Raw genomic sequence first — 113435 nt, 5'->3', positions numbered from 1 at the left:
GCTGTTTTTAAGCATGTGATTATAGATATTTATTTAGCTAAAAAATAACAAATATACCCATTTTAAATGAACCTGTTCGATTTATTGCTGTTTGTTTCCATTTATTATCAGAATTTTCCGCATTTTCAAAAGCTTTTCTTTCCCCACACCAATCCCTTTACCTTTTGTGTGGTTGTGAATCAGTTTTTTTCCAGCTGTTTTTACTCTGTGAATGTTCATAACACCATAAAAACAATAGTTGGTTGAGGGGAAAAGAAAGGACTTGAAAATTTTTCTTCTCAAGGTGGAAAATTGGGGAGTGGGGGGTTTGCCAAACTTTTTTCATATATGCGAAAACGTATTTTTTATATTATATATAAATATAAAACCCATAAAAATGGCTGTAGCCTATCAGTGGTAATGCTCAGTGGATTAAATGTAACTGCTAGTTTGTTCTGTCACAGGTATTAACATGGGCTCAAGACAAGAAAAGTGGGGAAAAAAGGAGGGCAGTGGCAGAGTAGAAAGATAAAAATGATAGACCCCCTCCCACAAAAAACGAAATAAGTGGAAACCCTGATAGTTCAAAATATAAGAAGACACATACCAAGAAGGTACCCAATGGCTCAGTGGATTAAATAAGTGAATTGGAGAACATTCTAACCATGGATCAAATTCTAGCTCAAATGAAGGAAAGGCTTCTTGCTCATTGTCATGTCATTTTTCACTCAGAGTTTATATAAATGAAATATAAACTCCACCAAAAAAGGAATTCATGAGTGGATCTTTGTGGTTCTTTGAGCTAAGAAATTGATGGTTCGACCAGCTTGTCCTCACAGTGGTTGTCTTTAGTGAAAACTAAAATGGGGCTGAGAAAGTAAGGATGCATTACAGCGGTATGTTTTCATGTATGACAAACTAAAGGGTGTGTGAAAAGGTGGGTTTACAACAGAGGTGGCAAAAGTACACACATCCTTTACTTAAGTAGAAGTACAGATCCTCATGTTTTAAAATACTCGGGTAAGTTGAAGTACTGATTATACTTTTTTACTCAAGTTTTGGCTCAGACATGTACTTAAGTAAAAAGTAGTTATTACCGCTACCTGTTTTAGCTGTTAACTGGACCTCACATCATATTAGATAGATAGATAGATAGATAGATAGATAGATAGATAGATAGATAGATAGATAGATAGATAGATAGATAGATAGATGGATGGATGGATGGATGGGTGGGTGGGTGGATGGATGGATGGATAGACGGATGTGATAGCCTAGTGGGTTAATGTCAGGGTCCCCACGAGGATGAGTTTGAGAGTTTGATTCCTGGTCGAGCTGGTTGCTGTGTTGGTAAATAAAACTTCTGGACCTTGTCCACTCTGAAAACATTTCAATTCTGTCCTTTCTGTGTTGGATTAATTTCTTGATTTCCTGGTCTTTAATGAAAGATAAACCCACCAAAAAAAAAAAAAAAAAAGCACTTCTGTGGTAGCTCAGTGGGTTAAGGCTTGTGCCTGAACATGGTCCTTAATATAGTCCACGCTGGTGATAAGGTTTCAAAGCCAGTCCTACATGCCTTCTTTCTTACTGCGCTGACATGAAACAAAGTATGAACCCTCCAAAAAGCACACATACTTTTCAGCAGTGGTCGCTCAGTGGTTTAAGGCTTGTGCCTCATCTAAACATGCGTCCCAGTCTGATCTCTTCCATGGTTCATCGGATTTAGGCGGGTGACTCGCTGATGGTAAGGATCAGGGTTTGAATCCTGCTAGTTGCGATGTCGGTTATGTTCCTGCTTCGTAAATCTTTCTTTAGCTTTATATTCTTGTGTTGATGGTTTAAAGGTAGATAGACCTGCTCTAAACAAACTTCTTGGCCTGTCTTCTCTGATGGTCCAGTGGGTTAAATCAGGTGTCATGCTTTTGGTGGGGTTCAGGGTTCGAATCCTGCTTTCTGCCTGCCAGTCATGATCAGGATTCACTTCCTACATCTCTCTTTAGCGATATATTTTTGTTTTTAATGGGTTGAAAAGAAAGATAGACATGCTCTAAACAAGCTTCCTAGCTTGTCCTCACTGATGGTTCAATGGGTTAACGTTGGTGTCTCGCTGGTGGTGGGGATCTTGGTTCGAATCCTGCTATTTACAATGTGGTTTCAACTTGTGCTACTTACATCTGTATTCGCTTCCTACATCTTTCTTTAGCGTTAAATTCTTGTGTTGATGGTTTGAAAAGAAAGATAGACCTGCTCTAATCAAGCTTCCCCTCCTGTTTTTTTCCTGATGGCTTAGTGGGTTAAGGCTGGTACTTTGCTAATGTTGGTGCTCAGGGTTCAAACCTGGCTTTCTGTATGCTAGTCATGAGGTAGGTTAAATTCCTGATTCCTACATCTTCATATTCTTGTTTTGATGGGTTAAAAAGAAAGATAGACCTGCTCTAAACAAGCCTCCCAACTTGTCGTTACTGATGGTTTAGTGGGTTAATGCTGGTGCCTCGCTAATGGTGTGAATCAGGGTTCAAATCCTGCATTGTCATGATTTGGGTTTGCTTTCTAAGTCTGTCTTTAGCATTATATTCTTGTGTTGATGGTTTGAAAGAAAAGATAGACCTGCTCTAACAATTGGCACAGCCTGTCCTTCCTGATGGTTCAGTGGGTTAAGACTGGTGTTTTGCTGTTGGTGGGGTTCAGGGTTGAATCCTGCTTTTTGTGTTTCTTTCTGGTCTGAATTTCTTGCTTTGAAGCATGAAACGAGGGATAAACCCCCCAAAAAAAAGAAGGTGTGTTGTGGGACTTGATGGCTTTGTGGTAAAAGCCTTGCCTCTGAGCTCAGAGGTTGCTGGTTCAAATCTGGCTTGTCCCCACACTGGGTAAGTTGTGTGGAAATTAGTGTGTGGTGAGCAATGGAGTGGGTGACTGTGAGCAAAGGCTGTAAAGACCTGCTGGGTTACAGCCTTAGCATAAATAAATGTTTTGTATTTAGGGCGGAAAAAGACTTTTAATTAAATTTTTCCCAGGAGCCTATGTTGAAACTTTTTTGGATGTTTTTGCTTCATAACCCCCTGTTTTCAGCTTCTCAGATGCCAGGGGGGCAGACGCCTGAATATTGCCCCCCTGGTTCAGGATACGCCCTCTGAAACCGTCCACATCTGGCCTTCCATGCAGTCATTTCTGACACCTTCCTCACTACGGTCACCCGGAACCTTCCACACTCTTAACTTTGAGCCCTGGCTGGGGTTTGAACCAGCAACCTCTCAACCCAGAGGTAAAGCTCTTCCAAATGAGCCACAGGATCTCCTGCAAGAACCTGATTTTTAGGACCTTTTTTGGTTCTTATATAAAACTTTTTAAACAATTTAAAGGATAGCTAAGGGGTAGGAATTGAACCAGGTGAGTCAGATAGCAGAGGTCGCATTACTAACCACTACACTACCAGAGGGGTGACAAACAAGGCTTTGCTTATTGGACTCTTGGTTTTTCTATAGTTAAGAGACCACTGTTTTCTCTTAGATCATGATGGTAGAGGGTCAAAACTTCTCCTTCCTGTTCATTCTCTCAGTTACTCGAAGTCTATGAGAAGTGACTCAGATACAAGAACCACATCTCCAACACCTGCACCACTGATATACCATGATTTACCAGCAACCAATTTTAATGACCTTTTATTGTTCTGTTTTTAAAAACTTCTTATAATGTTCAATATGAAACTAGAGGTAAGAATCGAACCAGGAAAGTCTTTCATCATAGATCACTAATGGCATTACTTTCAAAACTCAAAACTTTGTTAGACATGTAAATAAGCAGGAAAGACAGAGACAAAGACAAAGAGACACAGACACAGCTTTAGAAAGAGTGAGAAACAAATAGAGAGACAGCAAGAGAGAGACATATACAGTGAGACAGAGACATTTACTAAAAGAGACACAGAGACAATTAGATAGAGAAAATAGAGAGACAAAGATAGCGAGATATAGCCACTTCCTGTTGGAAGTGTTTATCCCGAGCGACTCTTAATGATCTCATTTACTAAATGAGCAGTAGTGAGTTAAGTGCTTGCTCAGGTGCCCAAAACTGGCAGCTTGAGGTGTTAAACATGTATCATATTTACAGCATGTGATATGTATGTAAGCATATGTACAGTGATTAAATATAAAGGCTATATCAGTGCAGAGACGTGTGGACATCATTAAGAGCCTTTGCTATGTTTCCACACGGACAGTTAATGAGGTGATACCTGAGAAACTGCACCTCTTCAAGTCAAGTCAGGAAGCTTATATATAGAAAATTATAGACATTTTACAGATTTGAATGATGTATTGTTTTTATCTGTACGATCAATAAAGACAGTAATTTAAGTTTGTGTCGCCATTATGAGGGAAAAACCCACAAAACGCCACCCAGAGGGTTAATTGTGTAAAACATGGCGGATTTGGTGTTTGATTTGAGACTTGGCGCAAAAATAAAACAAAAGTTTACTGATTAAAAATATTTTTATCTGGAGTTTATTTATTTATTTTATATCTAAGAAAGGACGTCGTGGATAAACGTATTTTTTTGCCAAAGGTTTTATTTGCGGCTCTTTTAATTTATTTATTTATTTATGTATTTACATTTTCTATAAAAATGGTGAAACAGAAATGCGCGTTGAATTGATAGCGTTAATAAAATTTTGTGCCGTTTAAAAATTTTTAATTTTGACAGCCAAATATACATATATACATACATACACACACACACACACACACACACACATTATATATATATATATATATATATATATATATATATATATATATATATATATATATATATATATATAAATACAAAACAAATTAAAAACGTTGTTACCTAATGAATGTATCCAGGCTGAAGATTCACATATAGAACACAAGCAGAGAAAAGATGATGATGATCAGGAATGTGTCTGTTCTCAGTCATGTTTACATCACTGACTCCCTCTGTCTCATCCACATTAACCCCAAACTTCTTACTGCCTTCTGCCTGCTGATTCTTAGCTCCGTAAACTAGTCTACATCTGTGGTGAGTGAGAGTCAGGACTTTATACACCAGTGGATTGAAAAAGACACGCAATGACAGGAAATCGTTTGTTCGGCTGAAATCGGCGCACAGTGAAAATAAAAAATAATATTTCACCAAATCAATGGATTAAAACTAAAGTAACGAGCCGGTTTTAAAAATGTAAGAAGTAAAAAGTACAGATATTTGTGTAAAAATGTAATGAGTAAAAGTAAAAAGTTGTCTGAAAATAAATAGTGGAGTAAAGTACTGATACCAAAAAAATCTACTTAAGTACAGTAATGAAGTATTTGTACTCCGTTACTTCCCACCTCTGTGAAGTTCACAATAAAGGGGCTTTAAAAGTGTGGCTGATACTTCTTTAAAGTGCACATGCAAGAAAAGTCTTTGAGGTCCTCTGACTGATCTTGCCATGAGGCTCTGACACAACATTGCCACCTACTGGTCAAAAGTAATTTTATCATGCTAAATTGGAAACCCTTCTACTGCCAAGTAATTCCACCTATAAAAACCTACTAGGCTTGTCAGACAAAGAAGCTCATTAGGTTAAGGTTGCTACATATCTGAGGTTCTGGATCATGGATCAAACCCTGGCTCAGCAGATGCAAATCCTTTTTGTCTTTCTCTATTAATAATGTCTCAGCTGGTCCATAACCCCTCTGTTCATCTAATACAGTGGTGTCAAACGCAATCCCACATGGGGGCCAAAACTCAAAGCACACTTTAACAGGATAAACATTTATTGAATAGCTCTAACAGCTCTATCTAAATCTGTACAGGTGACTCTCAGTTCAAGTCCAGTGATGGATTTATTGCAACAATACATTTCGAGATTCCATAATGCATGACAATCTTTGTCTTTCCTCTTTGTTTTCATGAGTAGTGACAGAGCTTTACAACCTTGCCAAAAAAAAAAACCTCTGCCAGCCCTGGTTGCTCAGTAGCTTAATGTTGGTGTCTTCCTGAAGATGCGGTTTGAGTCCTGCATCAGGTGAAGTACAACCATCATTCTGTGTCACAATAATTTCTCTGTCAGTAGAGGTATAAAATCAAAGATTAAATTAGCTAAAAAAGAAACGAAACAGCTTCGCTTAAATGGCTCAACCTGGTAAGCCATATGCCTTGTTAAAGATGCTATTCATGGTTTGGATTCTGTTATATATGACTGCTTTCTATTTCAATAATCTGTCTTGTATAAAACAAGATGAATGTTAAAAAAGCAAGTAATCTGAAAGGCTTTTTTTACTGAGTATATTGTTAGCAATATTTTTTCCTGCAGGTGGTTAAAAATTGAAAGATAAATACCCCAAAAAACATTGGTCAGGGGGTTAAATATCTGTAGGTACTGGACTCCAGTTGGGCTGAAAGAGAACAACCAATCAGTCCAAATAGAACAGATCTAAGATATAAGAACCTCAGGACATTATGCTTTCTTTGCTTTTTTATTGTGCTTTGTGTCCTGTTGCAGGTGAGGTAAAATCCTGTACAAAAAAACACCAGTTTCTTGATTTGTACATAGATGTTTAATAAAAGAAACCTAATGTCACCCCTGATAGTTTAATGGGTTAAGACAGGTGACTTTTTGAAGGTCCTGGCTGTAGTTTAAGTCCTGGTTCAACTGATTTAAAAAAAAAAAAAAAAACAGAGCAAAGCAGTTGCTTCAGTGGATCAATGTGTTGTACAAAGACTTAAGTGTACTGTTCATGGTCCAAAATCTTACTGTTAAAAAACAAACAAAACAAATAGTCCAGATGAAATATTTCTACATATATGCAGTGTAATATTCTGCTCCACATAAAAAAGTTCAGTACTATTTTCCATGGTATGTTTTTTTTATAATCCCACACAAAGTGCACTTTTATTGACGATGCATTAAATCAACACCAAGTCTGGTTCAAACTCAACATATAGAACATTTAATTAAAGGATAAAGGAAGAATAGAAAAAACACGTACAAAAACAAAACATACATACAAAAGGAAAAGGGATATTGCATTTTCATCAGATGGTAAAGTCTGCATCAGGGCAGGAAAGAGCTTTCGAGGTCAAATATAAACATATTTGCACTGGGAACCGCTGGTTGGAATTCCTAATTCCTCCAAACAGGCGAGGTTCTGGTCCGTTATGATTTTAGACGCTGCGGCAGAACGCCCAGTTCTGATGCCCGATGTCGCTTGTTTGGTTTGAGGTTTTTATTCGGGTGTAACGTGTATAAGAGTGGGTTACTCTTTAGCTTTTGAGGTTGCTGGCAGGTAGAGTGGTTTTATCCAAATCGTCGAAATAGGGGTGAGTCATAGCCTGGCGTGCAGAAATCCTCTTTAAAGGGTCATAGGTGAGCATTTTCTGTTGAAAAAAAATAAACAAAACAAAGTGTGTCACTCTGATCGTTCACTCTGCTCTAATCATGTGAACGAGAATCGCAGCTCACCCCAAGCAGGTCGATGCCGTTCTTGTCGAGATTCTTAACGATGCCTCCCAGATTGCCAGGCTTCCACTTGGGGAAAGTGTTCTTATAGTCAGGAAGAGACTCTACATCTGGCCACACCTCATTATTTGGAGTACCTAGAACCCTGGAGAGACACACATGAACCAACAGAGTACAAAAGTGTGTTCAAGACCAATGAAAAAGAGATCATATGGCAGTTCTATGGCTCGATTCTTATTGGTCAGATCAGGCTGCAAATATTTTCATAATCATTCTTATTTCGATATCTACGTAATCGCCGTCAAAGGGAACGGTCCGAGCGCACAAATCCTGTTCCTTCATTAGATCATAAAATCTGGAATATTTCTGAAATATGTGTCTCAATGTTCTTTCGGCCACCTCTATTATCGTGCTCTTCTCCTCACTGTGTGATACCCTGATGTGTGTACCTGAAGATGCGGAAGAGCTGGTCGATCTCAGAGTCTCCGTGGAACAGGGGCTTCTTGGTGGCGAGCTCAGCAAAGATGGTGCCAATGCTCCAAACGTCGACAGGAGTGGAATAACGAGAGGCTCCCAACAACACCTCAGGGGCTCTGTACCACAGGGTCACAACCTACACGCGAAAAACATCCGGTTACCGCGCAACCTAACTCCGGTGCGAACACGGGGCCACTGGAGACATATCGGGACGTACCTCGTGCGTGTAGACTCGGACAGGCACTCCGAAGGCACGGGCCAAGCCGAAATCCGCCAGCTTTATCACACCTTTGTTATCGATTAGCAGGTTTTGCGGCTTCAGGTCACGATGCAGAACTCGACGGCAGTGACAGAACAGAATCCCCTCTAGGATCTGATACAGGTAACTCTGCAGGACACACAGAGAGAACGCATTGCGACATTACTTTATGGTACTTTTTTTTTTCTGGTGTTAAATCCTTCTAACTGATTTTAATAGTCTTTCTAAACTTTTTCTGTTTTAACTCTATTTCATGCAAAGGCCCACCTTGACAAGCATAGGGTCCATGTACTGGCCTGAGGGAATAGAGTCCAAGTATTTCTTCAGATCCATTGACAAAAACTCAAACACCAAATACAGTTTGGACTCCTGCATCAGCACATCCAGCAGTCTAAAGATAGAGAGAGTGTTAGATGGAGACAACACACATTGCAGTTTATGAGTGACCTTCACCTTGCTAGTTATCTAAACGCTTTTTCTTGCATTACACACTCAGAAGAGAGCATTATGTGTACTCTATCGCATAACCGAGCTCACAGGTGCCCACGATTGGCCAGTGAAGCAAGCGGTACACACCGTACGACATTGGGATGCTGTAGCTCCTTGAGCAGCGAGATTTCTCGTACAGCAGTGCTAGGCACACCCTCCTCTTCACTCTCCAATCGAATCTTCTTCAGAGCCACCACCTGGCCTGTGGATTTGTGCCGGCCCTTATACACCACACCGTACGTACCTGTAACAGGACAACGCAGGACACACTTTCAGTGTGCTTTTATTCTTGGATTCAACAGTGAATAAATGAAGTGACAAAATTCAGTCAAAATTGTGTTCAGCCTGCAAGCTGACTTACATTAAAAAATAATAATATTTTAATATCTTTTTATTTCGATATAAATGTTTTCAATGCATTCAGACTTCTCCTTTGCAAATAAATGGATAGGTGGAGGAATACGAACACATCCATTGCAGTATATTACATGTCAGTCTGACAGAATGTTACTGTAATACTGTAAAAAAATAAATAAATGAATAAATACTCACCTTCACCAATTTTTTCTATCTTCAGGTAGTCTTCCATTGTCAACTGATCTTTTAGACAAAAAAAAGTCATAAGTGCAACACAGGTCTTTACATGCACATATACATACACACACACACACACACACACACACAGTTTATATATATATATATATATATATATATATATATATATATATATATATATATATAAACTGTGTGTGTGTGTGTGTGTGTGTGTGTGTGTGTGTGTGTGTGTATTAATGCATGAAGAGGTTCAGTTGCTAGCTGCTAGTTTGACAGAACCTTTCAGCTAATTAGACAATAGTAAATAAAATATTTTATAAATGTGTAGAATTACGTAAAAAGCTAGATATTTTTCATTAAAAATTATAAAAAATTATTACCCTTAACAGCTAATGTCGCCTTTACATTTTCTAGCTAACGCAGTGAATTCGGTGAACTGTGCAAGCACGGTGGCTACTTTACCTTGCGTGCTAACATTTTGCCACATACTGACGAAGTAAACAATAAAGTAATAAAAGGACATTTTAATAAATATACATCTTGTTTTACTTACCAAAAGTTGATTTTTTTTTATTTGACACTGAGAAGACGTGAAGAGAGTGTGCAGTTGCTAAAGGATTTCCCTGGTTCAAACTGGCCGCGTTGACGGAATTCAAAAAGCAACCAATCACATCGCTTGGAGATTTTTAAATCGGCCAATGAGAGCCGGGCAGAGCTGCAGTTAAGTCCACGCGTTTAACACGGCGCAGGATGGGGAAGAGGTGGACGCGTGTTGCCAATCCCTGTTTATCCCGCAGAATAGCGTTAGAATAGGAAATGACGTTTAATAAATAAATAAATTAATGAATAAAAAGTCACTGGGTCATGAAAAATGTGCAGAAGCTGTTGAGCAAGCTCAGTAAATAAATAAAAAAAGAAAAACATAAATATATATATATATATATATATATATATATATATATATATATATATATATATATATATATATATATATATATATATATATATATTGTATAAGGACAGTGTGACAGCAGTGAAGTGTGCAGTAGGTACGACAGACTGGTTTAGGGTGAAGGTTGGACTGCATCAAGGATCGGCCCTGAGCCCTTTTCTGTTTGCAGTGGTGATGGACAGGTTGACGGACGAGGTCAGACAGGAGTCTCCTGGACTATGATGTTTGCGGATGATATTGTTATTTGTGGTGAGAGTAGGGAGCAGGTTGAGAATAGCCTGGAGAGGTGGAGATATGTGCTGGAGAGAAGGGGAATGAAACTCAGTAGGAGTAAGACAGAATACATGTGTGTGAATGAGAGGGAGGGCAGTGGAGTGGTGCGGTTGCAGGAGAAGAGCTTCAGAAGGTGGAGGAATTCAGGTACCTGGGGTCAACAGTGCAAAGTAATGGAGAGTGTGTTAGAAGTGAAGAAAAGAGTGCAGGCAGGGTGGAGTGGGTGGAGAAGAGTGACAGGAGTGATTTGTGATAGTAGGGTATCTGCAAAAATGAAAGGGAAAGTTTATAGGACTGTGGTGAGACCTGCGATGTTGTATGGATTAGAGACAGTGGCATTGAGTAAAAGACAGGAGGTGGAGCTGGAGGTAGCAGAGCTGAAGATGTTGAGGTTTTCGTTGGGAGTGACGAGGATGGATAAGATTAGAAATGAGTTTATTAGAGGGACAGCGCATGTAGGATGTTTTGGTGACAAGGTGAGGGAGGCGAGATTGAGATGGTTTGGACATGTGCAGAGGAGGGACATTAATTATATTGGTAGAAGAATGCTGAGGATGGAGCCACCAGGTAGGAGGAAAGAGGAAGGCCAAGAAGGAGGTTCATGGATGTGGTGAGGGAAGACATGCAGGTAGTTGGTGTAAAAGAGGCAGATGTAGAGGACAGGGTGGTGTGGAGACGGATGATCCGCTGTGGCGACCCCTAATGGGAGCAGCCGAAGAAGAAGAAGAAGATATATATATATATATATATATATATATATATATATATATATATATATATATATATATATATATATATATATATATATATATATATATGTGTGTGTGTGTGTGTGTGTGTGTGTGTGTGTGTGTGTGTGTGTGTGTGTGTGTGTGTGTGTGTGTGTGTAGTGCAATATAAAGAGGTTAGAGAATCTAATTTTCAACTTACAAAAGTAAACTTTGTCAGACAAAGACAAAAAATTTAGCTAAAAGAAAAAATACATTTTTAACATGAATGTATGACTCACTGTGTGCCAACAACCAGCAAATGACTTATTAAGATGCATGTCATAAAAAACCCATGAGAATGATTAAACCAAAATAGACAAATTCACTGACACTTAATACAATATGTAAATATAGTATAATTAAAATTGCCTACATGTGCATTTACTTAAAGCAAAAATCAGCATGTTATAAGTGATACACCAACTCATCTGAAGTACATTTGAATTATTCTGTACAAGCAGTGCATGAATTTACCATTTACATCAATAATGCCAATATTAAAAAACAAGGAATAACCCAAACAAAGCATGCAAGTGCCTGGCAGTCCATCCTTCAGTGAAGATTGTTGAACACTTTTCTGCTGCTATTAGTCAGAATGGCATTATTGTCTTGTTTTCTGATTGACATAATGCAGACCTAGTGTTATGATATATTTTCTATTTGAAACAGTGAGATCACTATTGTTCTACAGATTGTCTATTGTTATGAATGCTATTCCAACAGGAGCTTTTATGCTTTTACTGAAAAATGCTAAACCCTTGTATGAATTCATGCTTTCTCTTATGTATTTTCATGCAACTTAAAAAAATAAGGGGAATGCCTTTCAACAGGCCGACAGACAGACAGGAAAACTTTTAGAAAAATTCAATTCATTAATTGTAGATTAATTTATGCAAAAAACAGTAGTTATAGCATGTGTTAACACAGGCCCACTGGGACAGGTACCACTCTGCCCCCACATCTGTTCTGTGCATGCTTATAAATGGTTAAAAGACACCAGTCAAAAAGAAAATTATATTATCATATTATGATATTTCTTGTCATTTCTGTGACAAATGTTTAAGGAAATAGAATTTATTTTAAAATATTGATTTGAACCTTAAATTATCTGAAATGTAAATGATAGACACATAGATGGAGGGAAAGAGAGAGAGAAAAAGGATTAGTGGATGGATGCACAGGCAGGCAGGCAGTTGATTAGATAGATATATAGAGGGATTGGTGGATGACAGACAGACAGACAGACAGACAGACAGACAGACAGATAGATAGATAGATAGATAGATAGATAGATAGATAGATAGATAGATAGATAGATAGATAGATAGATAAGAAAGGAAATTGTATATATAGAGGGATTGGTGGATGACAGACAGACAGACAGACAGACAGACAGACAGACAGACAGACAGATAGATAGATAGATAGATAGATAGATAGATAGATAGATAGATAGATAGATAGATAGATAGATAGATAGATAGATAAGAAAGGAAATTGTATATATAGAGGGATTGGTGGATGACAGACAGACAGACAGACAGACCGATAGACAGATAGATAGACAGATAGATAGATAGATAGATAGATAGATAGATAGATAGATAGATAGATAGATAGATAGATAGATAGATAGATAGATATAAACTGTTGTAGAAGTAGTTTGAAAAGTTCAGGGGTTATCACAGTTAAAAACTTGAAATAGGATTCTATTAAAAATGGGCAATTTAATATTTTCATTCAATTTGGTTAGATTATTATAAATTATTAATGATCTGATAAAGTCTTGTGAATTATTTTAAGTAATCGACGGTTTTAAGGCAAAGAACAGTGTATTTATTTGTATCATTTCAATCAGGCCAGCACGCGCCCTCCCCATCACCCCCACGCCTGGCCTTCATGTTTACTCTAATAGAACCGGACGCCGAGTTTGCGCGTGCGCGTTGTATGATGACAGTTCCATAGCAACCGCTGAGGAGAACATGGTGAGCAGCTAATCATCTTCTTTTAGCGTTTACTGAAGTGATCGAGTATTTCTGGAGTTACTGTCGTTAAAAAGTAACTGGGGGACAGTAAAAAACCCTGAGATTTTATTTCCTGAGATTGTGTTTTTGCGAAAGTCATAAACATGAGTTCGCAGCTCGCGCTCCTTGCTAATAGAAGTTAGCCGGGGTTATATGGGGATTGGAGCTGGGGCTTTTACTGAATAATGTCCACATGAGATCAGATCCAAACAGAAGACCAACAGGATGCCGACATGCTGTTAAACTGGCACGGTGGAGACTGGGATTTAAATACACACTTCTCATGTGTTTTCTTTCTCTTTAGGCAAAATCAACAACTATTAAAGAGGCTCTTGCGAAGTGGGTAAGGACTGACCACAGTCTGAACTTCTAACATTATATTATATTACATTAAATTATATAACATAGTATATAAACATTTACTGTGCCTTACATAGGTCTTACACATTTATATATTTACACTGTGTGTTTAACTGCAGTTTGTTTCTGTACATAATTCTTCTATTTGTACACCTGGTAAAGACTATAGGACATTATGTTGTAATATGCAGTAATGCAATGACAATATCTATCTGTCTGTATATCTCTCTCTCACACACACACACACACACACACACACACACACACACACACACACACACAGGAGGAGAAGTCAGCAGAAAAAGCAGGTGATGCCAAAGAAGTCAAGCTCTATGGCCAAATCCCTCCTATTGAAAAGATGGATGCCTCTCTCTCCACCCTTATTAACTGCGAGTCAGTACACTTTTACTTATATTTCCTTCACACACACACACACACACACACACACACACACACACACACACACACACACATATATTCAGTTGTGTTCAAAATAGTAGCAGTGTTTAAAAAAAGTAAGTAAAGCCCAAAATATTACAATACACACAAATGCATCGGGAACACTGCACGTTCAATTCTAAATCAAAACATGAAGAAAAATGTATTACGTTATAGAAAGTGAAGTAGAAAGAATATTAGGCCGTTCCAAAAATAGAGCAGTGTGTGCATGTTCCTTTACATAGTCAAACATTTACTGTATAAACTTTAGATTTAGCTTTCTTGTGAATCACTGAACTGATATTTAGTATAAGAACGATTTCTGAGACCTTCTTCACATCTGTGTTGCATGGAGTCGACCAACCTCTTCTTCTTCTTTCGGCTTCTCCCATCAGGGGTCGCCACAGCGGATCATCCGTCTCCATACCCCCCTGTCCTCTACATCTACCTCTTTCACCCCAACTACCTGCATGTCTTCCTTCACCACATCCATAAACCTCCTTCTTGGCCTTCCTCTTTTCCTCCTACCTGGTGGCTTTATCCTCAGAATTCTTCTACCGATATACCCCATGTCCCTCTTTTGAAAATGTCCAAACCATCTCAATCACACCTCCCACTACACACCACAATTCCTCTGCATTTTGTGGTTTTGCAAATTGAAACCTCTTCAGCACGTGTCGATTTTTTCAACAGTGGGAATTTGCGGGGGCTTCATGCCAATAGCTTGGCTTCACATAGACGTCTTCTAATTGTTACAGTACTCACAGGTAACTTTAGACTTTCTTTGATCACCCTGGAGATGATCATTGGCTGATTCTTTGGTGTTTTGGCTGTTCCTCAAACCATTTTCAGGGAGAAATGCACAGTACAACATTTGCTGCCTTCGTCCTTAAATAAGGGACATTTCTTTGACACCAGTTTTTTCACAGAATAATTTACATCTCCAATTGAACTCCACACTGCTATATTGTGAACACGCCATTTTCGATTAATGACTAATTTACACAAAATCAGCAACACGCACGTCATTATTGTTGGGTCTGTTGGTTTTCCATTACTCTACTACACCTGCTAGTAAAATATTTGCCATTTAGAAATAGAATTTCTACCAAAAACAGTGATTGATCTGGTTTGTGATGTTGGACTGCTATTATTTTAAACACAACTGTAAATATAAAAATCAGCAGGTTAAGTGCATAACGTTTTTCATGTTTGTTGTCCAGGAAACTGTCCTTGTCAACCAACTGTATTGAAAAAATCGCCAACCTAAACGGATTAAGTAAGTGAATACTGCATGTGTTAATCTTATATGTGGACAGACAGACAGACAGATAATATTTCTATAAAGCTGTTTTGTGATCTTAATCTATTGTTAATTGATTTTTTTTAATAAATGTATCTGAAATAAAATAAATCTTTTCGAACTGTAACAAGGAAAATGAAGGCAGGTTGTTTTTTCTTCTTCTTGCTTTTCTCAGAGAATCTCAAGATATTATCCCTGGGTCGTAACAACATCAAGAACCTAAACGGACTAGTAAGTGAGAATTATATCTCTGAATTCATTCAGTATTTAATAAACATTGCCAGTTAGAGGTGTGTATCTGGGCTGAAGTGAATGAAGAAGGCTATATATTCGTTAACATGAGCACTTCAGTGCAATTTAAACACTTTTTATACACTTTTTGTTAACTACAGTGCTCTCTTGTGGGTCATGGTGGCTAAAAAAAGATGAATTGATAAAATTGTAGGAAATAGAACAATCAGAATATACCGGTAAAGTGCATACAATAATAATTGCAGGAGCAAATGGGATTGGTCCAAGATTCGTTCTGGACCAGGAGCTCCCATACACCTCTAGGATGATGTACGGTATATAAATATTCACCTGTGCCTTTGTAGGAGGCCATAGCAGATACATTAGAGGAACTATGGATCTCCTACAATCTCATAGACAAGCTGAAGGGAATCCATGTGATGAAGAAGCTCCGTGTCCTGTACATGTCCAACAACTTGGTCAAAGAGTGGGGTAAGCATGTTCTCTAGCACAAAACTCCGTAGTTGATTTTCAAGAAGCATGAAATGATTGTTTTGTGACTCTGCGCTACGTCAGGAGAGTTTGTGAAATTGGCCGAGCTTTCAACCCTGGTCGATCTGGTCTTCGTGGGCAATCCTTTAGAAGAGAAATACTCTGCTGAGGGAACATGGATAGACGAGGCCACTAAGAGGGTCCCCAATCTGAAGAAGCTTGATGGTAAGGAAGAACCATGAAGCACTTGGTACACCTCTGCTTCGTCACTTTAATGCCAACCTTTATCTGTACAAAACATATATATATATACACACAAAGATAAAGTAGTGCCACAAGATTAAACTCAGTTTTAATACATATTTATTAGAGAAAGAGTTTGTGTGAAGGTGCATCTTTGGCGTGTTTTTACTAATAATAAAGCTGTTGGTTAACTCCTGGGTCTATTTTTTGTTACATACCTTGACCCATTTATCAAAATTAATGTAATCACTGTATAAGTTACACACAAAAATCATGCATTTACCTCAGTAAGGTCATTAGGAATTTTTTTCAAAATCTGTCTCACTCTGTCTGGAACCAGAACTATATGTGATAATGGTTATAGCTGTTTATGAGTAGCGCATTTGTTAGAAACGCTGATTAAACTGACGGCAAACTACCTGTATGTTTAACACTCTCATCTCACACCTGAACTTCCAGTCGATCTCTGCAGTTTGGACACTGACCAGGGGATAAGGAATATATTAAATATATATCATTTAAATCTTTTTTTTTCTTTTAATATCGTGATTATATTATGTTCTTTATTATAAGTCAAATAGCTGTTAGATGTATGTTTGCTGACCCTCACTCTTCTATCTCTCATTACCAGGGATCCCAGTAATCAAGCAAGAAGAGGAGGAGAAAGATGCAGAAAGTTAATCTTTTTTTTTGTTTGTTTGTTTTTTGGTACAGTTTTGCAGACTTCACTACACCATGTTAACAATGAAGAGATTGTCGTATTTTGCCGACTTTTATAAATTGACTTTTAATTTATACCCTTCTAACTGCTCATTAAAATGTTTAAAGTATTTATTAAAAAAGTGGTGAGAAACGTCTTGTAGATAAGCTGATGCACTTTGTGGCATTATGTAGCCTTGTGTAGATGTGACTGTAACATAAACATATCATATTTATGGTGTAAATATATGGAGATTCACACCTAAAGGCACAAACATTAAAGTTTTTAACAAATGAAGACAAAATCTAACGGATTAACGAAGTTTCAAATGATATGGACGCTGTTTTGGTTTTTCACAGTCGTTTTCAAAGATTTTTTTATTGTGATTCTTACTTCATTTTATTACTATTATTAGATAAGTTTCTATGATATACATTTGTGTGATTTATTGATATATTTAAAACTACTGTTTCAATAAAAGAACAAAACCAATACCTTGTTGTGATTAGTATTTTATGTGTTTACACACTTGATGTGAGAGTTTGTTTAGTTTAGTTCAGTTCTTTCTATGTGGTTAGAAAGAATAATGTACAGGTGTATATACAATGGATTTTACATGAAAGCAGCCTTATATAGTTAATTCATTCCTGAATTTAGATTTTAAGGCTGTGGGTTTTTTAATTGTCTATTTTATTTTGAGAAAATACATTATAATGCACTTTTAGGTTTATGTCTAGAAGCAGAATCATCACAACATAATGGATAATAAACATAACGCTTCGGCTGCCACAAAAAGGTTGTTTTGTTATTATTCATGATGCCTCTTAGGACTTCTGTAGTAATGCCTATTGACCGAAAGGGGGCAGCGTTACACTTGGGAAAAACACAGAAAACACCGGCAGCGCTGACGTATGAAGTCACGTGACATGAACGACTTAAATCCGGAAACGGGGTTCGATAAGGCAAAAACAATATATTAAAGTATAATTTAATTCTAAAATGCAGAATGAGGAGCGTAAAAAGAATATAAAAGTTAAAGAAGTGATAACAACGCTTTGTACGCTTCTTTCAGCTCTGGATGTCGATTTGGTTCCACCCGCTGAAGTGTTCAGAAGAGCCAAATTCAACAAACCTGACGCGGTTAGTGACTCGGTTCTACTCGAAAAGTTCACAAAAATAATTTCTACCCATCACACCGAACCTAAAAGTTTTATTGACTGCATAACACCTCAAATTACGTATAAACGTCGTTTTTTGCTTTTGCAGGCGGAGGAATTGTGGCGTTTACTATGTAGTCTCCTTAATAAGGGCTTTGAATCGGACTGCGCATGCGCAGAACTCAGGTCTATCTCAGGTATTGATAGTTTGTTATTAGATTAAAATTTCAATAAAAATGTTTTTTAAAAGGTTAATAGACGGTCATGCTTGGATTTCTGAATACTTATCTAATGTGAGTGTGTGTGTGTGTGTGTGTGCGTGTGTGTGTGTGTGCGTGTGTGTGTTTTGTCTCATGATGAATGGTATAATTCTTGCAGACCCCCAGTTATGCTTTGTGAAGAGTGCCCTGTGGCACAGTGGGTATTGTGGCTGGTGGGTTGTTGGACCTCAGGCATGTGAAAGCAGAGAGGAGATCGGAAGCAGGGACCTGCTGCTAGCTTTCAGCTGGCTTATTGCATCCGGAAACCTGATTGAGGCTCTACTACGAGACAGACTCCTGCTCCTAGATGTCCTGGCATCTCCAGCAGGGGTAGATCTCTAGTTTAAAGTCCACACATTTAACCGAAAAATACAATTTCATCTCCTGGTGGATTTGTCCAGGCTTCAGTGTGGGTGTAAAGGATATATATATATCTGTAAAAAGTTTGGGAACACTTTACCGTTAATAGTTTTTGAAAGAAACTTAAATGTAGGAGATTTACTTTGACCAAAACAAATATATAATTGTCCAGATGTTCTACTTTATTTTCATTCAAAAAAATCCTCCCATTGCATGAAGAACAGCTTTACACACTTTCTTGGCCTCCTGACAGTTAATTCCTCCAAACATTTAGCTGAAATACTTTGCAACGCCTCTTGTAAAACATCTCACAGGTGTTCATCACTAGTTGCAGATTTCTTTCTGACCTTCTGATCCGGTTCATCCCAGAGCGCTTCGATAGGATTTATGGTGGAAAACACTCCAGCTGACTGTTTGCTCTCTGAATAATCATTAATAATCTTTAATTAAGCTGCAGTCCAGAACTGCATGGCATTGAAGTATAGAATTTCTGTAACTGTGGGTGTGAGTCAGTCTGCTAACATCTTCTTTCCTGTTCTCTATCTTGCATAAGTTCTTCTGTCAGAGCAAAAATTTTCCAAATTCGGACTTTCATCTAGTTATTCACTGTCAAATTCTGGTGGTTTTTTACCTATTTTGTTGTATCTAAACAAAATGAACATGGTTTCAAAACCGATAAAAGATAAAGCTTCATACTTTAGAAAGACACTACGTAATCTCTTGTAGCATCTATACAACATCCGTTAAATCATATAACCAAGAAAAATAAACCTTTCACTTCATGTACTGTACATCTGTGCTTCAAAATTTGGTTTCGAGACGGGACGAAGGGATTCTTGAGCTGTATTGTGAGGGTACAGATTAAGAGAGGGAGGAAAGAAAATCGTTTACTGTGCAGGTAAAGTGTTCATTTATTTATAATGCGTTCAGTAACTTGCATAGACGTGCCTGCAGTAGCTTTATAAAGCTCTCGGTGGTCTGGACCACACGGAAACCACCAAACGGTGCACTTCACAAGCGCAACAGCAAAACAGTGCTGAAGTACTAAACCTGTCAGTAGAACATGTTTGCATAAGTTATACATTTCCAAAGAGAAAATGAGTGCTTAAATGTATTTATATCTTTTAAAGAAATGAATAGAATTCAATGCGAAAGGTGCAAAAAGGAAGTTTCGATAAGAGATTCGAGAGATTTGAAGGCTAATTTTAATTGCTTCGTGGTCGCTGATTCCTGTTGTTATTTTCAAATGGTTTCCATTATTATAACTTTGTATAACTGTTCTTTATTGCACATTAGAACTCTATTTTCAATAGTTATCGATTCATCCAATTTCATTAGATTTTTTTTTTTTTTTTTTTTTTAAGAAGCATCCTAGAAGGAATCTAACAAATATCTAATATTTTTTCAGTCACTTGGTTTGTGATAAAGCTTATGCATGTTTTACTTGTAAGATACACCGATATTGTGTGTGTGTGTGCGGTCGGTAGGGTCTGCCTGAAGAACCGAAACGGGGTCTAAACTTGTGTGAAGAAACAGAAGTCAGGAGGTTGCAGTGGCAGTACGGGAAACTGAAGCTCCAGTGGCGGAGTCTCTTATCAGCTCAGCAAGAGCAAGCCAAGCTTACTGACCAGGCAGGTGGCAAGGCATGAGTTATGACCATCATCTGCTGGCTGAAATGATATCTAAAATGATCTTTCATGCATTTGTGCAGGTCTGCTCCTGCATGAGCTCTTCACCCAACCCCAACACTTCCCATGTTCCTAATCTCACTGGATCTACTCCACTTGAAAAGGTGACCTATGCCAGAATGTACTGCAGGCAGCATCATCTTATGTTTTATATAAACATCAAGCCAGGTTAATGGGTAGTTTCCGTATGTGATAGATATACGTTACAGGGGGTGATCCAAAGAAGCAGGAGAGGAACAAGAATTTGAAACAGACGTGGAAGGGAACAAAATAACACATCTAAAACATGTACAAGAAATAAACTGCAAAAATGCAGAACCTGTCGAGTGTCTCAAATGAGGAAAAACTAGTCTTTCTCATGCTATTCTGTGGGCAAATGTTTGTGGACACAGCATAAGATTCCTATGTGCTTTTTGAACATCCCATGCCACTTTTAGTCTCCATTCGAGATATAACAACCTCCACTCTTTTAGGAAGATGTTCCACTAGATTTTGGAGTGTGCTTGTGTAGATTTGTGCTCCTTCAACCACAAGGGTGTCAGTAAAGTCAGGTTCTGGTGTTCACAATTCACCCCAGAGGTGTTCAGTAGGGTTCTAATAGATGTATCACTCCAACCAATGTACGAAATTTGTCCATGAAGCCGGCTTTTTGTGGGAATAGGTTTGGGTCTCCGAGTTCAAGTGAAGGGAAAATGTAACGCTACCGCCTAATAGACATTCTATACAATTGTGTGCCTTCAATTTCGTGGTAACGTTTTAGGGAAGAAGCACGTACGGCAAGGAAGAGTCGGTGTCCCAATACTTTTGGCCATAAAGTTAGCATTTCTGAAGTTACAATGAAGTTACATATCTGTATAGTTACAATGCATTCGACTCACACAACTCATCTGCTTTGTTTAGGATCTCGAGCGCATACAGACCCTGAACAGAATTCTTGAAGCATATCTGGAATGGAAAAACGTGGAGCCGCTGTACTGGTGTTGGATGGTGCGTAGGTCTCTATGCGAATTTCTTTTCGACACCATACACTATGTCCTTGAATGAAAATGAATGCAAAGTGACACGGATGTTCTAGATGTACAATAGCAGGACCGAGAGAGATTTAGAAGGCAGTTTGACTGCCCATCTTTCCGAAAGCTCTATTTATGGCCAAGTCTAAACCTCTTGGCGGAGACGACCAGGTTTTCAGCGGCCATATCTCAGTGCTTAGCAGAATTCATGACGCCATCAATTTTTTACAAGATGCCTCTGAATCACACAGCATCATTGATTCACCAACAGTAGGGTTTCTTATAAGTGCTTCTGCTTGTATGCAGATGACTTGATTTTTTTTTTTTTTTTTTTTTTTTTTTACTTCTCATGTTTTCCAAACCGTTGGTCATCAAGAATAAACAAAGATACAGACTTTGGGTTGTGACCAAATTTCAGACATAAAGCTAAAGCCTTAATGCTGTTAAATGTATAATGATGTATAATTCATTATTTACAAAAAAACATTTGATGAGATATATGCACATTTGCACTTTTTATCATTATTTTTTAATTCAGTCATTCTGCTCAATTTTGTTATAATTCTGAAGGGCATGGTCAATCAATATATATATTAAAATACTTTTTTCCTCTTTGCAGTTTGTGCACCATGTTGTAATAGTGCCTTATAGTGCCTCCTGTGCAGGATTACTGAAAAAGAAAACAAAAAACAACCTTTTACATGCCAAATAATTCTTAAAACATTCAAATGGCATAAACTTGATTTAATTTGGGTAGCGCTTTTTAATAATAGACCTTTCCAAGCATCTTTAGAGAAATAAAGAAATACATTTTAGTGATATTATACACATAAAGATGATCTTTTCCTCATTTAATAGCTAGTAATTATAACTGTTTAGTACTGGTCCATATCCCATATCTCTGATATTTTCCTAAATCAGTTGATTACCTGCTTTATTATTCTGTTTAAATGCTCTAAAACAAGTGTACTTAACTATAAAGTGAACAGGCTTTGCCCGTCCGTTGCGATTTAATTATCAAGCCACTGCAGTATATCATTAAAGTAGAACAGGGTATTAGCCTTGAGCCATATTGGGATATGCGGCTTTTGATATGGACTCAATGCCTTGTTAATTAACGTGCTCTGAAAGCATGAAGCAGCTCACATCCACATCGCACTGGAGTTATTAAGAAAGCCTCCTGTTAAGAGGAGTGGTTTCGGCGCTCTTGGCAGGCTTTGAGCTTGCAGATTAAAGTAAAAAGACGTCTAAAGGGTGTTGGGATATTATGCATTGAGAGAGTGTTATTATGAGGGTTTTTTTAAGGTCAGCAGAGGGGACGACAGCTCTATGCTCTCTGCAGGTGACAGACGCCAGGCTATTGTTTTACGGTTCAGTTTTTTAAAATGCAATGTTTATGGCCCAAATATATGCCTAGTGCTCAGACTGGGCTAAAGGAACCTCTGATAGGTGTCATTTTGATTCACTGTCTATTACGAGAGATGGAAATTGAATTCAGGCCAGCATTTATTTTAAAATGCAAACATGTTCTCGACCCTACGAAACTAGTCCCTATCATTGAAATAGATGAAACTATAATGATCAAACATCCGGTAATGAGAACGCGGTTTCTTTTGTGTCTGGTTCCTCTCGGGTTTCTATCTCTTATTATTCCGGAGAGCTTTTTTTTTTTTTTTCTTTAATCACCATCACATCTGGCTCACTCATTAGTGATAAACTTCTAGGGACAAATTTCTAAATGTATATAAAGAATGTATATTCTTAATCGGTTTGGTTTTCATAAAGCAGCCGTGTGACAAAGTTCAAAGGTTGTTAAATGGAATACAATTCAATTGTATTCGATCTGGTTATAGTTACAAACACCATTTCTAGATTCTCTTTTTTTTATTTCTTTACAGGACAGTGTAATCGATTGCTACCTCTCAGATGGGCATCAGGAATGTTCTGTAGATGTGCTACCAAGAGATCAGGCTGTCACTCAATGCAGATGCCATGATAACAAGGCCAGGGAATCTGTGAGACGTTTAGATAAGATGCTGCTGAGGCTACAAAGCAAACACAAGGACAGACTGGTAAGGACCAGACACTAAGCCACAAACATAGAACTTAAAAAAAAAATCTTCTTTTTATGATAAAAAACTTCTTAGCAGTCAGTAGAGGTTTATTCTGGGAAACAGGGGGCACCACAGACACGATTTTCTTTTGAAATCCTTTTGATTCTTGTTAACATCCTGCTCCTTTAATAAAATTCACTGTTAACATTGCTTACGTCCTGTCATATCTCTGTAGGACAGACGCACAGACACCGCCAGACTGAGTCCCAGCCAGAAAGAAGAGGTGGAGAGGAGGGTAGCGACCCACTTACAGGGCTTTTCACTAGTCAACACTCTGACAGCTATAGACAAAGGATTCACACCATATTATCTGGAATCACAGGCCTCCAGGTCAACAAGCAAACCCCAGAGAGGTTATTCAGGCCAGGGAAAGACTCCAGGAATGCTCCAGGCTTCATCAGTGATAAAGGAGCTGAGGCACAGAAAGGAAATACTAGAGTGGGAGATGGAGCTGCTGAGGCAGAGCCGGCGAGAGGAAATGCAGTCAAAGGCTAACACACTGGAAGGTCTGGTGTTTATCCTGCCACTCAACAGATGACACATAAAATGCAGCAAAACTTTATAGACTTTCCATATATTAATGTAGAGCTATGAAGTATATTTTTAAAAGAAATTATAGCTGTGCACAGTGGTATATACTCCCACTATATAATTGAAGTTTTCTGTTTAATGCATTACAATAAAACTGTTATGAAAATCATTCATTTTATTGAAAATTTCCTCGAAAATGTCCCATACTGGCTTAGCCACTGTGGGAGATGAGACAAAATAATAATATAGATAAGCACACCTACTAGACCATGCTACTAAGTTACAATTCAGGAGAAATGTGTCTTTTTTTTATTCAAATTGTATTATTCATTTTATAGTGCCTTAAACTGCTACTGCAAATAAATTCATGCATTTGTATGCTGTTCATTGTACGCTTTCATTTGCATTCACATTCAGTGCATTTGCCAGGTGCCTTTGTCCAGAGCAACTTACAAATGAGAAGTTGAGGATTAAGAGCCTTTCGATCCAGAGTCCAAAGCCTTAACCACTGAGCTACCACCTCCGGTTCCCATCACTGAACATTTCTAGTATGGTGATGCTCCTTGTGCATAAAGAGATGTACAGGGTTTGACAAGGTTAAAGGGAAATAACTCCAATAGCCTGTACAGGACCCTGACCACAACCCTTATTGAACACCTGAAAATCCAAAGCCTTCCTAGAAGAGTATATGGTATTTTTTTGTAGCACATTTCAGTATTATTTCTTTATTAATTCCTTTCTGTTATTTGCACCACTCAATTTAACCAAAGAAATGTGCACTCAGTATAGTGACAGTTCTGTAAGTGCCTAATGTGGGCGAAAGCAGAAGTCTCATTTATGGTCAGTAGTTTCGTTGCTAGACTTAAAATAAGAAGGTTCCTTTTTCAGCCTTATAAGTCTCATTTCCGGCCAGCGCGAGTGCAATGTTTGGCATGTGCTAATTATTTTTGCCACAAGCAGATTTTTAAAACTATATATAGAAGAAAGGGCTTTGCCATTATTAAAATGAGGAAGTATTGCAAATCTTGGAGATAATGGTGGCAGATAATGTACTGTACCTGTTGTCATGAAAAAATGTAAACGAGGTAACTATTGAAAAGTAGAAAAAAGTTTTATCTACACTGTAAAAAGAAAAGAGTATAAAAAGTCAGCTTTTGTGGTAACTTTGGACACTTCCATTAAAAGGTCTGACTTCATTTGTGAGGGAATAAAACCTTTATTTTTTACATCACAACGCTGGATTCCGCACTTAGGCCTTCGTTTCTGTTAAAAGTCTTGGTTTTGTCACTGAATTTGTTCTTGTTTTAAATAGCCATGACAAGTGCAGGTTATTTTAACAGCAAATATAAAGGACTTATTCTAGTATAGGAGATACAAAAAGTGCATATGTGGGTACTGGTCAAGTGTTCACATACTTTGGGGGATACATTCCTCGGCACAATTCAATCTCTAAATGTACCATGAAAGGCTGTAAAAACGTATATAAGCCAGCGAATAGAAGACCTGACTAGATAAATAGTATCTCAATGGAGGAAAATAGAATTAAAAAAAAGGCAGAGAAGCAGAGTGCAAAAATATAGAAAGAAGTTATATAATATAAGTCCGTAAATGCTTCATCTGGGTCTTTTCTGTTGAGCACAGAATTCTTGTCTTTAGTTACCATCCTGCTGAGGGTTAAAATGGATCTGGAGCTTAGCCCAGGGACACCAAAAGGGACACCGGTCGAATGCAGGACAATCTGCACATGCATTCAAACAAGGAAACCATAGCGAACAGAATACAGAACAGCGTTATAATTAGGATTTAATCAGTGACCTTGGAGCTGAGAGGCAGAACCACAACTCATACCACACACATGCCATCAATGTGTGCTAGTTAACACCTAAACCATATTAACCCATGTATAATTCTTTCATTTTCTTGCTTTCTATTCTTAGTCAAATTTTCCAGGTCTTACATTTAACTATAGCAAAATATAACAAAACAAAAATCCCATCCCAGAAATATTGTGCACCAGTATTTCCAGTCAGGGATCCATCCAAAGTAAAGAGAACAAAAAAACAACGTTACATAGTCCATATACAAACCCAGAGAATTTATTCCTGCTGCAGTCTCATGAGGCAGGATACCACCCCTGGCCCAGAGGACAGCAAACTTTTACCTGAGCATAAACAATAAATACATTCCAGCAGCTATAGACAACACACCAGAAGGTATACAGTGTTTACACCTCATTTGTCCATGCTGACGCACACGCTGGGTGACATTAACAAGACTTTTCTGTCAGTTACAACCAGTCCCCTGCATCCTTAAGTAATTAACATCTGTGGCCACACTACATTATTCAGAACACAGCATGAGCCAGTTTAATTGGTGTTTGTGGGTACCTGTTTTCAGATAACGCTTCTGTTTTGTTTTGTGTTGTCATCCACATCGGGTTGATGTCTAGTTTGGCCTTCAGAATGCTGAAAATGATATAATAGTGTCCTGTCTAAGGAGATTATAAGTGAGGACCATTTTAATCTGGTTTATTACACCACTAAGAGGATAAAAAGTTAATTAGTTTTATTGACAGTCTGTACAGTGCATCTAAATATTATTCAAATTGGGTTTTCATTTTTCAGGCATGAAATGTTCCAAATCAAAGCTAACACAAAGGCAGTTTCTAAATAAAGACACAAAGATGATGTTTTGATATGAAACTACAAAACCACATCTCTTCTTTGCAGACATATTTTACAATAGCGTTGTAAAACTGTTAATCTGTTACAAGTATACACATCTTACACCCACCTTATATATTATAACACATTGGCATACATTTTGTATTGATTATAAATGAAGAATAATTATCTGTTAAGAACTAAATGGCCTCAACTAATGCTGCCTGAGTGGATTTTTGGCCTATTGTGCACCTCTTGATCAAAAGGTGCAGGCTCTTTATTAGTACCTACAAAAATGAAGACTCATGTACACCCATACACTCAAAGGTGTAAAGCGAGAGAATTTCTTCATGTTGTCTTGAAGTGTTTCCAATTGCAATTTGATGCCTATAGATTTATTTTAAACTATATGGGGTATGAGTTTACTGGATTGTTGATCTTGTTATTTAAAAATATAAAAATTAACATTTAAAAACTATGTTTATGTAAAATTATTGCTATTATTACAGCCTTGTTGGATACTGATCATGGCTGCGCGAATTAAATACTTTGACCCCACTGTTTGTAATTACAATATTTATGTAATTACTTTTAAATTAGTAGCTTTAATTAGTAGCCAAGGCCAACTCAGAACTCATTTGAATTTTTTTTTTCTAGATCTCAATTTTTATGGTTAGAAATGTATTCAATTCAATTCAGTTTTATTTGTATCCCTCTTATAACATTGTCCCAAAGCAGCTTTACAGAGCTAAAATGTTTATCATGGTTCAATATATAATTACCTATAAGTTTATTCCCTTATAAGTTTATCTCTAATGAGCAAGCCAATAGTGACAAGGAACAACTCCCTGAGATGGTATAAGGAAGAAACCTTGAGAGGAACCAGACTTAAAATGGAACCTATCCTCATACAGAGATACTCATTTATTAAAATTGAATCTATTTTGATAATATAGCAACTGTTTACACATGGACTTGAGTGCAAACCAGACACAGTAACATCATGTATTGTTCGGCTGTTCATATGGAGAGCATCCTAAAATGCTTTTAGTATTTCTCTATTTTTTTTTCGCTCTCGATCTCAAAATTGTATACTATTGGAAACCTGTAAAAGCGTTATGAAGTTAAAACTGATAAGTGCCTATAAATGTATTCCTTATAAATGAATCCCTAATAATGAGCAAGTGGTGCCAGTGGCAAGGAAAACCTCCCCATGAGATTGTATCAACCAGAAAAACCTTTAGAGGAACCAGACTCAAAAGGAAACCCATCCTCATCTGAGTAGAACCTAATGTCCATTCATTATTGTTTTATCATTGTTGAGGTGTGCTCCAGTGATTAGCGCTTAAATTCAAAACTGTGGTCCTGAGCTCTTGTAGCAGACTGTTGATTTTAATTACAGTCCAAATCTATCCTCATAATTCTTGAGTTGCTCAGTAACTTCATGTATCTTTAGGCTGTTCATGTGGAACCATGCTCAGCTGTACAGAGTGGTTTGTAATTAAAGAAGAAGTATAACTTTTTAAAGCTACTTTTAAAGCTAGTAATGAAGAACAAACATACAGTAAGTTACATCATGTAACTGAAAAGCATCCACTTTCTGTTTTGTTACGCTGAATATCTCGCATCATGAATGCAACCTCGGGAAAGATTCAGTCCTGAAGTGTATTTCAGTTACAGTGCTTGCCAATCTCATGCATATAAACAGGCTTATTTCCATGTTGCTTCTCCTGCTGGGAAACTTGTTTGTATATGTAGTATCTGATTGCTGCTGTGATCTTGTAACTCTTGGCTGCATATGAATCACCCTGGCCTTGTTTTCTCTTGTGTTCATAAACAGTTCTGGCTGGACTCATTTTAGTGTACAGTTTACTTACATTTTATTGTATTTAATATTTTAACTAATGCACCAAGATGTCTTGCATTATGTCAAATAGAACCATGGGCCAAGTAAACCTGCAGATAAGAAGGCAAGAAAGTAAAAAAAAATCAATTAGTTAAATTAAGATTTTATTTAGGATTTCTTCTGAGGTTAGCTTGGGTAAGTGTGTTTTAACAAACGTTCTTCTAGAAACGAACAACACGGTTACCATGCTTACTTGTTATCAAATTTGGCTTGGATTCACAAACCAAAAAGCCCTCCAGCAAAGATTGAAACTTGGGTTGATACATGCTCCTGCCATCATGCTCCATCTCTTTTTACCTCGTAACTCGCACCAAGAAATGAAAACAAGAAATATTTTGTCATGTACTGGGATGAAGGAAAACAAGATAATGCAATGGGCTTGTTTTTCATCTTGTCCTTTGTGGGACTTGTGAATGAAGAGCTAGAAGAGGCTCACAAAGCAACATAACAACTTTTCTTATGGAGGAAGATAAAGCACAGAAATGTACTGCACTCAATGTAGCCTGAACAAAGAAAGTGTTAGAGGGGATGAACATTTTCTGGATTCATATCTATATTCATGCAGGTAAGATCCCAAGCCTATACAGAATTTAAAGGTTTGAGTATACATAAGTCAAAGATGTGTATCATCTCGTAATGTGGTGTGATTGATTAATAGAAATGCTATAACCTTAATTCTCAGCATCTTTATGTATAATCCTTGATAGCATCATGTAGCACTACATAAGATAATCTTTTATTGTAAACGTTGTTTCAAAGGTAGATGAGAATTCTTCTTTAAATAATAAATAAAGGGTGAAGCCCAAAAAAAGTAACCTCTGAGTGCTACCCTTATTTTCATACTCAGTCTTGCAGTCCTTGAGCACTTTTCCTGTGATTTAAAAAAATATATATTGTGTTCAAAATTATTCAACCCCCACTGAAATTTATTGTTTTGGTCGGTTTGACATTGATTATGATCATTCAGTCATCCTGCTTACAATTAAATCAAAGAGGCACGTGTAGGTCAGACAAATATAACATAACATTTATAATGAAATAACCACAAATGTCTTTTCTGAGCTCACATCATTATCAGTTTTATTCAACCCCCAAGTGACATTCAATCTTAGTACTTAGTACAACATCCTTTTACAGTTATAACAGCTTTTAAACGTGAAGCATAGCTTGACACAAGTGTCTTGCAGCGATCTACAGGTATCTTCGCCCATTCATCATGGGCAAAAGCCTCCAGTTCAGTCACATTCTTAGGCTTGCGCACTGCAACTGCTTTCTTTAAGTCCCACCAGAGGTTCTCAATCGGATTTAAGTCTGGTGACTGCGATGGCCACTTCAAAATGTTCCAGCCTTTAATCTGCAACCATGCTCTAGTGGACTTGGAGGTATGCTTGGGATCATTGTCCTGTTGAAAGGTCCAACGTCTTCCAAGCCTCAGGTTTGTGACGGACTGCATCACATTGTCATCCAATATCTCCTGGTACTGAAGAGAATTCATGGTACCTTGCACACGCTGAAGCTTCCCAGTACCTGCAGAAGCAAAACAGCCCCAAAGCATGATTGACCCCCCGCCATGCTTCACAGTAGGCAAGGTGTTCTTTTCTTCATAGGCCTTGTTCTTCCTCCTCCAAACATAGCGTTGATCCATGGGCCCAAACAGTTCTAATTTTGTTTCATCAGTCCACAGAACACTATCCCAAAACTTCTGTGGTTTGTCCACATGACTTTTGGCATACTGCAGTCGACTCTTCTTATTCTTTGGGGACAGCAAGGGGGTGCGCCTGGGAGTTCTGGCATGGAGGCCTTCATTACGCAGGGTGCGCCGTATTGTCTGAGCAGAAACTTCAGTACCCACATCTGACAAATCTTTTCTCAGTTCCTCAGCAGTCACACGGGACTTTTCTCCACTCTACGCTTCAGGTAGCGCACAGCAGTCGAAGTCAGCATCTTCTTTCTGCCACGACCAGGTAGCGTTTCAACAGTGCCCTTTGCCTTGAATTTGCGAATGATGCTTCCTATGGTGTCTCTTGGTATGTTTAACATCTTTGCAATCTTCTTATAGCCATTGCCCTTCCTGTGAAGAGTAATCACCTGTTCTCTTGTCTTCCTGGACCATTCTCTTGACCTCACCATGTTTGTAACCACACCAGTAAATGTCTAGAAGGAGCTGAGTATCACAGTCATTTTAAAGCTGCCTAATTGGTGCTTATTAGGCTTTATTGCTGCTCCCTGATATCCACAGGTGTTTTCAATACCTGATTGAAAACACTTCATTGAACCTCTGTTCTTCAGAGTGGTAGTCTTTAAGGGGTTGAATAATTATGTCAATGAAGAATTCACAAAAGAAACATTTACTACTGTATTACAAAACTAATTGATGTCATTTTAGTTGCATATGGTTCTTTAAGAAGTCCTTGTAGGATTTCATTCTGAATACAATTACAAATGTACACTAAATTCCCTAAAACCATTTACAGCATTGGGGGTTGAATAATTTTGAACACAACTGTATATTCTATTACTCTTATTAACTGGTTGTAATGTGACCTTGAACCTTTTTCTCATGTTTATTGGTCCAGCACCACTAATCTAGAGCCAGTTGTTAACACAGATGCATTTGTCTGCCCCTCAAAAAAACAAAACACTGCTGTTTATCAATTGTCCCTCATTATTGGTCCCTCTTTGTCCCAGACTGCAGAGATAATCAGCCTGTCCAAATCTAATTGCCCGTGTAGCCACCAGTGCTTTTCGAGATTGTACTGATAGAGTTTAGTCGAGTGTGCATGTTGCTTAGAGTCATCTGTGTTTAAGGCCTCAGTGTCTCTGTGTGCCTCGACCGTATCCACCTCGATCCTATAATCTCTTCACTGCCTTGATCTGCCCTTGTTTTTTCCTCCTCTCTATCACCAATTATATCTCGATGTCAAAAGGGCCAAGGAAGGACAAAGGAGTGGCTTCACAAAGGCATGGGTGGGATGTAAGGAGGAGTGCTCACTGGGAGCCCTGAACTCTGACTGAATCAATTCCTCTCTTTTTTAGATTTATTTTGGAGAAACAGGATGGCTGATGTTGAACATTAAAGGTTCTGATTGTTTTAGGGGGGAAAAACAATGAACAAGCAAGCTCTTAGTAGCACTCAGTGTTGTGTAGCACATAATATATATTGTATTTGATATAAGAGATTTTTTTTTAATAATTATTTTTGTGTTATTGTGTAATTCTGTGTAACTTCTGTTACTATTACAGCTTGCCATCAGACTGTTTAATATAAAGAGAGTGGACTGACACACACACACACACACACACACACACACACACACACACACACACACCTTCTTTGCAACTTTGCCCCAAATTTAGTTTAATGTAGATTTGTTTGGTTTTATAAACAAACTTGGTTTTGGAGGAACATTGTTTAATAAACTGTGCACTGTAATACTCTATATGGCTGAAATAATAATGCGAGACTTATGTCCTAATGGTTATTATATTAGATGAAAAATCAGTTTGTGAGAGAGACAAGACCTCCAGTTGAGATGCCATCTTCTCTGACATGTTCTTTATGCTAAAAATCTTTCAATTGACTTTTAAATCCTGATATTTATGGATTTAATTTGGGTTTAAATTATATTTATTGAGTTTTTGTTTAATCCAATCCAAACAGTATATTTCATTAGGATATATTGTGGTTGCATCAGATTTTCAGTGGCGCTTGACATGATATTGCTCCTTGTCTGATTTGATATGCCTCTAAACTCCAGCCCACACCCCACATTAACCATGAACACCAGAGTTCTGAATATTAATGTATGCAATTCCAACTTTAAAACTCTCTCTACATGCTGCTTACTTTAAATACAGCAATTACTTCTTAAATTTACTATGTGTTGCCATAGGTACATAGTAGGTATCTTTTTAAAATACTCTTTCAGTTCACAGTTCTCTCTATTTCTTGCCTCTCTTTATCTTGCATCAATCTGTTAAATTATGGAAGTAGATTTTGGATGAAATACATATAAATATGTCACGTTTCTGTCACAAGTTCCTGTTTCTTTTGTATAACATGCTGACTCATTATATACACGTAGGTTGCGTGGTGAAAGGAATCCTGACCCAAAATAGCTTCCATTCCATACTTCAACACCATGCAAATCCATCTGGACTGCAGCTAATAGGACCCAACTTCACAATATAACAAGACGAGGCATACACCCAAGATCTGTAAACATTTAGAGAGCAAACATTTAGCTGAAATGTTATCTATCGTGGAAAAGCCTGCCATGGCACCAAATCTAAATCCTATTGAGCTGCTCTGTGATGAACTGGATCTCATGAAACAAATCTCAAATTAGTAAAGAACAAATTTGGCAAGTTTTACAAGAGGAAAGGTATATATATATATATATATATATATATATATATATATATATATATATATATATATATATATATCAAATATCAGAATAAATCTTCATGCCTAGTTTATTGCATAGAAACAAAAGAAACACAAGCGTCTATTAAAGCATTAAAGGCTAGGCAACCTATTAAATACGTTCTGATCATCTACACAATAAGTCCGTAATCTTTATATTATTTAAATTACTTAGTTTGTTGCATATTATACTATAAAAGGCGAAGTGACTGAAAAATGTAACAGATACTATATATATATATATATATATATATATGTGTACTGAGGATAAAATGTTCCATTGCTACCTAATATATGCCTGTTGTGTGTGTGTGTGTGTGTGTGTGTGTGTGTGTGATAAATACTTCTAAATAATAATAATAATAATAATAATAATAATAATAATAATAATAATAATAATAATGGGAATATTTGATGCTACACATCGAGGTCCCAAAGTAAAAATGAAATCTGTATCACTTTGCGTTTACACTCATTGATCATGGAATTTTTTTTTAATGAAGTCAGGGAGTCTGGGGAGGGGGGGGGTTGGCTAGGGGGGCTGACACTTGACATAAGCAAATTGGCAATAAATTAGGCTCCCTGCCGAGGGCGTGAAAGGAGAATGAGACACTGAATCAGGAGGGAGAGAGAAATAGGATTGGACCAGGCAGACCGCTGATGCGCCTGAGCGTGCTCCTTCTATTCCATAGCTGATGTTCAAGAGGTGAGGGAGAAGGGGTTTTATATTTGTTTGTTTGTTTGTTTTGTTTTGTTTGTTCGTTTTTAGATGGAAATCGCTCTTGATTCTCTATCTGCCGGGATTTTATGGAGAAGAGAGAATTCAAAGCTGCAATCAGTTCACGACTCAGGATTGTGGACGCCGGAACCCAGCAGCAGTCTGGTGTAGGAGAGTCTGGGGTAGGAGCTTTATCTTCTCTGCTCCGAACCCCTTTGCGTGATGAAATGATGATCATGCTTTCTGCTGTTTTTCTTTTCTTTCCATCACCTCTAGCAAGTGCCAAATGATGCGTGCATGCAGAGTAACGAAGCAGATGCTTCACAGTGGCTGGAGAAATAGCACACATTGACTACATGTTGAAACTTTTGTTGAAGCATAATATTTTCATAGTGGTTTAGAAGGTCCTGGTTCATTTGCATGATAAGTGCATTACATTCTAATATGTTCTACTGGTCAAAAAGATTCCCTGCTCAGGTGATCTGATTGATCAGTAAAGAATAATGCACATCTACTGAGGCATGCTGTAATAAGAAATTAATCAACATCTAGATGGTGTGTAAATGGGGCTCGACCTGAATGAGAAGTTGATTGTCTGCTTAATACAGCAAACCTCTTCTGTTTAATCCCTTAATCATTGCAGTCAGTCAAGAGTTTTTTCCCCCATGTAGGTTTCTGCTGATTCTTTATTATCCTTATACTTAAAAACAGAAAATACCAGGAAGTGAGTGTGTTAGTGTGCATGGTGTATACAATGAATTGGGTGTATTCAGTGGAAGGACATCAGGTACACCCTGACCAAATCAAGTCGAGACAGTCGTGAAGTGTTTTATTCCTATTGTCCCACAGCTTTGCATTATGTCATGCATGCATTTACAATTTCATGTAATGCTAAGAATAGTGGTGGTCATTTTGCTTCATCCCAGTGACTCGAAAGACCTTTCGACTCGTTTATTTACTTATTCTTACCATAAGTTACGTAATTACACCCATGGAGGCGCCAGTGAGTGTATTTGAGGTATTTCAAATGCCATTGGTTCGATACATTTATATAAGTTGACAAGAGTCTTCACTCAGACTGGTAGTCAGATCATGTGCACACTGCTATTGGACGTTGCTGCAAGTCGATCTTCTGTTTTTGTAATTCACCTCGGCACGTCACAGGACACGCACAGATTTCACATGATCGCCAGTGACTCGTTACAGGAAGTCACTAGTTTCAGTCTCTAGTTGCTTGGCCCCATTGATGAGCTGTTTAATTGAGCGTAGCTTGAGGCTTGTCTTGGTGCTACACACTTTTTTCAAATGCACCATCTTTGGCAAACTGATGGTGCATTTGTGGCAAACTGAATGATCGACAAGCGTATATCAGCCGAGCTGTTAGTCAGCAGTTTTTTCGTTTGTTCACTATATATTTTTCATTTTTTTCTCACAAACAAGCCCCAGTTAACTTGTTAACTTGTTAACCAGGCTTATCACTTTTGCCAGAGCGTGGACATTTAATATGTCCAACCAGTGACGTTCTTCCTCACAGCCTGCATTCAATGCGGTCTTTAAAAAGCAGGACAAAATTGTATGTGCTTTACATGGGTCAAAACATGAAGTCAGAAACCCAGCTTCATTTATCAATGAAACACCTCCACTGTGAAATGTCCAAGAGACAAGACAGTTCCTGTTAGCACTTACGTTATAGCCGCTTCTTTTTCTCTCTAAATAAAAAACACAAAGAAGTTCTGGAGGAATCTTTTCACATCGCTTACCATGTGTTCTCCAACCTCAACAGGCAATATAGATCCAGAGCTTAGCTTGGCAAAGGAAAGTAGCACAAAGTATTATGGGTCCCATTAATTTGTAAGTTTTATTCAAATAAAATATTGTTTGCAATAGGGTTTTTTTTTAGACTTTATTAAAAAAAAATTTACAAGTAAGGCAGTTTTTCACAGACTTCACCGCTCATATTTACCCAGAGTGCCAATATCAGTGGAGGGAACTGTAACTGTCAGCAACACTTTAAACTATACACTAATAAAATCACATGATATGTTGTAGATTTTTCAGGTCCTAAACCTATTCATATGTAAACTGTACCTAAGCTTTAAATGTACACGACTGAATGACACTGAAGCCGCACACCAGATCTGCGTCCACACGGCTATAAGTAATCACTGAAAGATTTACTTGAACGTAGGGTGCCGATGGAGAACTTGGATGTTACTAGTCCTTTAAAAGTGATAAATTACTTTAGTTATCAAATTAGTTTGTTTTTTGTGTAGCATTTTAGTGCCATGGTAGCATTGCTGTCTCACAGCTCCAGGCTTCATGGTTTGATCATGTGTGGATTTTTTTAAATAGTCCCAAGATGTGAATTCCTCCTTCTTTTGCTCAAGGTTCTTGAGGTAGACTCATATTGGTCTTTTTTAGGTTTACGTTTTTTGATCGTTCGCCATAGATATTTTATTCCATTTCCAGGCTAATTTGATATTGTATCCATTTAAAAGATCAAACCAGACCCTCTCGATTAACTTATAATAAGGCTGAAGACAAAATATTCTTGTAAATATTTTAAAGAAATTATGGTGTTTTAAATTAAGAAAATCATCAGGACACCAAACTGAACTTTTTAATCACTTTTGCTATGTTTCCACACGGACGGATTTAATTGCCGGACGTGGTCATCATGGTGGTTTTTTGGTCTAGGGAATAGGGATATAAGTCTCGGATCCATTACCACAGTAGATGGTGCTAATGCTCTGCTTAAGAATGCGAACCGCCAATATAGAAGAAGAAGAAGAAGAATTATGGTGGATTTTGGTGTTTGATTTGAGACTTGGCGCATCAGTAAAACAGATGTTCAATGATTAAAAAGAATTTTTCATTCGAGTAATTTTTTTTTATATCTGAGTAAAGAAAGGACGTCTTGAATAAATGCGAGTTGCGTTGAGTATTTTAATTGTACCTTTTTTTATATTTATGTATATTTTTAATACAAATAGTCAAACAGAAATGCGCGCTGCATTTATATATTTTAAAAAATATATAAATAAATAAATATAAAAAGGCTAAATTAAAACTTTCAATGCAACACATTTATTCACGATGTCCTTTCTTTACTCAAATATAAAAAAAAAAAAAAATAATAACTCTAATAAAAAAATATTTTTAATCACTAAACATTTATTTTACTGGTGATTCTGATGAATTAACTTCAGTAATTTAAAACACCATAATTACAATGTTTCTGACTAAGTTGCGATAAATCGAGTTAATTGTGCAATAATAATCACGATTTAATATTTTAACCGGTTGACAGCCCTGATATGTGTTTTTGTATATATAGACTCAATACAGTATATGTGTATATATATATATATATATATATATATATATATATATATATATATATATATATATATATATATATATATTGTGACATCATCCATTGATTCATTGAAAAATCGTGTGTATTTCTCCAAATACATTTCTTCAATATGTGTAATAATGTTATATATCTACCAGCATGACTCATAACAGCTAAACCATTTCATGTTCCTCCTATGCAACAAAACGATGCATCATTCACTGTGCTGCTCGCTCTGCATCCACTTATAGTTGAACTTTCTATTAAGTCTAAATGAGACTCGATCACTTTGAGAGAACGCCATGCTTTCTACACTGTCTCAGACTAATACTGTGCTCTAGACATCATGCAGCTTAGTGGATCGGAACCACTGCTTTTTTGGCTATTAAAGAGGAGTGATGGAAGATTTTTATATTCTCCATGAATAAATGTTTTATGAATGTTTTCATTACTATACTATGTGTGTGTAATCTTTTACAATTTTGGAAAATGTCATTGAAATGAAAAACTTTTTTGTTGTTTTAGGCTGAATTTTTAAGAATAATTTACAAATTAAATCATTTTTTCATCCATTGAAAGCACATTTTCAGTGCTGTGCTGTCATTGTGCCTCCAGTCATGAAGCACTTATTATTTTCTAATCTGACAATAACGGAAGCATTCAGGTCATTTACATAAGATGTATTACACAGAGTTGGACCTGATAGCATGTGCCCTTTTGAATGAATGCCAATATTAGAGTATTTATTTTTTACATGTTCTCATACTTGTGTATATATATATATACAGCATGTGAAAATAGATGTGCATATGCATAGGTGGCATTAAGTTTCCAGGCTGTATAACGTGAGCCTGAGCTTGAAAATGCATACAAATAATTGAATCTATTTATACACCGTCTCAGCACCTAAGAAAAAACCTTGTTGCTTAGTTACAAGTAATCCACTCATACATTTAAGACTTATCCGTGTTTCTGGCAGATCTAACATATATCCTTGGCAAACATGAAAGAGTATTTTGTTAGTAAATGTGTGATAAATGAAAAGAACTAATTAACCTGACTTATCTAGTCCTCACTTTTCCATTTCAAACCCTCACTCAAACTCTTTCAACAGATGGAAAGTGACATTTCTTGGTTCTGTTTCTAGGGTCGGGTCTATCAACACCCTTTCAGTCTCTTGTCCATTGCCCACCTGGGATTAGACCTGATTCTATTTAAATGTTAATATACCATACAAATTCAAAAGGTTTCTTAACCAATCAGCTTTACAACTGATTGTGCAATAACCATTGTTGGGGGGGCAAAATCACAAATTTACTTGTCATAATTAAAGAAGACGGCTTTGACTTGGACATCAATGACTTGTGAGTTCACTTGGACTTGAGCCCGTACCCCTTGGAAAGACTTGAAAAGATTTATTTTTAAAGCCAAAGTGTACAGTAAATCAACTGCTCTTTGTTCACCAACAAAGCAATTAATTCTCATCAAATCAGCATCAATCATCATTCCCAAAGTCAATGTTTAGCCTGTCAGAAAGCAAATCCACTGGATATTAAGAATAAAAACTGCTCATTTGCTCATAACTGAGGCACTATGTGGTAGCTATGCTCCCATTGTAGTTCCTTACCTACAGGTCCATATGCACATTAAAGTTCAAGAATATCAGAAGAATATTAAACTTTTATTTGCCATTTGAAATGCATCAAAGTATGTTCCACTGCATGCGAAAGGGAACAGAGATAGATGCCCTTAATGTAAATAGTTTCTCATGTGTTTCTCAAATATATTATATAGTTGTATAGTGTAGAAAGTGGTGAACATTGAACTTACTACCAACTACATAGCCAGAATGAAAGTTTATAACTTGTTTAGGAACTTTTAAAGAGTTAAGCTCTTGACTTGGACTTTATAAGACTTGAGACTTCAATGCCTTTACTTTAGACACAAGGGTCCCCAACCACAGGGGTGCAAGTTGTTACCGAGCCATGGATCATTTGGTACTGGGCCACAGAAAGACTATTGTCTCAAGATCTGCAGGGGGTTTTATAGTAAAAAAACAATTTCCTGCACTGTCACAGTTTTTTCACTTGAACTACAAATCTGCTGCAGAATGATAATAAAGATAACATGAAGATATGTTATAAATGGTTTCGAGTGAAAGATATCCTGCTATAGAGCTCTGACCTCAACCCTATTGAACAACTTGGGGGTGAATTGTAATGTTGACTGCACCTCAGTTCACCTCTCCTCACCCTACATCAGAACCTGATGTTACTAACACACACGTGGCTAAATGAGCATTCTCCACAAGCACGCTCCAAAATGTAATCTTCTTAGATGAGTGGCGGTTACTATAACAGAAAATGAAGACTAAATGTAGAAAGGGATGCTGAATTTGACAAAGATTTTTATTCTGAACATAAATAAACCGCACCTGTCTATAAGCCGTCTACATTGAAACTAATGAACTTTACACAGGCTTTAATGAAAGACAGTGTCTGTAACACGACTTGTATCTAAACAGTAGCCTTCCAAGAACGTCATTGTTCACTGTCTTCCTCCTTCATTTCACAAAAAAAAAGTTTATCTTTTGGCATCGTCGTGCGTTTAAAAATCACCATCGGTGAAGCTTTTCTCCCGATGCCGTGCAGCTCAGAACACAGGTGAAGTGCGTTTTTTCATGCCCGGTTGTTTTCAGAGTGACGAATGATTCGTATTTCCTGTAGACAGTCCGAGTGAGCGGCAGGTCAAACGTCAGCGGAACATCATCCATATTTATGATGTGGCGCAGCCCGATTCAGTGGGAGCGCATCTGATTTAATATAAAGAGTTTCATTGGTTCCCTGAACCCGTTCGGCAATTTCATTGGTCTAATGTTATGGGGTTTAGTTTTTTGTCTTGAAGTTTGTGAAATCGGGAAAAGCCAAGGAAAAATCCATAAATTAGCCTTTTTGTTGTTTAAGTCGCGGGGTTCAAAGCGTGGGGAAAAAGTAGCGGCTTATAGTCTGGAAAATACAGTACTGTTTAGGAAGTATATGATACTTTTCAAAAATAGGACACACTCTTGCCTTACAGGTTTAAAGGGCAGACATCAGTGCTAGACATTGATTACTTTTGTCAGAATAGTAATTTGAAAGTTAAGATGATTATAATATACAAATTTGTCATAAAATTGCAATTTGTGTACATTATGTACATATTTCATGCTAGTATTTTACTATTTTTGATTCCGAAATAATAAATGCTGTCCCTGTCCCAAAATGTTTTGTTAAATTTGCTTTATTAAGAAAAGCCCCCTACGTTTTAATGAGTTCGCTGACCAAGTATTCATCCTCTATGGTTACAGCTCACAATAAACAAGTGACTCAACATGCCACACAGTACACGAAGCAAAGTATTCGCTCCTGGCAGGAGCTAGAGCACCAGCACACTTCCATCTGAATCTGTTTTTGGTATCAGCTGAGCAATGATTCAACAGCTAGCGATCACACGGGAGAGTGAAAATCCTTTTTAATGCAGGGTTACTACCAAAACGGAAGGATTGAGCCACCCGTAATTACACTTCCCTAAAATGAGATACGAGACAGTGGGAAAGTAAGACTGATATATTTGTGTTTCCGATGCTTTTTAACATTTAAACATGAAAAATTTTATATAAGGATAAAAATTAAGTAAATTAATAAAACAAGTGTCAAGTTTAGGTATATTAAGTGTAGTATAACTAAAAAAGTTATATCATGATACATCATTTCTTGTTTGGCAACGGTATGTTACACAATCACGTTTGTAGATAATTTTATAAATAACTTTTCATGGTGTATAAAAAAAGTGTGATTTCTATGGAGATGTGAACGAGCATGGCAAGCATGATATCTGGGCTAGAGTTTAATGCAGCTGGTGTGTGTCGTGAAACAAAAAAAAGAGACAAAACAAAAAAGGGTAAATCGTTGACTTTCCCTTTAAAGCCATGGAAAATGAGTCGTGGTTGTTTGCGAGTTAATCTGATAATGCTAGTGCCTCCCAAATTGCGAGATGGCATGACCGACTAACTGTTTCCTCTTTATCAGAAAACACAAACCCCCGACAGAGAGCAAAATTATCCAGGGTAGAAGAAAGAGCGTCATGGTAAAATGAAGTAAAAACCTTTAGAGAAGTTAATATTTAAATGAGTCATTTGTTCTCTTAAATCCAAAATTAGAAATTAACATGTCGGTTTTTGTATTGCAAAATAGTATTGACGCATTAGCACTAAAGCCCATGCCAAATGAATGGAGAACGCTTGATTTTGTCATGGTGCTGCTTTGCTGCGTCTGGCACTAGAAGCTTTGAATCAGTGCAGGGCACAAGAATATTTCAAGACTTCCAAGCTGTTCTGGAGTAAAACATACTGACCCTCATCTTAAAGCTCCATCTTCTAGCTTCAGTCACAGCTCATGGTTCCTCCAACAGGATAATGAATGAAACATACAGCTAAAATACAGCTCCCAGTATTTTAAAGTGGTCTCCTATGAGCCCTGATCTGAATCTTATCAGTATCTCTGGATAGAGTTGAAACATGCAGTCTGAAGAATGCTCCTTTTGAACTGGGGAGGAATGTGCTCATTAAAAAAAAGTGGGCCAGAAGACCTGTAGGCAGGTGTAGAAGTCTCCCTGAGAGCTACAAAAATGAATAGTTTTTAGTGGTTGCTCCTAAAGGTTGTGACACAGAATATTAGGTTGTGGGTGCCATCATTTTTGTCTATGCTTTTTTATTTAAGTAAAAATCAAAACGTGTGTTTTATATAAAATAAGCAATGTTGGACACACATTACTTTTTTTAAGTTATTTCATTGAAAATTTGGGCCAGGACCACCTACCTTGTCCACATCTATATGTAGCCTACATTTACTCTGCAACTGAAATCATATCTAACCCTAGTATTGGCCAGAAACATTGACAGTCATGATCTATAAAAAATGACTACATGGTGCAGTGGCTATATTAATATAATGAATTAACTGAAGGGGATAAAGACAGCAGCCTCTTAGTGCACTTGCTATTGATGTTAATGTGCCCTTTTTGTGCATTGATTGGCCTGATGAGCTCATTCTGTACTGCTTCAGTCCACATATTACCCCCTGTAAGTTGCCGGTTTAATTAAGTTCTTGATTTAAAACTGCACCTCTACAGCCTTTACCTCTGCGTATAGTAAAATGGAAGGTAATTTGTGTGTGTGAAGTGAGGAGACCTGGCGGGATCCCTGATTGCAATATTTTATACAAAAAAAATTCTCTAGTGCCTGGGTTCCAGTATTTATTTAAGTGTAATGTGTGTTTAGTCAAGAGCTGTGTGTCAAAATCAGTATTTTTAGGAATTGTGTGTTGCACCTCGTTCCGTGTTTTTTCAAGCATTTCCTTCGCTTGGAATACACTCTTATCATTATATACAAGTGTAGATTTAATGTGTATCCTTGAACCATATGTATGTCATTGCCTTTCCTTTATGCACATCACTGCAATGCTCTCTCTTACTTGCTCACACCTCCCAGAAGTGTGAAAGTTCCCTACTGCTAACGGCTCATCACGTCTCATTATCATTGCTCTCTTAATATAATATAGTTGCTATGGAAGCAGCTCTGGACTATCAGGTGGAGATATTTTCAAATGCATTCTGTATACGGCAGCGTTTTCATTCATCCATTGTTGATACATGGTCATGACCTCCAGTAGGTGACTTGCCAATGCTGAAAGGTGTGAATAAGTGGGTCTTTTGTGTGTGTGTGTGTGTGTGTGTGTGTGTGTGTGTGTGTGTGTGTGTGTGTGTGTGGCCTGTGATGGGCTGGTGTGCCTCCTAGGTGTATTCTCGCATTACGATCTGGAGCTGGACATTTCCCGGGTACTATCACGACCCCGATCAGTATAGAATTCCTCGATTTAGTTTATTTTGTATCCCAATAAAAATAAATTTTTAGACAGGAAAAGATTTAACAATTAAAATGTTATAAATTCCTTTTCTTTAAGATTGAGTTCTGGATGAAACCACAATGCACAAGTGACCCCTTTTTGTTATGCTGAATGAATGTATCACACAGAAAAACATAAGATTTCTCTGCACTATTTACTTACCTGACTGACTTCCTTTTTTTCTTTTTGGCAGAATCCATGATCCAGGAAAATTCACAAGGCAACCAGTGGCTTCATATCCAGGCCAAACAATGACCCACTAAATGTCACAGCAATGATAGACTCCAGAGTAGCTGAAACAGAGTGTATTTGAGCTTGTAAGCATACTGCACTAGCGGAACTGTGGCTGCATGGAGCCAGGGTTGACCAGCACTGCCATTGTGTTAATGTTGCCTAGCTGACACAGATGAGTGGATCTGTGTCTATCGGGCAAGAGCTTGTCTCAGCCAAAAGACAAGCTCTTGACCAAAAGTCTGCAAATATTTCACTGGACAATCTTGGAGGCACATGAAGTACACCGCCATTGAAAAAACTGTGCAAGCACCAGAACCCATGACATTTCCAGAGACGCCAATGGATTGCTAGAACGTGTTCTTTTAGTACCAGAAGTACTATTCCTGTTATGTAATATTATTTTTATAAATTGTGGGGTCAGAGCAGTAGAATTCTCACTATGGTTTTGCCTCCCCCTGACAAGCAGCATGTGTGTCTCACTACCATCGTCATCATGACCAGCATGGCCATCATGGACGCTTACCTGGTGGAGCAGAACCAGGGTCCACGTAAGATTGGCGTTTGCATCATTGTATTGGTAGGGGACATTTGCTTCCTCATTGTTCTGCGCTATGTTACTGTTTGGGTAGGGGCCGAGGTGAAGACTGCAAAGCGTGGCTATGCCATGATCCTCTGGTTCCTCTATATCTTTGTCCTGGAGATTAAACTGTACTTTGTTTTTCAAAACTACAAGGCTGAGCGTCAGACTGCGGAGACGGTCGCTCGGAAAGCTTTGACTCTGCTGCTTTCGGTCTGTGTTCCTGGGCTGTATTTTGTCTTGGTGGCTTTGGATAGCATGGATTATGTAAGAACGTTCCGGAGAAAAGAAGACATGCGAGGTAGATTGTTCTGGGTGGCACTGGACTTACTGGATGTACTGGACATCCAAGCTAACTTATGGGAACCACAGCGGACGGGACTGCCCATCTGGGCTGAGGGACTAATGTTCTTCTACTGTTACATTCTTCTGCTGGTTTTGCCGTGTATCTCTCTCAGCGAAATCAGTTTGCAAGTTGAGCACATGTCCCCAAAAAAGATGATGCTTTACCCTGTGCTCAGCCTGGTCGCCATTAACATTGTTACCGTTCTCATCCGTGGAGTCAATATGGTGCTTTTTCAGGACAGCCGAGTCTCCACAATCTTTATAGGTAAGAACATTGTGGCCTTAGCCACCAAAGCCTGTACATTCCTGGAGTATCATCGGCAGGCTAAGGAATTCTTGCCACAAGACCCTGGAACCATTGCTATGGAGATACAGCAGAACTCAGGGCCACACAATCAAAAGCTGCCAAATCCTACTACTAACTTTCCAGAAGAGTCATCAGCCCCTCATGAGATCATTGACACGTGACCAAAGCTCAGAAATGCTAAACATTTAGGGTCAAATCCCACTGAAAAGATTTTGGGATGTTGGACACTGAAGTAGAATGAACACAAATGTGAGCTGTTTATTCACTTTTGCAAGTTCATATATGATAGGTGTAAGTAAATTTCATTTAATTAAAATTTTTACCTCATGTTGTACATTATATAGATAATAGATTATGGACACCTGATAATAAGATTGTTGAACATCCTATTCATTCCATTATTTAGTCCCCATTTGCTGTTGTAATAACCTCTGGGAAGATATTACACTATATTTTGGAGTGCGGCTGTGAAGATTTGTGCTTATTCAGCCATTGGGGGTGTTATTATACAGTCGGGTGCTGATGTAGGTGAGGTGACGGGGCCTGGAGTGCAATAGCATTCAAATTTATCCCAATGGTGTTCAATAGGGTTGAGCTCAAAGACAGACCACTCAAGATTTCCCACTCCAACCCAGGTAAAACATATCTTAAAAGAGCTGGATATGTGTATGGGGCATTTGTCATGGTGGAACAGGTTTGGGTCTCCTAGTTCAAGTAAAAGCAACCAAATCCAAAGACATTTTATAAACTTGGGTGCTTCTAATTTTGTGGTAACAATTTGGGGAAGAATCACATATTGCCAGAAAAGTTTAGGTGTCCCAATATTTTGTCCATATAGTGTGGCTGAATAGTATCTTGGTAGATTGGTCAAAAGGTTACTTACACACACTTATACATCTTGTTTAACATTTACATCCAGTCTGTTTTCTAGGACGGACCCTATTGTGAACTTTGTCTTTCAAGGAATATGGTTATTTGGGCTGGTGAAGAAGTTTCTTCAGCTTAATGTTTGACATTGACCTTCCTTTTTATTAGGAACCTTTTTCTCTCTTCTCTTAAATAAAAGCATGGCCTATGCAAATAAATGAATAGTGGACATTGACTTCCAAAGTGAAATGCGATGGGGATGTTTCAGGGCGTTCTAATGAGTTTAATCATATGTACTGGGTGGAATTTTGGTGAGACTGAAGTAGCATTAATACTGTATCTGTAAAAAGGGACAGAATGACTAACGTGAATAAAGAAGAGTAGGGAAGAACTGTATAATTTAAGAGTGCAAATTAATTGTCGTCGCAATTACGCACACGACCATTACGAGTTTGTTAAGTAAGGGATGCTCGAAGTCTTGAAACATGAATTGTGTTGCTGTGGTTAATAACAACGTGAATGCAATCGTTTTTAAAGATATACTTAATATTAAAGAGCAGATTTGACGCCTTTTGTATGAACCCTTTTGTATGTTTCATTACAGAAAAAAAATAAAAACCTTCAAGTGATCAATAAGGGTTGCATATATTAAAAAACTGTAGTTTTCATTATGTGTGATAAATACAGGAGGAATGTTGTTGCCACGTGTAAAGCGTATTATACTTGACAAAGTTCATTCAAAATTAATTTTATATGAATGTATATATAAATGTGGTAAATCTCAAAATTGTACCTAATCATATGTGAATTCTACCCAATGGGCTTACACTTACACGTTGATTATTTCTTGGTTCGCACAGCAGCTCAAATTAGAATTCATTCTTACGTTCGATTTATAAACAGAACACAGAAAGATGATGGTTTGCAATTAAGTCAAGTGAAGTCGTATTAGACTGGTCCCATTGTGTCCAGAAATACAAATTATTTTGGATGTGACAACATAATAATTATTTTATTAAACATGCACAAACCATAGTAGGACATCTCATAAATCTGATCTGAGCTGCTGTCTTTGAATGTAGTCTATGTTTGTAGTAAGTGTGTGATATGAATATTTCTATTATTATTATTATTATTATTATTATTATTATTACTATTGGCTCTCACTTTTTGCAAGAGCTATTAAGAGAAATTTAAAAACACAAACTTTGTTTTAAATGTCATCACATGGTTAGCATATACTCCTATGCCATTTCCTACATTCCTTCTGCATTCTATACATTTCTAGACTTTTAAACCGAAAGGCAGTATTTAATTCTTACAGACTTCCACTATTATCCGTGTCTCTATTTTCTAAAATATATTCATTTCAGACCTTTTTCATTATAGTTTTGCATCTTCAGTCACAGGCTGTATTTATTATTTTTTAATTAATTAATTGATTAATTAATTAATGAATCAATTAAATAAAAATTTTTTGGGGGGGGGATTAATATACCTTTTATAATATACCTTTATAACCTTTACTTTTAACGTTTGTCCATTTTATTTTCTGAACAACTCCGACAACTTTCTCCCTTGTTTTCTTTGTTCGATGTTCAGTGCAGGGTACACAATAACACCAAACAGCCGACTGACTTCTTCTCTTTATTAAAATATAGCTGAATGACTGATCACAAGACGTGTGATAATAATTAAAGAAAGCAGTTACTTCAAAACAGCACTAGAATCCAATTGTTTATATCATTAGTGGTACTAGCAAATTTGTCCATGCCATTTTCATTTTTTATTTTTTTAATATTCAGTCGAATCAGAAATTAAAAAGCAATGTCTGATTATTTTTTATTGAATGTGGAATAAATACCGGGGGATGCAAATTACTCTTGTCTGTTCAATTTATTTTATATAATATCATAGTTTTATGTTTTACAAAGAACTACTCAAGAAGAAGAGTTAGAATACACATTTATTGTAGACATGTATTTGTGGTGGTTCTTGATTAATAAATGACACGCATATGTATATCATACATGGTCTATGTATACCATTTTTTGTGGTTCAAAGATCTTACACTTCAGTAGAAGTTAAACCAAACAAATTAGCAATTATTTTTGCAGTTACATTCTTAATTTAAAATTAATTACACAAAAGAAACAACCAGCCACATACATGCTTTTTATCAGCCTATACAATACTGAGTGGCTTCTTTACAATGAAGAACGGAGATGTAATGTACAGTGATTGAGATTACTTCCTGTTTTGTGACCAAAATAACATTCTTTCTTTTAATATTTATATTGTAATGTATCCTTCAGACCCAAGGGATTTATTTGGAGTTAACCACCAAAAGTTTCTGCATGTACGAGTTCAGCCATTTCTGTCTCTCCATGGCTGTAAGAAGCTTACTCTTCTCTCTGAACGCTGCATCATCTGCCACCACAATGTTTCGCTTCTCTGGGTTGCCCACCCTCTGCTGCCAGTCTCCTGGCCATCCCTTCATCAACTTCTCCTCCATCTGTGACTGGCTAAGAGGGATCCACTCATTCACGGGTAGCTGCTCCGTTCTGGGCTCTGCTCCACCGAACTCTGGGCTGGACAACATTTGGATGCTCCAGTCACGGAGTGAGATGGGAGGGTAGAGGACCTTCCATTGCTCTTGTATCGAATCCTGGCCATCTGAAGCTGATATTCTGTGGTATATAAAAGGAACATTTCTGTTCTATGTGTTGTTTGAGGTTTATAGGGACAGATGACCTGTCTAATATATTTACCTTTGGAAGGGCTGTGGGAAGGCAGAAGTGTGCAGGCTCATACACATCAGGACAATGAGGAAAAGTGCAGGGCGAGGATTCAGAGTTAGAGACACCATCTAAAAGATGGAGAAAGGTCAGGGATTTGCTCTTCATTTTTCCATTAATTTCTCTTGAAAAGCATGATATGAAAATTCTAACATAAAAGTACCATAATGGTGCATCTGAGGACAATCCAGTGACCACCTACACACGTTCCAGGATAAAATATACAGGGGATCTTTACAGTTTAATATATATTCCATATAATATTTTTTATAATAATCTTATCTAGATGACCTGATTAGGAGGGAAACTGAATCCTGTATTAAGGTATATCTTCAGGAATAATAAGGGCTAATCCAAGGTTTTTTCTTTTGTAGAATTCAACAATTTTAATATTCAAATGATCTTTCAAAAATCACGAATAAATTGATGCATAGTTGCCTCAGTATAATTCTAAATTATTCTTGATTTTAAATAGAGCTTTATAATTATTGCAACGTGATATGTGAACGAATCAGACGGAGGATTCAATCAGATTAGATTTAGATTAGATTGGATTAAGATGCCAACACAGAGCCAATGAATAGTAAAAATATATCCTATAAATCATATATACTGTATATAATATAGGAGTTCTTTGCAAATCAGCAAATTACAGTGTGTGCAAATGTGAAAAAGCATTTTAAAGAGAAATTAGAGAAATTATATATGTCTGGTGACCATCAGGAGACTAAAAAAATCACATAGTAACAGTAATCAATCATGAGTCAAACTGACTTTTGCACCTGTAATGCCTTTTATACACCTAATATGCTCTAAATCTGCATGTAAAAAAAATCTCTTTGATGCATGACCAGATTTTTTCTCACCTTCTCTTGCAGGTTGCTTCACCGTCTTCAGATCTTTAAGTTAAATACAACGCTCAACGATTCTGATGGAATCCAAAAAGAAGTTCTTTTTAGTGACACATTAGTAGGTAAACTTCGTCCCTCTATTTTCTTAAAAAAACTGCAAAAAAAAATGTATTGAATCAAAAAAAAAAAATCTAGAGTTTTCGGAGCTAGTGTAACTTGAGGCGAAGATACCTGAACAGCCGTAGCACGCTTTCTCAACAAGTGTTGGAATAAATGTGAGAGGGCTTTGGTGTACAGACGTATATATACAGCCTTACTGTGTAAGAAAGTGTATAGAGATGAACGAAGGATGAAAAGACGTGTGTCACACGCCCCTAAATGTCCTGTTTGGCTGGAGACTTGAAATAGAGAGGAATATCAGAGTAAAGCCAGAACCCGTTTTTGACGTCATGGTGCCTAACGATGTCTAAGAAACAGTATGAAAAACCGAACAGAAAGAAGCAAGCGTGATCTGATCACCAATCCAGATGAACCTTGTTGTAGGTGCCATTTGGAACCCTTTGCCCCTCAACCACAGTATACTTAACCCTCAACTTTGCAGTGAGGTTGTAATGTAAGGTTATCTGGGATGGAACAGGAAACGTGTAACAAGCGTCCAGAATCCAATTTTGATTTATTTCTTTGGTGTCTTCAGGCAGCCTACGCACATGTCGGGATTCTAGGCCGTGCGAGATGTTAGTCTCATTAAATTTGATAGACCCTTTTACAGCACCGGTCAGATGCACCAGATCACCTACAACACATGTTAACCTGAGAGATGATTATAATAGCACAGAAAGTACACAAGAACTTAACAGGTGATTTTCATATAGGAAAGGCTCTAACACTAATACAACACCAGACTATTGTTTTAAACTTAAATGTTTATTAATACATTTTTGCATAAAACATTTTTTTTTGCATGTGATGCTACGGTACTTCAATGTGAGAGTCAGGAGCGAAAAACTATCCGAAGACATAGTCACAGTTCTCTTGTTAAAAGAAGACAATTTTTTCCCCCTCTTTAAGGCAACACACTCATTTAGGTAGGGTACGGAGAGTCCTCGTTAGCGTGGGTTAACTTCATTTGTCCCTCATTTAAAATAATGGGCAGCGATGAAGTGAGTAAGCATCAGACGAGCGGACACTAACGCTCGTTACTGAGCGAGGTAGCAGTGACGTGCTACAGGCTCATGATGAAACGACGGACAGAACAAGAAGACAGAAAGAAGCTGGAGCACAGATGAGGCCATGACACATACAGCCGCCATGTACAAAGAGGATTGTGCTTGTTGGATGTTTAATGCCGTAATAGCGATACTCAATTGCAGACATTAGTCACAGTTTCTTCACTTTCTTTTCTTTATACACCATTGCTGTCATAGCTTAGTTTATGTATATTGTCATATTTGGCATGCTAAGAGTAACTTAATGTGCTGAAAATGTAATTATTACAATTTTGCTAATCAGATTACCGCTTGGTTTACTGTTATTGGAAGGCTAACATTTCAGTCCATTTATCATTCCAGTCAGGGCCGTAACCATTTTCAACCTGAAAGGTGACCCAGATTAAAGACATAGATTAATATTTTTAACTAATATTCTTTATTCTTTACCTTGTAGGGTCTTCTACATTTTAGGAATGGGTGGATCGATCCTAAATTATCCTAAAGGTATCCGTTCTCACACAAAGCCAGCAATCTTTTCTGATATTTTGTTAAACAAATACGTTTAATATTTAACGTTTTTTATTTCGATTCGCAAAAAAGCCAGTATTCTGTTATTCAGTCATATATCTCGCAATCGCTGCGTCATCTTTCCTTTTTGAGAGAATTTCTATTAAGAAGAACCATAAACAGAATCAAACAGTTTATTGTTCCTTTACATAAAAGCTTTAATGTTTTTTATTTAGTTAATTTTTTGATAAATGTAACTAAAGAGAAATCAAGTTCTACTGTAAGATATTTAATATTAATAATGCTGGATTTCAGAAAATACCGTGTAGTAGTATCGATTATCGATTATCGATATCGATAGCGGTTTTGAACGCCCGTCCCTCCTGCCTAGGCACTCCAATGCGGCACGTGCCGATGTCACGACGTCTAAAATAGCCAATCAAATGAAAGTGGGCGGGGCGTCGCTAATTCACCAAAAGCCGCGCGCGACGTTTCAGTGTCAGCTGTGTGAAGAGAGTGAGGTAAGAAATGTGTTAGCCATGTAGCTAACAATTATTATTATTATTATTTTGCATTTGGCAACTATTTTGACGTTACAAACATTACAAATGTATAATGTTACTGTCAAAGTGAAGAGAAAGAAACTATAAAGAAGCTTTTAGGAATGAGATTTAGAATGAATATGTTTATTGTAAATGAACCGAATGAAGACTTTCCTGAAAGTATTCATTATTCCTTTAAGTAAATTGACTGGCCTAAAAAAAAAGATGTATAAAACAAAAAGAGAGATTTCTCCTCAAACAATATACTTGGTCATGTTTATTCAAATTAAGTGGGTTTAGGTTGGAGTTAGGACAGAAATATTTATATATGAAATATTGCAATATATTCAAGTCTTAAATATTCAATATATTTTTAGCTGTTCTTGTCAAAAATCCAACATATTTTATATATGTATATAACACAAAGGTCCTGTAATTTTCTGCCACCTGAGGCTAAAACGCTGAAATAAATAACGTTATGACACCTTTCACTTCACAAGTTTATTTTTAGATTTGGAAAACAACTCGTTATATACATGTAGGTTAAATGTAGGATACATTGGAAGGAATACTGATCCAACATGGCTTCCTTTTCCTGCTTCAGCACCATGCAGCTAATTGCAACCGACTTCAGAATACCACAAGACAATGAGCCAAATTTTACATCCAAGTTTTGTTCAGAGTGCAAACAGTGGGCTGAAGTGTTCTCTATCTTGAAATAGCCTGCCCAGTCACTGCACCTAAATCCTATCGAAATGCACTGGGATGAACTGAATCACTAGAAAGAAATCACCATCTAGTGAAGAACACCATGGCTAGTTTTACATGAGGCATTGCAAAGTATTTCAGATGAATGTTTGAAGAAACAAACTGCCCATATGCCAAGAGTGTGTACAGCTGTTATTCATGCTAAGGAAAGCTTTTTCAATGATAATAAAGTGGAACATCTGTACATTTATATATTAGTTTGGTCCAGGTATATTTTCATAAATGTTAAATTACCTAGTTTGTTGCATAGGAACAAAAGTGTGTTCTAAAAAAGTGTGTTCTAAAAAAAAATTTAAAGGTGCTAGGTGTAGAGCAAATTTGCTTATTTGCTTTATTAAGCATTTCACTTTTATAGTCTACTTGTACACCAATGTAAAAATCAGCACAATGATTAATTCAGACCTGAAAATGGTTTAAATGTTTGTGTACAAAAGTGTACAAAATCCCCCCAAAAAATTTCTGGGAATCTGAAGCATAATTTAGTTTCTTACAACGTTAATCGTTATCTGGTTATATGCTACACCTGATGTTGCTCATCATGGATATAATTTTAACGAGCCAATTAATCCAGTCAGGACTGAGAGAGCTGGGACTCCTACACTATTGCTCTTGGTAAATATCTGACCTATGATTTGTTTTTAAGAGATTAAAATGAGCCTAATATTTGTAGTTAGTGCATTTTTTTTTGCCTAGGAATGTATATATAAATGTACTTGGAGTGGAAGCTCTTGAGAGGCCGGCTGTAGATCTCTGGCCTCAACCCTGTTAAACGCCTTTAGGATTATTTAAAACTCTGAATGAGATAAATATTAAAGAATATGGTATGTAATTGTATGTTCCATATCCTCAACAAAGCATGAAATTGGCTCATTCAGACTGTGCAGCAAGAAAATTAGTAACGATGTGTCTTAGACATGTTTCACTTAAATTTAGACACAAATGATGATGTCAACAGTAAAGTACTTTAATTGTGTTTAGATGAAAAAAAAAACCTTTTGTCAATGCATATTCAAATCGCACTTAATAAAACAATAAATCATGTACAGAAATGTTTGTGACTTCAGTCGTATTCATGTGCTTATTGATTTTATAACTAGAAATATGATCCTGTATTCAGGAAAAAGAGATTATAGGTACTAAAACGGATACTAAGTAGCAATAGCAAAAATTTATAAAGTCCCAGGTAACACTGTCATGCAAATAAAGGAAAATAAATTTAAAAAAGACATGAGCTCTGATGTGCAGGTGTATGTATATTTACATACACCCATATATACACACACACATATGTAAAAAAAAAAAAAAGGAATGCTTAAAACAATACCTATTAAGGCAAGGTTTTTTTGTCAGTATCTGTTTTTGGATCTTGGAGAATTCCTGCTCATGTAATCAAACCAATATCCAGTTGGTTTTGTGTGTGTGTGTGTGTGTGTGTGTGTGTGTGTGTGTGTGTGTGTGTGTGTGTGTGTGTTCTAGCAATACTGCTCAGCTGTCAAGTCATTACTCCGATTTCGCTTGATTTCCTAAACAATAATGACAGTCTGTCTTGTACTCCCTGACATTTATAGGCTATTTTAGCACTAAGAATGATTAATCTAAAACAATGCTGCCATAGGTCAAAGTGCAATTTTGGAGTAGACCTGGTGCCAAGATGGAAGTTCAATGAAGTAGCAGTTAATTAATGGCTTTTTTTAATATTGTTTTTTCTTCAGATCAAACTCTCCTCCTGGGCAGGTGTCAGTTCAGGGGTATTATTTATTTCCTGGTCAGGTTCGGAGGCCTGTCCTGGCCAGAGGCCGTGATGGTACACGAAGTGATATTCTTTGCGAGGCTCACTGCGGTGCAGGCTTGATTTGATTGAGAGGGGAAACTCCTCAGGACTCAGGTGTTGGTAATGGCCGTCCACTAGCACGCTCAGACAGTAGGTGTCAGGGTCATGCACATCAAACTTTACTGCACACTGGGCGCTCAGGTCTCGGGCTGTGGTGTTGGGATCCACACCCAGAGTTTTGGTGTTAGAACATGCCTCGAGGAAAGAGACCGTGATGAAATCCTGCGGTAAAAAAAAGTAACGATGGTTAATTGAGTATATTTATGAGTCTGTTTATGAGTATATTTATGCATTTATTCACAGATATCCAGTATATAATCTGGTCTACCTGTATTAATGTTTGTGAGGCACGGGCCTTATTAAGAGTTCGGCGACGCTCCCAGCGGTGAATAGAATCCTGAATTTCCAAACTCAGCTGCCTGGAAGCTGCCTGCTTATCATAGTTTTTGATATGCTCCAGAGCTCCATATGTTGTGGTAAGATAGTACGAGCCTAGAAAGACAAGCTATGCATCATTGAAGGAATGCTACAGTTCAGGAACAGTAATGCTTAAACCACGAGAAGCTGCTGAACAACATTAATTTGGACGCACACACTTGATGAGGATGTTGTAAAATTCTGTGGTGGTAGTTTAATGATTTATACAACAGACTATTGATCAGAAGGTTGTGAGATCAAATCATAGTTAATCTCAAGTTACAACTGAAGTCATGTGTGTATATGGTTATAAATAAAAAGGTATGGTTATTGTTTCAGTGGACAATTCAAATACTCATAAGATGATGTTTCTGACAGTCTGGTAATTGTAGAATCAGTTGTATCCATATTTTTTGTGCAGGAATCTGTATGCATACCTCATACTTCGGCTCACATATGACTCCACAGATGAATCATTGAGAAAAAAAAGTGAGCATGAGATTTATTAGAGTCAGTAAGTAAAATAGTTTTAGGGGTGATGGTGTGTGTGTGTGTGTGTGTGTGTGTGTTTTCTGTGCCAATACTGTTATGGTATTGTAATCCTGTTGACATACAGGTTGTTTGAGATGCAACAATGCAAACACTTCAAATTCACGTATCATCATTGTAATGCATAACAGTGGATACTTGTGTTCTCTATACTGCATTGTACCTAGCTAGACAGTGTTAGCAGGACATTTTACCACTATTAGAATTGACTTTGTGCAGTGCCTCAGGGAAAACCCTTATATTCAACTCATGGAATGCTGTGACATTACAGTGGAGCAATGATTTTCTTGTTAGGCAGAATGAATGCTGTGCTTGGCGACTCTCTGTATAACTGTAATTTTGATCCATGATTTGGTACTTTCTTTATAAAATTCCTACTCAAAAAACTGTGGAGGGTTGCAAACTTGAACTCAGCGTGGCTGACAAAGCTTTAAATAATTTCAGATATCTTGCATCGAAGAAGGGTTAACATCACAGAACTGAAAATCACTATCTGTGGAGCACAATTTATCGATCAGCTTTTGAAGCATCCAAAAGATTTTGAAAATGAATTGCATTTTAATGTCATTTCATCAGGTTTTCCAGTACTTTTGGACTTTTCTATATTTACTATTTTTAATACTTTTATGGAAAATAAGATGGGTATATGCTTTTTTAAACATCCCATTTGACGTTGTGCACAGGGGCATTGTCATACTGGAACCAGTTTGGGTCTTCTAGGTCAAGTGAAAGGAAATACAGCCAATACAGTTGTGTGCCTCTAGCTTAATGATAACAGTTTGGGGAAGAACCAAACACCACACATGGCTAGAAAAGTCAGGTGTGCCAATTCTTTTTCCCATATCATATATATGCTCTGGGATTTCATAAAATGACAGCACTATAGTGTCTGTGTGTGTTGATGTTCTCACCTTCTCCAAGCTGTAGTGCAGGGTCCATCAGTTCCATCATATATTCTACATCCAGCAGCAGTGCAGCCATGTTGCACCGAGCCAGTACATACATCAGTACAGGCAGGAAGTCGTCTGCACCATGTGGCTTTCCTACAGAGCCCAGAATATCATTTAACATATTTATCACAAAGTATAAATGGCAGTTACACCCATTAGCATGCATCCACAGTCAAACTGCGACGAAAGGAGGCAAATAGCAAACAACTGAATCTAGTTCTCACCCCTCCCTAGTTCTCACCCCTCCCCCAACAAACTATAGCTCATGTTTTGCAATTTCTGAACTTTTTGATGAGTTAATCCTGGTGTAATCATTTAGTTTACTCCGCAAACAGACAAAAAGAGGAACTCTCTAATAAGACTGTGTGTAAATAGTATAAGATGTATTCTGTATTTAAACCCAGCATGGTTTCTGTTTATAGGAAATAAAGAACAGAGGCGGTCTGCTTTTGTTACTACCCAGCCACTTGATTAGAAAAACCTTCACATAGAAAATAACTAATCAGACAATCATATGATCTCATTGCCTTTGACTGTGGCATCATTGTTGGTGCCAGATGGCCTAGTTTGAGGATTTCATAAGAGGCTGATCTCCTGGGATTTGAACATGCAGTAGCAGCAGTTCTGTGAGTGGAAATGCCTTGCTGATGAGAGAGGTCAGTTGAGAAGGGCAAGACTGGACCAAACGAACAGGAAGTCTACACTGACTCACATAATCGCTCATTGCAGCTGTGGCGTGAGCAGAAGATCATCACAGGATGTCAAGACCACATCGGGTTCTTTTCAGCCAGGAACAGGAAACTAAGTTTGCATTGCCACGCATAAAAATCCCAGGAGAAAAGCAGTTTCTGGAACACTCCAACCAACAAAGCTTACGTTTTATCCCCTTTCTAATGTTTAAAGTAAAGGGGGTAATAAGTCTGTGTGGGGAATCTTTCTATCTTTGTAATAAGTCTTAACTCATGGCAAGATAATTATAGATAAACAATAAACAATGTTTTTCTTTCTTTTCTTTTTTGTCTAACCTGGGCAGCCCACAGACATGGACTCATATATGATCTTGCATGTCTTGAGGAGCAGATCGATTTTCTTCTGAGGTGAGTATTCCTGATGCAGGTTTCCCAACTTCCCCTGGATCTTCTCCATGACAGGTGAGTCAGGAACACAGGTGGTCACACCCAAATCAGTGGTGGTGGTGCCAAGCACTATCTGCTGGTTCTCCTTGAGCTTTTTGAGATTGCCTGCATGGGAGTGGATGTCCTTCAGCCCATTATATATCGCCTCTCTTAAGGGCTTCAGGACACTCTTATAAAGTGACGCCTCAATGATAATCTCTGAGGAGAAGGAGATATATAACAGATGTAAAACACTGCCAGAGCAAACATTATATATCTATAGAGTATACTGTTTCTTCTGCAGTTTGTCTGTATAATGGAATTTTTCGATATTTGGATCACTATGTGTGGAATTATAATAAAATTACATAAACATGCTATGCTAAGCAGATTAAAAAAAAATTGCTTTAAATAATAATTCACATATCATATTAAACCAAAGACTTCTAAGTCCAAAAATACATATATATAGTGATAAATCATAGTTCACTTGTCATGAAAGTAGGTATTTAAATTACCCAAGTTCTCCTCAGAATAAGCATTTGGCTCTTGCAGGTTCTGCAGCTCTGTGCTTTGTATCAGATAGCTCTTGAGCTGCGTCATCATTTGTCTGATCTCTTGGAGCATCTCTGTACTTGAGGAATGCCTCCTCATAGTGTCCAGAGTAAAGGCTCGATAGTCCTGTACCAGGTTACCAAAGTATGTGCTCCCATCTCTAGCAAGCTCCACTATCCGCTTCTGAAGTTTGCGGTCAGTGCTCATAAAGCTTGTGAAGACGGTGGAGAAGTTCACCATGGAGAGCCGCTGCTTAGCACGGTCTAGCATAACAGTGGAAGTCCTCTTCATTAAACCACCCATTGGGGTAGGATCTGCCTCTTCCTCTGTGCTGCTCGTGGAGTAGGAGTCATGATCCACCTGAGGAGCACCTCCTTCAGGGGCAAATAATGAGACATCTGCAACTTTGTGGTGGTCTGCATTGACATGAAGGGTCTGGAGTGCTGACGTGGGCTGTGGTGCTGTGTGGCTGAGTTCTTGAGGACCACCTTCAGAGGTATTACTGGCATCTTTGGATATGGTGATAATGGTTTGAGATGCTCGTTTCTTCCTAGGAGGTGGCACTGGAGCACAAGGCTTCTTTATGTCAATTACCGGAAGCATATTCACAGCAGAATCTCCATTTGAAATTTTTGATTGATCACCCTGCTCTTTGTGTGTTGTGGAGTTTCCGGACAGTCCACTTACCCATTGATCGATGCTACAATCATCAAGGCAAATAAGAGACACGGCAGCACTTGGATCCTCATTGGTTTCTGCTGCTACAGATGGACAAACATTTTCCTTTAAAGGTTCCGGTTGAACTTCTTCTCCTGAAGATTGGCCCTCAGAAATCCGGCGTCGAAGTGGGACTGGGGGAATCTTCGGAGGGGCGCCACTACTCTGTTTTGTTGCTTCACTCAAAACGGGTTCTTGTTTGTTCAATGATTCTGCCTCAGTACTGGCTAATATAGTTTCCTCTGGCTTTTTATACCCACAATTACTTCCTTCCTCTTTTTGTTTTACACCCAGAGAAGAATGCAGCAAGAGAACTGAAGACTCCTCTGACGTAAGCTTCTCTTTAGCCGCCTTAGTTGACACTTGCATCGGTGTGTCTTCGGAAATTGTCAGTGGACGAGGAGGTAGTGGAGGGGGTGGTCTTTTGAATTTCGGCACAGCCTGTACAGACACGTTGAGACTTTGGGACCTCAGGATTGGTGTAGGAGAGTTGGGAGGCAAGCTGTTGTAGTATTCCTCAATGAAGATGGGGTTGATGTACCAAAGATGGTTACTTACAGAAGAAAGCTTCATCTCTCCAGAGATACTGCAGTCTGCAGATTTTCTGGAATCTTCCCGAAACTGGCCATTTAGCTCTGAGCCCCAGAATTCTATTAACAAAGTTCAAGACTGGTTAGAATAGCAAAGACATGGACACATGCGTAATTAAAGTGTAATGGAAATAAATTAGTGTTCGGGCGGAGAAAAAAAAATCTGGATGGTCTGGCTCATATACTTTGTATTACCTACTCCTAGTGTGGAGATCACCTCCATGTCTTCGTATTTAATTGCCTGGATGATGGCCTGCGGTAATTTCAAGGTAAAGGAGAGGATGTCCCTAAAGAACAATAAAAATATTACACTAAAAACATGCTCAGGTTTGAGAGCTATAATTCAGAAATAGTTCACCGGAGGCCAAGCTTACCGGCTAACACAATAGAACGCAATGAGTTTAAATATGTTGTCAAAGACCAGGGCAGAGCCTTCAAGATACAGCACTGTAAGAGAGGAAGAAAACAAAGCTGTTTATGGTTATGTATGCATAGAATTTGTCTGGAGCATACCACATCTACATCGTATCAACATTTTTAAACAGCAGCTGGCCAACAGTACTTTATCCAAGCCCACAAAACGACTAGTCTGAAATTGTAAGTCAATTAATAGTACTGACTTTTACACAGGCTTTAGAGATCGAACCTATTTAGATAAAGCAATAGCAATTGTCAAATAGCACAGAGCTTCTATCATGACAAAACAGGAAGATAAATAACACAGATATTTTCCTTTGTGAAACACCCACAGCAGCACAAGCTCACAGAGGTAAGTTGGTGTTGTCAGGAAGTTGGACAGTGTTAGCCTCAGTTCAGTGCTGAGGACAGGAAACCTGTGGTCACTCCCCTCCTCCACAGACTACCTTGTCTGCTTGTGTTAAATTTGAGTCAGTCAGAATCACACTCTTTTCATACTCTTCTTTTCTAAATATCCAGGTTTATAATTTGACAGTGACCATATTTGGTGAACAATATGGCAGTGTCAAAAGGTGGCCAAACTTCAATTCACTGGTGAACCCAGTGTATGCACACAGTGGTGGACAAAGTACACACACCATGTACTTGAGCTAGAGATATAGTAGATGACTCCAGTAAAAGTAAAAGTGAGAAAGTAAAAGTAAAAAAAATCACCTGAGTAAAAGTACAAAAGTAATTGTTTTTTAAATGATACTTCAGTATCCAAAGTACTATGATTTATTATGGCTATAATGTTCCTATTATCTTAACTCAGTTTAAATGAAATGTACAGTATGTGCACACGAATCTATTAATAGAATGATATTAATGAGTCAAACACTGTTTGATAAAAATTTCAATTATCATGAGCCCAAAACCTTCTTTTCGACTACTTCAAAAAAATCGTGCAAATAAGGCCACTGGTGTTGTGACGAGTTCGAGTCAACAGATTCTTCCATTATTTATTCCTCTCAAAAATGTTCTGCTTTCTGTTGAACTGATGCCGAACTGTATGTTCGTGCTGAGTAGATACACAAAAAGCAATCAAAACAACTTCAAAACAAATCGTGCTTAAATTTTTTATTGGCTCCTAAATAAAAACGAACGACTGATTTGTCGAAATGTAGTTGAGATATTTCACTTTGAAATGTAGTGAAATTAAAGTGAAGTCTCTTCAAATGGAAATACAGTGGAACCTCAATACTCGTGAGCTTAACCCTCGCCACCTCCTCGCCACCATTGTTCTTGACTTTTCATTTGGAACCGGACTAAGAGTAAAACTTTCTTTCGGCTTCTCCCATCAGGGGTCGCCACAGCGGATCATCCGCATGTTTGATTTGGCACATGTTTTTACGCTGGATGCCCTTCCTAACGCAACCCTCCCCAATTTATCCGGGCTTGGGACCGGTACTAGTAACTCGTGAAAAATCTGATAGTTCCTGAGAAGCCGCGAGTGGCTTGAAAGTTCGGAGTAACATTTCAAAACAGAGTTTGTACGAATAAATCACATCAAAATGTTTGAATAACTATTATTCATTTAAAGTAGTACATAAAACATTTGTGACAAGTAATTCACAATTTTTGTTGAGTTTACAGTTCAGTACAGTACATGTACAATTCCCCTTGAAAAAGGAGAATTGTAAAATTGTAAAAATGAAAGAGTCAGAAACTTGCAATCTTTTCTTACTCGCGAGGGGTCATCGAACGTTACCCCCGCAGGTATCGAGGTTTCACTGTATTTTAATAAAGTACAGATACACGAAAAAACTACTTAAGTACAGTAACAAAATTACATTTACTTTGCTACTGTCCACCACTGTATGCACAGAAGACCTGACAGTTTTGGGAGGTTGACTCCCTGATGCTAGCCTATACTTTACATGCCACATTTAATTACGCATTTAAACAGGGCAACATTTCAGTTTAGATGTGGTTTAAAATCTAATCCAGTCTGGTTAACGCGGCAACCACTCTCATGTTATCCACTATAAAATCAGAATGAGAGAAGAACGCTTCGACTTACTTGACTTCTCTTCTTTCACATGCAAGTCCTGAATCTGGGAAACTCCCTGCTGGTCTGGAAGACGAACTGACACCACCATTAACAGCTGGCCACGATCCCTCCTTACTAAAAATCCCTGCGAAGCCAGCATATATATAGTAAGATTCAAATTAAGATCAAGAGATATAAATGGTAAATGTATACACTCTTACCCCTGGTGGCTCTTTGTTGAGTATTTGAGTAGCTTTTTCCTTGGACATTCCAAGCTGTAGCCACACTGGACATGTCTTGATCAGCTTTTCCAAAATGCTAATGCTGGGACGGGCTGATTTCTGTGTTTGGACAGGTGGAGATGGTACAGCAGGTGTTTTTGAAGTGAGTGGCGGTGGGGGTCTCTGAAGACGTGGTGATAAGGGTTTAGAGGTAGGCCGTGGAGGGGCTTTGGACATTGACGTAGAGGACGCTTTGGGAAATGCTGATGGCTGCTGGGCTGGGAGAGGTGGGCATGTTGGCTTAGAAGCCTTTGTTTTGTGTACAGGAGGGACAGTAGGTTTGGAGTTGAGAGGTGGCAGAGAACTTTGGGGTTTGCGAGTTGAGTAAGGAGGCGAGAGAGGTAGAGGAGGGGAGGTGGATTTGTGTAAATTTATTGGAGTGGGGTTATCCGAAATTTCAACCAACTGGACCGGTGTTGTAGATGTGGGTGAGGAAGAACATTCGGAAACCAAAAGAGGCTTGGTTTTAGTTTTGGGGATGGCGGTAGGCGATGTGGTGGGAGCCGAGGACAGCATGGTGCATATTTAAAAACGGATCAATAATTAATCTTTGGTTGAGTGATTTTAGAGGGACCTGATGACCAACCTGAGAAATACAAGAAAGGCAAAAGATCATCAAATGAAAAAACATACTTCTGCTTTTGAGCTTATACTTCGACTTCATTGTCGTGGAATTTGCACAAAAGCAGAAATGGAAGCACTTTGGTGGAACAATCATTACTTCTGTATAAAAGACGTCACATATTTTGGGAAAAAAAACTGCACGGCGTTGTGCCATTACGTAAATGTGCGTAGCACGAAGTTGTTAATCTTACTCCTAGTCTGCTCTCTAAATGTTTTTCTTTTCTTTCCATCTCATGCCAACCTTTTCCTTCCCCACTACATAAATGTGCCACCCAAGGGTATGATGTCAATAGTGTTAGTGTTAAAATGGTTCTTACACTGGTTTACACACATTCCTTGTCTGTTCAGTGTATATTGAATATTAGGCACCACGAGCATAGTAGATCTCATGGAAAACCTCTCTAAGAAGAAGAAGTTGTGTTTGGGCATGATAAAAATCGAACAAAACCCTTTTTCCCTGATCCCTTTTTTTATATTCATACAGAGAATTCTCAGTACAAACATGATGACTAGGATTAGATTTTGAAACTCACCTACTCGATGCTTTGGAGTCCTTCAGCACAACAGCTGTTTTCTTCATCGTTGTGTCTTTTACCCCACAACTCTTTTTTTTTTCCCCTTACTTCATGTTTCCCTTTACCTCTTATACAGGCGTCCTGAACTCGTCCATCATCTCCTTCTTCAGTTTCCTTTTTATTTACATATCTTTTCACCCTAACATTAATTAAAAAAAAAAAAACCTTGATAGAAATTTTCTCTTTTTTCTGCGTTCTGCTCTTGGTCTTGACTTCCTGTCTGTGTTCTCAGGAAGAGGTTGTCCAGAGTGGTCAGCCAACCCCTTTAACACAGAGATATGCTCTCCCAAAGATGCACAATATAAACGTTTAAAGGTTAGTTACGACTTGCTGCTAACAAACAAACAGGATCTCCAGATGGCCGGCTCAGCAGACCTGAACTATGCGTATGTGAAGGAGAAGTGTTTGTAAGCAGTGAACTTCTTCCCTTGTCTATTTTAAAGTTAAGCTGCTCCAGATGCGCCAGAGACTCTGAAGTGCTCCACGAAGAATGCAACACATGTGGGAAGTCTCACTGAGAGGCCTGAAGCCCAGCCCATCCCTTTTGGCTCATGGCTGGGCATGTTCAGATATACAGGGGGGTGGTTTGAGCAGAAGGGAGTTTTGAGACACAACATTTTTGTTGCTGGAGAGGGTTTTCACTTCATAGAAGTCTCCTTCATGTTAAGACATGGAAACTTCTGACTCTTCTGATTTGTACTTTAATTACTCATTGTCATTTTTATGATGCCAATAAGTTGTCTGTAGTGTTGCCCAGTGCATGCAGTTGTAGTAAATGCAAATGGTTATACTTTATCGGGGGTCTTAACCAAAAGCCATAAGCCAGCAGATGTTTCCTGTTAGCAAACCGTGACTTCACACTTCATGGCGCCAGTGAAGAAAACCATACTTCAGGAAAAGAAATTACACTGAAAGCTCACTGAAAGTGTGACAGTAAATTTAAATAATCAAAGTTGTAAGTTTCGCCAAAGTATGTGAAATGTGAGGGGGGGTAAAAACATCAACCCCTTGTGTGTGTAAGCTTTTTTCAATGTGCGAGAGGTCAGCATGTTGATGACTATCATGGAATGATGACTATATTGGAATTTGAGAGGAAGGAAGACAAAGTTTGACTTCTTCAGCTTGACCAGTCATACTTTCCAATTCCTCCTCCAAGGCCTATTGCTAGGTCAGCTAGCCACCAACTTCTTCCAAAAAAAAAAAAAAAAATAATCATCCCAATCAATAGGCTTTTATATCTTATGCTTTGACAGCTTCCAAGCAGACACACTAATAATTTTATTAAAGTCACATAATTTTAAATGAATTAAAAAATAAAAAGTATAAAAGAATCACACTAAATTGATTCTAATTAATCAGGGACAAATAATTCAACAGATCCGCTGTCATTTTATTGACAAAAGTGTTGTGTAGGACCAGGGCTAACAGATCATTTCAATTCTAAACTATTTCCAATCATATTAATAACAGTTTATGTGAGAAGAAATTTTGAAATATCAGTGAAGCATTGCCTAATTTCCTTTTAATGTTTTGAAAGTCAACGGTTGAACATGTTCAAGTGTAAATGTGATTCAAAAAGTAGATTAAAAAAAGAGAGAGAGAGATAGTGTATAGTGTAAAGTTGAAAATCGTCTCCCTGCATTCCCGTCTCTTCAGTCTTTAATTTAAAAACGCCAAATGAAAAAATGACAGACAGGACCAACATTGCCACCTGCTGGTATTTAATCAAAGTAAAAATAAAATGAAAGCACAAGGATAAATCATACCACTGTTGAGGCTCTGTATTTGCTTTATTAAAATTTCAAATACAAATTTAAATACCTAGCCATTTTTATTTGATAGTGAATAGAACAATTACTGTGACATTTATAAACGTCTGTATTGTGTGTGCACTTTTTTTTGCTCACACGGGTCATTTTGAACAAAAACTGTGTGGGCCAGGAGACACAAACTCCATTAAACTCCATTAGGGTTAATTAATTAACAGATTTTTTCAATAATTAAATATAGATACAATCAAGGACAGATATATAACAAGTAAACAATTTTATATATATAACAACCCTAGTAAAAGTGGGTTAATATGACAGAACAGCCTACAAGGAGAAATTACACAGGCACGTGGAGACACGGAAACACAGGTCTCTTGTCCTTTTATGGACAAAATAATGATAAAAATGTATCAGCCATGAAGACCCAGGCAAGTCACTGAAGAGGGCATTGAAACAGCAACCCTCGGAGAACAATTACAGAAAGTCAGGATAGCGATTACCAGAGAATGGCGTAACGCCACGCTGCTTGTCCAGCATCTAGTGGCGAAGACCTGATTGAGGCAGTGTGTGTGTGTGTGCAGTTCTATTTACAAGAAAAAGGCTTCTAAACAAATGACACAAAGGCACAGGAGGCAGTGGAAGAACATTTTTTAAAGCTAAAACAATTTTGCCCTTCAAACAAATAGGTGCTTGTGTATTTGATAAAAAAAAAAAGAACAAACGAGAAAGAGAGAGAGAGAAGCTGCTTGTTTCAAAATCGCTTCTCTACAGAAGCTTATTAGCTCTCTGGTTGGCATCATCAATACGAGCTTTATTCATGTCAGCCTGGGAAAAAAATTAAGAAAAAGGACATTAGACCTTTTTTTAGACATATAAATATTATTATTATAATAATGAATTTTTTTAACCAATAAGCTTTTTTTCCCCTCTCAGGACAGTAAATCACAGCACCACTCAGTAACACATCCAATCCAAAATATTACATCAATTAATTAAATAATAAAAACTAAATCACACGTGGACACCTAAGCAAAGATTACTAAAGATTGATGTAGGTTCTGTAATTCAGCATGGGCATCTCACTTCCAGTGGGACTCAATGATCTGCTGAGCTGTGCTGTATTGCTTTTAGGACACCTAGGTGCATGTGCTCAGCAGTATACTGGTTTAAGTTATTAATCAACAGGATTAATCTAATCTGATACACAAAAAGCCGACAAAAATGTTTGAATGATTTTTTTTTTTTTAACGTAAAGAGAACTTGCCTTCTCGTTAACACGGTCAATGGTCTTGTTCTGTTTGTCGATCTCATTGCCCATGTCCAGAGCCATGATCTTCAAATTCCCGATGATGCTGCCCACCTGCCCCAGGTTCTCCTCCATCTCATCTTCTCGTGCATCTTCCGTGATTCTGTCCGTAAACATTTGAATTTTTCCTTTTAGTACGATGTGAATAAAAGCTTGTATGTAGCCAGGGTGTGTTAGGATTAAAAGCTGTGGGTTGTGAATGAATCAGTTCAGCTGAATATTTAAGTTTATATCATATTTATACAAGTTATTATAAGCTAATAAACGGTCATCTTTCCACCTCTTTATATAGGGACCGGAAGCTGTTGTTGCCGCCTGCCCGTTGCGCTGGTTGGTGGGTTGGCTGGAAACCACACTTCCATCGCCATCTGTGCCATTGTCATTTCCAGTGCCCCAAGTACGCTTGTACCGCCCATCGTTCTCAATGGATCTCACTCTGTAAGGTAAGTGACAGTTATGCAAAAAGATACAAAACATCAACTCGGGTTCTCAGTACTTCATTTGAAATAAGCTTATTATTATGGTCATTATTAAATACGAACTTCTGGTTGATTCCGAGCTACAGCTTTTTAACTATTTCAGGGTTTGGGAGCGTAGATCGTACCTATCGCAGGGACAGACACACAGGCCACAGCATTTCGACAGGTCAGTAAGGTTCTTCTCTGCCTGTCTCATGTCCTGATTGATATGGTCCATGCCCTGCTCCACACGCCGCAGTTGTTCTAGGTAAAGGTGACAAAACAGAATTATACGTGATGAAACTAGTCTAATTTCTAGTCTCGTTTCTCATGCGCATAAAAAAAAGTAATACTAATAAACAGTAGACAATAAGATGACATGAAATGACAACGATCAAGACCATGGTGGCAAAGTGGTTTTTAACCACAAACTGATAGGTAAACAATTGTATATGTTGTATCTGCATGTGATTGAATTAAATTCCCCCTTCACTTGAACCTGTTCCAGCATGACAATGCCCCTGTGCACAAATCCAGCTCCATGAAGATATGCTTTATATAGGTTGGAGCGGAAGATCACCTGCTGCAGAGCTCTGACATCAACCCTATTAAACACCTTTGGGAAAAATGTGAACACTGATTGCACCCCAGGCCTCCTCACATCACTTATATCAGTACCTGACTTTACTAACGCCAAAACCACCCTCCATAATGTAGTGGAACGTCTTTCCAGAAAAGTGGAGGTTATTACAACAGCAAAGGGAACTAGATGTGAACTAGCATATTAAAAAGGCACATATGGTCAAGTGTCCACAAACATTTGCCCATATTGTAAAGCTAACTACTGCATTTTCTTTAAATGTTAGCTAAAAAGCTGTCTAGACACATCTATGCTGATCATGACCTTTTTGCAAACCAGAGAAGTAAGAGGCTGTTGATTGCTGAAGTATCTGAGAACTTGTATCCTGTTGTATCGATATAAGAAATGTTAACATGTGTGTATCTTATTTGTACTTACTCTGAAAATGCATCGGGTTATAAAACTTGACTTACCTCCCTGCTGATCCAACATGACCATGGTTTTAGTTCCAGTCTCCCTGCTCTGGGGGGAAAAAACAAACAAACCATGTGAACACAGTTTCAATCTAAAGACCAATTCTCATTAAATAAATGACCACTTTTAGATACTTTTTTTTAATTGACTGGATTTTGGGGGTAAAAACCACGCTTACCTCCTCTGCCAACTGCAGCATGCGTCTCGTGCTCTCAAGTGACTAAAAAAAAGTAAAGAAAACTGAGTCAGCATTACTAACACAGTGCCCTATTCACATTGTGGGGATATCACATGTACAACTACATACACTGCTTGAATTTGGTAATGTGTGAGTCAGGACGTGTATATACACACACACACACACACACACACACACACACACACACACACGGGTGCAAATTCATGAAAAAGTAAAAAAAAGTGAAACTCATTCATCACACACAGTATTTCTTTTAATTTTGATAATTATGGCTTACAGCTTATGAAAACCATAAATTCAGTATTTCAGAAAATTGTGAAAAAGTTCAATATTGGAGACTCGTGGTGTCACACTCTAATCATTTCATTAAATTCAAACACCTGCAAAGGTTTCCTGAGCCTTTAAATGGTGTCTCAGTCTGGTCCAGGCTCTACAATCATGGGGAAGACTGCTGACTTGACACTTGTCCAGAAGACAATCATTGACACCCTGCACATGAAGGGTAAGAGACTAAAGGTCATCGCTAAAGAAGCTGCTGTTCACAGTGCTGTATCCAAGCACATTAATGGAAAGTTGAACGGAAGGAAAAATTGTGGTCGAAAAAGGTGAAACAAAACCCATTCAAGAATTTGGGGGAGATTCACAAAGAGTGGACTGCAGCTGGAGTCAGTGCTTCAAGAGCCACCAGGCACAGGCGTATCCATGGGCTACAACTAGCGCATTCCTTGTGTCAACTTTAGAGGTGTCTTACCTGCGCAAAGGACAAAAAGGACTGGACTGTTGCTCAGTGAGCGAAAGTCATCTTTACAGATGAAAGGAAAGAAAATTTATCATTTCATTTGGAAATCAATCAAGTCCCAGAGTCTGGAAGAAGAAAGAAGAGGCACAGAAGTTGCTTGTGGTCCAGAAAAAGTTTGCACAGTCAGTGGTGGTTTCGGGAGTCATGTCATCCGCAGGTGTTGGGCCTCTGTGTTTTATCAAGTCCAAGGTCAGCACAGCCATCCACCAGGGTGTTTTAGAGCACTTCATGCTTCTCTCTGCTGACCAGCTTTATGGAGATGCTGGATGCTGATTTCGTTTTCTAAAAGGATTTGGCTCCTGCCCACACTGCCAAACGTACAAAAGTTGGTTAAATGACCATGGTGATGGTATGCTTGACTGGCCAGCAAACTCACCAGACCTGAACCCCATAGAGAATAAATGAGGTATTGTCAAGAGGAAAATGCAAATGAGCTGAAGGCCACTGTTAAAGAAACCTGGGCTTCTATACCACCTCAGCAGTGCCACAGACTGATCACCTCCATGCCACGCTGAATTGATGCAGTAATTAAAGAAAAAGGAGCCCCTACCAAGTACTGAGTACATATACAGTAAATTAACATACTTTCCAGAAGGCCAACAATTCACTAAAATGTTTTTTTTGATTGGTCTTATGAAATATCATTTATTGAGATAAATTTGGTAGGTTTTTGTTAAATGTGAGCCAAAATCATCAAAATTAACATATAAACACTAGAAATATCAGTCTATACGAGTTTTACACTGACTTTAATGAAGTAGAAACAAAACAGTTCCTATTGTAAATGTTAGACCACAGTACACTCCCTAACCATTAAATGCGGAAACCAAGTACACAATCATAATTTCGGTAGATGGAAGTATAGAAAGAAGAGAAACGCCCCCATGAGTGGTGATAAAAGTGTGACATTATTAGTTTACCCAAGCTGTCCTTCATGGAACCATCTTTCATGCTGTTAGTACCCAAATTGGGTTAACGCACAGCAGAAAAAAAGCTCATCCCAGTCCCTCGAAAGGCACAGAAGAGAAAAGGGAAAAGGGAAGAAAAAAGCAGAAGAAGAGCAACAGATTATAGATTAGGCAGTATTAGGACAGAAGCATTAAAATAAATAATTTGAATCATGTTTTGCATAAAAAACACAAACATACCAGAGCTGACTTTATATGCAAAGGACAAAATATTATTATTATTATTTTTTTTTATCTTTGCAATATGGTACCATGACATTCGTACCTCATCAGTCACTTGGTTGGCTCTGATTGTGATTTCTTCCACTGACATGTCGGCCATCTTGCTGCTGTCAAAATTGGCTGGATTTCCTTTGGCACCAAGCTCTATACTCTGGGGTCTGAGGGTCAGAAATAGGGAGTCAGTTCATTTTTGAATAAATAAAAAACAAAAACAAAATACAACTAAAATTAAAACAGCGAGAGCGAGAGAGAGAGAGAGAGAGAGAGAAACCCCCCAATCAAGCCCAGTACTAAAATAATATTTTGATTATAATTTTAAACTATGAGTATTGAATAGATTTGTTTTTTAATTATTATCATTTTTTTAATGGTATAATTTGAGTACAATCATCTGTTTATATAGCAAAATTTGAGTTCAGAAGTGGCAAAAGCTAACGGAAGTGAGAAATATAATGCAACAAGCTGAAGAGGAAACCAAAAGATATCAGTCTCTTTCTCACTTATACAAACACACATCACTTTCTTTAACACTTGATATGTGGCCTTCAGCCTTCAATGTGTTCTTCAGTGATCATTAGGAAGATTTAATACGAAGTTAAATTGGTGGTATGTGTGTGTGACAGAGAGAGAGAACATAAATATGTCACAGAAGTTATCTGTAATAACTCAAAATGTACTTTATACACCGAAGTAAACCAACAATCATTTTAAAACTATACATGATAAGATCTTTGTGGTAGGGGTTCTTGCATTCCAGAGTGGTTCTTATTGACGATTCAGTTAAATGCACCAAGCCATCAGGAACAGGGTAACTTTTTCATGCTGTTGGGATCTCCTGACTTTTTCCTCTAAGCCCAGGAACCCAGGAGCAATAAAGAAAAAAAAAAAAAGATGTATAATGGTTGGCCACTGCATTCTGTCCCAGAGGTTACATGTCTACCAGGAGGAATCACAAAATGTATACTGGGCATTAGGGGCTATTAGTACCTTGACAACATTTTACCAGACCCAGGTACAGAAATCGCTTCCCTGGCGGTTAACAATGATTATCTTAAGGCTAACTATAGATTGGGCAATGCAACAAAGATAAACGAAATTTGTCCTACACTGTTGGTTCAATTAACTGACTTTCACAACATTTTCTGTGCAAACCAATACATGGCAATGTCTCAAAACTTGACAGCCAATGAACCAGCCACACCTGGGCCCCTGAGCAAGACCCTTAACCCCATAGTTGCTCAGTTGGATGAATGAGATAAACGTATATCAGTTGGGATAAGGGAGTCTTCCAAATGGCATAAATGTAAAGGGGAGGGCACATGTCCTTATGTCCCAGGGTCATATGGTGACTGGATTCAGACATTTCAGACCATTTTAACAAAAAAGCTTTGCAAATTTAGAAAACCAGTGACTCTCGATTTGATTTCCATTAGAAGCATTTGTATGTGAGCAGTTTTGGCTCCAGCTGCAGGCTTATAACCCACATCTGAAGTTTCATAACTCCAGCATAATTAAAGGAAATTATTGCTCCAGCTGTTGTGATCAGTTTTGGCATGTATGACAAAAGATACTGAACATGGTGGCAAATGTGAATCAAGCGTGAGAAACATTCGCACTTAATCATTTCATGCCAATGAACTCTATGAACTGCTTCGGCATTTGGAAGTATTTACTTCGAGATAACACAAGCAGGGTGGATGAGTCTTGAACTGACTGCTCTGTGGCAGTAGCGCCACAATGGTAAAGCGTAAGTTGTGTCTTTGGAAACACAAAATCTACCTTTCCTTGATGAAAAACCTTTTCTTAGTGAAACACCGTAAGAGCTACAGAACAGATAAATAACAAATAATACAATCAGCTCTTACAAACAAACACGAATAGCCATTTATAAGAAACCCTTTTGTGATGTCACACAATGATGTCACAGATGTGTCATGTGACACTGACGTATCACATGACATAAGTGATAACACATTAAAACACTTCTTCAGTTAAATAGATTAACCCACATATTAATGCATATACACATTAAACAAATCAAACACAGTACCTTGTTCCCGTTCCAGCTAGGTGCTTAATTATCCCTTACTTTCCTCAAGAACTTTGTAAGATTTTAGAGCATTTTAGCGACATGACTTTCCTTTTCCATGTGTGCGTCTCACTAACTAGTGGGGGCAGAGTTAAAGGACTATACCATATGGGGGCGGAAGAGATTAAACAAAATGGAGCTCAAAAGGATTACCTTATTTACTTTTTTCTAAGAGTTAGTTACAGTCCTAGCTGTTTACCATCATCAAGGACAAGGTCACAAGCCATCAAGGCAAACATCATCACTAGCATTTGAGGCAGGCCAGACTTCAAGGAATCAAGATGTCTGCACTTAAGAGCCTGAAAAAAACATCTATTTCTGGAAAGACACATCTCTCAGTCTTCTGTGAAAATCTAAGCAACTTTTAAAAGAAACCCTGTCCAATCAAGAATTACATGAAAACAACCGTTTCTTCTGGAACCTTACTTAGAACACAGAACAGAATACACACATTTGTTTCAATATCAGTTTGGCCATGATTCAAGTCAAACTGTTTTTTTTCTTTATTTTTCAATGTAGCTTGAATACATTAGGAAATATCGTTTTCCAGGAACATGAGAGAATGCCAGACTACATAAACACTAAGTAAAGACAAGTGCAGAACAATAAATACACAGAACATGGGCTGTAAACTGAAAGTTATATTTCAATGTAGCAGCATAAAAAAATAGCTCTCTCTCTCTCTCTCTCTCTCTATATATATATATATATATATATAACATTAAGAAAAATTCCTGAGTATCTTGAGAAGATCGAGGCCTGGAGGAAACTTTTCTATATAAAAACAGCTGATTTGGAGACTTTATATCAGTATAATGATTTTTAAAAAATATTTGAAGGCACACCATTAGACTTGTGTAAAATCGGTGGGACCCTTGTGGGTGTTGAAACTTTAAACAAGATTGTGGAGACCTAAAAGTGTTATGTGGATGGTCAGTTTGGCTGTGCTGGGCTGATTATTTCCTGGCTCCTTTTGTCCTTTTCCTTCTTCCTGGGGTCACATTACACTGAACTTGCATGTCCTACTAAAAGAAAAGCACTGCACAAGAGCTTTTATCAGCTTCTCCATGCTCCTGTTTAATTTGCCAATCTTAAATCTTGGTAGTACCTCCACATTTTCATAAAATACGAAATTAATATATATGAAGCAACTCCATCCAGCTACAGGTGCTTCTGGAGATCATGAATGATAATGAGAAGCAAATCTGGTAAACATCAGTTAATACAGGATTTTGTTAAAAGATGTAGAAACAATGAGCAAATTAAATTTGTAGGTGTCTCTCTCTCTCTTTTTTTTTTTATGTTGCTAATTTGAAAAGCAAATATTTGTAAATAATTGCAATCAAGCATCGGCAAACACTGGGGCGGGACGGGGGGGTTAGGGCGGGGTAGATAATTCCCTGTCATGCTTGAACGATGTAACAAAGCAAGTGATCGCTCATTCAGTGCTATGTTTCTGATGTACCACCAGAACTCCAGGTAAATATGAAAGTGTAAAAATGGATGAAAATGCAGCAAAGCTTAGAGATGAAGTGGGATGTAGATAACGGAGCAGATGATGGTTTTTTCGAAAAAAAAAAATACTGCAGACACAGCATATCTGTTTCCCGTGCAAAGAAACTCAAACACAAAAGGAAATGGGGTTTTTTTTGTGTTTTTATGTCCAAGGCTAGTGTTTTAGTGTACTTTTTGAGCTGTAATAAAACCCCCTGGCTTCGGTTCTATCCCTAGATTTACTCACAACTAAGAATGCATTATCACTGAATTGCAAGCGCACGCACACACACACTTATAGGCTAGACGTAACCATAATAAGTAACATTTCTGGTTTTTCTACATGAACTGGTTTCCCAAGATGTCTTTTTTTACTGACAATTACCTCATTTATTAGACTGAACATAACAGTGAGAGTTATGGGAAGAAATCTACTTATGAAAAGCTACGTCCAATGGGATCAGGAAGCTTCCGACAGGATCAGGGCGCTTCCCACGGGATCCCTACGGGATCAGGGCACTTTCAATAGGTTAAATAAACTTGATCAGGATGCTTCCAATGGGACTGGGACGATCCCAATAGGATCAGGGGAGCGGTAGCTTAAATGTTAAAACTCTATGTTGCTAATCGGAAGGTCTAGGTTTTGAGCTCCAGCGCTGCCACTGTTGGGCCCTCGAGCAAGGCCCTCAACCCTCTCCAGCTTCAAGGACGCTGTATTATGTCACACTCTGACCCACAACTTCCTAACAAGCTGGGTCATACAAACAAAACATTTCACTGTACTGTAATGTACATGTGACAAGTAAAAAGCTTCCTTCTTTATGATATTGAAACACAGCCCTCATCGTACTACATATGACGAACACGCAGAGCTCCGATTAGGACACGTCCCGCGCTTTGTACGGCAAGCTGCACTGCGATTCACAGCCCAAACTGTCTGCCATTTAAATGAGTCTTAATACAGTGTCAAGAAACTGAAAGAAAAAATAGTAGTGTGAACCCACACCCACCACCACCATGAGATCGGACTCGACTGGGTGTTAATGCGGAAAATAATAAAACCCAGTGGCAGATTCCAATCCCAGCACCAGATCCATGGTTCCAGATGGTCATACTTACTGCTTGCTCATAGTGTCTCCGCGTCTTCTTTGTCTTTAACTGGTAAAAAAACGGGTTGGTTTGTATGTGTGTCTTGTTGACACCGCGAAAGTAAACCGTTCCTGGAGTTTTAGCTGCGCGCTAGTAAGCTAGCATGGCTAATGTTTGGCTAGTTTACTAAGTTAGTTCCTCTTTCCTTGTAGGACGAAAAGGGAATATTCATCAGACTTTTTTTGTAATAGTTTTTATTATTTTTATTATTAAGTATGGTGAACACTTCGTGGTAACAGAGAGGCGCTACTTACTGCGGTAAACCCGATTTTCCCTTTCACTTCCAACTTTTTGCGGGTCCGTCTTCACATCAACTCTGCGGATTCCTTTAGATGGCTGACACTTCTGCGCATGTCCGATCATATGACAGGCGGCCCTCAACGGCGCATGCGCAAATTGTGTTGCGCGCGCGTGTGTCGGTTCTTTGAATCGCGTTGATAAAAATGAACGAATTTTTTTTTTCCCATTTTTTTTTCATTTTCATTTCATTTATTTCATTTCGTTCCTATAACCAAAAATAAAGTAAATTGTTCCATTTCCAAATAAGCAAATTCAGCAACACGTCTACATACACGAACTGTTTTCACATTGACATTGGACCTCCTGGAGTGTTTAAAGGCTCTGGCATGGAGAAGCTGGTGCTGGATCTGTGATGATCACAAATGTTGAGCTCAGTAGCTCCTAGTTTTATAACCATAAAGACTGTATAAGACTGTAGAAAGAACATTACTTATAATCTTATACTCCAGTACTCTCGTTAGTTCTCACTCTCCAGTGTTCCGTATTGTCGAAAGATTTGTGATCAAACTCTTGATGTCACCCAAATGAGGATGGGTTCCCCTTTTAAATCTGGTTCCTCTTAAGGTTTCTTTCTCATAACATCTAAGGGAGTTTTTCCTTGCCACAGCTTGGCTTGCTCATCAGGGATAAATACACACCACTCACCTTGACTGTTGAATTCTGTAAAGCTGCTTTGAGACAATGTCTGTTGTGAAAAGCGCTATAGAAATAAACTTGACTTGACTTGACTTGACTTGACTTGACTTTGACTTTAGTTCCAATAATGAAAATATGACAATGCAGCTAAGGACTGAGGAATGAGTGGCTCACCCCTTATATCTTTTAGTGTGTGGCTTTAGCTCTTTTGTTATGTGACTCCAAACAATTATTGTAACAATAACGTCAAGACTCGGGCCTAAAAAAAACTGATCTATTGCATTGTGTAACGTCTTGTAACAATACTGTTAAGATTTAGACCAAATAAAATCTATTGTGTAGTGCCTATGGGACTCACATGACAAAAGAACGAATGACTCGGAACAGAGGACTCCTGAGATGAATTACTCAATTCTGTTTCCTGTACATAACCTACGGGAGATTTTGCAATGCTTTTCTCATGGGCGTCCAGTAGAAAATGAACAAATTACTCTTAAGTCACGTTAAAGATCAAAATGAATGAATCATCCAGGAACAACCCATCACTAGATCCAACTCAATCCAGAGACTGCTGAATTGCCCAATTCTTATCAAGTCAAGTCAAGTTTATTTCTATAGCGCTATTCACAACAGACATTGTCTCAAAGCTGCTTTACAGAATTTAACAGTTAAGGTGAATGAGCAGCCATGGCGACTGTGGCAAGAAAAAACTCCCTCAGATGTTATAAGGAAGAAACCTTGAGAGGAACCAGACTCAAAAGGGGAACCCATCCTCATTTGGGAGACATCAAGACTGTGATTATAGTCTTTAAACAATACAGAACACTGGAGAGTGAGAACTAACATGAGCATTGCAGTGTAAGATTAAGATGAATGATCTTTTTACAGTCTTTTACATTCATTGTGGTTATAAAACTAGGAGCTACTAAGCAACTCATAAAATAGCTCAACATTTGTGATCATCACAGATCCAACACCAGCTTCTCCATGCCAGAGCCATTAAACACTCAAAGAGGTCCAATGTCAAAACTCCACATGAAGTGGAATCCAATTGGTGCTGGTACGTCTTTAGATGGTTCGGGATGTTTGTGGGGTCGGCATCTACTTCTTTAAAGGTCCACAATCTTCATGAGGTGGGACGTGACTGGGGTTGGAGCAACCTCAGGATGCCTCGAGATGGGTAGAGAAAGAGAAGCAGTGGAGAGAAATTAGCGTAGCTGCTGCTCATTGTTACTGTCAATAGTAACAAATCCAATAACAATGTTAAGATATCAAGTAAAGGAAGTTCAGAGAGCCAGGGTTGTGGTGTCAAAGCAGAAGAATATATTGAGCAGAAACAAAGCCAGGGAGTTTCATGGAAATACCTAAAAACATAGTCAACACACAGTTTCGATATGCCTTCTTGAGCAATATGTGTCTTCTTCTTCTTCTGTGGATGTCACCATAGTGGATCATCCATCAACGCACTATCCTGTCCCTCTGCATGTCTTCCCTCACCACTTCCATAATACCTCCTCCTTGGCCTTCTTCATTGCATCTCCATCCTCAGCATTCTTCTACCAATATACCCCATGTCTCTTCTTTGCACATGACCAAACTATCTGTATCATAAGTCTCTCAGATTGTCTCTTAAACCATATGTGTATTGACCACATTTCTTATTGTTTTCTAAAAAGTAGCATGTAATTCACGTATGGCCGCTTCATGACATTTTATTCCATCCACCACTTCAACTCTTGGCCATCTGTTCTGGTCAGGTCTACTCTAAGAATGGGATTTTTTTATATATATAAAGCCATGGTTCTCAAAGTGGGAACCCCAAAATGCAGATGAGGCATTCTGTTACAGTGATTTTCAGTCCAGTACATTTTCACTTCTCCCAGTACATCCTCTGGACATAATGACCTATTTAGTGTTTAATAGTTTGTGTTAGATCAGAGAGAACACTAAAATATGCAGGACTAAAGGGAACTCCAAGACCAAGAGCTGGAAACTTGTGATATAGACCCAGCAGAATTTCATACTGATGTTTCAAAACTTATATTTTTGCACTTAAAATTTTTTCAAGCATGGCATTATGCACTGGATCAAAGAGTGAGAAAGCAAAAACAAACGATTAAATCAATCTCCAAGTGAACTGGGAAAAAACTAACTATTTAATCTTTAGGAAACACACCCATTCTGTTTTATTTTTTTGCATGCGGTCCTTAATAGATGCGTAGTAGTAAAGAGGGCCATCTACAGGCAATACAATGTCAATACAAGCTGTCGTTCAAATACAACACCCGTCCAATAATGTGTCAGCTGTGAAATGGAAATGAATGTGATCTCATTGACTTGTACCTGGTATGATTGTTTTAGAATCTTCTGAACACACAGAACAGCTGCTTAAAATTTACAGAATGGTGTACAACACATAAAAAACATCTGGTGGATGTGTACATTCCACAGGTACAAACTCTATGTAGATATAGAGCTCAGAGAATATTTATATTTATTACACATGCATGATTATATTATCATGATGTAATACTGTCTATTAAACATATTTATTACAGGAGTCATGGTTGCACTGTGGATCCTGCATGAGCCCCCGAGTTTGGGTTAATTGTTTATCTGTTGGCTCTGTGTGTGTGTGTAGGTTTAATAAGGGTTCTCCAGTTTTCTCCCACAACCTAGTAGGTGGATATATGGATGTATAAATGTGTGCCTATCCGGTGTGAATCCAAGAAAAATCACACCCTGCATTCCCGAGATCCGGCATGACACTGAACAGATTACTGAAAGTGACTGGCATTATGATCAGGTCTTTTGATTCCAGAATAAAAAATTGTACAAAGTTTTGAAACTTGAAAATTCCACAAATTATATCTAATTGCACACCAGCATATCCAGTGATTGCATGTTACTTGAAATACATTTAAGTAATAAATGTTTAATCAGTTTATTATTGGTTTTGTTTCTACACCGGAACACAGTCTTGATGTAGTGTCTATCTTTCTGAACACGTGTTCAGGGTTTACTTTTGGTCAAGGTCAAATTTGTAAATGTGTCTGAACCGGTCAGGTCTATAAAAAATAAAACAATAAGACAAGATAGCCCTGAACTCACACATACACACACACACACACACACACACACACACACACACACACAAGACTGATCTGTACAACCCAGACTCAACACACACTCGTACTCACTTCGCACACCCATGTCTTCAGTACCACTCACATCACTTCATTACCATAAATTGTTTACATGCTGTTTTTGCACATCTTTCCTGGATTTATTTTGTATTTTATGTATTTGTCTTGCACTGTCCTGTGTTGCCTTGCACTGTCTTATGTTGTCTTTGCACTGTTTGCACCAGGTTGCACACATGCACATTATGTGGCGAGGACACTTACTAGTCCTTAGCCATGTGTTTTCTGTTTCTGTGTTGTTGTTGTATGTAGCATCAGGTTTCTGGAGGAACGTTGTTTCATTTCACTGTATACTGCGTCAGCTATATATGGTTGAAATGACAATAAAAGCTTCTTGACTTGACTTGACCTTACAAAATGGGTAGAAACTCTGTGCTTCCCAAAAGTTTGGTGTTTAATCATTTTTAAAACACATGCCTAATCTTTTAGTTTCTATGCAACAAACTAGATAAAAGGCAACAGCACACAAAAATTCTTTATTAGTGCAAACATACTTGCCATTAAAACTCTTTTTGATTCTGATTCTGATACAATTCTGTCAATGAGCCAAAGCACATTTAAGCTCTGTAAGCGTTATTTTGAAAGCAACCTGTCGGCTGGAGTGTTAATAGATCATGAAATGGCCTGCCCATTCACCACACCTAAATCCTATTGATCTGCTCTGGGATGATCACAAGTTTAGAAAGAAATCTCCAACTAGTGAAGAACAACTCCTGCACGTTTTACGAGAAGCATGGCAAAGCATTTCTGAACTGTCCAGATGCAGAGAGTGTGTATAGCTGTTATTCATACTAAGGGAGGATTTTTCAGTGGAAATAAAGTGGAACATCTGTACATTTGTTCTGTCAAAGTTAAATGAATTAGTTTGTTATATATAAATATATATAAAATGGTGTAAATGATGACTGTGAGTCAACCACAGACTTTGTACTTTACATTTCTACGGGATTGTACCAGAAGTCTTAAACACTTCATATTATTTAATTGTAGTTCATATGACAGTACCTGCATCTAATTTTGTATTCATTACATTTTATAGTTATTTTCTTTTAAAACCATTAACATATTCTACAGCTTTATTTGTTGATTTTATTTACAAATGTGTGTCTATACACGACAAGTTCAACTTTTTTTCTTTTCTTTTCTTTTTTTTTTTTGTTTTGGTTTTTGTTTCAGACATTTTATTTCCTGGGAGGTCGCAAATACGTGACGTCACACAGCGCGACAAGGAAGTGGCGTTTGTAAACTTTTCTGATCGTTCAGGTTACTTGAAGCTTCGACACGGGACACTCGGTGTTTTTTAAGGAATGTTTCTCAGACAATATATTCATTCAGCTTAACGCAGACGTCTACAGCAGGAGGTAAATATTGGCGTTGGCGCTGCGTTGAAAATAACACCAGGTTTGTTTGCTAATTACACATATATAGCATGCTAGATCTGTAGAAAGAGCATATGTATCTTGCCTATGATTTCAGGACCTGATCATGATTTCAAAACAGTTTACTTTGACAATTATGCCAGAGCTACTCGTGTAGGGTTCTAGGAAGAGTTCATGCATGGACACGATTCCTGGCCATAACAACAGAATACTTCAAACTCTTTTATCTTTTCTTTCTGAGATGAATATAAGTCTAGACTAAGACTAAAAAAAAGACTGATGAAGCTCTGCAAACAGTTTTATTCCTCCTATAATGTGCACCAGTGATTCATTCTGTTTATTTTGCCTTTCTGCATGCTTTGGATGGTTTAGTAGAATGGAGGAGAAGAAGATGAAACGAAAAAGTCCAAGACCCTCGACCAACCAGGCCGCTCCTCCGATCACGACCCGAAAGAACCTCAGCTCTATCTCAAAGACCTTAGGGTTTATCGGCACCAGTGCACCCTCCAGCCAGAAGACGAAATTTCGCAGGTAAAGATGAGTGTGGTGAAGGTTTAGACAGCTTTTCAGAGACGTGTTCGATTGCTGAATGATGTTAAATCAGTATACTGTCACATTATCATGGCTTGATCAGGAGCTGATCCCAGGTGAGGTGAGGAGGCCTGGGGTGCAGTCAGCGTTACAATAAAGATCTCTCTCTCTCTCTCTCTCTCTCGTTTTATCGATGACGTACAGAGGTGTGAAAGACAAGCCGAAGGTACAGAGCCGGCTGAGTAGCCAGTCTGCTCCGATTCAGCACTCCTTCCTCACAGATGTCTCTGATGTCCAGGAGATGGAGAAAGGCTTGCTAAGCCTTCTCAACGATTTCCACTCAGGAAAACTACAGGCCTTTGGTAAGGCGTTTGAAACCGTGCAAGATGTATCGCCATCACAGTTTCACAAAACAAATCCTGATCTTTCCGTTTGTATACAAGGCAACGAGTGCTCCATTGATCAAATGGAGCACGTCCGAGAGATGCAGGAAAAACTCGCTCGGTTGCACTTCGAACTCAATGCCGAAGTGGACGACCTGCCTGCGGACCAGCGCAAGCGTGCCTGCGATTCCAACATGGACAAACTTCTCCTAAATGTAAGTATTAATAATGTATGTCTGGAAAACGATTATTAATATTTGTGAAGGATGTAGAAGGAGGAGATTCCCAGGTATGAACACATTTTTTTTTCATTTATGCCAAAATAATGTATACCAATTATAGTTATGGAATCACTGTGTGTGTGTGTGTGTGTGTGTGTGTGTGTGTGTGTGTGTGTGTGTGTGTGTGTGTGTGTAAATTACCATTTGTATTCTTTGCCTTGTATTCATTTTGTCTCACAATAATGAAATCTTATTTATTTTTATTCTCAGCTGGAAGAGTTGAGTACTTCAATGTATCCTTTTAAAGTAACATGCAAAAAAATAAACAAATAAACAATTCCTGTAAGAGCCAATCAGCTGATCTTGATTCAGCTACACTTTACTATATGGACAAAAGTTGGTGGACACCTGAGTATAAAATTGGTATTCACTTCCCACATCCCATTCCCCATTTACTGTTATAATAACTTCCACTCTTCTGGGAAGGTGTTCCGCTAAATTTGTAGCGTGTGCGTTTGGACATTTGTTAAAGTGTGTTAGTAAAGTCAGGTGCTGATGTTGGTGAGGTGAGGAGACCTGTTGTGCAGTAAAAGTTACAATTTATCCCAAAGGTGATCAACAGGGTTTTGGTCAGAGCTCTGTAGAAGGAGATCTTCCACTCTAATCCATGAAAACTATATGTTCATAGAGCTGGCTTTTGTGCACAGGAGAACTGTCATGGTGGAAGAGTTTTGGGTTTTTTGGTTCAAGTGCAGGGAATCTCATGCTAACAGTAGAACAGGAATAAAAAAAATATATAAAAATTCAGGTGTCTCGATACTTTCGTCCATATTGTCTACGTTACAGAGTTGTGAAAGTTCCTTAACTGTGATTCTCCAGACAAAAGCTGAACCTTGCTGATAACCAAGATACCCCCAGAACGTCCTCCAAAATCTGAAAAGTTCAGTGATGCCCGTCGTAGATCTGTTCGTACACATGTTACAGAGAAAACAGCATTACGACCAGTATTGTTGCATCAATGAACATTTCTGGAACGGGTTTATTTTCAACTGTTCGGTACAAAACCCAAAGTTTTTTTAAACTAACGTCTTAATGTAGACTACTTCTGTATCTTTACTAACGCTTTACTGTAAATATCGCCTTACCGTTGTGCAATACGAGAACGTTCGCCAATATCACTATTTCACTTTATTTCATTAACATATTTCTGATTATTTTTAATGCATAATGAAAATTTTCATAAATAATTCGAAATGTTTTCATTGAGTACAGTGTTTTGACATGAATCGGTTGAGGGCATGTTGTTTTCAGGAAAACTAAGGAGTATTTGCCTTAATGCAACTGTGAGAGTGCTGAGAATTTTTCTTTTGACTTGCATTTGTGTCTGCATGGTAAAATATTTTTTTTATAACAATCTACGCTACAAATGTATTTTATTTAAAAGGTGATGTGGGTTTCCTTTCTAATATATTCTACCATAATTACATTCTGGTGGATTCATTTTATTGATGCCATCAATAAAGTTTAATTACCAATGACTTTGAGTTTATAATCTAATATGTATATTTATGTTTATAGGAAACTTGGAGATTTTATTCGAACTAGGAGATCCAAACCTGGCACATGCTCCATGAAGATATGATTTACATGGGTTGGAGTGGAAGATCTCCTGCTATAGAGCTCTGACCTCAACCCTATTGAACACCTTTTAGTTGAATTGGAACGCTGACTGCATCCCAGGCCTCCTGACCTCACCTACATCAGTACCTGACTTCACTAACACTCTCGTGGCTTAATAAGCACAAATCTCCACAAGCGAAGGGATGTTCACATACCAATCTTGTGCTCAGTTGTCCACAAACTTTTGTTCAAGTTTTCTGTAATTGTAATTTAGAAATACAGTTCATGTATGTTCAGTAGGTTTGAGGTCAGAGCTTTATAGCAGGCCACTCAAGATCTTCCACTCCAGGTTTTGTTCACAGGGGCATTGTCATGCTGGAACAGGTTTGGGCCTTCTAGACAAAGTAAAGGGAAAATTTGAAATACAGCATCCAATGGCATCTTATACAATTGTGTTTGGAGAAGAGCTACATATTGGGGGGGTATATTATGAATTCATTAGGTTAATTAGATGTAATTACAAGATCATCTATCAAAGGTCTAGTGTTGGCAGATAAACAATGGGTGTGTATATATGTATACATATGCAACATATATATACAATGTGTGTAATGTGATATATATATATATATATATATATATATATATATATATATATATATATATATATATATCCCACTTTCACTTTCCACCTATTTGTTACACTATTGTAGAATAAAATCAAACATAGTCCTTTATTGGACATTACATTATCCAGTTATATCTTATTGTTCTTTACTGACTCGTGCCTATATAATTTTGACCGCTAGGGGTCCCTATTGAACAACAGGAAACCCTTTTCAATGTATACCGAAGCTATATCTCAAGATAACAATGCATGATGCTCATTATACAAAGCATGTATTGAATTACAAGCAAATTTTTATTAATTAAAATTAAAAAAATTAAAATTAGAAGTCTATAAACTTTTAAAACCGTCTAAAACAATTGATACACTTGTAGATATAAACATAAAGCTTTTAAAGGACCATTTAATTTCCAATTCAGTTTTCATTATATGTTTGTTACATATCTAGGCTGCAATGGACAGAGCATTGAGTGCAGACATCAGGTTTTTTTTCACAAGCACAATGTTTATTATGCAAAAAAAGATGGCTGATTTAATCCTTCTGAGGGTAAGATATTCTTTTAGGGCAGGAATCACACTGTGAACCAAAGGTGGTGGCTAATATGGTGCGAGCAAACATCATGGGTGGAGATGAGATCACACAGAGTACACGACCAGTCCTGAATGGTGTCTTTCCAATTGACTAAAAGTGTCTTTAAGGGACAGTCTAGATGTAATACACTATTCCCAATATAATGTAATACATATCCCAATGTGTATGTCAATCCTGTATCCTTCACTGATTGATGCACTATTTATCTCTGGTTGTCCTAGCTTGGGCTTCTCAGTAAGGCACAATACAACACCCATGATACGAGATGATGATTTCTACTCACACCACCAACACTGACGTATCAAAAAAAGAAAAGTGGGAATGAGATGATCCTCATCCAGCGACTCGTATTCTTACAGGCACTCAGCATTCAATATTTAGAGTTCTACAGTGTAATGGACAGAGATGCCCAAATCTAGAGCCTGTGGGCCAAAGTTGGTCTCTGGTGACATTTATTTTGGCCTGGCATGCTATATTTGAATATGAGAAGGTGGGGAAAATCCCATTGACACAGATCCTTATTTCTAATTTTATTTTTAAGCTGCAAAATTGTTAAATTAAATATAAAGAATATAAATAAAGGAACCCTTTTTTAAATTTAATATACATACATACGTTCTTTTGCTTTCTCAAAGCATAGCAACATGAACATTTACTTTAATGCTACATTTACTTTTGGCCCTCAAACAAGTTTGGCCCTTGGAAAAAAGTATGAAAAAGTATGAGCTTGTCCAGTATTAAATAATTTAAAAAAAAATTCTTTCGAGTATTTATGGTTGATTAATAAATGTAATTTTAAAAGACTTTCAGTCTTTTTTTTATTGGTTTATAGAAAACGCTGGTGGTGATATCGGTATGTTGAAAAGATCTAAAAGGAAATGGTGGTATCGCCGGTCCCAGCAATGAGCTGAATGTAGTCTGCTGTAGTGGATTGGGACACAACCCTGAGTAAAGGACTTCCCGGTGCGATTTTTTTGTTGTTACTCTGTTTCTTAGGAAACGGACTTGTAAAGTGTGTGAGGACAAACACACCGATTCACTGAGTGGAAACTCCTCCGAAATGTCTTCTTCCAAGTCAGGACACTTTTCTGAAACAGCTGCTACACGCTTCAGTGCCTGGACACCTGTGATACATAAACCTGCCAATCAGCAGGTAAGTGACATATTAATACATTCATTATCATCATCATTAGTGCATAAAGACAAACTTTGAGATAGATAGATAGATAGATAGATAGATAGATAGATAGATAGATAGATAGATAGATAGATAGATAGATGGATGGATGGATGGATGGATGGATGGATGGATGGATAGATTGATAGAGACATAGATGACTGATGGATGGGTGGATGGACAAACAGACAGAAGTAAGATACAGGCAAACGGTAAAAATGCACGATAGATGGATGGATGGATGGATGGATGGATGGATGGATGGACAAACAGACAGAAGTAAGATACAGGCAAACATTGGTAAAATGCACGATAGATAGATAGATAGATAGATAGATAGATAGATAGATAGATAGATAGATAGATAGATAGACAGACAGACAGACAGTCTGTTTGTTGGATGAAACTTGAATGCTCTAGAAGAGTAGTGTATTAAATTAAATTGTCTCCAAATAATAATAATAATAATAAAAACAGCATGTTCTTTTTGTAAAGCCTACGTTATAATATTAGCTGGATATCAGAGTTAAGATCATGGTAAGATGTACATGCATGTGATTGGAACGTGAACAGCTCTTCCAGGACAGAACGACTCTCATTCTGCACTGGTTTGACCTATGGACGGATGGACAGAGACAACATTTGCTTCAGCTGTTGTTAAGAAGATGTTCCAAGTCCCAGCTCAAGTAAATCGATCCAGACTTCAGTATGTGGACACTTTACCAGTACACCTGCACTATATATATATATATATATATATATATATATATATATATATATATATATATATATATATATATATGTATATATACATTTACTAGAGCAGAACCCAAATGTACTCCAGCATGACAAACACAATGTCAATGCACCTGCATACAAAGTGAGGTTTCTGAGGTTTGCCAGTTGGGATTGGACTGGAAGAACCCAAGTGACCTACTCAGAGCCCTGACATTAACCCTACTGATTGCATGCAGGTCCTTCTCATCTGAGTGGTCTAGTCTGAAGTCTAGTGGAAGTTCTTCCCAGAATAATGAAGGCTGATATAGAAGTCCTGAGAAGGTATCTCAAACAAGCGTGCATTAATGTAATGGTCAGGTGTCCACAAACTTTTGGCCAGACTGTATATATAATTAGCTTGTATCATGGTGCTAAAAGGCAAGCGTCCTTTCATATGTAATTTTCTACCATAGATCCATCAGTGACTACTTTATTAAAGCTGCTCCTTTTACAAGACTGGACTTTACCACTGTACTGCCGCGGATACTCTCGTTGTACATCCTGTCCTTCCTGAGCCCTTTGGACTTGTGTTCTGCAGCTCAGGTCTGCTGGTACTGGAAGTTCCTTTCAGAGCAGGTGACTATTATATGTTGCTTGCTAAAACACTCAGTGGTTCAGTATGATTCAATGATTCATATATGTTTTTGAGAAAATATTTTGGATTTACTGAGCAGAGTTGCACATAGAAGGAACCCAAGCAAACACACAAAAAACATGCATGTGAATATACCGTATGCCAGCCAGATACAGGATTGCAAATAAAAGGATGCAAAAAGGGGTTTCTGTCAAAATGAGGTGGAAAGTAACGAATTACTTTTACTTGCGTTATTGTAATTGAATAGTTTTTGTAGTCGTGGCTTTTACTTAATAATGTTTTGTTTGAAGTGGTGTACTACTTTTTATATCATTTCTGTTACTGAGTAAAAATGTAAAATAAAAATCATGCAGGGAAAAAACAAATTGTACCCTGGAATCAATTGCACTGATTGATTGATGGGTGGGAGAACAGACTCATTAGAAAGAAAGATGGAGACCCTAACCCTAGTTTGAGATTTATATCACTTTGTCCTTTTTGAACTACAATAGAGAATCCCCTGTGGTAAAAAAAAAACAAGGAACTCTACATTTAAGTTTGAAATTTAAATTTAGTTTAAAAATTTTAATTTTAGTTTACATTTAAAATTAGCTTCTTCCACATGATTGGATTTTTAGAATTGTAACTTTACTTGTACTTAAGTAAAATCTCATTTAATTAACAGTACCTTTACTTGAGTAGGATATTTCATTACTCTTTCTACCTCTGTGTATTACTCAGGATTGCCTGTGGGCTCCAAAGTGTATTCGACAGGGATGGTTCCTCACCTATGCAACCTCTGACAACGAGTATGGTGCTTGGAAAAAGCACTATGTAGCCTGTGCTTGCACCCTGGATGTTTTGTTCCCGCGTGAAGCAGCGGACATCTACGGTACTCTGAACCAAACTTTGCCTGAAGCAGAAGAGGAGGACGAGAAACGAACAGAATGCCTAATCAGACGCACCATCTGCGAGAAGATTTTGGAACGCAAAAGTGAGCTAAAGAGATTTATTATACTAAAAAATGTTTATGCTGGAAAGGCTAAACACCATTTTTGTACCAATGGTAGTTGGTAAGCAAAGCATTTCTCAACAGAAGCTGATTTGAAGAGCAGGAGTGGGTGGTTAACCAACTCCACAGGAACTTATGCAAGCAGTATCAGACAAAAATCCAGCCTACTGGCTCTGAATCGTATTACCAGCCTTGTCAAACTAGGGGTAAGATCGCACAAGCATGTACTATTAATCTGCTTGATACACAGCCCATGCAGGTGAACCCAGGCGATATGCTTATTTTCAAGGACAAATGCCGATCAGAGAGCGTCTTTATCGCGAAACAGCGGGGACTTCAGCTGAATTCAACCGGTCAGACATCATTTGCTTCAAGCTCAATGAAAACCTTCACAATGAGGTCGGTGACATCATCTGCCCCCCACTGAGTCACTATTTCTCCTAGTTTTTATACCGTAGAAGTATAAATATAATTTTAAATGCCAAAGGAAATTCTTTTACCTTTACAAAAAGGTGCAATGGAACTAAGAACATATTGCACATAATATGCTACCGCACATAATATAAAATTGCATGTAATACTAATGAAAGAACAGTTCTCCGTAAAAGATTCTTTGGTACGTGAAATTGAATGCCGACGACTTCTTGCAGTGGGCCCTTAAATTCATTCGTCAGCTCCGTCAAGAGCAACAATCCACCCCACTTGCTGCTTCTGTCATCCAGAATTCCTGCTTATGAGGTAAAAAGTCTCCAGAAATTAATACAGGTTTTTTTTACAGTCATCTTACATACCGTCGATTGGCGCAGTAGGGTAAAGGGTAGCATTACTGCCTCATAGCTCCAGGTCTCTGGTTAAATCCTGATCATAGGTAACTGGAATGTGGGTTTATGATAAGTTTTTTTTTTCAGGTTTGTTTTCCAGAATCATAAAAAATACAGATTACGAATATATAATGAATATATTGCATGTATTATAGTTTTATCCACATTGACTTTTTGTCATATCCTTTTTCAGATGGTGCTCTGTGGAGCTCTGGTCAATGTGGTGCCATTGGTGTATGACTACAGTGGAATGACTTTAGAGGCTCTTCTCAGTCTGGCTGAGCGAGCTACACAGGGCAGAGCTGTACAAAGTATTGGGATCATAGCTGAAGGAAATCCTGAAGAGATTCACCTAATAGAAGGTGCTACTGTATATGGCAGGGTCTAACAAATAACTGAGAAATTATGAATGTTTTGCAAGTCTTGACAAATTCGGTGGTTCACCCTGACGTACACGCTGTTCCATTGGGTGTATTCAACAAACTTTAAAACATTCATTACTGTGCATGGAGGCTACATGAGTTTCTTTTGACTGGTGGCATGAACAGATGAGATTTAAAATTAATTTTAAAATTAAAATTAGCCATGAGAGAGAATCTGCTGCAAGCAGAAGCAACACTGGTTCATGTTTAGATATGTTTTTCTCTACATTTATCAAGAATTGGTTGATTAAACACTATGCTGGGTCATAGATTATTATGGGATAGATAATGTGCTATTAAGCTGTACACAATCAGATCCTTTTGTAACCATGACAGTGTCAGAACCCTTTCTGGAAAGGGAGGAACTTACTAAGAGACACATAACGCCTTAAATAATATTGTTGCATTGTTTAACATACAGTATATATTTGTATATTGTTATTTGCCTAACTGTCAATTTCCTGAGAATAAACCTGATTTATTTTAACCATTAATCACAGGATTGAGCATCACGGAGAAGAGCGTCTTAAATCCAGATGTGAGGGCATTTTGGGAAAAGCTCAGTGGCTCGGTTGTACCTGCATCTGAAGCAGGGCAGCTAAACATTTTTGTACCTTTGGCTTCTTCTGGTCAGTTTTTATAACTGGAGCAGTGTTTTACTTTTTGAAAAACTGTGTAATGAATTGTAAAATGGCTCTTTTTAGTTGAAGGGATGGAGCTAATAAGCAAATTGTCCACTCTGACTGGTTTGAGCGTCAGGGCACCTGTAGGATTCTGCACCGGTTCTTACCAACACAGTGAGTAAGCACCTGAAACAAACTGAGGAACGAGTTAAGCTGCTTCAACACAATTCATTCTTTTTGCATTACTTTTAATTCCACTGTCTGGTGGCCCGGAAGAGAATAGGTTCTTCTTTAAATCTGGTTCTTCTTCATATCATCTCAGGAAGTTTGTCCCACTTTTGCTCAGGGGAGATTCCAAATTTAGATTCAGATTTCTAGAATCCTGTATGTTATGTTAAACAGACTAAAGGGAAGAAATTATCATTCATTAATGTATACATCTTACTTATAAATGACTTAAATGGATAAGTGTTATGTTTTAAGGACTAAGTGTTTATGTAAGTGTTAAGGACTAAGACACGTGTTCTCGGTTTCGCAGTTCTGGGTGAGTGGTCCGGGAAAGTTGATTTCCCTCCGCTGCTGTACTTGAATGAAGGCCCCTTGACTTTGTGGTGCAGGCAGGCAGAATGGATAGAGCGGACACTGCAGGGTCTAAGGAAACAACTTGAACCACAACTGCAGCTCCTGAGTTACGAGACAAGGGGGCGCACACTCGGTAAGGCTACATGAATGTGATCTGCAAGGGACGTATAATATGTTAAACCTCACATAAAACCAATATGTAATATGACAGACAGAAAATTACAAATATGACGACAGTTACACTGCTTTAATTCCACAGGTCTGTTTCTTTGGGATCATGTAAACCTGCCAGTTTTAAAGCTTAAATCAGAAGTTATACAAGCTGTAATCGAGGGTCTTGTGGCACTTCAGAAAGAAACATCAGTACGTTAAGAGTCCCTATGTGTAGTATACAGTATTTTCAATTCTCTAAATACTTTCTTTGTTGTCTTTTGATGTTCTAAAGTATTATAGTAGTGTGTCATGTCGTATTGTATTATTATATTGTAGGATAATCCGCTGGAGTTCCTGGGGAATTTTCTGCTCAAGAAATGTGTGGCTGGTACTGTGGAAAAATCCCACAGCTTGAACCACAAGGTCCCGAAAGTATGTGCGTTGTTTGTGTGTCAATGAAAATAAATTAGGATTCTTCTAGGCATGGACCCAAAAATGAATGTTAATTTAAAATCAAGCATCCTGGAATTTTCACAAAAACACATATACATGTAAGTGTCTCTGTCCTCTGTTCACGTAGAGTGTGTTCGGCGAAGCAGATCGACGTGGCGACGTGGTCATGGAGCTTCTGAACAGCGAGAAAGCTTACGTGTGTCTGCTGCAGGCTGTACACGGTGTCTACTACGTTCCACTAAGAGCAGCTCTGGACTCCAACCGAGCGATAATCAGCTCTGCCAATCTTGTGATGCTCTTTAATCCCATGCTGGACATCCTGGAAGCCAATACGTAAAAAAACTTTTTTTCAGTGCATAATTTCAGTGTGGTACTTCTAAAGCCTAGAGCAGGGGTCACCAGCCTTTTTGAAACTGAGAGCTACTTCTTGGGTACCATTAATGTGAAGGGCTACCAGCTTCCCCTGGCCTAGAAAGACCTGTTATATTGTACCGGTTATTCAGTAACTGGAAAAAAGGCGTTATAACAATCTGACAAAATACATCTAGCATGTTTTATCTGCAAATTATACAATATATGGACATAGGTTTGAGGATTTGTATGTTACTTTTAAACATCTCATTCCATATTTAGTTCCCATTTCCTGTTATAATAACCTCTACACTTCTTGGGAACATGTTCCACTAGATTTTGAAGTGTGCTTGTGTAGATTTTGGCTGGAAAAATCCCAATACTTTGGGGAAAACAGTGTATTTGTGTCTGACATTAAACTTTCTTAAGTGGTAGATTTTGTCTTTTTCAAATTTTTTTTTTTCCTTTAAATAATAAAATAAATTTAAACTTGTTTTTTATTCGATGTGTGGATGCCAGTGTTTTTCTGCAGGACCTGACCGAGAGGTTGGAGGAATGGAGTCCTCTGCAGTGTGTGGGAAGTGTGTTTGTCCGATTCTGTGCCAAACTACGGGCTTACACCAATTTTTTCAACAACTACGCCACTGCTATCAAAACAATAGATAAGGTAGAAAAGAGCTTAAAAATGCCTTCTTTTTAATAGGACCCGAATGATAGAATTGAAAATAGAAGGCTATGCATTTAGCTGGGAAAACCCAACCCCAAGACCAAACAAAGAACTATTTAAGAGAACTTAAATAGTGTACCAGAGAGACAGAAGACGGGGAGCTTTCCCATAAAAATGCAAAAAACAGCAAAATTACTGATTAAAATAACCACCTGCGTATCATCTTCTTGCTCTCCAGTGCAAAGAGACGCTTCCTGTATTTCGCGCCTTTATAAAGAGACACAACCGGACTCTTGCTACTAGGATGTTAAGGTAATTCTGAATTTCGAAAGAACCAGAACAGCTTCAATCAACTTCACCTTCAATCTTAGTGTATGTTTATATTCTGTGTCCTAGTCTACAGGAACTGTTTCTTAGTCCGTCCACGAGGATGGAGGAGTATGTGACTTTGCTCCACTCTTTGATGCTACACACACCAGCCGAACACCCCGATCACACACACATCTCTTCAGCCTTAAAGACATTACGGAGTTATAGGAACTTCATCCACAAGGTAAAAAGCCATATTTTATGCTTGAAGGACTGTCATATCAATTTTTATTATTATGTTCAGTAATAACATGTTTTGGACTCTGGATCAAAAGGTCACAAGTTTAAATCCCAGACCCACCAAGCTGCCTCTGCTTGGCTCTTAACCCCCAACTGCTCAGTTGTAGGTCGCTCTGGATAATGGCATCTGCCAAATACAGTAAATGTAAATGTCCCGAGTGAGCGAGCCAGAGGTGGCAGTAGTGAGAGAAAAACTCCCTGAGATATGAAGAAGAAACCATGACAGGAATTAGATAAAAAAAATGAACCCATCCTCATCACCAACACTGGACACTCATTCGTTATAATTGTTGAGGTCACCAGAGTCCAAATCTGTTCCTAAACCATTGTAGCAAGCTGCTCATTATTAATTACAGTCCACATCCATCGTCATGGTTCTTGAGTAGAACCATCCACAGTAAGTCTTCCCAGCTCTGTCACCTCCTCATCTGCACTAAGAGCAGATCAGCTTCCAAACCTGAGACTGCATCAGAACCATCATAGATCCCTAACCATCCATAACTCCTCACGATGGCATCGTATAACTAATAGAGCATTGCATTCTGGAGGGATGTGTCCAGCATTTGCTGTGTCCTCTTCTGCAATAGAGTATTTATATGCTCCACTGCAGACATTTTTTCTCTAAATAAACACTGGAAATTAAATGTAACTAAATATTCTGAACTCGTTTTCTGTTCTTGTGTCAGTTGAAAAAAAGTTCCAACCAGGAGGAGAAAATGCTGGAGGTGCAGAAGATCATTCAGGGCTGCCCAGTGAGTTGCACTGTTATAATTATTAATGAAGCAGGATCAGGTTTTAGTGAGTTAATAGCGCATTTTAAATTGTTCTCTGAACAGCGAGCGTATCCCAACTATGTCCACATGACAAGTGTGTTCTGACCCAAACTGAATACAAGCCCTAATCATTGACTTATTGATTATTTTAGAATCTAGAAGAGGGAGGCCGATACCTGATAACCTTGCAGGATGTGGCGTTACTGAGCTGCCTTAACGAAGACATCGCTCCATCATTCAGGTATAACGGACAGCTTCCTTACACAGATCAGGTGACAGACAACACCCTTGAGGTGCACCAGTGTTGATTTCAAGTTTTTTTTTTTTTTTTATACTCATCACTCTAAATAAACTAAAGTTTGCGGACACCTGACTATAAGATTTGTATGTGGTTTTTAAATAGCCCATTTCACATTTAGTCCCTATTTATATGTTATAATAACCTCCACTCTACTGGGAAGATGTTCCACTAGGTTTAGTAGTCTGCTTGTGGGGATTCTCATGTAGAACATTCATCATGTTTAATAGGGTTGAGGTCCGAGCCACTCAGCATCTTCCTCCAACCCATGCAGGCCATATCTTCAAGAAGCTGGCTTTGCACATTGTTATGCTGGAACAGGTTTGGTAAATTCTAATAGCACCACCTCCAGAGACTTTGTGGAAACATTTTGGAGAAGAATCGCATGTGGCTGGAAAAGTCGGGTGTCCCAATACATTCGGACACACCGTGTGGCAACCTTGTGCATTGATGGAAGTCGGTTCCCTAAAAACTCTTTGTCTAAAAGTTAAGAAATGTGTCTCTTTGTCAGGATGTACGAGTGCTTTAAGGAGCTCGGATTGTTCCTGTTTAACGATGTCGTGGTTCTGACGGAGAAAAAAGACACCCATGTGCCCTTCAGTCTTGCAGTGAACACATCTCACACGTTCCTGGCGTCTGTAAGCTTGCACTGCCTCAGCGTCTCTGACATGGTGGACACAAAGTGTGAGTATAATATGGATGCCAACGAATATGCAGATGTTATTTGGATATTAATCTGTATGCTTATTGTTTTAGCCTAATTTTATTATTATTATTATTATTATTATTATTATTATTACTCTCGTTTCTGTCTCTGGTATGAAGAAATGCTGTTTAAAAAAATATTCATTTTGGTATATTTTTTTCCTCCCCAGACGTGCAGAATTCTTTCCTCCTGGAGAGCCCAAACCGCCAGTGGATCTGTGCCACAGACCGAGAGGAGGATAAGATCAGGTTTCTGTGTGCATTAAGTGGCGCTATAAATGCAGCCAGGCACAAATAATGCAGACGTAGCTTCATTTATAACATTCATCTAGTTCATATATCTTGTGTATCGAGGAATTCATCAGTCAGTGGCTTTCAACAGTTCAATATGTCCAGTAGCAAACAGTAAAAGTGATAAAGAGTAAAAAAAAAAAGTAGGACTTATGGATGAACATCTGTAGAATTTTATACTTACAAATAAAATATGTTATATTGGAACATTTAACACAAAATCACAGTAGTCATCGAATGTAATCATAATAAATAAAAGATCCATTAAGGAACAAAAAAATGCAATCATTTCACACAACTTGTTGGGAAGAACGATTTCAACGGAAATATTAATTACAATTACAATAATCATTTGTTCAGCATGTTTAAATAAACAGTAGAAGCAAAGGACTGCTGTAGGTAGAACTTTGTAGGAATACTGTGGATCTGGATTAAATGTACTCTGAATGATCACAGGTACAGGAAAGGAATATATCAGGAAATACTAAACTTTGACCCATCATTATAATTGTTGTTTATACGACACGACTCTATAACCGAAGCTTAAACCAACAAACACATTGTGGTTTACCATCATCAATAATTTGGGGTGTTGGGAGATTTTGTGAGAATGTTTTCCACAGTTTTATAGCTTGTTATGACTGTTTTCCGACTCAGAGTCCTTCTGCATTTTGGAAGACTGTTGATTGGATTTTTATATAATGGCCTTCAAGTATAAAGGATTTCCTTAGAGCTCACACTGCCCTAATAATATAATCTGCACTATATTTCCTTTAAAAAATGATTCTGACAAACATTTAATAGTATTCCAGAATATATGGCTTTCTTCATGTTGGATATGTTTCATGCATAGTTCTGAATCCTGCCGAGCAGGAACTGTTTAGCGTCTGGTAAACAAAGCAGCGCAGGACTTTGCCCCTAGCTTTCACGCCTACCCTCTTTTCATTGAAAAGATAAGCACGGCTTAAGCCAGTTTGCACACACTGTAGTGTTTGTGAAGCCATTTAGACTTCTTTAAAAGCTTATGAAATTTTATATAAGGAAATTAATGTTGTATATGTTTTAGGTGTGTCTTTTAATAAATCTAACCGGTGTAGTAGACTCGGTAATACACAACCTTTGACCTCCAGAGCGAATAAGAATTGTCGAATCTGAGTAAATAAACTCCTCGCTCGGGTACCGGTGACTGCCTGCGTACACGTTCTCGTGACTGTCCCGTCGGAACAGCGGCACCACCTCGCTAATCCGAGGGCCTACGTCCGTGGGGGTTTTCTCCTCCTTCCCGTTTGCCTTTTCAGTCTGGCCTGCAGCAAAAGAATCACATTTGAGAATATTTCTGATAAAAAAAAAATATAATGATAAATACCATGCACATATATTTCGAGATGGCTAAGAGAAGCTAGCATAATTTCTCAATACAGAATTTTATGATATTGTCAAATGAAGTATTTCACAGGACTTGTCTTTTAGGATGAGTATTACTTGTTATGCAATGTTATGGCGTTCCTTTGAAGCCATATACTATTGGTTTCCATTAAAAGCACAATAAAAAAAATATTTTAGGGTTTATATCAATGGTAGGATCTAAAATGTGGATTTGTAACTGCCGAAAATGATTACATGCAACTCCTTGGGTGTTTATTGGCCAGGCAAAATGTCAGTCACATACACATTACTTACTCACAGGTGTGGATTAAAAGCACATTTAAGATTATTTCTGTTTGTAAAAAAATGATAAATGGTACACACTGGGGATGTGCATCTCCATAACTGAGGCCAAAAATGATTCGACTCTCCAACGATACAATACATTTAAGATACATTTAAGCAGCTACCAATATCGCAATGCAGTACGATCTGATTTTGATTTGATTCAACACAATGTGATTCAGTACGGTACGATGCAATGGAATAAATATGATGATATGGTACAGTTTTTTTGTTTTGTTTTTTTTTTTAATCAGACTGACAGCAAATCATACTTTTTTTTTTTTTAAGTGCCTTCTGACCTCTAACGCATGGCCCTTTCACAAACAGGCCTTTGTAGTGCAAAAAAAAGAAAAAACATTAAAACCAGATGTTCTTTTCCTTTTCCTGTCTTCCATAGTTTTCTAATTTCAAATTCGAATTTATATACATAATTTTTTTGCAGATGATATTGTGATTTGTGGTGAGAGTAGTGAGCAGGTTGAGAAGAGCCTGGAGAGGTGGAGGTACGCGCTGGAGAGAAGGGGAATAAAAGTCAGTAGGAGTAAGTCAGAGTACATATGTGTGAATGAGAGGGAGGGCAGTGGAGGGGTGCAGTTGCAGGGAGAAGAGGTGGAGAAGGTGGAGGAGTTCAGGCACCTGGGGTCAACAGTGCATGGAGTGTGTTAGAGAAGTGAAGAAAAGAGTGCAGGCAGGGTGGAGTGGGTGGAGTAAAGTGTAGTATCTGTGAGAGTGAAAGAGAAAGTTTATAGGACTGTGGTGATTGAATTTTTTTTACAGGTCTAACAGGATTAAAAATATAAACCAGTAGGTCTAAAAACTCTAAGAAATCTTTTTCCTACCTGCATCTTGGTTTTTAGATACAGATTCCACTCCGTTTGTTGTATTCGGCCACTCAAAATACAAGCCGAAAGCGATGTCGTAGTAATCTGTGGCAAATTCCCAAAAGAACGTAGAGCCATGGTCATGAGTGGGAATGTGCACGGTCAGCACTTCACCTCTCCCTACAGTGATCACAGACTCGGCTTCCTGCTGGGTCCTCATCTTAAATTCGTTTACCTGAGGCATCGTCCACATGGAGGGCGCCAGGATGGGCATTTCTGCATTAGACAGTAAAGATATAATAATCCACTGGTGCTACTAGATTCATTTCATTCCTCATAAGCAGTGTTTACTGAGCATTAGTGAGAACTTGATGCTTTTTCACACATACCTCCTGGCATGCTTTCGACGAATAAATGACATCTGGGGGTTGTTTCGGATGTGGTCCTCTGTGCAGACTCGGGCTGGTTGATTGGGTGTGTAACTGATGCTGTGTCACTCGAATCTGGTGATGGGGATTCAGCCGTGTCGTGCTACTTAGGCATAAACACAAACGGCCATTTTTGCCTTACTATCATTGCAAGGATGGTCAATAGACGTATAATAAATGTGGCCAATTTATGTAAGGTAAAGTGAAAAGGAAATATTTCTACCAGTATACATTATATAGACAAAAGTGTTGCGACACTGGACTTTTTCCAGCCATACTGTATGTGGTTCTTTCCCAAACTGTTACCATCCAAGTGGTATCCAAGTCTTTGGATGCAGTAGCACGGAATTTTCCCTGGACCCAAACCAAGAGCCCCAAACCTGTTCCAACATAACAATGCCCTTGTGAAAGTCCAGCTTCATGAAGATATGCTTTAAATGGGTTGGAGTAGAAGATCTTGAGTGGCCTGTTTTACCACTCTGACCTTAACCCTTATGATTGGAATAAATGGGAAAGAATGCACCACAGGCCTCCGCACACCACATCAGTGCCTGAATTTACTAATACCCTTGTGGCTGAATGAGTACAAATCTGCACAAGCACACTCCAAAATCTAGTAGAACATCATCCCAGAAAAGTGGAGCTTATCATAAGAGTAAACAGGGACTAAATGTGGAATGGGATGTTCAAAAACCACTTACCAATCAGATGTCCACACATTTGTCCATATAATATATTCCATAAATTTGCAAGTTGCTCACAAATGGAGATAATTAGTAGAAAATTTTCCATGGGATGGACAGCAGATAAGCCTGTTTGGGTGCAGCTCAATGGCAAACAGTAGATAGATACTAATAAGATAAACCTGTTTGACTTGGTGTGTATGGTGAGCTTGCAGGATACACTCGCAAGACCGGTGGATGAGTCGCTGCTGCTGGTCTGAGCATTTAGAGGACTGGGGATTCTCCTGGAAGTGCACTGGGTTTGGTGTATTCAGAGCAGCCTCCACCTGTTGCCTTCACACACACACACACACACACACACACACACACACACACATTATCTTTCTAAGAACATTTCACTGAAACTATTATAATAGATAATGCAGCTATGAATGCTGTAAAATGCCTTCAGCAAACCTAACCCAATGAAAAGAAATATGTTTGTAATACCAACATGCAGATATTAAACCATTCCAAGCCATTTCTATCGGTGTGTTGGATCGGACGTGTGCTGATATTTTGTCTGACAGCTTGAATGTTTCAAATGTTTTATCAGTCACCTGATAGCAAATGACCTTCATGAGCAAAAACGGTGTGACATGGTATTTTTTGGAGCAACTGCTCCTATTAATCTACATGCATAAAATGACACTATTTAAATATACCTATTAAATGCATGAACTCACGACAGTAGCAAATTAGCTGACAGAAAGCTGATCAAACGTTTGTGAATTGCCAATCAATAGTTACACACATCTGCAAGTTGCTTAGTAAGCGATCGGCCTCCTGCCTCCTCTTCTCCTCCTCGCGACGCTCTTTCTCCTCCTCTCTTTCCATCCTGAGACGCTCTTCTTCCTCTCTTCTAAATGTGTACACACACAAAAACTCAAATGATTTCTTTTTTCCTGTTTTGGTACGTGTTTGACACTGAAGTGACTGAAATATATTCGATTTAATACAGCATCGCATTTGCACAAAGAGTCCCACTTACAATTTCCTCTCATGTTCCTCCTTCTCGATCTTATGAGAGGTGACATACGGAGAAAACAGGCTACAGCACGAGTCCAGAAGTTTCACAAAGTCCTCCATGGCATCCTCTTTAGCTGTGCTGCCCAGCTCTGCCCACTTGTTCCTGCCCATACAGTGATATAGTGTCTGTTATGCAAAATTAAGTCTCATGTGTATGAGGAACCTGTGTATGGACAGATCGTGTTTTGCATACACATTTGTTTTAGAGCTCAAACTGTGTGTGTACAGTGTGTGTCACATTGTAAATGTCCAAAAATAATATACCTTCTATCATTCCCCAGGACGTCGAAGAACCCAACCTCAGGGCAAAGCTTTGGATTGTAGGGGCCGAGGAAAATTTGTTTCTGAAGTGCAATAAACAGCAGGTTTTCTTCATAGGTTGGATTGAAAGCCTTGCCGTTCATCTCTGGAAAAAAACAATCCCACAAGTACATTTGAATAGATCTTTTGAGATTTGGATCTCAAACCCAAATGTTTTCAATGTATAACAGAAAAGACCACTGATCTTGCTGTTCTAATACTTTAGGAGGAAACTGTATGGCTGATGATTTGTGATTCCTAGAGTTTATCAAGGGTGATCCTGAAGATAGATTTGCATTGGGAGGATTTTCTTGATCAGTTAAGATACAGGAAATTGAATCTTATTTATAAATAAAAAAAATAAAAAATAAAAAATTGTGTTACCTTTAAAAAATTTAAGTGCAAATCCGAATATTGCCTCTAAAGAAAATCCCCAGTTATTTCCAACGTTCCAGTTCCTCCGCTCCTCATTTTTACTTGTTGGATTTCCGCTTTCATTTTGCTCACAAACAGTGTTGTGGTGGTTGGAGGTTTCTCCAGACGCTGGCGCAGACATGACGCGAGACGCAGGCGCACCGTCTGGATGTCACGCGCAGCCCAACGACCCCACAAGCGCGTCTCACACTCACACGCACACTCGATGCACACAGACGTTTGTCAATGTCTCGTAGAAAAAGCGAAACAACACTTCCTCAAAGAAAAAACGAATCCCAGTCCGCCCATGAAGTCCGCCTCCAGCCAATCTCAATTGCGTAAAACACCCGACTTTGCGCAATTCGCATTTGCAGCCAATAAAATTAGAAAAAAAGAAGAAAAAACACTGCAATCTTCTTAACTCATAATCCTGATCTGTTAATGGGTGGATTAGTCCAAATCATACCCTAAATATGAAATGCAAGAAGCATACTGACACCTGACATTTTGGGCAACTTGTTGGATTTCCAAAAGCATAGGCATTCCTTCAAGTCAGGTTTCTGTCGAGTTCCTCAAAACAATCTCCTCAGTCCATGTCTTGCTTTGGGTATAGGATGGGCTTCATGCCAAAATGTTGCCCCAAAATGCAATAGTCTTCTATGTCTTTATGATTAACACCACTCGCTGAAACTAAGGAGGCCAAACACTAAAAACAGCTGTACACCTATCCTTTCTTCACCAAACCTTAGCTCTGTGATGGCACTATGTATTCTGGTAGATAGTCTTCTCCTGGCTCCCAGATGCATCCATCAGACATCCAGATAGTGACATGATTTATCAGTCCAAAGAAACACTAATGCAATGTTTTACACCAGTCTAGTTCATGCTTGGTATTGCCCATAGTGATCACAGTAACTCGTGAAGCTCTCAGTTATTGTTCTGATGCTGTTTTTCCAACTCTGTAATGACCTCACTGTGATTTTCCATAATTTTCTGCTTCTTGTCTGAAGTATTGTTGCTCCTTGTTGAATCCATCTCACAATAATAGCACTGAGCTGGTGCAGATATAGGATTTACACTGTATGGACAAATTATTGGAAAGCCTGACATTTTTTTATTTCATTTTGGAACGTCAATTTGCTAATTATATTTAATTCACACATTCTTTATAGTATTACAGGATAGTTTGTTCAGATTGCAATATACTCCCAATATCCCAATTATTATTAATAATTCCGATTTGAACATATACTCCTAATATCCCATTTATTTGTAATAATCCCAATTTTTACATTTACAATTTTTTTACATATCTCAATGACTCTATAATCCTAATATCCCATTTCCTCTAAATAATCCTAAACTGACATATAATCCAAATATTCCAATTATTCTCAATAATCCAAATATTCACATATAATCCCAATGTGTCAAATTCCCAACATACAGTATACATTGTAAAAAAAGGAAAAAGCAAACACTGATTAAGCTTGAAACTGAAAAGCATGTAATTTTGTGCATATTAACTGGTTAAATATTTTAACCAGTTAATCCTTGATCATAACTGTATTGCACAGTTTGGGTTTTTAGGTAATTGGCGCCCTCTAGTGGCAAAATGACCGCCTTTGCGCTTCACCAAAAAAAATACTTTAAAATACTACAGCAGTTTAAAAAAAGAAGAGATTACATTGATATATGCTTTTGTTGCCAGAATTTCTAAATGCCTCAGCTTGGCTGCTCTGATCTTTACTTCCAAATTGAGACCATGTAAAGAAACCTGCACTGGATCATTTGCTCTCGACCGCTATCTCAAAAGACAGTTGTCCGATAGAAGTTCTGAGATAGAGTTGAAAACAGAGAAAAAGAGAAAGGATCTCTCTGACCCCTACTTTATTCCGGATTTGGTATTTCCGAGGACGTGCTCCAGCACCAGAATCCTGATCTACAAATTCTTCCAAATGACATTCTTCCATCACTTGGTGTGTTGATTCAGATGATCCTAAACACTGTCTAACACATAAATTGTCTGAGATCTACTGGCCATAGCATATGATTTACATGATTTTTACAACAGAGCTTTGATTGACCTCTTTTGCCATGTAAATGATCCACCTAGAAAACTCCAATGTCACCAGAATAGACGTTTGTGATCAATCAGATTAAAATCCTATACATTTTCAATTTTAATACATAACTACAGCAGTTTTCCATATATAGCACTAAGGAATGAGATTAAAATGAAGTGTAACTAGTATAATGTAATGATCAGATCCAGTCCAGGTGTTCCTGCAGGACAGCGTGACATGAAAACACTAAATGCTGAATAAACAAGCAATACAATAAGCAGGAAAAACATACAACCCAGGCACACATTGCAGTCAGATTGATCTCGACAAACTTAAATAAACTTATCTATAACAGTGGCCAGCAATATGACCTCAATGTTTTTGAATCTGCAAGCAAATATTCACAGGTTTAGCACATACAGTGTGTGTTCAATCCAATGTTGATGTGGTTTTTTATAAGGATATATAATAAGGTAGGGTTCAAAACGCACAAACATGTTAGTGTTTTTAAAAGGTGTTTATGAGAAGTCAGGGGGTGGGATTTAACAGTGGGCATTTCTCAGATCAGATCATATCTAGATCAGATCAACCTTGTTCTTGCACATTTTTACAAAGCAACAGTGATGAGGTTTAAAGTAGACGATTCATTCGCGTCTTCTTTTTTTGTTCGTGTCGATTTAACTGAACTCGACTCTGTAAAGAAACAATGGTGTTAACAGAAGGGTCTGGAGCTGAACTGGCTGACTGGACTGATCCTACACATGTCTCGGGTCAAACTATTACACCTTGAACTGCTTAGACTTTGTGGCCCCACAGATGCAAACCAGAGGTAAACTTTTGTTTATAGTTTTTTTTCATCCTTGTTTGTGATCAGGTATGCTATATTTAGTGCTCTGATTAATCTGTGGATCGATGCTGAAGATTAATATCTATTTTAATCCAAACTGAAATTCACAAATGCATCAGGGACAGTTTGTCATTACTGAATCAAACAGTTTATTACTATGTTCAGCAAGAAAAAAAAAGGAAGCCAAATTATGGTTTTAATAATATCAGTACTTCATGGAATATATTACATTAGTTGTTCTCTATTAGGTAGAAATGTCCCTTGCGCACTGCATCACTTATTACCATATTAATGGAATCAGCTTGAGATGACTGATTGAGCTGAAATTGGATAAACTGCACCCGATTCTCAGGGCGATCAATACAACGATCCACTAATTTTGGTCTGATTTTCAACTTCTGAGTTTAGATGAGCATCATATCCCTACTTTTGGCTGAAAGGAATGGACCTAGGTTGGTCTTCTTCTCTTGTATGTCATATTGTCCATTCTGAGATGCATTTCTGCTGACACACAGTCGCTCAGTTGTGAGACAACGAGTCTTCGTAGGCCCGTTGTAAGGCGAAAACGGGTTCACCCACACCAGAAAAATGGCCAAAGATCCCAATACTCGCTGTGTTATTACAGTAAAAAATGACGGTTTATTTACAGTGCTCAAGAGCTCAACAGCAGAATAGAAAAAGAAGCTATACACAAAGTAACAACAGTTGTGAAGAGTGGTTATAGAAGTTATTATAGACTTCCTGGCAGCTTCAATCAGTCTAACCAGTGACCTCTTTCATCAACAAGGCATTTGTGTAGAACTGGCTTTCATTGTTCTTGTAAAAATTCCCTGAGAGCAGCGATTTCTGGAATATTCCAATCTGTTACCAACATGTACGGCATAGTCAAAGTCACTGAGATCACATTTCCCCCATTTAAAGTTTGATGTTATTAAATGAAAGAAGTCTGATCTGCATGGGTTAATTGTGTGTTGCTTCCATGTGGTGTACGTCTTTCTTTTTTCTAGTTCCAGTTATACTGTATATACTGTCACATTAGTGTTATATTAAGGTTTTTTTTTATACAAAATGAATTCTTCAGTATCCTTAGTTTGTGTTCCAGCAACAGATTGAGACACAAAGGCATCGAATGGTGAATAAACAAACGAAGTAATGGCCGGGAGAAATCTGTTCAGGATCATGTGGCAAAGTCTAATACACTTATCATCTATATCAACAGCTAACAATACAATGTAATAACCCCAATGTTTTCAATCTGGAAAGAGCAAATATTGTTCGGTCGGTACAAAAAACCCCAAAGCTTATTGACAATATGCTTTTTTAATAAGGCCAGAAGATTTAATCAGCTCTCCAATAGGGTAGGGTTCATATTGCTCAGTCTGTTATGAGGTTTGCAAAACAAAAACTGTTTTTGAATTTGTCATTCCAGATATTAAAGTCATGACTCAAGACTGGAGCTGAGAAGGTCCACTTGGATGGAACTATGAATAGCTGCTTGGTGGTCTCTCTGAACGGATCGACCCGTACTCTCAACCCTCTTCCTAAGCAGGAGTTTTTTTACGGACCTTACATCGCAGCCGAACTAACGATATCCATTCTGTCTGCATCCGGAAATCTATTGGTTTGCATTGCAGTGGGACGCAACAAGAAGCTCCGAACTGTTACCAACTACTTCTTGGTCTCTTTGGCAGCAGCTGATTTCTTCGTCGGCACCCTGGCGATTCCGTGTGCTATAATGAGCGACCTGGGTTTCCCTCACAATAATATCGACCTCTGCACTGCTATTGTGTTCATGCTTATTATGCTAACTCAGACCTCCGTCTTCAGCCTGCTAGCAATAGCTATCGAGCGCTACGTGGCGATCCTTTTTCCGTTCCACTACCAGAGTCTCTTGAAGCCACGCAACGCTAGGCTAGTCATAGTGCTAACCTGGCTTCTCTCTTTCCTTTTGAGCTTAGTGCCACTGCAAGGCTTTCAGAACCGATTCAGACATATTACCTACTGCTTTTTTCCTTGTGTGGTCGACATGACCTTCATGGTGTACTTTAACTTCTTCGGTTGTGTTTTGATTCCGCTGTTGGTGATGTTTTTCATTTACGCTCACATCTTTATAACCGTGAGGAGGCAGGTGAGGCGCATCGCAGCGGTGCACAACGCGCTGGAAGTGCAAACCAGGCAAACTTCGGCCATGCGACGCGAGGCAAAGAAGGCCACCTCGATTTTTCTGATCATCTTCCTTTTCGTTTTGTGCTGGATGCCAATTCACGTTCTGAATTGCTTAGAGCAGTTCTGTCCACAGTGCACAGTCCCGTTACCTATCATATTGACAGCTGTTATCCTTTCGCATGCCAATTCGGCTATTAACCCGCTGCTCTATGCTTACAGAATGAAATCGTTCCGTCAGGCTTTCAAAGGCATGTTCTTTTGCTGTCGATCTACTCCTACAATCTTGGATACCACTGACAGCAATGGAACTTCAAAAAAAAACATGAATGTGAGATAAATTGGGCACTGAATGAGAACTACTGAGGGACTAATATGAAAAGTTTCCTTGAGACAAATTCTGGTTTTCAGTCTGTACTCATTGTGCTGTGTGACAAAGTAAGTTTAATATGAACATGTAGTGATCCATACGAACTGCATGGTTATGGTCTATACCAGGGGGTCTTCAACTAAAATTGCCTGAGGTTCAGTAAATGCACCCTCCTCGCTAGCTGAGGTCAGTTATATACCTAAAAACATGAATTGATGTTTTTTGCCAGACTAAAGAAATGAGTGTGGACAACATTTTTTATTGGACACATTATAAATTAATAAATGAAATAAAAGATAAAAGAAAAGAGCTAAAGTGCTTTTGTTTCTGAACTGAGATTACAGATCATAAGTAATGAACCTCACTGGGTCAAAAAAACAAAACAAAAATCTACATTTTTAACTTCCCACTTTTTGTCTCTACCTAACTAAATGTATCTAATGTTTACCATTGCTGTCTTCTATGCTTCAAGTTGCATTGGTAAAATAACGTCCGCAATATGATTCAAAAACACAAACAGACAAGTTCCAGTGTTGGAAAAATTAAAGCGTGCAAGAAACACTTCATCGTTACTTTATGTCCATAAAAATGTAAAATAACCTCCAATGAAAATGTAATAAAATCTGTAAAGGGATTGTTGTGTTTTCTTCAAATCAGCTGTATTCTCAGTGAACACTCATACGCTCGTTGCTGGGCTGTGAGAGAGCGAGTGTGAGAGAGAACCCATGTAGATCGCTCGTACTGGGCTTTGAGCTCATTTATTTATTCATTTTATTTGACGTTTCTTCAAAATGTTTAGTTTCGTAATGGCGTTTCCACTTTTGACAACCGCAACAGACTCCGAGCTTTTCAGCATCGACTTTCCTTATTTTTGAGAATTGCATTGTTTTTCACTCACTGAAAGTTTCATGCACACGCAACTGCACGTCTGAACGTAGCAACAGTGAGCATATGCTAACTGTAGTAGCGACCCGTGGTGCCGTACGACCCAAACACCTCTAATTAAACTCACCTTGATGTATCTAAGTGTGATTTGAAATCAGATTTCAATTAGCCTACAATTTTGGCATATATTTATTTCATTATGTGAAAAGCCCCATTGTCTATACTGTACTTTTATATGCTTATTTTGGGAAATATAATCAATGAAATTCCATACAATAGGCTGTGGAACTACGATGCCTAGCCCAAAGATGCCTAAACATATTCCAGCATGACAAAGTGGTCCGTAAAGATATGTTTTTTGTTGTGGCGTGATAGCTGGTGTGACCTGCATATCGCCTTGACCACCTCACCCGAACACCTTTGGGAGATTCAGTTCAGTTCCCAAAACTCTTGTACTTTTTATAGGAGAATTTTATTATTTAATTCAATGTGGCCTTCGAGCAAGAATAGAAAACATGCTTTGGTTAGAAACTGGACAAAAAATTTAAACAAATCTGTTTTATTTGATGGATCTATTTCTCTATATTGTCCTAATCTGTGCAAAATGCAGAATGTCTTTTTATATGAGCTTACTCAGTAATATTAGAATCCATGATGCATGTGACTGAGACCAGAACATGATGTTTTTCCAATAGATAGAGTTCCACATTTTGCTAGTTGTTGTTATCATGTTTTCGTATACTTTTCATTCCTGTTTTGAATCTGAGACTTAACCAGAGGTGGGAAGTAACGGAGTACAAATACTTCTTTACTGTACTTAAGTAGATTTTTTTGGTATCAGTACTTTACTCCACTATTTATTTTATAACTTTTTACTTTTACTCATTACATTTTTACACAAATATCTGTACTTTTTACTTCTTACATTTTCAAAACCGGCTCGTTACTTTAGTTTTAATCCATTGATTTGGTGAAATATTTTTTTTATTTTCACTGTGCGCCGATTTCAGCCGAACAACCGATTTCCTGTCATTGCGTGTCTTTTTCAATCCACTGGTGTATAAAGTCCTGACTCTCACTCACCACAGATGTAGACTAGTTTACGGAGCTAAGAATCAGCAGGCAGAAGGCAGTAAGAAGTTTGGGGTTAATGTGGATGAGACAGAGGGAGTCAGTGATGTAAACATGACTGAGAACAGACACATTCCTGATCATCATCATCTTTTCTCTGCTTGTGTTCTATATGTGAATCTTCAGCCTGGATACATTCATTAGGTTACAACATTTTTAATTCGTTTTGTATTAATATGTATATATATATATGTATATTTGGCTGTCAAAATTTAAATTATTGTAAACGGCACTAAATTTTATTAACACTATCAATTCAGCGCGCATTTCTGTTTCACCATTTTTATAGAAAATGTAAATACATAAATAAATAACTAAATAAAAAAGAGGCGCAATTAAAACATTCGGCAAAAAATACGTTTATCCACGACGTCCTTTCTTAGATATAAAATAAATAAATAAACTCCAGATAAAAATATTTTTAATCAGTAAACTTTTGTTTTATTTTTGCGCCAAGTCTCAAATCAAACACCAAATCCGCCATGTTTTACACAATTAACCCTCTAGGTGGCGTTTTGTGGGTTTTTCCCTCATAATGGCGACACAAACTTAAATTACTGTCTTTATTGATCGTACAGATAAAAACAATACATCATTCAAATCTGTAAAATGTCTATAATTTTCTATATATAAGCTTCCTGACTTGACTTGAAGAGGTGCAGTTTCTCCGGTGTCACTTCATTAACTGTCCGTGTGGAAACATAGCAAAGGCTCTTAATGATGTCCACACATCTCTGCACTGATATAGCCTTTATATTTAATCACTGTACATATGCTTACATACATATCACATGCTGTAAATATGATACATGTTTAACACCTCCAAGCTGCCAGTTTTGGGCACCTGAGCAAGCACTTAACTCACTACTGCTCATTTAGTAAATGAGATCATTAAGAGTCGCTCGGGATAAATACTTCCAACAGGAAGTGGCTATATCTCGCTATCTTTGTCTCTCTATTTTCTCTATCTAATTGTCTCTGTGTCTCTTTTAGTAAATGTCTCTGTCTCACTGTAAATGTCTCTCTCTTGCTGTCTCTCTATTTGTTTCTCACTCTTTCTAAAGCTGTGTCTGTGTCTCTTTGTCTTTGTCTCTGTCTTTCCTGCTTATTTACATGTCTAACAAAGTTTTGAGTTTTCAAAGTAATGTCATTAGCGATCTATGATGAAAGACTTTCCTGGTTCGATTCTTACCTCTAGTTTCATATTGAACATTATAAGAAGTTTTTAAAAACAGAACAACAAAAGGTCATTAAAATTGGTTGCTGGTAAATCATGGTATATCAGTGGTGCAGGTGTTGGAGATGTGGTTCTTGTACCTGAGTCAGTTCTCATAGACTTCAAATAACTGAGAGAATGAACAGGAAGGAGAAGTTTTGACCCTCTACCATCATGATCTAAGAGAAAACAGTGGTCGCTTAACTATAGAAAAACCAAGAGTCCAATAAGCAAAGCCTTGTTTGTCACCCCTCTGGTAGTGTAGTGGTTAGTAATGTGACCTCTGCTATCTGACTCACCCGGTTCAATTCCTACCCCTTAGCTATCCTTTAAATTGTTTAAAAAGTTTTATAAAAGAACCAAAAAAGGTCCTAAAAATCAGGTTCATGCAGGAGATCCTGTGGCTCAATTGGAAGAGCTTTGCCTCTGGGTTGAGAGGTTGCTGGTTCAAACCCCAGCCAGGGCTCAAAGTTAAGAGTGTGGAAGGTGTCAGAAATGGCTGCGTGGAAGGTTGGATGTGGACAGTTTCAGAGGGCGTATCCTGAACCGGGGGGGCAATATTCAGGCGTCTGCCCCCCTGGCATCAGAGAAGCTGAAAACAGGGGGTTATGAAGCAAAAACATCCAAAAAAAGTTTCAACATAGGCTCCTGGTAAAAATTTATTTAATTAAAAGCCTTTTTCCCCATAAATGCAAAATATCTATTTATGCTAAGGCTGTAACCACATCAAGTCTTCACAACCTTTGTTCACAGGCACCCACTCCATTGCTCACCACACACTAATTTCCACACAACTTACCCAGTATGGGGACAAGCCAGATTTGAACCAGCAACCTCTGAGCTCAGAGGCAAGGCTTTTACCACAAAGCCATCAAGTCCCACAACTCACCTTCTTTTTTGGGGTTTATCCTTCGTTTCATGCTTCAAAGCAAGAAATTCAGACCAGAAAGAAACACAGAAAGCAGGATTCGAACCCTGAACCCCACCAACAGCAAAATACCAGTCTTAACCCACTGAACCATCAGGAAGGACAGGCTGTGTTAATTGTTAGAGCAGGTCTATCTTTTCTTTCAAACCATCAACACAAGAATATAATGCTAAAGACAGACTTAGGAAGCAAATCCATATCGTGACTAGCAGGGACAATGCAGGATTTGAACCCAGATTCACGCCATTAGCGAGGCACCAGCATTAACCCACTGAACCATCAGGAAGGACAAGCTGGGAAGCTTGTTTAGAGCAGGTCTATCTTTCTTTTTAACCCATCAAAACAAGAATATGAAGATGTGGAATCAGGAATTTAACCTACCTCATGACTAGCAGACAGAAAGCCAGGATTGAACCCTGACCACCAACATTAGCAAAGTACCAGCCTTAACCCACTAAGCCATCAGGAAAAAACAGGATGGGAAGCTCGATTAGAGCAGGTCTATCTTTCTTTTCCAACCATCAACACAAGAATTTAACGCTAAAGAAAGATGTAGGAAGCGAATACAGATGTAAGTAGCACAAGTTGAAACCACATTGTACATCGGTGAGGACGGGCTAGGAAGCTTGTTTATAGCACGTCTATCTTTCTTTTCAAACCATTAAAAACAAAAATAAATCGCTAAAGAAAACATAGGAAGTGAATCCTGATCGGGACTGGCAGGCAGAAAGCAGGATTCGAACCCTGAACCCCACCAAAAGCACAACACCTGATTTAACCCACTGGACTATCAGAGAAGACAGGCCTGGAAGTTTGTTTAGAGCAGGTCTATCTACCTTTAAACCATCAACACAAGAATATAAAGCTAAAGAAAGATTTAAGAAGCAGGAACATAATCGACATCGCAACTAGCAGGATTCAAACCCTGATCCTTACCATCAGCGAGGCACCAGCCTTAATCCGATGAACCATGGAAGGGATCAGACTGGGATGCATGTTTAGATGAGGCACAAGCCTTAAACCACTGAGCGACCACTGCTGAAAAGTATGTGTGCTTTTTGGAGGGTTCATACTTTGTTTCATGCCAGCGCAGTAAGAAAGAAGGCATGTAGGACTGGCTTTGAAACCTTATCACCAGCGTGGACTATATTAAGGACCATGTTCAGGCACAAGCCTTAACCCACTGAGCTACCACAGAAGTGCTTTTTTTTCTTTTTTTATTGGGGTTATCTTTCATTAAAGACCAGGAAATTAAGAAATTAATCCAACACAAAAAGGACAGAATTTTCAGAGTGGACAAGGTCCAGAAGTTTTATTTACCAACACAGCAACCAGCTCGACCAGGAATCAAACTCTCAAACTCATCCTCGAGGGGACCCTGACATTAACCCACTAGGCTATCACATCCATCCATCCAACCATTCATCTATCTATCCATCTATCTATCTATCTATCTATCTATCTATCTATCTATCTATCTATCTATCTATCTATCTATCTATCTATCTATCTATCTATATGATGTGAGGTCCAGTTAACAGCTAAAACAGGTAGAAGTAATAACTACTTTTTACTTAAGTACATGTCTGAGCCAAAACTTCTTTACTTTCACTTGAGTAAAAAAGTATAATCAGTACTTCAACTTTTACCCGAGTATTTTTAAACATGAGGATCTGTACTTCTACTTAAGTAAAGGATGTGTGTACTTTTGCCACCTCTGGACTTAACTTCTTGTTTTGAGATTTTATCAAAGATAAATGTAGAGTTGTGATTCCTGTAGGTTGAGGAGGCTGGGCTTAACCCCAGGCCTAGTTCTGTAGACCAGGTTCTAGTTCTCCTACTATTGTAAATAAATGAACTGTTACTGATTCTTATGCTTATATTTGGAATATTTCAACAAAATAAATTTAACGAGCAATAAGACAACCAATGTGTGAATAGAGGAAGCCATATATATATATATATATATGTGTGTGTGTGGGTGTGTGGATGTGTGTTAATGTGCTACACCTGTGTGCTTTCTATGAGAAAATACATATGAGATTCCAAAGAAATGGTTTTGTTGATGGTTCCAGACACAAATGTAGATCCTTCCTGCATTTCCAGGTCGCGAGGAAAGTTCCAGAGGCAAATGTGAAGGGTTTTGGAAACAATTACCTGAAGGTTTTGTTGGGCCTCAAATGAGTTTCACAGAACCGGGCAGGAAGATTAAAAAATAAGTTTCCTTTTTTACATTATATATAAATTTATTACAAAAATCTACCACTCACCACTTTTCAAGGGTTGAGATTCACCACTTCTCTTTCCTCAAAGTCATTCTTTTTTAAGGCCATGCCTCTTATTTCTGGGTCTGTGGGCTTAACCGACTGCAAAATTGAGGCTGACAGTGCAGTGCTACTTTTTTAGGAGGTTTATATTCCATTTTATACCTTTCTAAACTATGGATAAAGATAGACAGAAGGATTGACGTCTGTAAAACCTGGGCTTCGAACCAGGACAAACACCTTCCACATGGCACAACCTACTGAGCCAATCCAGCTGACACATTGCTTAATTTTCTTTTTATAATAACACTGTTGGGAGGAAAAAAAGACATCTTTGCAGCTGCAACACCTGAATCAAGACTCAAACCGCAATCATTATGCTCGGAGAAACTCAGCATTGTATTAAACCACTGAGCTGTTGAGATCCTGCTTTGCTTCACGTTGTTTAGGTTTCATTTTATTGACAAAGACCTGTTAAGCATGAATGAGTGAAGACACATCTGAGATCAAAGAACATGGACTGGATATTGGCAGGGTTCTGGGGTGTGGCTCTATCACTATTCATTATAGACTGTTTAAGAAGAATCATTTCACTGTGAAACAACATGGGTCAATGATAACAGTCTCACCTTTCATCCCAAACCAGACTTTCTTGAACCTTTTGTTCTGCCTGTATTTTCAGCTCTAACACACCCTGGCACCTACTTTTTCCCAGACTTGAAACACATACCTGAGACAGGTATGAACTCAGGACCACGCCTGAAACAGATATAGATATTAAACCCAGAGAGCCACCAGGAATGATAAGCAGCTCATTTTACAACTCTACCTGCAGTATTTAACATAAAACTTGGTTAGCACTAGATTTTTTTTCTTCCATGGTAAAGCTCTTCCATCAATGAATTCACTGGTCCATGGAGCAACTGATCAGATTTTCCTCCACCCTCTTTTTTATCATATAAGACAGCTGAAAGAGGTACAAACTGAGGTCTATCTCTCACTTTATCTGTTCATGTCCTGTGGTCATACAGTGACATTGATTCATAAAGAAAGAACCCTTGACATCTTCTTAACCAGGATTTGAACAACAAACAGCAAACCCAGAGAAACACCATCCTTAACACATTGAGCTATTATGGCAAGAGGGTTTTTCTCCTTTTTTAGGGGATTCATCTTTCCAGCAGAAAGAGAATTTTTGGCTAAAGAATGAGACAGGAAGAGAAGGTTTAACCTCACCTGATCCAGGACCAACAGTCAGAAAAGCACCAAGCTTAACCAATTGAGCTCCTGGGCTGATAACTTGGCTAGTTTATTTATGAGGGTATATCTGAACACTAAATGGAGGAAAGCAGGGTTGTGGAGTGTTTCATGAAAAACTGTTTGAATCAAAGCAGAGAAATATACTATGTGCCTTGACTCAGTCATTATGCTTTCCCCATACAGCTCACTGTAGACTGATTGTCTTTAGTTTTCAGGAATTCACAGACTAATCTGTAGTCTTCATACCTATGACAGGAATAAACTGAGGTTCACACCTGACAATGAACCAAAAAAAAACACTCCTTACCTGTTAGTGGGATTTCTGGGCGTGGTGACTTCCACACAGTCTGTCTATTCGTGGTGATATAGTGGTACATAGTGAATCATGAATCATGCAACGTGTCCAAATTATCGCCGCTGCTACTTTCTTTACGTGCCCATTTATTCCAGTCTGGCTGCCACTCATAGCTCTGGCACCATCGCTACATAGCGCCACACACTTCTGCCACGAAATATTGTGTTATTTGAAAAAGTCATCAATGGCTGAAAGGATCTCGGCACCAGTAGTTCGCCCTGGCAGCGGTTTGCAAAAGAGAAATTCCTCGCACATTTCACAACAGAGGTGACAAAAGTACACACATCCTTTACTTAAGTAGAAGTACAGATACTCATGTTTTGAAATACTCGGGTAAAAGTTGAAGTACTGATTTTTTTTTTTTACTCAAGTGAAAGTAAAGAAGTTTTGGCTCTGACATGTACTTAAGTAAAAAGTAGTTATTACTTCCACCTGTTT

At 38.1% G+C, this 113435-nt stretch overlaps 11 protein-coding genes across 23 annotated transcripts; 6 read left to right on the top strand and 5 right to left on the bottom strand.

Moving 5' to 3' along the window:
* Positions 1 to 6906: 6906 nt before the first annotated feature.
* Positions 6907 to 9923, bottom strand: cdk1 (cyclin-dependent kinase 1). Of its 2 annotated transcripts, none has more exons than XM_046856610.1 (8): positions 9772 to 9923; positions 9216 to 9263; positions 8751 to 8907; positions 8442 to 8565; positions 8133 to 8303; positions 7888 to 8051; positions 7442 to 7583; positions 6907 to 7356 (listed from the first exon to the last, which is right to left on the bottom strand). In XM_046856610.1, the coding sequence occupies exons 2-8, from the start codon at positions 9250 to 9252 to the stop codon at positions 7243 to 7245; spliced, it is 909 nt and encodes a 302-aa protein (XP_046712566.1). In that variant the 5' UTR covers positions 9253 to 9263; positions 9772 to 9923; the 3' UTR covers positions 6907 to 7242. The 2 variants fall into 2 exon arrangements, with proteins under 2 accessions (XP_046712566.1, XP_046712567.1); XM_046856611.1 differs by having other exon boundaries at positions 9216 to 9258; positions 9772 to 9911.
* A 3154-nt stretch (positions 9924 to 13077) lies between these two features.
* dnal1 (dynein, axonemal, light chain 1) lies at positions 13078 to 17496 on the top strand. Its single transcript, XM_046856078.1, has 8 exons — positions 13078 to 13198; positions 13542 to 13580; positions 13881 to 13990; positions 15259 to 15314; positions 15514 to 15569; positions 15935 to 16061; positions 16146 to 16286; positions 16936 to 17496. The coding sequence occupies exons 1-8, from the start codon at positions 13196 to 13198 to the stop codon at positions 16983 to 16985; spliced, it is 582 nt and encodes a 193-aa protein (XP_046712034.1). The 5' UTR covers positions 13078 to 13195; the 3' UTR covers positions 16986 to 17496.
* A 419-nt stretch (positions 17497 to 17915) lies between these two features.
* tedc1 (tubulin epsilon and delta complex 1) lies at positions 17916 to 24507 on the top strand. The gene is made up of 8 exons (XM_046856074.1): positions 17916 to 18144; positions 18271 to 18358; positions 18540 to 18751; positions 20269 to 20412; positions 20493 to 20573; positions 21370 to 21456; positions 23378 to 23551; positions 23769 to 24507. The coding sequence occupies exons 1-8, from the start codon at positions 18004 to 18006 to the stop codon at positions 24129 to 24131; spliced, it is 1290 nt and encodes a 429-aa protein (XP_046712030.1). The 5' UTR covers positions 17916 to 18003; the 3' UTR covers positions 24132 to 24507.
* Positions 24508 to 33741: 9234 nt separating this feature from the next.
* Positions 33742 to 47375, top strand: tmem121aa (transmembrane protein 121Aa). 3 transcript variants are annotated; one of them, XM_046856076.1, is made up of 3 exons: positions 33742 to 33828; positions 33939 to 34022; positions 43334 to 47375. In XM_046856076.1, exon 3 carries the CDS (start codon positions 43814 to 43816, stop codon positions 44762 to 44764), a length of 951 nt encoding a protein of 316 aa, XP_046712032.1. In that variant the 5' UTR covers positions 33742 to 33828; positions 33939 to 34022; positions 43334 to 43813; the 3' UTR covers positions 44765 to 47375. The 3 variants fall into 3 exon arrangements, with proteins under 3 accessions (XP_046712032.1, XP_046712033.1, XP_046712031.1); XM_046856077.1 differs by lacking the exon at positions 33939 to 34022 and having other exon boundaries at positions 33750 to 33828; XM_046856075.1 differs by having other exon boundaries at positions 33750 to 34022.
* Positions 47376 to 47480: 105 nt separating this feature from the next.
* On the bottom strand, positions 47481 to 51226 carry pth2 (parathyroid hormone 2). Of its 4 annotated transcripts, none has more exons than XM_046856260.1 (4): positions 51157 to 51209; positions 48432 to 48466; positions 48242 to 48339; positions 47481 to 48160 (listed from the first exon to the last, which is right to left on the bottom strand). In XM_046856260.1, exons 2-4 carry the CDS (start codon positions 48432 to 48434, stop codon positions 47797 to 47799), a joined length of 465 nt encoding a protein of 154 aa, XP_046712216.1. In that variant the 5' UTR covers positions 48435 to 48466; positions 51157 to 51209; the 3' UTR covers positions 47481 to 47796. The 4 variants fall into 4 exon arrangements, with proteins under 4 accessions (XP_046712216.1, XP_046712215.1, XP_046712217.1 ...); XM_046856259.1 differs by lacking the exon at positions 51157 to 51209 and adding an exon at positions 49135 to 50121; XM_046856261.1 differs by lacking the exon at positions 48432 to 48466 and having other exon boundaries at positions 51157 to 51226.
* A 1861-nt stretch (positions 51227 to 53087) lies between these two features.
* Positions 53088 to 63310, bottom strand: rin3 (Ras and Rab interactor 3). Its single transcript, XM_046855086.1, has 10 exons — positions 62756 to 63310; positions 61539 to 62184; positions 61348 to 61462; positions 59243 to 59315; positions 59064 to 59155; positions 57525 to 58928; positions 56917 to 57225; positions 55853 to 55984; positions 54304 to 54467; positions 53088 to 54197 (listed from the first exon to the last, which is right to left on the bottom strand). The coding sequence occupies exons 2-10, from the start codon at positions 62112 to 62114 to the stop codon at positions 53853 to 53855; spliced, it is 3210 nt and encodes a 1069-aa protein (XP_046711042.1). The 5' UTR covers positions 62115 to 62184; positions 62756 to 63310; the 3' UTR covers positions 53088 to 53852.
* A 1258-nt stretch (positions 63311 to 64568) lies between these two features.
* On the bottom strand, positions 64569 to 74700 carry LOC124389674 (synaptosomal-associated protein 23-like). Of its 2 annotated transcripts, XM_046855087.1 has the most exons (9): positions 74562 to 74673; positions 74278 to 74316; positions 69619 to 69733; positions 67566 to 67607; positions 67387 to 67435; positions 66480 to 66597; positions 66156 to 66311; positions 65834 to 65978; positions 64569 to 65394 (listed from the first exon to the last, which is right to left on the bottom strand). In XM_046855087.1, exons 2-9 carry the CDS (start codon positions 74286 to 74288, stop codon positions 65335 to 65337), a joined length of 696 nt encoding a protein of 231 aa, XP_046711043.1. In that variant the 5' UTR covers positions 74289 to 74316; positions 74562 to 74673; the 3' UTR covers positions 64569 to 65334. The 2 variants fall into 2 exon arrangements, with proteins under 2 accessions (XP_046711043.1, XP_046711044.1); XM_046855088.1 differs by lacking the exon at positions 74278 to 74316 and having other exon boundaries at positions 74562 to 74700.
* On the top strand, positions 66183 to 82498 carry ccdc28a (coiled-coil domain containing 28A). Of its 4 annotated transcripts, none has more exons than XM_046855089.1 (8): positions 66183 to 66318; positions 66458 to 66520; positions 79623 to 79847; positions 80198 to 80356; positions 80561 to 80718; positions 80800 to 80954; positions 81231 to 81253; positions 81840 to 82498. In XM_046855089.1, the coding sequence occupies exons 4-8, from the start codon at positions 80202 to 80204 to the stop codon at positions 81895 to 81897; spliced, it is 549 nt and encodes a 182-aa protein (XP_046711045.1). In that variant the 5' UTR covers positions 66183 to 66318; positions 66458 to 66520; positions 79623 to 79847; positions 80198 to 80201; the 3' UTR covers positions 81898 to 82498. The 4 variants fall into 4 exon arrangements, with proteins under 4 accessions (XP_046711045.1, XP_046711048.1, XP_046711046.1 ...); XM_046855092.1 differs by having other exon boundaries at positions 66247 to 66318; positions 79623 to 79807; positions 80201 to 80356; XM_046855090.1 differs by having other exon boundaries at positions 66247 to 66318; positions 79623 to 79807.
* Positions 82499 to 84712: 2214 nt separating this feature from the next.
* Positions 84713 to 94107, top strand: LOC124390374 (epithelial cell-transforming sequence 2 oncogene-like). Of its 3 annotated transcripts, none has more exons than XM_046856272.1 (21): positions 84713 to 84953; positions 85560 to 85663; positions 86168 to 86330; positions 87070 to 87322; positions 87425 to 87546; positions 87630 to 87739; positions 87991 to 88078; positions 88355 to 88523; positions 89084 to 89212; positions 89288 to 89380; positions 89745 to 89921; positions 90048 to 90151; positions 90278 to 90373; positions 90522 to 90727; positions 91265 to 91412; positions 91651 to 91724; positions 91809 to 91965; positions 92708 to 92773; positions 92947 to 93035; positions 93604 to 93776; positions 93968 to 94107. In XM_046856272.1, exons 1-21 carry the CDS (start codon positions 84861 to 84863, stop codon positions 94093 to 94095), a joined length of 2742 nt encoding a protein of 913 aa, XP_046712228.1. In that variant the 5' UTR covers positions 84713 to 84860; the 3' UTR covers positions 94096 to 94107. The 3 variants fall into 3 exon arrangements, with proteins under 3 accessions (XP_046712228.1, XP_046712227.1, XP_046712229.1); XM_046856271.1 differs by having other exon boundaries at positions 85551 to 85663; XM_046856273.1 differs by lacking the exons at positions 85560 to 85663; positions 86168 to 86330.
* Positions 94108 to 94238: 131 nt separating this feature from the next.
* Positions 94239 to 99841, bottom strand: zgc:162964 (uncharacterized protein LOC560569 homolog). The gene is made up of 8 exons (XM_046856274.1): positions 99483 to 99841; positions 99063 to 99204; positions 98761 to 98901; positions 98524 to 98631; positions 97913 to 98063; positions 97009 to 97150; positions 96638 to 96895; positions 94239 to 95392 (listed from the first exon to the last, which is right to left on the bottom strand). Exons 1-8 carry the CDS (start codon positions 99652 to 99654, stop codon positions 95151 to 95153), a joined length of 1356 nt encoding a protein of 451 aa, XP_046712230.1. The 5' UTR covers positions 99655 to 99841; the 3' UTR covers positions 94239 to 95150.
* Positions 99842 to 103908: 4067 nt separating this feature from the next.
* On the top strand, positions 103909 to 104928 carry LOC124390053 (adenosine receptor A2b-like). Its single transcript, XM_046855739.1, has one exon. The coding sequence runs from the start codon at positions 103909 to 103911 to the stop codon at positions 104926 to 104928; it is 1020 nt and encodes a 339-aa protein (XP_046711695.1).
* Positions 104929 to 113435: the final 8507 nt, after the last annotated feature.

The sequence above is a fragment of the Silurus meridionalis genome, chromosome 8 (genome assembly GCF_014805685.1).
Source record: "Silurus meridionalis isolate SWU-2019-XX chromosome 8, ASM1480568v1, whole genome shotgun sequence".
NCBI classification, from domain to species: Eukaryota; Metazoa; Chordata; class Actinopteri; order Siluriformes; family Siluridae; genus Silurus; species Silurus meridionalis.
The sequence above is the reverse complement of the archived record's forward strand: the minus strand, read 5'-3'. Positions and strand labels throughout refer to the sequence as shown.

What these genes read in the sequence shown, in the direction of transcription:
- dnal1 (XM_046856078.1), top strand. An exon ending in CGCCAACCTAAACGGATTAA is followed by an intron (nt 15,315 to 15,513) that starts GTAAGTGAATAC and finishes TGCTTTTCTCAG; the next exon opens with AGAATCTCAAGATATTATCC. An exon ending in CAATCTGAAGAAGCTTGATG is followed by an intron (nt 16,287 to 16,935) that starts GTAAGGAAGAAC and finishes TCTCATTACCAG; the next exon opens with GGATCCCAGTAATCAAGCAA.
- LOC124390053 (XM_046855739.1), top strand. Translation starts at nt 103,909, where the DNA reads ATGAATAGCTGCTTGGTGGTCTCTCTGAACGGATCGACCCGTACTCTC.
- rin3 (XM_046855086.1), bottom strand. Translation starts at nt 62,114, where the DNA reads ATGCTGTCCTCGGCTCCCACCACATCGCCTACCGCCATCCCCAAAACT. An exon ending in CATGTCTGTGGGCTGCCCAG is followed by an intron (nt 55,985 to 56,916) that starts GTTAGACAAAAA and finishes TGGGCTCTGTAG; the next exon opens with GAAAGCCACATGGTGCAGAC. An exon ending in TGCACTACAGCTTGGAGAAG is followed by an intron (nt 54,468 to 55,852) that starts GTGAGAACATCA and finishes TTGTCTTTCTAG; the next exon opens with GCTCGTACTATCTTACCACA.
- tedc1 (XM_046856074.1), top strand. Translation starts at nt 18,004, where the DNA reads ATGCAGAATGAGGAGCGTAAAAAGAATATAAAAGTTAAAGAAGTGATA. An exon ending in AATTCAACAAACCTGACGCG is followed by an intron (nt 18,145 to 18,270) that starts GTTAGTGACTCG and finishes TTGCTTTTGCAG; the next exon opens with GCGGAGGAATTGTGGCGTTT. An exon ending in CGCTGTACTGGTGTTGGATG is followed by an intron (nt 21,457 to 23,377) that starts GTGCGTAGGTCT and finishes ATTTCTTTACAG; the next exon opens with GACAGTGTAATCGATTGCTA.
- cdk1 (XM_046856610.1), bottom strand. Translation starts at nt 9,252, where the DNA reads ATGGAAGACTACCTGAAGATAGAAAAAATTGGTGAAG. An exon ending in CAGCATCCCAATGTCGTACG is followed by an intron (nt 8,566 to 8,750) that starts GTGTGTACCGCT and finishes CTCTATCTTTAG; the next exon opens with ACTGCTGGATGTGCTGATGC. An exon ending in TGGACCCTATGCTTGTCAAG is followed by an intron (nt 8,304 to 8,441) that starts GTGGGCCTTTGC and finishes TGTGTCCTGCAG; the next exon opens with AGTTACCTGTATCAGATCCT.
- ccdc28a (XM_046855089.1), top strand. Translation starts at nt 80,202, where the DNA reads ATGGAGGAGAAGAAGATGAAACGAAAAAGTCCAAGACCCTCGACCAAC. An exon ending in CAGAAGACGAAATTTCGCAG is followed by an intron (nt 80,357 to 80,560) that starts GTAAAGATGAGT and finishes GATGACGTACAG; the next exon opens with AGGTGTGAAAGACAAGCCGA. An exon ending in GAAGAGTTGAGTACTTCAAT is followed by an intron (nt 81,254 to 81,839) that starts GTATCCTTTTAA and finishes GTGATTCTCCAG; the next exon opens with ACAAAAGCTGAACCTTGCTG.
- zgc:162964 (XM_046856274.1), bottom strand. Translation starts at nt 99,654, where the DNA reads ATGTCTGCGCCAGCGTCTGGAGAAACCTCCAACCACCACAACACTGTT. An exon ending in TTACTAAGCAACTTGCAGAT is followed by an intron (nt 98,064 to 98,523) that starts GTGTGTAACTAT and finishes GTGTGTGTGAAG; the next exon opens with GCAACAGGTGGAGGCTGCTC. An exon ending in CGTCGAAAGCATGCCAGGAG is followed by an intron (nt 96,896 to 97,008) that starts GTATGTGTGAAA and finishes TGTCTAATGCAG; the next exon opens with AAATGCCCATCCTGGCGCCC.
- pth2 (XM_046856260.1), bottom strand. An exon ending in TTCCCACAGCCCTTCCAAAG is followed by an intron (nt 48,161 to 48,241) that starts GTAAATATATTA and finishes TATATACCACAG; the next exon opens with AATATCAGCTTCAGATGGCC.
- tmem121aa (XM_046856076.1), top strand. Translation starts at nt 43,814, where the DNA reads ATGGTTTTGCCTCCCCCTGACAAGCAGCATGTGTGTCTCACTACCATC.
- LOC124389674 (XM_046855087.1), bottom strand. An exon ending in CCAACCAAGTGACTGATGAG is followed by an intron (nt 67,608 to 69,618) that starts GTACGAATGTCA and finishes ACTTTTTTTTAG; the next exon opens with TCACTTGAGAGCACGAGACG. An exon ending in TCCGGTCCCTATATAAAGAG is followed by an intron (nt 65,979 to 66,155) that starts GTGGAAAGATGA and finishes GTTTACGGACAG; the next exon opens with AATCACGGAAGATGCACGAG.
- LOC124390374 (XM_046856271.1), top strand. Translation starts at nt 84,861, where the DNA reads ATGTCTTCTTCCAAGTCAGGACACTTTTCTGAAACAGCTGCTACACGC. An exon ending in AGAGATTCACCTAATAGAAG is followed by an intron (nt 88,524 to 89,083) that starts GTGCTACTGTAT and finishes CATTAATCACAG; the next exon opens with GATTGAGCATCACGGAGAAG. An exon ending in TGTACCTTTGGCTTCTTCTG is followed by an intron (nt 89,213 to 89,287) that starts GTCAGTTTTTAT and finishes GGCTCTTTTTAG; the next exon opens with TTGAAGGGATGGAGCTAATA.